General features: G+C 45.7%; 1 protein-coding gene across 1 annotated transcript; it reads right to left on the bottom strand.

Annotated features, from left to right (window-relative positions):
* Positions 1-17,891: 17,891 nt before the first annotated feature.
* Positions 17,892-82,183, bottom strand: LOC144276690 (myeloperoxidase-like). Its single transcript, XM_077836950.1, has 13 exons — positions 82,177-82,183; positions 79,440-79,505; positions 74,144-74,237; positions 61,252-61,427; positions 59,873-59,996; positions 54,618-54,747; positions 51,904-52,107; positions 47,381-47,696; positions 35,681-35,841; positions 31,161-31,413; positions 23,463-23,633; positions 20,588-20,825; positions 17,892-18,099 (listed from the first exon to the last, which is right to left on the bottom strand). The coding sequence occupies exons 1-13, from the start codon at positions 82,181-82,183 to the stop codon at positions 17,892-17,894; spliced, it is 2,148 nt and encodes a 715-aa protein (XP_077693076.1).
* Between the last annotated feature and the right edge of the window lie 30,270 nt (positions 82,184-112,453).

Genomic DNA, 112,453 nt, shown 5'->3' with positions numbered 1-112,453 from the left:
AAAGACTAATCTTACCAAGAAGTATCAGAGTCAGCGACCAGGCTGTATTTAGCTCTTGGCCAAGCAAGTGAGGCCTAACACTCAACTTGACAGCATTTCTTTACTTGACAGTCTGTTTGTAACGTGCTAACTTCTGAAGACTATGTCCAAACAATACTAAAATGTCAGGATGCATTCTAGCCATCAATGGGATTTCAGTGACGATTGGAAAACCGGAACAATGGAAAAGCCTGATCGCCACATAGGGCCCATTGTTGCTTCAGGCAAATTAGCACTGTGACAAAAGAGGTAACTCAGCCAGTCATACCTTACTCACTCTGGTTCATTTGCTTACTTCAAATCTGTTCGTTGAAATGAGCCAGCATGTTAAATTGTAGGTGAGCACTGAGGTGCTTTGACACAGCTGGGGGCGTGGGGTTGAGGGCTGAAATAGCAGGGGCAGCTTCTGTCCAGGCACTGGACATTTGCCCTGTGGCTCCTGAGACACTATGCTGGACTCAGGCAAGTTCATTTATCTTTGCCCAGTCAAAACAGTTTCAGTTAATCTAAACATTCCCATTTGGTGCTGCAGTCAGACAGATCCCGCCCCCCTCCCCCTCTAACCCCGGAAGCACCTAATGGGCACTGTCAAAGGGCGAGATAATCAAAGCATTGGCAGGGTTAGGGATAGTGGCAGGGTTAGGGGAAATGATTAGGGGGCTGGGGCACATGACTTACGAGGCGAGGCTGAGGGAACTGGGGTTATTTAGCCTACAGAAGAGAAGAGTGAGGTGGGATTTGATAGCAGCCTTCAATTACCTGAAAGGGAGTTCCAAAGAGGATGGTTCTAGACTGTTCTCAGTGGTAGCAGATGACAGAACAAGGAGCAATGGTCTCAAGTTGCAGTGGGGGAAGTCTGGGTTGGATATTAGGAAACACTATTTCACTAGAAGGGTGGTGAAACACTGGAATGGGTTACCTAGGGAGGTGATGGAATCTCCTTCCTTAGAGGTTTTTAAGGTCCGGCTTGACAAAGCCCTGGCTGGGATGATTTAGTTGGGGGTTGGTCCTGCTTTGAGCAGGGGGTTGGACTAGATGACCTCCTGAGGTCCCTTCCAACCCTGATCTTCTATGATTCTATGACTGTGTGTGTCCCCACTAAACGCATTAAAGCGGCGGAGTGTGTCCACAGTACCAAGGCTAGCATCGACTTTCGGAGCATTGCACTGTGAGTAGCTATCCCACAGTTCCCGCAGCCTCCGCCGCCCACTGGAATTCTCGGTTGAGTTCCTAATGCCTGATGGGGCACAAACATTGTCGCAGGTGGCTTTGGGTACATGTCGTCAGTCGCCCCTCCCTCCATGAAAGCAATGGCAGACAATCGTTTCGCACGCTTTTTCCGTGCGAGCGCCATACTGCTTTCAACAGACGGTGCAGTGGGGCTGCAAACCTTTCTCATCGAACGACCACTTCCGCTGCCATTCTGCTCTCCTGGTGCTATGAATCCACCTCGCAGGTGCTCTGTATGACTGTCATCATTCGCTGCTTCCACTGCAACTCTGCTCAGCTACTTTTATCTCCCCATACCATGGCAAGCATACAGCTCGCTCAGCTGTTGTGTCCTGGCAGCAGACAGTGCAGTAGGTCTGCAAAATTGGTCATCCAATCACCTTTTCCCCTGCAACTCTGGTCTCCTGCAGGTGCCATGCCACGGCAAGCATGGAGCCTGCTCAGATCACCGCGGCAGTTATGAGCATTGTAAACACCTTGCGCATTATCATGCAGTACATGCAGAACCAGAAGCTGCAAAAGCAGGCGAGGAGGTGACGGCAGTGTGGTGGCGAGAGAGATGAGGACATGGACACAGACTTCTCTCAAAGCACGGGCCCCGGCAATTTGGCCATCCTGGTGGCAATGGGGCAGGCTCATGCCATGGAATGCTGATTCTGGGCCCGGGAAGCAAGCACAGACTGGTGGGACAGCATAGAGTTGCAGGTCTGGGATGATTCCCAGTGGCTGCGAACCTTTCGCATGCGTAAGGGTACTTTCATGGAACTTTGTGACTTGCTTTCCCCTGCCCTGAAATGACAGCATACCAAGAGGAGAGCAGCCCTCACAGTTCACAAGAGAGTGGCGACAGCCCTCTGGAAGCTTGCAATGCAAGACAGCTACTGGTCAGTATGCAGTGGGCAAATCTACTGTGGGGGTGTCAAGGTTCCTTCCCCAATCTGAACTTTAGGATACAGATGTGGGGACATGCATGAAAGACCGCACTAAGCTTATTTTTACCAGCTTAGGTTAAAAACTTCCCCAAGGTACAACAATTTTTTGTTCTTGAACTGTATGTTGCCACCACCAAGCGCTTTAAACAAAGAACAGGGAAAGAGCCCACTTGGAAATGTTTTTCCCCAATATATCCCCTAAAGTCCTACACCCCTTTCCTGGGGAAGGCTTGATAAGAATTCTTACCAATTTGTACAGGTGAACACAGACCCAAACCCTTGGATCTTAAGAACAATGAAAAATTAATCAGGTTTTTAAAAGAAGAATTTTAATTAAAGAAATGGTAAAAGAATCACCTCTGTAAAATCAGGATGGTAAATACCTTACAGGGTAATCAGATTTAAAACATAGACAATCTCTCTAGGCAGAACCTTAAGTTACAAAAAGACACGAAAACAGGAATATACATTCCATCCAGCACAACTTATTTTACCAGCCATTAAACAAAAGGAAATTTAATGCATTTCTAGCTAGATTAATTACTAACTTAACAGGAGTTGTGAGGCTGCATTCCTAATTTGTTTCTTGCAAAAGCATCACACAGACAGACAAACCCTTTGTTCCCCCCCCTCCAGATTTGAAAGTTTTTTGTCCCCTTATTGGTTATTTTGGGTCAGGTGCCAGCGAGGTTATCTTAGCTTTTTAACCCTTTCCAGATGAAAGGGTTTTGCATCTGGCCAGGAGGGATTTTATAGCACTGTATACAGAAAGGTGGTTGCCCTTCCCTTTATTTTTATGACAGGGGGCTACTGTGATCCAAGTAGCCATCGCAATCACTGAGCTGCTGCTATCAAACGTAGTGACTCTGGGAAATGTGCAGGTCACAGTGGATGGCTTTGCTGCAATGGGATTCCCTAACTGTGGTGGGGCAATAGGCGGAAACGCCCCCCACCCGCCCCCCAGTGTTCTTGGGCGTCTGGGTGAGGAGGCTATGGAACTTGGGGAGGAGGGCAGTTGATTTCACAGGGGCTGCAGCAGCGGTCTGTGCCTTTCCTGCACCTCAGCCATATGCTGGAGCATATCAGTTTGATCTTCCAGTAGCCTCAGCATTGTATCCTGCCTCCTCTCATCATGCTGCCACCACCTTTCCTCTTGATCCCGCCACCTCTCCTGTTGCTCCCGCCTCCTGTCCTCACATTCATTTTGTGCTGTCCTGGACTCTGCCATAGTTTGCCTCCACACATTCTGCTGGGTTCTTTCAGTTTGGGTGGACTGCATGATCTCAGAGAACATTTCATCGTGAGTGCGTTTTTTTCACCTTCTTATCTGCGCTAGCCTCTGGGACGGAAATGCTAGTCATAGCATTGAAACATTTGCAGCTGCGGGAGGAAAAAAGGGAGATTAAAATTGAAAAAGACACATTGGCCGTTTAAAAGGAGGGGCTGATGTTTTCAGGTTAAACTGCAGCACAAACCCAACTAACCCCCCCTCCCCACACCCAATTCTCTGGGATGATTGCTTCACCCCTCCCCCCACCGCATGGCTAACAGCGGGGATGATTTCTTTTCAGCCACAGGCAAACAGCCCATCAGGAACGGCCACCTCTGAATGTCCCCTTAATAAAATTCCCCTATTTTAACCAGGTGATAAGGAATGATATCACTCTCCTGAGGATAACACAGAGAGATAAAGAACAGATGTTGCTTGAATGCCAGCAAACACCGGGACCACACACTGCCATGCTTTCTTATGCAAGGTTTCCAGACTACGTGCTATTGGCCTGGAGTGGTAAAGTGTCCTACCATGGAGGACGCAATAAGGCTGCCCTCCCCAGAAATCTTTTGCAAAGGCTTTGGGAGTACCTCCAGGACAGCTTCACTGAGGTGTCCCTGGAGGATTTCCACCCCATTCCAAGACATGTTTACAGATTTTTCCAGTAGCTGTACTGGCCGCGAATGCATCCCAAGTCTTCAGCGCAAATTAATCATTAAACACGCTTGCTTTTAAACCGTGTATTATATTTACAAAGGTACACTCACCAGAGGTGCCTTCTCTGCCTTCAAGGTCCGCGAGCCTGGGTTGGGAGGGTACTGTCTCCAGGGTGATAAACAGTTCATGGCTGTCGGGGAGAAGGGTTTCTCTGCTCGTCTGGTGTGCGCTATCTTCAGCCTTCCCCTCATCATCATCTTCCTTGTCCCCAAAATCCTCATCCCTGTTGTGTGAGACTCCCTTGCAGGAGTCCATGTACAGGTGTGGGGTAGTTGTAGGGGCACCCCTAGAATTGAATGCGGCTCATCATAGAAGCGGCATGTCTAGGGCTCTGACCCCGAGCGGCCGTTTGCCTCTTTAGTTTTTTGGTAGGTTTGCCTGAGCTCCTTAAGTTTCGTGCAGCACTGCCTTTTATGATGAGATTACTGGTTCTGTGGATGAAGGGAAAGCAGTGGATGTATTGTTTCTTGACTTTAGCAAAGCTTTTGACACGGTCTCCCACAGTATTCTTGTCAGCAAGTTAAGGAAGTATGGGCTGGATGAATGCACTATAAGGTGGGTAGAAAGCTGGCTAGATTGTCGGGCTCAACGGGTAGGGATCAATGGCTCCATGTCTAGTTGGCAGCCGGTATCAAGTGGAGTGCCCCAAGGGTCGGTCCTGGGGCCGGTTTTCTTCAATATCTTCATAAATGATCTGGAGGATGGTGTGGATTGCACTCTCAGCAAATTTGCGGATGATACTAAACTGGGAGGAGTGGTAGATACGCTGGAGGGGAGGGATAGGATACAGAAGGACCTAGACAAATTGGAGGATTGGGCCAAAAGAAATCTGATGAGGTTCAATAAGGATAAGTGCAGAGTCCTGCACTTAGGACGGAAGAATCCAATGCACAGCTACAGACTAGGGACCGAATGGCTAGGCAGCAGTTCTGCGGAAAAGGACCTAGGGGTGACAGTGGACGAGAAGCTGGATATGAGTCAGCACTGTGCCCTTGTTGCCAAGAAGGCCAATGGCATTTTGGGATGTATAAGTAGGGGCATAGCGAGCAGATCGAGGGACGTGATCGTTCCCCTCTATTCGACATTGGTGAGGCCTCATCTGGAGTACTGTGTCCAGTTTTGGGCCCCACACTACAAGAAGGATGTGGATAAATTGGAGAGAGTCCAGCGAAGGGCAACAAAAATGATTAGGGGTCTAGAACACATGACTTATGAGGAGAGGCTGAGGGAGCTGGGGTTGTTTAGCCTGCAGAAGAGAAGAATGAGGGGGGATTTGATAGCTGCTTTCAATTACCTGAAAGGGGGTTGCAAAGAGGATGGCTCTAGACTGTTCTCAATGGTAGCAGATGACAGAACGAGGAGTAATGGTCTCAAGTTGCAGTGGGGGAGGTTTAGATTGGATATTAGGAAAAACTTTTTCACTAAGAGGGTGGTGAAACACTGGAATGCGTTACCTAGGGAGGTGGTAGAATCTCCTTCATAGAATCATAGAATCATAGAATATCAGGGTTGGAAGGGACCCCTGAAGGTCATCTAGTCCAACCCCCTGCTCGAAGCAGGACCAATTCCCAGTTAAATCATCCCAGCCAGGGCTTTGTCAAGCCTGACCTTAAAAACTTCCAAGGAAGGAGATTCCACCACCTCCCTAGGCAACGCATTCCAGTGTTTCACCACCCTCTTAGTGAAAAAGTTTTTCCTAATATCCAATCTAAACCTCCCCCACTGCAACTTGAGACCATTACTCCTCGTTCTGTCATCTGCTACCATTGAGAACAGTCTAGAGCCATCCTCTTTGGAACCCCCTTTCAGGTAGTTGAAAGCAGCTATCAAATCCCCCCTCATTCTTCTCTTCTGCAGGCTAAACAATCCCAGCTCCCTCAGCCTCTCCTCATAAGTCATGTGTTCTAGACCCCTAATCATTTTTGTTGCCCTTCGCTGGACTCTCTCCAATTTATCCACATCCTTCTTGTAGTGTGGGGCCCAAAACTGGACACAGTACTCCAGATGAGGCCTCACCAATGTCGAATAGAGGGGGACGATCACGTCCCTCGATCTGCTCGCTATGCCCCTACTTATACATCCCAAAATGCCATTGGCCTTCTTGGCAACAAGGGCACACTGCTGACTCATATCCAGCTTCTCGTCCACTGTCACCCCTAGGTCCTTTTCCGCAGAACTGCTGCCTAGCCATTCGGTCCCTAGTCTGTAGCGGTGCATTGGATTCTTCCGTCCTAAGTGCAGGACCCTGCACTTATCCTTATTGAACCTCATCAGATTTCTTTTGGCCCAATCCTCCAATTTGTCTAGGTCCTTCTGTATCCTATCCCTCCCCTCCAGCGTATCTACCACAGCTCCCAGTTTAGTATCATCCGCAAATTTGCTGAGAGTGCAATCCACACCATCCTCCAGATCATTTATGAAGATATTGAACAAAACCGGCCCCAGGACCGACCCCAGGGGCACTCCACTTGACACCGGCTGCCAACTAGACATGGAGCCATTGATCACTACCCGTTGAGCCCGACAATCTAGCCAGCTTTCTACCCACCTTATAGTGCATTCATCCAGCCCATACTTCCTTAACTTGCTGACAAGAATACTGTGGGAGACCGTGTCAAAAGCTTTGCTAAAGTCAAGAAACAATACATCCACTGCTTTCCCTTCATCCACAGAACCAGTAATCTCATCATAAAAGGCAATTAGATTAGTCAGGCATGACCTTCCCTTGGTGAATCCATGCTGACTGTTCCTGATCACTTTCCTCTCATGCAAGTACTTCAGGATTGATTCTTTGAGGACCTGCTCCATGATTTTTCCAGGGACTGAGGTGAGGCTGACTGGCCTGTAGTTCCCAGGATCCTCCTTCTTCCCTTTTTTAAAGATTGGCACTACATTAGCCTTTTTCCAGTCATCCGGGACTTCCCCGGTTCGCCACAAGTTTTCAAAGATAATGGCCAATGGCTCTGCAATCACAGCCGCCAATTCCTTCAGTACTCTCGGATGCAAACCTTCCTTAGAGGTTTTTAAGGTCAGGCTTGACAAAGCCCTGGCTGGGATGATTTAACTGGGAATTGGTCCTGCTTTGAGCAGGGGGTTGGACTAGATGACCTTCAGGGGTCCCTTCCAACCCTGATATTCTATGATTCTATGATTCTATGCTGTGGGTCCCTGTGATAGCCTCTGTCCTTCATGCCCTTGGAGATTTTTTCAAATATTTTGGCATTTCGTCTTTTGGAACGGAGTTCTGATAGCATAGATTCAACTCCCCATACAGCAATCAGATCCATGACCTCCCATTCGGTCCATGCTGGAGCTCTTTTGCGATTCTGGGATTCCATGGTCACCTCTGCTGATGAGATCTGCAAGGTCACCTGTGCTGATCAGCTTACCAATGCTGGCCAAACAGGAAATGAAATTCAAAAGTTTGTGGGGCTTTTCCTGTCTACCTGGCCAGTGCATCCTGATTGAGAGCACTGTCCAGAGTGGACACAATGGAGCACTGTGGGATAGCTCCCAGAGGTCAATACCGTCGAATTGCATCCACACTAACCCAAATTCGACCTGGCAATGTCGATTTCAGCGCTAATCTCCTCGTCGGGGAGGAGTGCAGAAATCGATTTTAAGAGCCCATTAAGTTGACAAAACTGGCTTTGTCGTGTGGACGGGTGCAGGGTTAAATCAATCTAACTCGTAGTGGAGACCAGGGCTATGATAAGATGCAGTAACTGCATCTGGGCTGAGTGGCACATTCAGAAAATTAAGGGCCAGGAGAAGAATAAACTTCATAGACCACAGGTTTTAAAATGATACCACTGTAGTCATCTGCTGTGAAAGCTGTCATCTGTTGTCACCTGGTGTGATATCAAGCAGGCCTTGGATCTTTCTGGTAGCTCTTTTCTGAACCCTCTTGTTTTTCAATAACCTTCCACTGTGGACAAAAGAAGTGTACACAGTATGCCAACATTGGTGTCATCAAAGTCTCATACAGAAGTAAAACCATTAGAATTGGGAGAAATTTTTCGGGGAATAGAAATTTTGACAAAAAATGAATTGAGTGCGGGGGAGGTTCTAAAACTCTTTGAAACTTCAAATCTCGTTCAATTTTTTTTTTCAAACAATTGAAAACATTTCATTTTGAAACAGCATTTCATTTTCAAATTTGGCTAATTAATAAAAATCACAAAAAGGAGTGAAAAACACCCAAAATCACAACATTCAAAACAAAAAACTCTTAAAAAATTCATTTCGAGTCAAACATTTTGGTCAATTCAAAACAATTTTTAGAGTTTTGTATACAATAAAAATGTAAAAAAAAAAGGGTTTAATTCAAATTGAACTGCATTTTTTTTCAAGTTTTTCAGTCCCTCCCCACCCCGCCATAGTCTGAAAAATTCACTATTCACTCAACTCTAAATACCACTTCCCTACTCCTACTAGACAGGTTTCAGAGTGGTAGCCATGTTTAGTCTGTATCAGCAAAAACAATGAGGAGTCCTTGCAGCACCTTAGAGATTAACATATTTATTTGGGCATAAGCTTTTGTGGGCTAAAACCCACTTCATCAGATGCATGGGGCTCAAGGTTGGGGCGCGGGCTTGCCTTGGGTGGCTCCCGGTCAGCGGGGCTAAGGCAGGCTGCCTGCCTGTCCTGGCTCTGTACTGTACCTCAGAAGCAGCCAGCAGATCCAGCTCCTAGGCGGGGAGTTGGGGGTGGCCTGGGGGCTTCGCGACACGTGCTGCTCTCACCCTCAAGCACTGCCCCCGCAGCTCCCATTGGCTGGTTCCAGGCCAAAGGGAGTGCGGAACTGGTGCTCAGGGCAGGGGCAGTACACGGCCCCTGTGACCCCCCTGCCTAGGAACCAGACCTGCTGGCTGCTTCCGAGGTGCAGCACGGTATTCCAGGATAGGTAGCAACTAGCCCGCTTTGGCTCCGCAGCACTGCTGACCAGACTTTTAATGGCCCAGTTGGCAGTGCTGACTGGAACCGCCAGGGTCCCTTTTCAACCGGGTGTTCTGGTCGAAAACCAGAAACCTGGTCACCCTACACTGGGACACACTGCCCTGTCTCACCGGGGCAAATTTACTGACTATAGCCGCTAGGCCTCATTGCCCTGACAACTGGTGCAAATCTACTGACTCTGGCCAATGGACTACACTGCCCAGCTATTAGGGGCGAGTACATTGAATTTGGCCATTAGGCCTCATTGCCCTGCTAAAGAAGGGCAAGTATATTGACTCGTGCTAAGGAGGCATAGAACATAGGTTATGTACACCCCAACATCTACACCCTAAGAGAGACGGGACGCACTTGCCTCGCACTGGACAGGGTCTCTCCCAGCCCTGTCACAGCTTGGCATAGATGTATGCCTTTACTGTTTAATAGATGCTGTTATAAATATAACGGGAAGGGTAACCACCTTTTTGTATATAGTGCTATAAAATTTCTTTTGGCCAAAGGCAAAATCCTTTTACCTGTAAAGGGTTAAGAAGCTAAAGATAACCTTGCTGGCACCTGACCAAAATGGCCAATGAGGGGACACAATTCTTTCAAATCCGGAGGCGGGGAAAAGGCTTTTGTCTGTCTGTCTGTGTAATACATTTGCCAAAAACAAATAAAAAATCCTGTAAAGGTAATAAGTAATCTAGCTAAAAAATGTGTTAGGTTTTTTCTTTGTTTTTTTGAGCTTGTAAATTCGCTGTGCTGAAGGAAATGTGTATTCCTGTTTTTGTGTCTTTTTGTAACTTAAGGTTTTGCCTAAAAAAATTCTCTCTGTTTTAAATCTAATTACCCTGTAAAGTATTTACCATCCTAATTTTACAAAGGCGATTCTCTTACCTTTTCTTTAATTAAAATTCTTCTTTTAAAAACCTAATTAATTTTTGATTGTTCTTAAAATCCAAGGGTTTGGGTCTGTGTTCATCTGTACCAATTGGTGAGGACATTATTATCAAGCCTTCCCCAAAAAAAGGGGGTGTAGGGCTTGGGGGAATATTTTGGTGGAAAATGTCTCCAAGTGCGCTCTTTCCCTGTTCTTGGTTTAAATCGCTTGGTGGTGGCAATGTATCAGGTTTTTAACTAAGCTGGTTCCCAAGGCAAGAAAAAAATCTGTGCCTTGGGGAAGTTTTAACCTAAGCTGGTAAGAATAAGCTTAAGAGGTCTTTCATGCAGGTCCCCACATCTGTACCCCAATGTTCAGAGTAGGGAAGGAACCTTGACATGGTGGGAGAAGTGAGATCATTTTGAACCAAAAACACAGCGGAATTTAAAAGGTTTTGTAAAAGGTGATTACAGCTGCAAATTCTGTCTCTTTGCCTGGGGACAGAGCAGCTCCATAACAAAAGGATTTTTCTGTCGGCCGAGAACAGCTATCAGAGACAAAGGTATCAGGTTACAGCACAGCAAATTTTACAAGCCGGTTTTTGTTTCTTTCTAACTCTTGGGTATAGCTAGGTTAAAAACAAAAAGGCTAAAATGACAAAAAGCAATGCCCAACAGAAACTGAAAACAACCAAACTGGAAGCAATACACCAAACAACAACACTCCAAAAACTGGTCAAATTAAAAATACTCAATAAGGAGGCAGCAAAAAAGGCAGAAAAAGCCCAGGAGGTTGCCCACCAAAAAGCCATAAGTCAGGTGCCAGTGAGGTTATCTTAGCTTCTCGCAGAAGCTACTAGATCGCACGCCCTGGTTCTCATGGGTGACTTTAATCTTCCTGATATCTGCTGGGAGAGCAATACAGTGGTGCATAGACAATCCAGGAAGTTTTTGGAAAGCATAGGGGACAATTTCCTGGTGCAAGTGCTAGAGGAGCCAACTGGGGGGGGAGCTTTTCTTGACCTGCTGCTCACAAACCGGGAAGAATTAGTAGGGGAAGCAAAAGTGGATGGGAATCTGGGAGGCAGTGACCATGAGTTGGTTGAGTTCAGGATCCTCACACAGGGAAGAAAGGTAAGCAGCAGGATACCGACCCTGGACTTCAGGAAAGCAGACTTCGACTCCCTCAGGGAACGGATAGGTAGGATCCCCTGGTGGACTAACATGAAGGGGAAAGGAGTCCAGGAGAGCTGGCTGTATTTCAAGGAATCCCGGTTGAGGTTACAGGGACAAACCATCCCATTGTGTCGAAAGAATAGTAAATATGGCAGGCGACCAGCTTGGCTTAACGGTGAAATCCTAGCGGATCTTAAACATAAAAAAGAAGCTTACAAGAAGTGGAAGGTTGGACATATGACCAGGGAAGAGTATAAAAATATTGCTCGGGCATGTAGGAATGAAATTAGGAGGGCCAAATCGCACCTGGAGCTGCAGCTAGCAAGAGATGTTAAGAGTAACAAGAAGGGTTTCTTCAGGTATGTTAGCAACAAGAAGAAAGCCAAGGAAAGTGTGGGCCCCTTAATGAATGAGGGAGGCAACCTAGTGACGGAGGATGTGGAAAAAGCGAATGTACTCAATGCTTTTTTTGCCTCTGTCTTCACTAACAAGGTCAGCTCCCAGACTGCTGTGCTGGGCATCACAGCATGGGGAGTAGATGGCCAGCCCTCTGTGGAGAAAGAGGTGGTTAGGGACTATTTAGAAAAGCTGGACGTGCACAAATTCATGGGGCCGGACGAGTTGCATCCAAGAGTGCTAAAGGAATTGGCGGCTGTGATTGCAGAGCCATTGGCCATTATCTTTGAAAACTCGTGGCAAACGGGGGAAGTCCCAGATGACTGAAAAAAGGCTAATGTAGTGCCAATCTTTAAAAAAGGGAAGAAGGAGGATCCTGGGAACTACAGGACAGTCAGCTTCACCTCAGTCCCTGGAAAAATCATGGAGCAGGTCCTCAAGGAATCAATCCTGAAGCACTTACATGAGAGGAAAGTGATCAGGAACAGTCAGCATGGATTCACCAAGGGAAGGTCATGCCTGACTAATCTAATCTCCTTCTGTGATGAGATTACTGGTTCTGTGGATGAAGGGAAAGCAGTGGATGTATTGTTTCTTGACTTTAGCAAAGCTTTTGACACGGTCTCCCACAGTATTCTTGTCAGCAAGTTAAAGAAGTACGGGTGGATGAATGCACTATAAGGTGGGTAGAAAGTTGGCTAGATTGTCGGGCTCAACAGGTAGTGATCAATGGCTCCATGTCTAGTTGGCAGCTGGTGTCAAGTGGAGTGCCCCAGGGGTCGGTCCTGGGGCCGGTTTTGTTCAATATCTTCATAAATGATCTGGAGGATGGTGTGGATTGCACTCTCAGCAAATTTGCGGATGATACGCTGGAGGGGAGGGATAGGATACAGAAGGACCTAGACAAATTGGAGGATTGGGCCAAAAGAAATCTGATGAGGTTCAATAAGGATAAGGGCAGGGTCCTGCACTTAGGACGGAAGAACCCAATGCACAGCTACAGACTAGGGATCGAATGGCTAGGCAGCAGTTCTGCGGAAAAGGACCTAGGGGTGACAGTGGACGAGAAGCTGGATATGAGTCAGCAGTGTGCCCTTGTTGCCAAGAAGGCCAATGGCATTTTGGGATGTATAAGTAGGGGCATAGTGAGCAGATCAAGGGACGTGATCGTTCCCCTCTATTCAACATTGGTGAGGCCTCATCTGGAGTACTGTGTCCAGTTTTGGGCCCCGCACTACAAGAAGGATGTGGATAAATTGGAGAGAGTCCAGCGAAGGGCAACAAAAATGATTAGGGGACTGGAACACATGACTTATGAGGAGAGGCTGAGGGAACTGGGATTGTTTAGTCTGCAGAAGAGAAGAATGAGAGGGGATTTGATAGCTGTTTTCAACTACCTGAGAGGTGGTTCCAGAGAGGATGGTTCTAGACTATTCTCAGTGGTAGAAGAGGACAGAACAAGGAGTAATGGTCTCAAGTTGCAGTGGGGGAGGTTTAGGTTGGATATTAAGAAAAACTTCTTCACTAGGAGGGTGGTGAAACACTGGAATGCATTACCTAGGGAGGTGGTAGAATCTCCTTCCTTAGAAGTTTTTAAGGTCAGGCTTGACAAAGCCCTGGCTGGGATGATTTAATTGGGGATTGGTCCTGCTTTGAGCAGGGGGTTGGACTAGATGACCTCCTGAGGTCCCTTCCAACCCTGATATTCTATGATTCTATGATTCTTAACCCTTTACAGGTGAAAGGATTTTGCCTTTGGCCAGGAGGGATTTTATAGCCCTGTATACAGAAAGGTGGTTACCCTTCCCTTTATATTTATGACAGATGCCAATTCATTTGCAAAAATATAGGGTGCCTTTAGCCAGGAGCTGATCCTTGCAGAACCCCACTAATAACTCAGTCATTGATAATTCTCTGTTACCAATTATGTTTGAGATCTATCAGTTAGTCACCAATATGGAGCAGGTGCGAATGGTGGTTTTCTAGCCTGAATGATTTTCATGGGGAGAAGTATCGCTCTGGCTCTAGGACTTTGTAAATTCAAACTTCCAATTCCACTCCCCTAACAGAGTACAGGGCCTTTACAAAATGGTTTGGAAAGTGTTTTTTTAAAACAAAACCGACCACCTGGTGTTCACTTACCTTCTCAAAAACAGCTGAGCAATTTTGCTCAAACTTTCCAGAAAATTAACCTGTGGTAAGTGTGGAAAATTTCAGACCTTAAAGTTTGGCAACTGAAAACAAAAGTTTCTAATGGAAAGTGTCAGGCAATCTTATCCAGAGGTGCTGATCCTCTCCATCCATAATTAGCATACTTTTTAGTGTGATTGCAGTGAGGTTGATCTCCACCCCAGACAGAAAAGAGTTAAAGAACTCCTTTGGGCACGATCAGCCTCAGTCTGCTGTACCTGTGAGGCATGTCAAGCCCAGAGATGGGTGGGTCCCTAAAAGGGAGGATCCCTGCTCAGTGCAGGGTGGCACTCTGAAGGAGCAGGACTGCAACTCAGAGTCCTTTGGCCCCTGGAAACAGGGATTGCAGTACAGGGAAAAGGTTTGAGAGCCTTGTCCCCCTAAGCTCTCTCAGAAAGGAGAAGTGCCAGGTCTTTTCTCTTTCTTTGGCTTCCCAAAGGTCTCAGACTATGCTTTTTGTGGGCTGCAGAAGCATACTGACTTTTGGTTGGCACAAAAGGGGGCTGACGCCTTGAACAAAACAGCTGGGGGGCAGTGCCCTGGACTCTGAGACAGGAGTAGTGGCCCTTTCCCTGAGAGGGTGCTAGAGACGTATATAGTCTTCTAGATAGTGCTATTTGGTTAACAGTGTATTTGTTCCAATGTACTGACAATAATCAGAAATGGGAGGTGATGGTACCCAAATAAATCAGGCTTGTGCATAAATCAGGCTTTATTGAGATAATATCTTAAATGTGTACAACTTGCCCATTCACCATTCAGAGAAACCAGAAAGAGAATCAATCATCTGTATTATAAAGAAATTGAAGAATCACAAAAATAGGTGCCCGTAGGCAGCCTACAATCACTAACTTGTAAATCTGCACTCATGGGCTTCAATTCAATCTGGACTTCTTTAGCTAGTGTTATTAGCTAATCCTAGTTCTTTTAGCAATGGCCACTTGCAAGCTAATTACAGGGTTGGAAGTTTTTGCAAATGGAAGAAAATCAACACAAACACAGGCAAAATGGCAGCAGCTAGGCCATGCATTCCAGCCAGCAAAAGTCAGTGGGGGGTTAGACTGAAAGGAGTGAAGAATCCTTGCCAGCAGCATCCTGAATTCAGCCCTCCAAGGAAATCTCAACTTCCATCATAAGGAGTCACTGGATGCTTGTTCTGTGGGGTGAAATGGGAAAGGTGTCAATAAAGCAGAGAAGGCTCCTGGGTGGCTGGGATTGTTCTGGACATGAAATTTCCCCTGAAATATTGTGTATTCTGCCTCTGAGTGAAGCAGTTTTTGGTGTTGACCATTCAGCACCTGTAATTACCCAGGTTATCCCCTTTAGCCTTTTTAGAATATTGGCAGAATATTAGCTTTTTCCCCAGTCCTCTGGGACTTTCCCATTCTTTCTAATATTTGTTAAAAATTAAGATCAATGGCTCAGAATGCTTCTTGGGCAATTCTTTTGGAACTCTTGGATGCAAATTCTCTGGTCTTGCGGATTTAAAGAAATTTCTCTTTAGCAGGTGTAGTTTCACATCTGCCTAGTTATTGCTGGAATAAAAGGTATATCACTGGCACTGTAAGACACGATTGCATCATCCAGCTTCTTTTCAATCTGATAGTAGGGGGCCCTTTAATCTACTGGACAAAGGAATTACAAGGTTACCCGTGGACACCCAGGAGATGTCGGAACTGCTGGGAGCTTTACAGGTCAGAGACCCTGGAGACCCAGGAAATCCAGAGACCGCGCCACTGGAAGATACAGTAGGAAGCACCCCAGGGGAACTAGACATTGATCCAGTTGTAGGACTGGGCACTAACTTAGCGTGTTTTGGTCGGATCTCTGCTGAGCCAGTGGTGAGTACACTAGCTGCTGACAGGGCCCTGGGCTGGGACCTGGCGGAGTAAGGAGGGTTTGGGTCCCCCTACCCTGCCCACCACCTCCCTTTAGCGGTGGCCCATCCCCCTCTGACTGTTAGGCTGCATGGCCCTGCGAGAGAGGGCAACCCTGTTGACCCTGGCCATTAGGCAATGCCACCCTGAGGCTAAGGGTGCTCAGGAGGACTTAGCCGTAGGGCTATAATGCCCTTTCCCCCACCCCAGAGGGGGACAGGGTGCACTTGCCCCGTGACAGTTTCTCACTGCCTTCCGAGCTCAGCACCTGCATGAAGAGCAGCTGGCTGAAGCTGAACCAGGATGAGACTGATGTGACACATGTGGGAAAGGAAAAGCACTCCTCCTCTATCACAATCCCAGCCATCTGCCCTCAGACTGCCACTCTGGTCCACAGCCTGGGGTCCTCTTAGATTTATGTAGCAACAGCAACAAAGAAAAAACCTCCCTCCGGTCTGTGGCTGGCCCGACTGTGCCCGGTGTTAGAAAAGGCAGACCTGGCCACAGTGATCTGCGCACTGCAATACTTAAGCTGGGTATTGCAATTCCTTGTATCTACGAGGGAAGACCAAGCCCTGAGGAAAAACAGCTTGTTCAAAACACAGCAACGTGGTCGCTCTGCAACACAGGACACTGGGAACACATCACCCCAGCATGCCGTTCTCTGCACTGGCTCCCCATTCAATTCAGAGCCCAGTTCCACGGGGTGCTGTCCGGATTTTTCAAGACCCTGCATGGCACTGGTCCTGGCTCCCTGAGAGATCGGTCACCCTGCTGCAGCCAGGGGTCCTCCGACACCTGAGTTCCGCTGGAACACTAGGGCTGGCCAGAAACAGCACTTCCAGTTTGCGGAAAAATGAGGTCTCTAATTTGTTTGGTTCCAATTCAAAACAAAATTGAGACCTTTCAAAATCCCCCACACCCAAATATGAGTACAAGCACCAGCCCACCCCAGGATATCCAATAGCCTGATTGTTAAGGCATTCTCACGTGGGATGAAAACACCCCAGGTTCACATTCCCGATTTGCAGTAGGCGCTTGAATCTTGCACATCCCAGGTGCGTACCCTGACCACCAGGCAATAGAATCAGCCTCTCTGGAACAATAAACATGTAATTTTTTCAATATAAAATGGAATAGCTCCAACAGGAGTCATTGAAAGAGAGTGACTCTATAGCCTAGTGGTTAGAGCACTTACTTGGGATGTGGAAAACCCAAGTCCTTGCTCCTGAGCAAGCTGTTGTAGGGTAGGGCTGGTTCTCTCCAGAAAGTCCATCCTGGACCTGAGAAACCTTCCAAATGACGTTAAAATCATTTCAATCCCCCTGAGGCCAGAAAGGGGGAGCACATTTTCATCTGTAACTCGTGGGAGCTTGGTTGATGCTATGGGGATGAACACTGTGTAAGTGCCTGAGTAGAACACTAGACACGATTTCAGAAATATCATCCCAGCGGTGAGGTCTAGGAGGCTGTGGAAGAGTGTACCAAGGGAAAGCGTGGAAAACCCACCTCTTGGGAGTCTGGCTATGACACTAGAGAAATACTACAGGGAACAATCCTGCACTGGCCGCAGGGACAGGGCCTGCATGGGGCCTAACAGATCCTTCCCATTTCTAGAGTGGATGAATCTCTCTTAAGAAGATAACTATGAGTACAGTCAGAATATGATCAGCTGTCAGAATATGATCCACAGCCAGGGATCTAGGGTTCCCAGTCCAACTCCCACTGGAGTAAATGGAAAGCCTCCCACTGTCTTCAGTGCAGCTGGATCCAGCCTATGGTCTGTGAGCAGGGTGGGTGAAGGCCGGGTCTTTGGTACCGGGGCCAGGCAGTGACAGAGCCTTAGGGACAAGAGAGTCAATGGGCTTGTGTTCACTAGAAAATCAGGGCGTGACAGAACATGGCCCTGAACTAGTTGTGTTAACTAACGTGGTGTTAAAAGCGACTTTGCAGTGGGTGTATTCGCCAGTGCGTTGGTTAACACAACTCCGCCAAGCAGTGCTAACATTCCCTCATGTTATAGTGAAGACAAGCAGGAGCCTCTGGGGCAGATAGGAAGATCAAGGTGGGGGATTGGGAGGAAGGATCTGTTTGAGGAAGGGTGGCTGGAAGAGTGAGTTTGTTTGGAGATTGGGGTTGATCTGGGGAGGAAAGGCCAGGGAGTGCTGGGGAGGGGAAGTCTCCTCATGGGCCCGGTTGCGTGTGTTTCTCTGGGCACGGGGTCCATTCTGTACCTTCCACTCCCTAGTTACTGCGTTGTCTCCAAGGTGACAAGTCAAGACGGTCGATCACTCTGCAGTTCACAAAGTCCTCAGGATAGCGGTTGACCTTGAAGACGTCCCTGGGCACCTCTCTAATGCGAGTGTTATCACAGAGAACCCCTGGCAATGAACTTCTGCTCAGGGCACGGCGCTGCTGTGGAGTGAAAACCCCTGGATTCTCCCACCAGAACCTACAGAGAAGCAGAAAAACAGCAGTGTTACCTCCTGGGTTTATCCTTCTTGGGAATTGATTGAGTTCTGGGGGGTCACGATTCTGTTTTGTCTCCACAGATAGGAAAAGGAGCCTGCCTGTGAAAAGGAAGTACAAGGGCTGGGGTGTGAAATCTGGGACTCAATGGAGTCAGCAGCAAAGCTCCCACCAGCTGCAGAGGGGCCATAATTTCACCGTGTAGTTTAAAAAAAAGTGTATTTCTAGTGTGAATCAATCTCCTATAGCCAAATGGCCTCCAGGATTTCCAGAGAAAGACTGTGAAGATTCTATACAGATAAGTTCTATTGGAAATGAAAAGAACTTTAGATTGCAAAGTCACGGGCTAAAAAGCTTCTGCAGGAATCACAGCTGTTCTCCGGCCTGTGCTGTGCAGGAGCTCAGATGATGATCACCGTGGTCTCTTCTGGCCTTAACATCTATGGATCTATGCAAAGGTTAGGGAATCCCTGAATTAAGGTTGCCTGCGCAATCTTAACTCTGCCCTCTTGTGCGTATGGGCTGTGTTAGAGACCTTAATTGAATGTTCACATACTGTTTAGTCCACAAACAACCCCAGGCTCACTCAACGCACGGTGCTGTATGAATGAGGTAGCTGCCCAGTTCTTGGTTGTAACAGTGGGCTTGGGGGGCCAGTCAACCTAGTGGTTGGAGGACTCGACTCCCTGCTTGTGTGGTCGAGGTGCTTCAGACTTTATGACAGGGTGCACAGGGGCATGCAGTGGAGTGGAGAACCTGGGTAAGAGGTTCTGCAATGGTTGAGAACCCTGGAATAAATTGGCTAGAATAGTGAGCTGGCTACCATGGCCACCTCTACTCCCTCCCATTCCACCAGATCCCAGCCCAGGGCCCCGTTTCAGTCAACCCCTGAGTAGAGGACCTCCCAACGGGGAGTCTACGTCCACTGCCCTGGGCTACTTCCTACTGCTGCCCCTTCAGTTTGGGGCTTGGCCCCTACAGACCAGGTTCCTGTGATGGCTTGTCACCAGTAATGGCCCCTCGTGGACCCTGGGCAGCATCCTGCTGCAGTCCCAGTTTCCTCCAGGTGGAGCAGCTATAAATTTGCTAGGGCCAGAACCCCCACAAGGTCTCTGTGCTTTGGTCACCCGGGTTCCTCTCAGGCCGGGTGCACCTAGGCCTCTTTCTCTATTTCCTTTGGCCAGGAAGACGGTGCTGGGTTCCTGGTGACTGCCTCGGCTGGCAGGGCAGTGCTCCTTCCCTCGGGTAGGGAGGCAGCTAGCTCTTGCCTTTTCGCCAAACTGAGCCAGGCTCCCTCCTTTTCTCTCCCCTCCAAGCCTGGTATTGGCTGCAGGTATAACAGGGCAGGGCTAGCTGGGCCCAAAGGCTCTCTTTAACCCTTTTCGGGCTGGTGGGCAGTTACTCTGCTTGACCACATTTGTATCTTTTTCCACTCATTGTGTATGCCATCCAAGCACTGCGCAGAAGACAGACTAGTGTATTCCAGGAACTCACCCTGTTTCAGGGAGGCATTAGCTGATTTTACTGACAGGCCCAGAGGGCTCTTTGCTCCCGTTGGAGCTGGGGCCATGATCTGACCGGGCTGGTGAGCACCTGCAGGCAGTGCTACGGCTAGTGAAGGGCACAGTCCGGGGGGCTGGGGTGCTGCACTCTAGGAGATGCCTCCCCTCCTTGGTCTGTGAGGCTGGTGTATGGTGGAGCAGATCTCAGGGTTGCTGCTGCCTAAGCACTCCCCACGCTCCATGAGGAAGGGGGAATCCTTGCCATGCTGTTAGCATGGCTCCTGCTACTGGATTGCATGTTGTTGGGGTTTTCCCAGAACCCCGACAACATGCAATCATGTAATTAAAAAGACGGTCAAAATGCATACGCACAAGGGTGCCAAATTAAGATTGCAGGCAGCCTTATTTCTGAGTGCTTCTGAGTGCTCAACTTTGCAAACTACACAACTTTCTTTTAATGTAATGTTTCTGAATGTCATCAATTATGGCAGAATGGTGCTGACGTTGTTAAAAGGAAAACTCTGCTGCAACAATAACCGTCAAATTAAACCTGCATTTGTAAGAAATGTTTTTAAAGTGGCAATACACAAAACAGAAATCAAAATTGACATAGTGTTTGCATTTTTCATGTTGGTTTGAAGCAGGCTGGATTCATAAACACAGGATCACGACCCCAGAAATGATCACCTTTAAAGGAGATTTAAGGGGGTGTTTCACCTTTTCTTCACCTTCTAAAGACCATCCATGCACCAGTGATTGGAGCTGCCTGGCCACGTAGGGGTTAATCAATTGCCCTTCCCACAAGGGTGCCCCTTTAATAACTGTGAATGAAACTCCGGTATTGAGCTGTGGAGCTTGGAACACCAAGCAAGCTCATCGGCGAGGGAATGGAACAGCACAGGACACCGACTGCCGTTTGTTCTTTTGTAAATAAAATGGAAGTGGAGATTCACTTTCCAGTCAGCCTACCTGTCCCCATCTCGCAATTTCCTGAACTGAGATCCAATGAGGCAAGCCAGGAGAGGTCCCACTCTGCCATTGGGAACAAACGGCTCTGCCATAGCCCCAATCCAGATGTCAATATTGTCTGGTGTCCCGTACAGGTCCATGAACTTCTTGGCTAGCTTACGATTTCTCAGCACTTCAGAGAGTTCAGCTAAGTTGCGAGGCTGTGAAAGCCCACAGAATTGCCTCCAGGCGTTATACCCTGCAGAACCAGAGCAGAGCAGTCAGTACTGCCATCTGTGCCAGCATCACCCCATCTGTAGTCTGTTCCCCACGGGCAGCCCGCTTTGCCTTTGCCCACTAGTAACATCTGCCTTGTCCAGGATTTTAAAACGCATTTCAGATGATGTTGATGTGTCATCTAGGATCAGACACTGAATTAACAAAGTACTGTCTTCACAAATGGGAGTGGGAATTAAAGCTGACTTAGAAAGTTCAGTGTCCTACTCATCTTGCATCTCAACTACTGCAGCAGTCTCTTCTCTGGCCTTGACAAATGCAATCTTTCTCCGCTCATAACGATCCAGAATACTTCTGCAAGGATAATTTTCCTAGCCAATTGCTTTAACCACGTTATTCCTCTCTTTAGATCCCTCCACTGTCTCCCTCTTCTCTAATGCATCGAACACAAGTTGCTTGTATTCACTTTCAAGGCCATTTACGCCTATCATCAAGGCCTCACCCTGCCTATCATCTCTCATGCACCATCTAGGTGTCAGTTCCTACCTGACTGCCAATGGCAGCCCCCAGTGCCCACTTGTTAAATTTTCAAGCAAGCACCTTTGAGCTTTCTCTCATGCTGTCCCTTGCACATGGGAGGAGCTCCCTGTCAACATTCTCAAAGCGACCTCATTATCCTCCTTCAAACTCTCCTGTGTGTGATGCCTACAAAAGCTTGCCAACAGTTAGGCTGCTGCTGTTTTGAGACCCACTGCCTGGCGGCCTGATCAATATTGTCTCGCTGTTTCCTTGTGCTTCCCTGGAGGTATATCTGTAGCCATCTATTGTCTCATCTTAAACTTAGATTCTTCTTCTGTCTTTTTGTTCTGTGTTTGTACAGGGCCTAGCACAGTGAGGTCCTGCTCCAGTACTTGGGCTCCTAGGTTCTATGGTAAAACAAATAACAATAATAATCCAAGGTTCAGAATCTGCCAAAGGACATTGTTTTGGTTTTGAAAGTTTGAGCAATTTCTACCAAAAAGTGAAGTCCAGATACTATTCCTGCTGGGAAAAATCTAGTCACCACTGTTTTCATGGACTCCAAGGTCAGAAGGGACCCCTGATCATCTAGTCTGACCTCTTGTAGATCACAGGCCAGAAACTTCCCCACAAGGAATTTCTTTTGAACGAGTGTATCGTTTAAAAAATCCATCCAACCTGGATTTAAAAGTTGCCAATGATGGAGAATCCACAACAACCCTTGGTCAAATTGCTCCAGTGGTTGATTACCATCACTTAAAAATTTATGCCTTATTTCAAATCCAAATTTGTCTAGCTTCAGCTTCCAGACACTGGGTCTTGTTGTACCTCTGTCTGCCCATTTAAAGAGCCAATTATCAAATTTCTGTTCCCCATGTGGTACTTACAGACTGATCAAGTCAACCATTAACCTTTCAGCGTCAAGCTAAACAGATTGAGCTCCTTGCCTCTCTCACTATAAGGCATGTTTTCCAACCCTTCAATCATTCTTATGGCTCTTTTCTGAACTTTCTCCAGGTTCTTCTTGGATTGCAGGCACCAGCACAGCACACAGTATTCCAGCAGCAGTCGCACCAGTGCCAGATTCAGAGGTAAAATCACCTCTCTGTTGCTACTCAAGATTCCCCTGCTTATTTCTCCTAGGATCTCATTGACTCTTTTGGCCATGGCATTGCACAGGGATCTCACCTTCAGCTGATTGTCCACCATGACCCACAAATCTTTGTCAGAGTTTGGGGCAGTTACAGCAGAAACTCTCCTGGACATCTTCTCCATGTTGGGTGCTGAGACTCTGACCTCTCCTACCCCTTTTACCACGAGCCCTCTTGGTGGGGCTGCCCCCTGTCCCTCTCGGGGTGTTCCCAGGGCTCTGCCCTTGCTTCATCTCCCTTCGCTCCCTGGACAGCCTCACAGGACTCAGCTCTCATCTGCACACTGATGGCTCACACAGCTCTCTCCATGCCTCGCCTGTCTCCTGCCGTCCAATCCCACCTCTCAGCCTGGCTCTCTGACATCTTTCTTTGGGTGTCCTGCATCATCTTACCCGGGACACGGCCAAACCCAAACACCTTCCCTTCCCTCCCAAACCTTCCCTCTTCTGCATCACCATCGATAGCCCCCAGCCCCATCACTCGGGCCTGCATCGCAGGGGCTATTTCTGACTCTGCCCTCTCCCTTGCTGCCCATCCAGGTCATTTCCAAACCCTGCTGCTTCCTCCTCAGCATCTCCAAGATTCCTTCTTTTCTTTCCATTCCACACCAGATCTCTTGTCCAGGTCCTGACTGCTGCACCAGCCTCCCTCTGGCCACCCGGACACTCCCTTTCCCTCTGGCCCATCCAGAATCCAGCAATAGAGGCACCTTCCCTCTCCATCCATGATCACATCCCTCCCCTGCCTCTTATCAGTTCTGACATTAGATTTAAGCCTCTGTCCACCTTCTCCGAGTCTCTGCACAGTTCTGCCCCTCCCTCGTTATCTTTCTTTTTTAATGTTGTATTACCCCCCTTCTCCTCTACTCCGCCTTCTCCTCTGTCCTTCCTGGGTTGTCTGGAAAAGCCTAGCACATTGTGGAAGCAACTGCAAACAATGCAGAAAGAACATTATTACTACCTATGGGATGCAGTCTTATGCTTACTTACCTGGAAGACCATGATCTCTTCCCCGTTGCAGGTTTAAGGCTGCTAGATCCAGTCCAATTATTTCTACCTGTTCAAAAAGCCGCTCCTGGAGCTCCTCAACCACCATTTGATTCTGTTTCATTAGTTTTGCATGGTCAACCAGCAGACCACGGAGAAGCGGGTCAATGCCACCTGCAATGAAGGTCAAGTCCAGAAAGAAACAGAACAGTCTGTAATACATTCCACCTTGTAGGCTACATTTTGTGCAACAGAAGGTTCTCACTTTGCTCTTCAGGGGTCACCTGAGATCCTTCCTGCTCTGATGGTTGGGAAGGTTCTTCCTAGCACCATGTTCCCCCTAAGGAACCAGAGTAGTTTTTAAGAATGTCTGCAGATGCAGAGGCCTGTTGGCTGACAACAACATGAGCTGCTCAAAGGAAGCCAAGCAGTTTTAGTAAACAAACTGCATAGGAAGAACTGGGAAGGCTTCTCCTTCAGGAAAAGTGGATCTTTGTGTTTCTACCTCACAGCAATAAAACAGGAGCTGGAAAAGGCCTCGCAGGTAGAGCTGGCTGGGCAATGTGTGTTTTGTTCCTGGGAAAAATTTCATTGAAATTTATCTTCAAAAGTATAACAGAGGCTTGGGCGGCTGGGTTGCCTAGTGGTTAGATCTCCTGGTTCTCAGCCCCCTACTGAGCTCCACCTTTAAGGCTGGGGGTGGATAGGAGGACCCAGGCCCTCCCTCTCCACCATCTCCCAGCCCAGAGCCCTGTGTATATCAACCCCCAAATAGGGGGTTGGTGTCCCTCCCAACAGGTAGTCCAATCCACTGCCCTGAGTTACTTCCTACCAGTGGGTTCAGCTTGGGGCATGGCCCCTCTAGTCCAATCTTCCAGGCAGCATGCTCCCTGTAGTGTTCCCTCTTGGGTCTGGGGCAGCACCTCGCTGCGATCCCCGGCTCCTTCAGGCAGGGCAGCCACGAACTGGTGAGGGCAAGCCCCACAATATCTTGGGGATCCACTCAATCAGTTTTCTCTGATTTTGGGGGTTCCTTTGCAGTCTCCCCTTGGCTGGGGAGCTAGCTCCTGTCTGTACACCAGTTAGCCCTGAAGTGAGCCGGGTGCCCTCCTTTTCTCTCCCCTATAGGCCTGGCATTGGCTGCAGGCATAATGGGGAGAGGTTAGTTGGGCCCAAAGGCTCTTTTTAACCCCTTCCGTGCTGGTGGGTGGTTCCCCTTCTTCACCACAAATAGTTTTCAGGTTTTCATCAAATACCTGAAAATCAAAATTTTGGGACCAACAGTGGCAAAAAAGTGAAAAATACCTGATTTTCAGCTGAAATGTTTTGGTATTCAGGTTTTCAACAACAACAATTCAAAAAATGTTGTTATAAGTGGGGAATTTCTGTGGAAATTTTTATTTTGACAAAAAAGCCCCCATTCATTGAAAAAAAATGTTTCAAATAAAAACTTTCACCAAGCTCTACATAAAGAAAAGGAGGACTTGTGGCACCTTAGAGACTAACAAATTTATTTGAGCGTAAGCTTTCGTGAGCTACAGCTCACTTCATCGGATGCATGCAGTGGAAAATACAATGGGGAGATTTACATACACAGAGAACATGAAACAATGGGTGTTACCATACACACTGTAACCAGAGTGATCAGGGAAGGTGAGCTATTACCAGCAGGAGAGCCGGGGTGCGGGGGGAGGGAACCTTTCATAGTGATAATCAAGGTGGGCCATTTCCAGCAGTTGACAAGAATGTGTGACGTCCACATATCTATTCAGGGGACACCATCATAGGGCCTAATCACATCAGCCACATTATCAGAGGCTTGTTCACCTGCACATCTACCAACGTGATATATGCCATCATGTGCCAACAATGCCCCACTGCCATGTACATTGGCCAAACTGGACAGTCTCTACATAAAAGAATAAATGGACACAAATCAGACGTCAAGAATTATAACATTCAAAAACCAGTCAGAGAACACTTCAATCTCTTTGGTCACTCGATTACAGACCTAAAAGTGGCAATTCTTCAACAAAAAAACTTCAAAAACAGACTCCAACGAGAGACTGCTGAATTGGAATTAATTTAGGCTTGAATAAAGACTGGGAGTGGATGGGTCATTACACAAAGTAAAACTATTTCCCCTTGTTTATTCCCCCCCGCCCCCACTGTTCTTGTCAACTGCTGGAAATGGCCCACCTTGATTATCACTACAAAAGGTTCCCACCACCCCCGCTCCATGCTGGTAATAGCTTACCTTTCCTGATCACTCTCATTACAGTCTGTATGGTAACACCCATTGTTTCATGTTCTCTGTGTATATAAAGCTCCCCACTGTATTTTCCAGTGAATGCATCCGATGAAGTGAGCTGTAGCTCACGAAAGCTTATGCTCAAATAAATTGGTTAGTCTCTAAGGTGCCACAAGTCCTCCTTTTCTTTTTGCAGATACAGACTAATATGGCTGCTACTCCCAAGCTCTACATGTAGGCGATACATGCCAGGCCCTCCTCATAAAGAAGGGCTTTGTTTTACAGTTCCTTTTGTTCTGTCTAGTTTTAAAATGTCCTCCCCAATGGTTTCGTAATTCCCTGGCTTCCCTTGGAAGAGTTGGCCAGCATTGAATTCCTTACTCTCAGGAACATTTTCCTAGAAATCAGCCTAAATTTTCCTTTGCTTAGTTTTACGCCATTACTCTCAATAACAGCTCCTGAAACACACTGAACAATCCTTCTGTCAGTGATGTAATGCAGTGCTAAGCTGTATTATACTGTTCCCAATTAGATATGAACTTGGCCCTCAGGTTCTAGACCTGGCAGCTCTTTGAGTGATGTCTATCCTAAAAGTGTACATAAGCTCTTTTAGCAGTTTTATCTGATTTGTCTATTCTCTTCATATCTGGCCACTTTGGAAATAGGTTCTTTTCCAAAGCTGGAACAGTAGTTCTGAGCTGTTTTCCCATCAGGTTTTGGGCTGGACTATATCCAGTAGCCATGACTGGTGTTGATGTGTAACTCAGAAGGGCAAGGAATGGATTTTCTTGGCTGTCTGTCTAAAGCTCTCTCCGCCTCTCCATTTGCTTGTGGGTGATGTGGGCTGCTAGTAATGCGATTTTGATATTCAGGATATTTTGAGCACAGGGCTGTTGGTCATTAGCTGTTGTTTGATTTCTGAAAAGCTATACAGTTCTTATAACGCTGAGTTCATAGCGGTGCCTCAGGCTAGACCCACTAAGGGACTTAGGCCCCTAATTTCCACGCCATAAGATCCTTAAAACCCCTGCTCCACTGCTGCCTAACTCTGTAGACACCTAAATTCCATAGCTGCCTACATGTCCACCAGTGGGCATGCATAAAGCCTCCAAATCCTGATGCCACTGAGCTGCTCAGCACCCTAGCGCACACCTAAATCCCAGCAGGATTTATAAACTAGGTGTTCCCCTACCAGGCTTGGTCCCATTTGGGTCCTGTGCAGAAGACAGTCAGCAATAAAGAGAGTGGGAATTAGACTGGCTGAAGTTCATGCTCCCCAGTTAGCAGGGGAAGAGCTGTTTCCAAATCCCCCTCTGTTTGATTTGGCACAAGGCCTTGAACTCAGCTCTCCTACATCCCAGGTAAGAGCCCTAGCTGCCAGGCTATTGGTTAATCTGAGGGTGGGGGTGTCCCAGTCACTCCTGTCGAAGCTGTTCCATTTGGTATTAAGCAATTCATTGGGCCAGAGACAGAGAGCGAGAGATGTTGACTCGATAGCCAGGTGGCTAGGGCCTGTATCTACCATGTGAAAGAGCCATGGTCAAGCCTTTGCTCCAATGACTATTTACTTATTCACAAGTAGTGAGTTCACCCATGTCATACTTTGGCTAATTTGGTTTAAGATTCTGCTGAATGAGTCACAGTAAGTTGAGAGGTAGGGCAGTCAGTTCTAAAGCGGCTGCACTCTGTCCCATTGTATATATATCCAATTAGCTTGAAATACATATAAAATGAAAGTTCACCACTAAATGTGAGTGAAAGGAGCTATAGAATTGTGTATTTTTAAAATATAGCAGAATGCTATTGATAAACTCAAAATCTTGGGGGGAAAAATTCTCCTGTTTGAGATATTTGTTCGTAATCTAGATAAGGCCATTTGTTTTCCATTTGTACTGATTTTTACTGAAAAATTCCTGGATTTTACAAAAGCTATTATCTGGTTTTTACTGATTGTCACAACTCATGGACCGGAAAACTCTGATTATGTTAAGAAAATCCAATACATTACATTAGGTACATATGTCTATGTTAGTAAATCAGTCTAAGTGTAAATGCAAGGCTGTCTGTTAAAGTAACACAATGTAGTGGAAGATACACATAGGCAAGTACATATGTTAATGTACAGTTCATGAAGTAACTTTTAAATTGCTTTTACTTTCAATCCTCTTACTTTTCTCTGCTTGTTGCTTTTTTTTCTGTCCTCTCATCCAACATTAACCCTGGTATTTACTCAGAAAACTGGGAAATTAATTTTTTGCACTGATTTTCACCTCTTTTTTAATTTTTGTAATAAAAACACTGATAAATCCCTAGATAATTTTAAACACAATAAAAACTGAAAATGAAGGGCCTTGACCATAGTCCCAGCCAGATGTTAATCCTGCCTGCTACATCGTAAAGGTAGCTAGGTGCCATCTAAAGACACAGTTAGAAGCCCAATGGGATCTTCTCGATAGATATTAGGCACGTAGGTGCTTTGGGAAATTCCACTAGCTGCTAGCTGCATCTTTAGATATCTAAAGACCTTTGAAAATCTGGTCCTAGGCCTCTGCATCTCAGTCTCTGGAGCTGTAAAATGGAGATAATTCCCACCTCTGAAGGTCATGAGACTTACTTCTTGTTTGGAAAGTGATTTTGAGGCCTTGATTAAAGGCATATTTAATATGAAAACAGTACATTGTATAAGTTTTATAAACTAAGCGGACTATCAGCAAAAGCATCATTTAAAAATGGTGGCTTATTAGAATTAATAGAACAGCTATTAAAAGTTATGTTGCATAGAATCATAGAATATCAGGGTTGGAAGGGACCTCAGGAGGTCATCTAGTCCAACCCCCTGCTCAAAAGCAGGACCCATCCCCAATTAAATCATCCCAGCCAGGGCTTTGTCAAGCCTGACCTTAAAAACTTCTAAGGAAGGAGATTCCACCACCTCCCTAGGCAACGCATTCCAGTGTTTCACCACTCTCCTAGTGAAAAAGTTTTTCCTAATATCCAACCTAAACCTCCCCAACTGCAACTTGAGACCATTACTCCTTGTCCTGTCCTCTTCCACCACTGAGAATAGTCTAGAACCATCCTCTCTGGAACCACCTCTCAGGTAGTTGAAAGCAGCTATCAAATCCCCCCTCATTCTTCTCTTCTGCAGACTAAACAATCCCAGTTCCCTCAGCCTCTCCTCATAAGTCATGTGTTCCAGACCCCTAATCATTTTTGTTGCCCTTCGCTGGACTCTTTCCAATTTATCCACATCCTTCTTGTAGTGTGGGGCCCAAAACTGGACACAGTACTCTAGATGAGGCCTCACCAGTGTCGAATAGAGGGGGACGATCACGTCCCTCAATCTGCTCGCTATGCCCCTACTTATACATCCCAAAATGCCATTGGCCTTCTTGGCAACAAGGGCACACTGCTGATTCATATCCAGCTTCTCGTCCACTGTCACCCCTAGGTCCTTTTCCGCAGAACTGCTCCCTAGCCATTTGGTCCCTAGTCTGTAGCTGTGCATTGGGTTCTTCCATCCTAAGTGCAGGACCCTGCACTTACCCTTATTGAACCTCATCAGATTTCTTTTGGCCCAATCCTCCAATTTGTCTCGGTCCCTCTGTATCCTATCCCTGCCCTCCAGCGTATCTACCACTCCTCCCAGTTTAGTATCATCATTGCATTGTAACTGGGAATTATATCTACATTGATGAGAGGCAGAACATTCAAAGCAGAAGATTAAACTAGCCCTGCAGCAGGAGTAAGACACAACTTAGCCTCTGCTCACGTTCCAGGTCTTTAAGGATACAATTATCAGCAAGTTCTTTTGCAGATGCCCACTGCCAGTTTTTGCATATAATTTCATAGTTTAAGTGGTATTGCAAGGTTACATTTACTCAACACAGTGAAAGTTACTGGCAGCTTTAAAAATCTTTCCTAGAGTGACAAGCTGGGTGAGGTAATATCTTTTATTGGACGAACATCTGTTGGTGAGAGAGACCAGCTTTTGAGCTGCACAGAGCTCTTCCTCAGGTAGTGTAGCACAAAACCTGGTCTCTCTCCCCAGCAGAAGTTGGTCCAATAAAAGATATTACCTCACCCACCTTGTCTTGCTAATATCCTGGGACCGAAATGGCTGTAACAACGCTGCATACTAGAGTAATTTTGTTGCTCTTTTTTAATGCCTTCAATTTGTTTTAATTCTGGTGCCCAGAGCTGAACGCAGCATTCCAAGTGCAGTCACCGTCGAACAGAGACTGTTACCTTCTTCTTCCATGAGCTGTTCCATCTGCATATGCAGCTCAGACTTGCACTGGCTATTTGTGGTGCCATGTTTAGATTGAAGCTCATGGCTCAGCTGCTGTCCATTGTTTATTCATTTTAGAGTTTTCTACCATTGCCCATCACCAGGCGTGATGCGTGAACCACCCATTTGGGGAGGCTAACCCCCGGCCCTGCCCTTCCCCACACCCTCCCCGCTGGAGCCTTGAACCCCCACCGGCAGCCCCCCAGCCCTGGGCCGCCTGAGTGCCCCCAGTCCGGGAGCACTGGGTGGGCGGCCTCAGTGCCCCCAGCCCCAGGGCGCTGGGCAGTCGGCCCCTGGCGTGGACCCTAGTGCCCCTGAGCCTTAGCCAGGTGGCCCCCGTTGTGGCCCCCAGCGCCCCAGAGTGTCACGCAGGCTGTGCGGCCCCCAGTGCCCCAGAGCGCTGTGTGGGTGGCATGGCCTCTGCACCTCCAGTCCTAGAGCGTCGGGTGGGCAGCCACAGCACCTAGCAGCCCAAGCACTGGCCCCAGCTGCTCCAGGTCCTGGGCCGTGGGCCAACAGGCCCCAGCCCCATGCCCCAGCCCCAGCCTGGGCCTTGGGGAAAGAGGAGGAAGCAGGAGGGGGCCTCAGGGTGAAGATGAGCATTGCCATGCCAGGCTGTTTACGGAGGCTCAGCCTCCTTTGGCCTCCGATACCCGCCACTCATGCCCATCACCATACTGACTTAGTACCTTCCAGGTTAATTAGATTAGCATCGTGAGATCCTGCTGGACTTCACAGAGTCTTTGGCTCATCTCCCTTCCGCCTGGATATGAGAAGCTCTAGCTGTGGAAGGTGTGGGGAGGGCGATTGTAAATGTCATTCTGGAAAACCTCTTATCGAAGAAGAAGGTTTTGCAGACCCAAGTCTATAAAAGGTCTGTAATAAATATCCCTATGGCCAGATAGTTACCTTTGATGAAAACTGTTTATTTGCTGGAATTAAGGAAATGATTTATAAACTGAAAACATGTCCTGATGCACAGAAACAAATGATCAGTTGTAACGAGCTTTAGGTTCTGATTCAGGAATGTACTTAAGCATGTGGTTAACTTGAAGCATGTGCTTAAGTTCCAGTGAACTCATCTGCTTCAGTACATTGTTGAATCTCTGCCTTGCTGACAAAGCAGGACTGCAGGCAGGGCCTGGCAAAGCATGCTTACCTTCCATTACAATCCTCCAGGAAGCACTGAATGTGAGGTGAAGAGGGACCCGGAAGTGTGGACCCAAAGGTTGGAAATGATCATCTAAACGGGTCACAAAAGGCTGTACTGAACCATGACCAAACCGAAAAGCCAAGGAGAATACATTTGCCACGGTGGGATCCACAGACTCATCATAGCCCCCGTAGCATGGTATTTCCTTCTCACTCTCATCTCCAAGCAGAAGTGGCAAGTAGTCTCTGTATGTTACTACCTGGAAGGGAGTACAGACTGAGTTAGAAGCTCATATACACTCTTTCTAAAGGAAAAAAACGATCACTTTCTAACGTTATCAATAGGATTGGTCAAAAATTCTGTGTCAAAATGCAAGACATCAGTGAAACAGCCAGGAAGGTAAAAGACAACAAGAAGGAAATTTTAAATATATGAGACACAAAAGCAATTCAAGCAACGGCTTTGTTCTGTTACTAGGTATGGATGGCAAAATTGTGCGTAATGATGCAGAAGAGGCAGAAGTCTTCAATAAATATTTCTGTTCTGTGTTTTGAAAGGAGCAGGAGGATGTATTCATAACTTACAGTGATCATTAAATGCTTTCTATTCCAATAATAAGTAGGGAGCATGCTAAACAGCAACTGCTGAAGTTAAAAGTTTTAAATCTGCAGGACTGGAAAACTTTCCCCCAAGAGAATTAAAAGAATTGGCCGGGGAGCTCTCTGAGCCACTGATGTTGATGGTCCAGAGGACCAGAGAAAAGCCAGTGCGCTGATATTCAGAAGGGTGATTAGAAAGGCCCAGCTACCTGAGGGGCTTGGACAGTGACTGTGCCTTGTGTTGGCCTCTGCACAGGGCTGAACTTCACTCACTGACAGCATGGCTGAGATATGAACTTTCCTCCCCAGCTGGATCTCCTTATCCTGTAAAGCTCCCCAAGAGGATGCCTTCATAAGAGATTAAAGTCCAGGACCTCCATGGTAGCATTCTCTAAAATGCTTCCAGCACCATGATTGGGCTAGCTAGACAGGCAGAACTGAAGGCTCTCAATGTGTGGCTTAGACAATGGCATAGGGAGGAGGGATTTAGGTTTATTAGGAACTAGGGAAACTTTTGAGAATGGAGGAGCCTATACAGGAAGCATGGATTCCACCTAAACCAAATCAGAACAGGATTAAAAATAAAATTAAAAAGTTCATAAAAGAGTTTTTAAACTCACACAGTTCAGAGAGAGCCATCCCTGTGGGGAGGATCTATTAACAGGGATTCTCTATATCTTAGTAGAGAGGAGAGGATAGAAATTGCTAAAGTACAGGCAGGAGCTGAAGAGAAACAGTGAAATGAAAGAGTCTCTTCAATTATTCATCCAAAATATTAACAAAAAGAAAAGGAGTACTTGTGGCACCTTAGAGACTAACCAATTTATTTGAGCATAAGCTTTCGTGAGCTACAGCTAACGAAAGCTTATGCTCAAATAAATTTGTTAGTCTCTAAGGTGCCACAAGTACTCCTTTTCTTTTTGCGAATACAGACTAACACGGCTGTTACTCTGAAAGCAAAATATTAAGAAATTTTAAAAGGGTTGGTTTTCAAATGCTAGAAGTCTAAATACTAAGATGGATGAACTTGAGTGCCTGGTGTTAAATGAGGATATTGATATAACAGGCATTACAGAAACTTGTGGAATGATGATAATCAACAGGATAAGGTAATAACTGGGGATAAATATATAGAGGAATGACAGAGTAAGTCATGCTGGTGGGAGAGTGACAATTCATATGAAAGAAAGCATAGAGTCAAATATGGTAAAAATCTTAAATTAATCAAACTGCACCATAGAGTCTCTATGGACAGAAATTCCATGTTTGAAGAATAAGAGTAGAAATTTATTACCGACCACCTGACCAGAATGGTGATGGTGGCTGTGAAATGCTCAGGGAGATTAGAGAGGCTATAAAAATAGAACAGGAGTACTTGTGGCACCTTAGAGACTAACAAATTTATTTGAGCATAAGATTTCATGGGCTACAGTCCACTTCATCGGATGTATAGAATGGAACATATAGTACATGTTTCTTACTATATGTTCCATTCTGTGCATCCGATGAAGTGGGCTGTAGCCCACAAAAGCTTATGCTCAAATAAATTGGTTAGTCTCTAAGGTGCCACAAGTATTCCTGTTCTTTTTGCTGACACAGACTAACACGGCTGCTACTCTGAAACCTGTCATTATAAAAATAGAAAACTCCATAATGGGGGATTTCAACTATCCCCATATTGACTGGGTACATGTCACCCCAGAACAGGATGCAGTGATAAAGTTTTTAGATACCATCAGTGACTGCTTCTTGGAGCAGCTAGTCCTGGAACCCACAAGAGGAGAGGCAATTCTTGATTTAGTCCTAAGTGGAGCACAGGATCTGGTTCAAGAGGTGAATATAGCTGAATCACTTGGTAATAGTGACTATAATGTAATTAATTTTAATATCCTTGCAGGGGAGAAAATACAAAAGAAGTCTACCACAGCAGCATTTAATTCAGACTGGGGAACAACACAAAAACAAGCAAGCTAGTTAAACGGAAGTTAAAAGGAACAATCACAAGAGTGAAATGCCTGGAAGCTTCATGGAAACTTTTTAAAAACACCATAACAGAGGCTCAAATTAAGAAAAAATAATAAGAAGAGGACCAAAAAATGCCACCATGGCTAAACAACACAGTAAAAGAGGCAGACAAAAAAAGTATCCTTTAAAAATTGGAAGTCAAATCCTACTGAGGAAAATAATGTAAAAAGGAGCATAATGTATAAATTTTGTATAAATGTATAAATTATAAAAGCATAAAATAATGTATAAATTTTGGCAAATCAAGTGTAAAAGTATAAACAGCCAGGCCAAAAGAGAATTAGCAGACAACTAGCAAAAGATTCAAAAACTAACAGAATTTTTTTAAAGTTTGTTAAAAGCAGGAAGCCTGCCAAACAATCAGTGGGGCCACTGAATGATCAAGGTGCTAAAGGAGCACTCACAGAAGACTAGATCATTGTGTAAATGAATTTTTGCATCGATCTTCACTGCAGAGGATGTGAGGGAGATTCCCACACACCTGAGCCATTCTTTTTAGGTGACAAATCTAAGGAATTGTGCCTCTTTGAGGTGTTAATAGAGGTGGGTTTGGAACAAATTGATAAATTAAACAGTAATAAGTCACTAGGACCAAATGGTATTCACCCAAAAGTTCTGAAGGAACTCAAATGTGAAATTGCAGAACTACTAAATGTGGCATGTAAACTATCAGTTAAATCAGCTTCTGTACCAGATGACTGGAGGATAGCTAATGTGATGACAATTTTCTTAAAGGGCTCCAAAGATGATCCTGCCAATTACAGGCCAATACGCCTAACTTCAGCATTAGCCGACCTGGTTGAACTATAGTAAGGAGCAGAATTATCAGATACAGAGATTAATACGATTTGTTGCGGAAAAGTCAACACTGCTTTTGTAAAGGGCAATCATGCCTCACCAATTTAATAGAATTCTTTGAGGGGGTCAACAAGCATGTGGAGAAGCGGGATCCAGTGGATATAGTGTACTTGGAGTTTCAGAAAACCTTTGACAAGGTCCTGCACCAAAGGCTCTTAGGCAAAGTAAGCAGTCATGGGATAAGAGGGAAGGTCCTCTCATGGATCAATAATTGGTAAAAAGATAGGAAACAAAGGATAGGAATAAATGATCAGTTTTCAGAATGGAGAGAGGTCAATAGTGGTGTCTCCCAGAGGTCTGGGACCGTGGTGTTCAACATATTCATAAACGATCTGGAAAAAGGGGTAAACAGGTGGCAAAGTTTGTAGGCAATACAAAATTACTCACGATAGTCAACTCCAAAGCAGAATGTGAAGAGTTACAAAGGGATCTCACAAAATTGGGTGACTGGGCAAATGCCTCTAGAAAACCCAGTTTGAACCAAGAAATGCAAACTGCCTCAAGGGGTGGTCTTAGCAACTCACATTAATCATCCCCCACTGTTTTTAATTCCTGGAGGAGCTGTGATAACCACCTCCATGGGGTAGAACACAATCATACTGAAACTATTCCTAGATTGATTGCATTGGTCCCCAAAGATACCGCATGCGGTTGGAATATCTGACACAGTAATTATTTCCATTTGTACAACACTAACAGTAAGCCACTAAAACGGAGCTAAAAAAACCGAGGAGTACTTGTGGCACCTTAGAGACTAAAGCACTCCTCATTGTTTTTGCTGATACAGACTAACATGGCTGCCACTCTGAAACTGAGCTGTGAATGACTGATAAGGCAGAGGGGACTTGCAGCACATAGGGGGCCTAAAACATTTAGATCTGCAGGCTGCTGCACACATAGCCCCAGTGGCTACAGGACTGAGCGAGCGTGGTGTGTAGGAACCTGCACAGGCAATTCTGGAGGGGAAAAAATCACGTCTAAATTTGAGCAAGAAATGTTTAATCAACAAGTGAACGGCAGCAAAAACGATATTGCAGCTAGTACCTGGGTCATGGCACCTAGGATTTTTCGAGCCTCCTGGTAGAGCTTCTCTCCATCCCACTGTGGATTTAATTTCTTCAACTTGGTAGCCAAGCGATTGTGCTCCCGCACAAAGAGAGTGTGTATAGCTGTAAGTCCCAGATTTTCAGTTGCTCGTGCATCACCTAAAATATAAAAATACAGCATAATTTTATATTTTATTCAGCTGAGGAACTGTTTTTAATTTGCCATATTAGACTCCTGCATTGTAAGGTGGGCTGCTAGCAAGTCACTGTGGCCACAGCTGGTAGTGCTGTCTAAAGTTAAGATTGCCCAAGATTTCCATGGTAATACCCTGTTTTCAGTTCCTTATAATTTTGCCAAACTTTAACCATTCAGGCTGAAATTTCCCATGCCAGGTGTCTTCCCCAGGCTGATTGTTTTCCTGAAATTTTCAGCAAAATTAGTTGAGCTGTTTCTGAGAATGGGACTATGGAATTAATGTTATTTTGACCATGTTAAAATGTTCTTACCACTGTTTTGTTGAGGATCTCCAGCACCTCCATGCTGTGGAGCAGGGACTGGAAATTTGGTAGAGGGCTGGCCCTAGTGTAAGGGGTGTAATTTTGCCATTCCCATAAAAACCACACAAATTTGGCCAAGCTACAAACCTCTGAAAAATCTCAGTTTGCACAGGCTCAGAGGAGATTTGTTAGAGGCAGGCAGAAAAAAATCTTCAAAGATTGTGTCTGCACTGAGCGTGGTCCATCCCTTCACATGGTGAATGAACTGCATATGCACATTCCCACAGAGCGACGTAGCATGCTCCTGCCCAGGGCAGCTGGTGCCAAGCAGGATTTTTCCTGCAATCAATTCTCTCGGCTGCCGGGGGGTTCTGTGCTGCTGTGTGCCAGAACTGGGAGCAAAGAGACTGTTTCTCTTGTACTCTCAATACCACCCCACTAGGACCTAGAACGCATGAGGGAGGGGCAATATCACTCTCATGCAAAGGTGGAAGAGCGGGGGGAGGGGGCAGGGGTATGCTGGGGTGATAGGAGCTGAGGGGAACAGGAATGAGAGCTGGAGGTTGGAACAGAAGCAGAGTGGGAGAGGGACAGGATCTGGGAGGTGAGGGAATAGGAGCAGAGGGGGGCAGGGGCAGAAGGGTCTATAACCACTAGATCACACTGCTCTCCAGAACCTGTAATTGAACCCAGGATTCCTGCATCTCAGCCCTCCTCTGCTGTCAGCAAACAGCTATGAATTCTATTAACAAAATGGCTCTTCTCCTGTAATGGCTGGTCCCCATAAAGGATACCAATCTACTAGTGCTACTGGTTACTCAATTAGCTTAAATGGTAGAGAGCTTTGTTGTGGATCGAAATCTTCAGATCTTGCATATAACCCATGTGGGGTGGGAGCAAGATGATTCCACCTGTTGGACTTTCTATTTTTTTTACTTTGCTTTTCTGAAAAACAAAACAAAAAACACCATGCAACCTTAATTCAGCCCTTCTCCCCCACCCGCATTGTGTGTGTGAACATGATAATAGTTTTTAATTACATGTTCTCATTTAATTCCGGCAGTCCCCTGTCTCATTCAGTGAAGAGTATTGACAACACTCAAGGAATGGGTCACAGTTGCATAATGAAGGAGTCTATTGTCTGTAGGACCCCTGCCTCCTTTGTTACAGAAGTGAGAAGATATGTAGTGTATGAGCCAGAGGGTTTTAGAAAGTTAAAGGATGATCTCATGATTTAAGCAGTTAAATGCTAGCTGAGAGAATTGGATTTCATTCCTGCCTCTGCCAGAGTTCCCATGTGAGTCTAGGCAAGTCACTTACACCTAGCTTCTCAGAGGTAGTCACTGATCAAAGACAAACTCGAATGTAGAATTCCCCCATGTTGGATGTAACACTTTTTGAGCTAGGAAATTGTCATCTACAATATTTAGAAATTCAGAGGATGTTTTAGTACTGAGAGACCATTCATAGAGAGTTCATTGCTGATCAAAGGTTCAGAGCCATGAACACAGGCAGCCAAATAGCGGATTTCCAAGGAAAGAGCTGCGGAGTAGGTGATTGGAGGTATGCAGTCATGGGGCTAGGTGAGAGGTGCGTTTGGTCAATCTGTTGTTTGACTGATGGGTTGTTCACTGTTACAGCTGTGCTGCGGGTAACCTATGTGGACCACTCAGTTACCAAGTTGCAGGCAGGAGACAAGTAGCAGAGTCAGGGTCAAGCCGGCTTAGGATACCAGGGTCAGGCACCAGCTACAGACAGGAGACAAGCCGTGGAGTCGGAGATTAATCGAGGTCAGAAGCAGGGGTCTGGGGTTCAAAGCAAAGCAAAGTTGGCACAGACACAAGCAGACAGTCTGCAGGAGTTTTGCCTGGGAGTTTGCCTAGGGGGAGCTCCCACAGAGTTTTTGCCTTTCAGGCTTATGTGAGCGGTAATTACCACATCTAAAGAGACTCTTAGAAGGAAGACAATATGGATAGTGAGAGATCAGCTGTTGTGACCTGCACAGGATGTGCCATGTTAGTCTTTCTCCCAGAGGATAGAAGCAATTTCATCTGTACAAAGTGCAAGCTGGTCTCCATATTGGAAGAGAAGGTTAAAGGACTAGGGACCCAAGTATCAACCCTGCATTGTATCAGAGAAAATGAAGACTTTCTGGATAGAAGTCAGCGTTTGATACTGCAGACACAGCATGCAGAAGAATCAGAGAGGGCAGTGCAGAACGGGGAAGAAAATTGGCAGCATATGACCTACAGAAGAAGAAAGAGGAGAACCCATGTACCCCCAATGCAGATAGAGATAAGAAAGGTTTCAGAGTAAAACCCTGTTAGTCTGTATTTGCAAAAAGAAAAGGAGTACTTGTGGCACCTTAGAGACTAACAAATTTATTTGAGCATAAGCTTTCGTGAGCTACAGCTCACTTCATCGGATGCATACCGTGGAAAGTGTAGAAGATCTTTTTATACACACAAAGCATGAAAAAATACCTCCCCCCACCCCACTCTCCTGCTGGTAATAGCTTATCTAAAGTGATCACTCTCCTTACAATGTGTATGATAATCAAGGTGGGGCATTTCCAGCACAAATCCAGGGTTTAACAAGAACGTCTGGGGGCGGGAGGGGGAGGAAAAAACAAGGGGAAATAGGTTACCTTGCATAATGACTTAGCCACTCCCAGTCTCTATTCAAGCCTAAGTTAATTGTATCCAATTTGCAAATGAATTCCAATTCAGCAGTCTCTCTGGAGTCTGGATTTGAAGTTTTTTTGTTGTAATATTGCAACTTTCATGTCTGTAATCACGCACAGACACACCCCTGGAACCCCGACCTGGGATATTCTATCTACTACCCAAGATCCATAAACCTGGAAATCCTGGCTGCCCCATCATCTCAGGCATTGGCACCCTGGCAGCAGAATTGTCTGGCTATGTAGACTCCCTCCTCAGGCCCTACGCTACCAGCACTCCCAGCTACGTTCGAGACACCACTGGCTTCCTGAGGAAACTACAATCCATCGGTGATCTTCCTGATAACACCATCCTGGCCACTATGGATGTAGAAGCCCTCTACACCAACATTCCACACAAAGATGGACTACAAGCCGTCAAGAACACTATCCCCGATAATGTCACGGCTAACTTGGTGGCTGAACTTTGTGACTTTGTCCTTACCCATTACTATTTTACATTTGGGGACAATGTATACCTTCAAATCAGCAGCACTGCTATGGGTACCCGCATGGCCCCACAATATGCCAACATTTTTATGGCGGACTTAGAACAACGCTTCCTCAGCTCTCGTCCCCTAACACCCTACTCTACTTGTGCAATATTGATGACATCTTCATCATCTGGACCCATGGAAAAGAAGCCCTTGAGGAATTCCACCATGATTTCAACAATTTCCATCCCACCATCAACCTCAGCCTGGTCCAGTCCACACAAGAGATCCACTTCCTGGACTCTACAGTGCTAATAAACGATGGTCACATAAACACCACCCTATACCGGAAACCTACTGATCACTATTCCTACCTACATGCCTCCAGCTTTCATTTCACACCACATGATCCATTGTCTACAGCCAAGCTCTGTGATACAACCGCATTTGCTCCAACCCCTCAGACAGAGACAAACACCTACAAGATCTCTATCAAGCATTCTTACAACTACAATACCCACCTGCGGAAGTGAAGAAACAGATTGATAGAGCCAGAAGAGTTCCCAGAAGTCACCTACTACAGGATAGACCTAACAAAGAAAATAACAGAACGCCACTAGCCATCACCTTCAGCCCCCAACTAAAACCCCTCCAACGCATTATTAAGGATCTACAGCCTATCCTGAAGGATGACCCAACACTCTCACAAATCTTGGGAGACAGGCCAGTCCTTGCCTACAGACAGCCCCCCAACCTGAAGCAAATACTCACCAGCAACCACATACCACACAACAGAACCACTAACCCAGGAACCTATCCTTGCAACAAAGACCGTTGCCAACTGTGCCCACATATCTATTCAGGGGACACCATCACAGGGCCTAATAACATCAGCCACACTATCAGAGGCTCGTTCACCTGCACATCCACCAATGTGATATATGCCATCATGTGCCAGCAATGCCCCTCTGCCATGTACATTGGTCAAACTGGACAGTCTCTACGTAAAAGAATAAATGGACACAAATCAGATGTCAAGAATTATAACATTCATAAACCAGTTGGAGAACACTTCAATCTCTCTGGTCACGCGATTACAGACATGAAAGTTGCGATATTACAACAAAAAAACTTCAAATCCAGACTCCAGAAAGAGACAATTAACTTAGGCTTGAATAGAGACTGGGAGTGGCTAAGTCATTATGCAAGATAACCTATTTCCCCTTGTTTTTTCCTCCCCCTCCCGCCCCCAGACGTTCTTGTTAAACCCTGGATTTGTGCTGGAAATGGCCCACCTGGATTATCATACTCATTGTAAGGAGAGTGATCACTTTAGATAAGCTATTACCAGCAGAAGAGTGGGGTGGGGGGAGGTATTTTTTCATGCTTTGTGTGTATAAAAAGATCTTCTACACTTTCCACGGTATGCATCCGATGAAGTGAGCTGTAGCTCACGAAAGCTTATGCTCAAATAAATTTGTTAGTCTCTAAGGTGCCACAAGTACTCCTTTTCTTTTAGAGATAAGAAACTGTTTTCAGGCTCTCTGCACAGGTGCTATGGCAGACTACTGGTTTGGAAGAGTCATCCGAAGGAAGGAATCAGAAGGAGACCCCATTGAGCAGAAGGCATGGGATGCACTAGGGATGGGAGTTCCATGACCATCACTCCCAAGAGAATGAGACGGCTGGTGGTGGTCGGGGACTCCCTAAGGGGGACGGAATCATCCATCTGCCATCCAGACCAGGAAACTTGAGAAGTGTGCTGCTTGCCTGGAGCTAGAATTCAGGATGTGACAGAGTGTCTGCCGAGACTGATCAAACCCTCAGACCACTACCCCTTCCTACGTCTCCATGTGGGCACCAATGATACTGCCAAGAATGATCTTGAGCAGGTCACTGCAGACTATGTGGCTCTGCGGAGAAGGATAAAGGAGTTTGAAGCGCAAGTCATGTTCTCATCCATCCTCCCTGTTGAAGGAAAAGGCCCAGGTAGGGACCATCGAATTGTGGAGGTAAATGAGTGGTTACGCAGATGGTGTCGGAGAGAGGGCTTTGGATTCTTCAACCATGGGATGTTGTTCCAGGAAGAAGGATTGCTAGGAAGAGATGGGGTCCACCTAACAAAGAGAGGGAAAAGCATCTTTGCAGGTCGGCTTGCTAACTTAGTAAGGAGGGCTTTAAACTATGTTTGCCGGGGGATGGAGACCTAAGCCCTGAGGTAAGTTGGATAGTGGGAGGAAACACAAGGGAGAGGGTACAACAGGGGAGGCCTCCTGATTCACTTTGAGAAAGCAGGGCAATCAGCTAGTTATCTTAGGTGCCTGTACACGAACTCAAGAAGCCTGGGAAACTAAGCAGGAAGAATTGGAAGTCCTGGCACAGTCAAGGAACTATGATGTGATTGGAATAACAGAGACTTGATGGGGTAACTCACATGACTGCAGCACTGTCGTGGATGGGTATAAACTATTCAGGAAGGACAGGTAGGGGAGAAAAGATGGGGGAGTTGCACTGTATGTAAGAGAGTGGTATGATTGCTCAGAGCTCCAGTATGAAACTGGAGAAAAGCCTGTTGAGAGACTTTGGGTTAAGTTTAGAGGCGAGAGAAACAAGGGTGATGTCATGGTGGGCATCTGCTATAGACCACCAGACCTGGAGGATGAGGTAGACGAGGCTTTCTTCAGACAACTAACAGAAGTTTCCAGATCACAGTCCCTGGTTCTCATGGGGGACTTCAATCACCCTGATATCTGCGGGAGAGCAATACAGCAGTACACAGACAGTCCGGGAAGTTTTTGGAGAGTGTTGGGGACAACTTTCTGGTGCAAGTGCTGGAGGAACTGTGCTCCTATTGATCTACTGCTCACAACCAGGGAAGATCTGGTAGGGGAAGTAGAAGTGAGTGGGAACCTGCGCAGTAGTGACCATGAGATAGTCGAGTTCAGGATACTGACAAAAGGAAGAAAGGAGAGCAGCACAATATGGACCCTAGACTTCAGATAAGCAGACTTTGACTCCCTCAGGGAACTGATGGGCAGGATCCCCGGGGAGGCTAATATGAGTGGGAAAGGAGTCCAGGAGAGCTGGCTGTATTTTAAAGAAGCCTTATTGAGGGCACAGGAACAAACCATCCCGATGTGCAGAAAGAATAGCAAATATGCAGGTGACCAGGTTGGCTTAACAGAGAAACCTCTGGTGAGCTTAAACACAAAAAGGAAGCTTAGAAGAAGTTGAAACTTGGACAGAGGGCTAGGATGGAGTATAAAAATATTGCTCGAGCATGCAGGGGTGTAATCAGGAAGGCCAAAGCACAATTGAAGTTGCAGCTAGAAAGAGATGTGAGGGTAACAAGAAGGGTTTCTATGTTAGCAACAAGAAGGTCAGGGAAAGTGTGGGACCCTTACTAAATGGGGGAGACAACCTAGTCACAGATGATGTGGAAAAGCTGAAGTACTCAATGCTTTTTTTGCCTCGGTCTTCACAGACAAAGGCAGCTCCCAGACTGCTGCACTAGGCAGCATAGTATGGGGAGGAGGTGAGCAGCCTTCAGAGGTGAAAGAACAGGTTAAGAACTATTTAGGAAAGCTGGACATGCACAAGTCCATGAGGCCGGATGCAATGCTTCCAAGGGTGCTGAAGGAGTTGGCTGATGTGATTGCAGAGCCACTGGCCATTATCTTTGAAAACTCATGCTGATCGGGGGAGGTCCCAGACGACTGGAAAAAGGTGAATATAGTGCCCATCTTTTAAAAAGGGAAGACGGAGAATCCAGGGAACTATAGACTGGTCTGTCTCACCTCAGTCCGTAGAAAAATCATGGAGCAGGCCCTCAAGGAATCCATTTTGAAACACTTGGAGGAGAGGAAGGTAATCAGGATCAGTCAACATGGATTCACCAAGGGCAAGTCATGCCTGACCAACCTGATTGCCTTCTATGATGAGAAAACTGGCTCTGTGGAGGTGGGAAAAGTGGTGGATGATATACCTTAACTTTAGCAAATCTTTTGGTACGGTCTCACACAGTACGCTTGTCAGCAAGTTAAAAAAGTATGGATTGGATCAATGGACTATAGGGTGGATAGAAAGATGGCTAGATCGTCAGGCTCAGTGGGTGGTGATCAACGGCTCAATGTCTAGTTGGCAGCTGGTGTCAAGTGGAGTGCCCCAGGGGTCGGTCCTGGGGCCGGTTTTGTTCAACATCTTCATTAATGATCTGGATAATGGAATGGATTGCACTCTCAGCAAGTTCGCATATAACAGTAAGATGGGGGGTAGGAATAGGGTCCAGAGTGACCTAGACAAATTGGAGGATTGGGCCAAAAGAAATCTGATGAGGTTCAACAAGGACAAGTGCAGAGTCCTGCACTTAGGCCGGAAGAATCCCATGCACCGCTACAGGCTGGGGACAGACTAGCTAAGCTGCAGTTCTGCAGAAAAGGACCTAGGGATTACAGTGAACGAGAAGCTGGATATGAGTCAGCAGTGTGCCCTTGTTGCTAAGAAAGCAAACGGCATGTTGGGCAGCATTAGTAGGGGTATTGCCAACAAATCAAAGGAAGTGATTATTCCCCTCTATTCAGCACTGGTGAGGCCACGTCTGGAGTATTGTGTCCAGTTTTGCATCCCCCACTAGAGAAACGTTGTGGACAAATTGGAACAAGCCCAGTGCAGGGCAAAAAAAATGATTAGGGGTTGTGGAGCAAAAAATCAGTGGACTCAAGCAGGCCTAAACTTCCCAAGAAGGCCTAAAACTTGGTCAAGCTAACTGTGTATATGAAGCATAAGAAGAAAGTGAGGAAAATTCCATTGTAAGGCAATTGCAAACAGCACAGCTTAAGAAATGTAACCATTAACCGCAAAGGAAACACCTGTCAATTACAGGAAAAGCTTGTTTTTGCTAAACTCCAAGTAAGGCAAAGTTACTGTTAAAGCTTGCAGTATATGCCAAATAAGGAAAATGCTGTTAAAAGACGTAGGTTTGACAAATTGTGGTTTTCAGCAATATAAGCTCCTGTATTTTCTGTTTATGCCAGAGCAGCTCCGGCTGACTCTCCCTGTATGCACATGCTTGAATAAAGGAACGTCAGGTTTGTTCTGATCCAAACACAGCGCGTGGTTAATTTTTCCACGACAGGGTCTTGGGCACATGACTTATGAGGAGAGGCTGAGGGAACTGGGATTATTTAGTCTCCAGAAGAGAAGAATGAGGAGGGATTTGATGGTAGCCTTCAGCTACCTGAAGCGGGGTTCCAAAGAGGATGGAGCTCGGCTGTTCTCAGTGTTGGCAGATGACAGAACAAGGAGCAATGGTCTCAAGTTGCAGTGTGGGAGGTTTAGGTTGGATATTAGGAAAAACTAATTCACTAGGAGTGTTGTGAAGCACTTGAATGGGTTACTTAGGGAGGTGGTGGGATCTCCATCCTTAAGAGATTTTAAGGCCCAGCTTGACAAAGCCCTGGCTGGGATGGTTTAGTTGGGGTTAGTCCTGCTTTGAGCAGGGGGTTGAACTAGATGACCTCCTGAGGTCTCTTCCAACCCTAATCTTCTATGATTCTATGATTCAGACACCCCCTGTGATGGCTTCCTGGTTTATCTATAGACATGAGCCCATGAGTGGACTGTGGCATTTTGGGCCGTGCTTCCTGCCATGACTAGCTTCACAGGATGTCCCATCAGAAGCCTGGGGTGAGCTTCTAATGGGGATGTGGAAGAGTCAGCAGCCCAGAACCTCACGGATTCTAGTCCTGAAGGTTCTTACAGTTGCGTGTGTGTGGGTTGTGTAGTGAGGCAATGGGCCCTTCAGCAAGCAGCTGAGACAGGTCTGTTGGTTGGTGTCAGCAACACTGTTTGAAGTCTCTAAGAGAGTAGAGCTGAGCAAGGAGGCTTAGAGTTTGTTGCTATGGAGATTTCAGAGTAGCAGCTGTGTTAGTCTGTATCTGCAAAAGGAAAAGGAGGACTTGTGGCACTGTGGCCACTGCATGCATCCGAGGAAGTGAGCTGTAGCTCACAAAAGCTTAGGCTCAAATTTGTAAGTCTCTAAGATGCCACAAGTCCTCCTGTTCTTTTTGTTTATGTGGAGAGTTAGCGTGCAGGAAGTGGGGATGTCAGCCTACAGTGCTCTAGTCTGCTGCACGCTAACTGGCTGTGTGGGTCACAGAGTATTTAAATGCAGGGTCCACGCCGCTGGTTAGTGTGCGGCATGGTACGGCACTTTAGATTTACACCCCAGATTAGTGCGCACTAAATCTCTGTATAAACCTGCCCTTAGTATAGAAAGTCAGTGGTCTGGCAAAGTAGATGAGAGATAAAAAGGAACCAGTCACCAAACTGAAAATTAGGGGTATCATAGAATCATAGAATCATAGAATCATAGAATATCAGGGTTGGAAGGGACCCCCGAAGGTCATCTAGTCCAACCCCCTGCTCGAAGCAGGACCAATTCCCAGTTAAATCATCCCAGCCAGGGCTTTGTCAAGCCTGACCTTAAAAACTTCCAAGGAAGGAGATTCCACCACCTCCCTAGGCAACGCATTCCAGTGTTTCACCACCCTCTTAGTGAAAAAGTTTTTCCTAATATCCAATCTAAACCTCCCCCACTGCAACTTGAAGCCATTACTCCTCGTTCTGTCATCTGCTACCATTGAGAACAGTCTAGAGCCATCCTCTTTGGAATCCCCTTTCAGGTAGTTGAAAGCAGCTATCAAATCCCCCCTCATTCTTCTCTTCTGCAGGTTAAACAATCCCAGCTCCCTCAGCCTCTCCTCATAAGTCATGTGTTCTAGACCCCTAATCATTTTTGTTGCCCTTCGCTGGACTCTCTCCAATTTATCCACATCCTTCTTGTAGTGTGGGGCCCAAAACTGGACACAGTACTCCAGATGAGGCCTCACCAATGTCGAATAGAGGGGGACGATCACGTCCCTCGATCTGCTCGCTATGCCCCTACGTATACATCCCAAAATGCCATTGGCCTTCTTGGCAACAAGGGCACACTGCTGACTCATATCCAGCTTCTCGTCCACTGTCACCCCTAGGTCCTTTTCCGCAGAACTGCTGCCTAGCCATTCGGTCCCTAGTCTGTAGCGGTGCATTGGATTCTTCCGTCCTAAGTGCAGGACCCTGCACTTATCCTTATTGAACCTCATCAGATTTCTTTTGGCCCAATCCTCCAATTTGTCTAGGTCCTTCTGTATCCTATCCCTCCCCTCCAGCGTATCTACCACTCCTCCCAGTTTAGTATCGTCCGCAAATTTGCTGAGAGTGCAATCCACACCATCCTCCAGATCATTTATGGTAGCTTAGGTACAAGCGATAAGGAGTTGATCACATTTGTAATGTACAAACAGAATAAATGCCAAACCAGTAATATGCTTTAAAAACACCAGTTTCACAAATCTGAAAATATTCATGAGCCAAATCAGCTGGGAGGAAGAATTTAAAGAGAAAAATGTGAGTGTTCCTGCATATCCAGTCCACTGTTTTAGAGGAAAATGGCTTACTATTGCTTCCACATAGTGCGGTCACTCTTCCATGTCACTGGTACTGCTCTATGCTGAAGTACAAACCCTGGAACAAACCCTGCTGTTGATGATGTGAGAGAAGGGGTGATACAGTTGGTTGCATGTGATAGAATTTGTTTTGTTTGTCTTTTTTAAAAAAAAAACCAACAACAAAGCTTATTGGAAAACCAATTTTTTTTTCATGGTAAATTCCATCGGAAAAGTGACCATTTGACATTTTTTGACCAAAAAATGGTGGGTTTTCTGTGGGAAATTTCCTTTTGACTAGAATTTTTCATTTAGTTTTGTAATGACATTCTAAAATGAAAAAATGGTTTGGCTTAAAGTGTCATTTTGGTTTTTGGAAACCAAAACATTTCCGTTTCCATTTTCAGTTTTGTCATTTTCATGGTTCCCCCCATTTTTTCTTACACAATACTTTTACACAATAGTTTCTGATGTCTCATTATGTTTGTCTCAGGGACTGCTAAGTCTCTCTGCAGCTCACTTCAGAAAATTAATTGTGCTCCAGGCACATGACTTACCTGCTTTAAAACAGGGGATATTCATGATCTTGTTTGTGAATAAACAGGGGCTTTGGGAATTGTTCTCAAAGGGCAGTAATCCCAACCCTGCATCCGTAAAGTTCTGGTTCAGCGCCATCAAACCAAGCTGGTTTGTCTGATTCCTAAGACTCTTAGCTAGAGGTACTTCACTGCCATACACCATGCTGGCATCCAAGAATGAGGTGATTGCATTGATCTGCTCGTGCATAAATATTCTGGCATTGCACACTGGAGCTGTACGAACAAATGGCATACAAGTATTTGGATCCTTAATTCGTGGATCATCAGGGGGAAACTGTAGAAAACAAAAGAGAATTACTCCCAATTTAAAGTGTCGAGGTGTTGATAAAGATTGGATTTTTTAAAAAGATATTCCTGAGTTCAAACAGAATTATTCTACGGAAGATCTGTGGCCTGTGTTATACAGGAGGCCAGACTAGATGATCACAATACCGCCTGGCCTCAGAATCTATGAATCTAGGATTGTTCCAAATGCATTATCTATTTTTATTATCTATTAAAATAGTGACAGGGCAATTCACAGATTGGACGAGATTCATGGTACATCTAGTCCAATGTCCTATCTGACAGTGTCCAGTAGCAGACAATTAAGAGGAAGGTGACATAAAACCCCACAGCAGGAAGTCATGAGATAATCTGCCCCCATGAAGGTCTAATCCTAATCCAGTGGTTCTCAAACTGTGGGTCATGACCCGTTTTAATGGGGTCACCCAGGCTGGCGTTAGACTGGCTGGAGCGCAGGGCCAAAGCCAAAGCTTGAGCCCCACCTCCAAGGCTCAGGCTTTGGCTTCAGATCCGGGCAGTTGGGCTCAGGTTACAGAGCCCCTGCCCAGGGATGATTCCTTGGATTTTGGCTTTGGCCTTGTCAGGGTTCCTTCCCCACTCTGAACTCTGGGGTACAGATGTGGGGGCCTGCATGAAAGACCCCCTAAGCTTATTCTTACCAGCTTAGGTTAAAACTTCCCCAAGGCACAGATTCCTTTCTTGCCTTGCGATTGCTGCCACCACCAAGTGATTTAACAAACAATCAGGGAAAGGACTACTTGGAGTCCTATTCCCCCAAAATAGTCCCCCAAGCCTACACCCCCTTTCCTGGGAAAGGCTTGAGCATATATCCTCACCAATTGGTTACAAAGGGACTACAGACCCAAACCCCTGGGTCTTAGAACAACGGAAAAATCAGTCAGGTTCTTAAAAAGAAGGATTTTATTTAAAGAGAAAAAGGTAAAAGAATCAATTCTGTAAACTTAGGCTGGTAGTTAACCTACAGAGTAGCAGAAAATTCAAAGAGCACAGAGGAACCCCCTCTAGCCTTAGTTTCAAAGTTACAACAAAACAGGGATAAACCTCCCTCTAGCAAAGGGAAAATTCACAAGTTGAGAAAACAAAGATAAACTAATACGCCTTGCCTGGCTGTTACTTACAAGTCTGAAATATGAGAGACTTGTTTAAAAGATTTGGAGAACATGGATTGATGTCCGGTCCCTCTTAGTCCCAAGAGCCAATGGCCACAGAAACAAAGAAGCCAAAACAAAACCTTTCCCCCCCACCAGATTTGAAAGTATCTTTTGTCCCCATTGGTTCCTTTGGTCAGGTGCCAACCAGGTTACTTGAGCTTCTTAAGCCCTTACAGGTAAGGAGGAATTTAGGCTACCCCTATGGTTATGACAGGCCCCCTGCCCAGGACAGCGGGACCTGGGTGGGCTCAGGCTTCCGTCCCTCCTTCTGGGGTCCTGTAGTAATTTTTGTTGTCAGAAAGGGGTCGCGGTGCAATGAAGTTTGAGAACTCCTGTCCTAATCCCTACTAGTTAGAGATCAGTTTAAAACCTGAAGTAGAATTTTTATAACCCTGACAAAAATTGTATTAGTATTAGCTATTCTAACTCTGGCTGCTCTTGTTATCCATAGAAATGTCCAGTCTCTCTTTGAATCTTGCCAAATTCATCATCTAGTATCAGTCAGTTCCAAAGTCTAATTATGTGTTGTGCGTGAAAGTATTTCCTTTGATCAGTTTTGAATTTGCCCCCTTCCAGTTTCAATGGCTGTCTCCTAGTTCTTGTGTTATGAGGCAGGGAGAACAGGAGCTCCCAATCTTCCTTCTTCAGATCATTTATTCTTTCATATGGTCCCTCTCGAAGCTGAACAATCCCAATTTTTTCAATCTCTTGTCACGTCATGCATCCGATGAAGTGAGCTGTAGCTCACGAAAGCTTATGCTCAAATAAATTTGTTAGCCTCTAAGGTGCCACAAGTCCTCCTTTTATTTTTGTGAATACAGACTCACACGGCTGCTACTCTGAAACCTGTCACAGGAGAGTTTTTCCAGGCCCTGATCATCCTTGTCACCTTTCTCTGAACGCCTTCTAATTCTGCAATATCTTTTTTTCAAAATATAGTGATCTTTATGCATCGTAACATCATGTTTCCTTTTTTGACCACAGCTGCATATGGAGCAGGGACATTGAAACGTCCACAGTGATGCCCGAGTTCTTTTCCTGATTTATAAAAATATTACATACAACCCTACTCTCAAACAACCCAATTAAACAAAAATCCCAACTATGTTTAAAGAATATTATTTAGATCACAAAGTCAAGCACTCAAAAGTTAGGAAATTACAAATTTTATGGCTGCTCTTAACTCTGCCTTTTGTGTGTCCATTCTGTGCACTAAACGAATCCTAGAAAAAATAGTATTTTATCACATAATAAAAGACTGTAGCATGATCACTATGTGCCAGCGGACAGAGTAAAGGCTGCATGGACAACCTGAATTCTGGTATTTTTAAACTTTGGATTGCTTGACTTTGCAGTCTAAATAGTGTTCCTTTAATGTAGTTTTTGTGCAAGTAATTCCCTGTCTTCTTTGGCTTGGGGAAGGTGGTGGGTGCAGCATCCCAGTCTGTCTCTCCCCACAATACCCTTTTTCAGCTGATAGACATTCGCAGTACAGTGGCTACTGTTTCTTTGGCAGCAGTGTGGGCCCCGCCTTCGAATGTGCTGTTCAGTTAGTTTTTCAGCAGGCTACCAACATGTTTCTGAAGAATGAAAGTGAGAGAGGGGAAATGGCCATTTTTTCAACTATTTGTTGTATCTCAGCAAAACGTGAACAGAATTACACAGGGCAATGAACGGGCACTTCTCTGGCTCCAGGGCTTTCGCTATGCCAAATTTCAAAAGCCAGCTGCAAACAGTGGAGCTAGTAGATCATCCCAGAAAAGCTTGCAAGAGTATTTTATGATGGAATTGTGACGGGGTGTGTTGTATCAACCAGGCAAGGTACTAACAAGCTTCAACAGGACTTTATTTTCAAAGTGGAAACCCCTTTACCAAGCTGCTGCTGCACCCTCTGTAGCTTTCTCCCAGCCTCTGAACTCCTCCCCCTCCTTCCTGTTTCCTGTCCTTTCAGACTCCCAACAGCCAGTGCTCCCAGCTCTAATAATTACAAGAAACATCTATCAGAGTAACAGCCGTGTTAGTCTGTATTCGCAAAAAGAAAAGGAGGACTTGTGGCACCTTAGAGACGAGCCAATTTATTTGAGCATAAGCTTTCGTGAGCTACAGCATCTGATGAAGTGAGCTGTAGCTCACGAAAGCTCATGCTCAAATAAATTGGTTAGTCTCTAAGGTGCCACAAGTCCTCCTTTTCTTTTTAAGAAACATCTAAACACCACAGGGGTGTACAAGCCCCACTCTGAGGAACCAAGGGTTAATGAGTAGCCCAGAACACCCAGGCCAGCTGCATATGCAGGGCCTGCTCACAATGGAGGCAGAGCTCAAAAGGGAGCAGCCCAGTTGTGTCAGAGTAGATAAAGCAAGGGAGCAGTTCTACGTAGTTAGCTCCTACAGGGAGGCTACAGGAGCTCCCACCACTTGGACCAGACCCATCTGCTGAGCTGCCTGAGGAGACTGGGAGCAGTGGGCTGCGACTGATGGAGAAGAGCCTTCGGATCATTGCCAGGGAGAAACCCTATTCGGTGACAGGTTTCAGAGTAGCAGCCGTGTTAGTCATATTCGGTGAGTCCATAAGCAGACTCTGCTGTGACTTTGGAGGGGCAGAGGCTGGGGTAAGAAGTGACCCAGGGAGCAGGCTTGGGGGGTGTCTGCCCCAGGCTGTGTATCTGACCTGCCAGTCACAGGGGCCCTGAATGAGCAGGGAGGGCCCAGGTTCCCCTACCTCACACCCTGCAAACTCTCACCACTGGCCTGTCATGGCTGCAGACTCTCACCACTAGGTTGATACTGCTGGGTTTGGAAACCAATCCCTGCAGACAGCAAAGTGTTAGGCAACCTAAATATAGGGGTTACTTCTAGCTCCCCTGTAATATATACAATGTTCTAGGTGCTTTAGGCTCTTTCAAGAATTCATGTCTTTGCTCTCTCTATTCTTTCACCATAAAGTCTTTCTGGGTCTAACTTTCTAAACTAGTCTCAGGCTTAGAGCCCTGCAAAGAAGGAAGGGAGTCAAGGTTGTAGTTGTACCTTAATTGGGAAGCAAGGTGGCTCAAAGGTGCAACTGGTCTCACAATGAACTTCTTTATTGTTGATTTTTGTAGTAGTGACAGGGGCTAAGTCCAAATCGTGGTCAACCCACTGACCCCACTGCACGAAGAAGACAGAGTACTCCTGGTCTTGCGTGACATTCTCATTGGCTGTGTGAATTATTTCATTTGACACTTTTCGAACCTGCATAGAATCAAAACAAAACCATTTATGATTGAGACACAGTGAACGTGTTTAGCTCCATAGGGGAAGTGCTGTAACTTTAGGGGTAGCCTGCTACAGACCTCAGGAAAGTATCAGACACAACACTTTGTTATGCTGAAAGTCAATTTCTGAACATCAGTGATGAAGTTCAATGAACTGCCAATGACGCAGCCTTCATCGCCCACTGGAATCTTTAAAGAAGCAGCTTTGTGCTTTCTCCCTTGCTGCCATTCAGCGACTGGGAGAAGCTCCCTGTAAAACACCTGCAAAGCCACTTCACTGTCCTCCATCAAAACCCCTCTTCAAACTCTCCTTTGCCATCATGCCTACAAAAAACTAGGTAGTGTTTAGGTAGCTGGTGAGCCGAGACCCTATCCATCATGCTGCCCTGTGATGTTGCATTGTGCTCCCCATCTGTCTGTCTGTGTCCACCTTTTGCCTCATCTTATATTTAGATTGGAAGATGTTTGTTCTGTTTGCACAGTGCCTAGCACAATGGGGTTCTGACTGATGACTGGGGTCCTAGGCACAACCACAATACACCATGATGGTGAGGAGGAAGAGGAGGAAAGCGTTACAGTCTGGTTTTACTCTGAACAGTGACTCTTAAAATGGAACTTCCTTACTCAACCAATCTGCTCCCTGCGTGTATTCAGTCATGTGTGTTGACGCCAGACTGAGATCATCACCCCCCATCTGCACATGAAAGACACCCTTTGTGAACAGATCTCTCCCCTCTGTGAGGAAGGGAAGCGCTTCTGCCATTGTGGTACTGTGGATGCTCTCCCCTCGACTTCTCCACAGAGCTGAGGGTCAGAGCAGTGGGAGAGAGTGCAAGCTGGATGACCCAGAAGGAGTGGGAGTGCTGGGTTCATTCTGGCCATAGGCACTGACTCCATGGGTGCTCCAATCAGCTCCCCCCACTTCCCCTCAGCGCCTCCCATCCACCAGAAGCCTGGATCAACTCTTTCTCCTCCCTCCCAGCACCTCCCGCACTCCACGATCAGCTATTTCATGGCTTACAGGAGACCCTGGGTGGGGGGAGCGGGGACAGGGCACACTCAGGGGATGGGCTGGAACTGGGCAGGAAGAGGTGGGACAGGAGTGGAGTGGGGGCAGAAAGAGGTGGGGTGTGGGCAGGGCCTCGGGTGGAGCAGAGTGGTGGGTTGAGCACCACTGGGGCGTGAAAGAAGCTGGCGACTGTGATTCTGGCATTCCCTCACTTTTGAGGGCTCAAATTTGCAACCTTCTTTTAACAATATTTTCTGGTATAGAGTTTCCTAGAATTTAAAGACCCTGAAGAAACACAATTCCATCATGTGCAGCTGTAGTAACCCAGGAGCTTGGGTTAGCAGCAGGGTTTGAACATAGATCTCTTATTCTTCAACTGAAGGAGTTGCTCCTTTAGCTTAGAGCGGTAGTAGGCTATTGTCCTCTGTGTGTATGCAGTGTTGTTGTAGCCGTGTCAGTCCCAGGCTATGAGAGAGACAAGGTGGCTGAGGGAATGTCTTTTATTAGCCCGTCAGTTGTTGAGTGAGACAAGCTTTCAAGCTACACAGAGTCCTTCCTCAGGTCCTCTATGTGGACGGACTTCTGGACTGGGCATGACACACATGTTGCCAGTGGGTTATTTGCTTGACAGAAGTAGAATGTCAGGGAGTCTGAAGGGTTTGAACCCAGGATCTCTGAGTATGAAAGCAAGGACATAAACTGTTTGAATGAGAGAATGAGAATGCTTGCTAGTGATGCAATGCATTGACACCGTTCTCAGGCCTCAATGGGTCTCAAAGCACCTTAGGAAGGTGGAGATGCAGGAGTTACTCCACCTTACAGACACCAATGCCCGGGGCACAGAACTGGCATATCCATTTGGGGTGAAATTCACCCCATGCAGAGTGCAAGCCCACGTGCCGATTCTATGGATGCTCCAGGGCTGGAGCACCCTCCAGAAAAAAACAGTGGGTGCTCAGCACTCATTCATGGCGGCTCCTCCCCCACCCCCCAACACCTCCCATCCTCCACAACCAGCTCTTCAACGGCATGCAGGAGGTGCTGGGGGGAGGGAGCAGAGTGAGGGTGGGGAGCTCAGGGGAGGGGCGGGAAGAGACAGGATGGGGCCTTGGGGGAAGGGGTGGACTTGGGATGGGGCCTGGGGAAAAGCTGGGGTTGAGCAACCCCCGGAAAACGTTGATCCAATGAGCGCTTTCTTCTCCACAGGAGGGTAACAGGAATGCTATTCGGTGTGCATGAATTCCCTGCACATGCAGCACCTGCCAAGGTATGAAGGTGTGTGGAGCGCTCGAAGCAACACAGCCCAGCACAAGACATATGTACTGCTTAAACCTCACTTGTGCCCTCAGAATAGACTTAAATGGGCTGTAGCCTGGCCTGGGCCTCTGCCCAGGGAGCACTTCCCCCAGCCATGGACAGGTCTGAAATATGGGAGGCATTGATTAAACAAGGAATCAAACGACCTCACAGGCTCGTACCAGTGGGAGCGGAAATCCGTTGTAAAGTTTTCCTTCAGTTAACCCTCTGGGAAGAGACACTCCATCCTCATACTCCGCCGGGAGCCATCGGGCATATCCGTGATTGGAAGCTCCAAAATAAGAATGCTTCCTGGAACATTGGGAAGAAAACAAACAAGTAAATTATTTCAGAAAGGACACGGCCTGCAGAGAAGCAGAATTTCTTTTTCTCCCGGGAACCTAAGTTGAATTGCTCGAACGATAGAAAGGAATCGTTTTCGGGTTCAGAGGCAACAGCTATATTGTGGACAGACAACCCTCCGAGGCAAAGACTCAAAGTCTCTTAGTGCAGGCTGTGGTTAATACTGAGGTAAAAGGACGAATCCTCATGTTGTTGTTATACTCACATTTGTAATTCAGAATTTAAAGCTAAGCTACTTATATGGTCTCCATCACGGCAGTATGAGTGCCTCACAACCCTCAATATACCTGTGCTCACAACGAGAGCTGATCCAAAAATGGGAATCCATTCCCATGGAAAAATGTGTGTTTTTAGAAACGTTTTCATCCCAAGCCAAGACAAAATATCAAAAACATTATTTTTTTCAAGGGAAGGGATTTAAAGAAACTTTCTCTTTTGGGAGAGCTGAAAGGCAATTTTTTGGCTTTCTGGCTGCCTGTGAAATTGACAAGAGCCTTCCAGCCTTGCTGCAGGTGAGGCAAAGAGCCCCTATGCCAGTGGTGGGCAACCTGCGGCCCACAGGCCACATGCGGACCATCAGGGTAATCCGCTGGCAGGCCGCCAGACAGTTTGTTTACATTTGCATGGCTGCTCGCAGCTCCCAGTGGCCACGGTTTGCCATTCCTGGCCAATAGGAGCTGCGGGAAGCAGCAGCCAGCACGTTCCTGCAGCTCCAATTGGCCGGGAACAGCAAACCACAGCCACTGGGAGCTGCAGGCGGCCATGCAAATGTAAACAAACTGTCTGGTGGCCTGCCAGTGGATTACCTTGATGGGCCATGTCAAGATTCCTCCGCCACTCTGAACTCTAGGGTACAGATGTGGGGACTTGCATGAAAACCTCCTAAGCTTACTTTCACCAGATTAGGTTAAAACTTCTCCAAGGTACATATTAATTTTATCCTTTGTCCCTGGATCTCCACTGCCACCACCAAACTCTAACTGAGTTTACTGGGAAACGTAGTTTGGACACGTCTTTCCCCCCAAAATCCTCCCAACCCTTGATCCCCACTTCCTGGGGAAGGTTTGGTAAAAATCCGCACCAATTTGCATAGGTGACCACAGACCCAAACCCTTGGATCTGAGAACAATGAAAAAGCATTCAGTTTTCTTACAAGAAGACTTTTAATAGAAGTAAAGAAATCACCTCTGTAAAATCAGGATGGTAGATACCTTACACAGTAATTAGATTCAAAACATAGAGAATCCCTCTAGGCAAAACCTTAAGTTATGAAAAGGACACACAGACAGGAATAGTCATTCTATTCAGCACAGTTCTTTTCTCAGCCATTTAAAGAAATCATAATCTAACACATACCTAGCTAGATTACTTACTAAAGTTCTAAGACTCCATTCCTGTTCTATCCCCGGCAAAAGCAGCATACAGACAGACACAGACCCCTTGTTTCTCTCCCTCCTCCCAGCTTTTGAAAGTATCTTGTCTCCTCATTGGTCATTTTGGTCAGGTGCCAGCGAGGTTACCTTTAGCTTCTTAACCCTTTACAGGTGAGAGGAGTTTTCCTCTGGCCAGGAGGGATTTTAAAGGGGTTTACCCTTCCCTTTATATTTATGACAGGCCACATGCAGCCCATGGGCCACAGGTTGCCCACCACTGCCCTATGCTCTTCCTGCTCACCTCCCCCACAGCTCTAGAAGCCAGAGGTTTAGAGCACCCAACAGGATTTAGGTGCCCCACTGGACACCTATCTGCATAATTAGGCACCTAAATCCTTTGAAAATCTGGACCCTAACTCCCACTGAAATCATGTAATACACCTAAAGTGAACATGTCACCATTAACCGTGTACCTGAAAGGACCATAGATTGGTGTATTTTTACAATACACAAAACTGCAGGCACTTCTACTTTTTTGTGTCAAGGTCATTAATGAAAATGTTGAATAAGCTCATTCCCAAGGCTGATCCTTGAGGAACTCCACTGGCAACCTCCCTCCATAGTTTCCCTTTCAGCACAACCCATTGTCATCTTCCTTTCAGCCAGTTCCTTACCCACCTCTCAATTCCTGTACCAATCCCCATCTTCTCTATGTCAAAAACAGACTCCAACGAGAGACTGCTGAATTGGTATTAATTTGCAATATGGATACAATTAACTTAGGCTTGAATAGAGACTTGGAGTGGATGGGTCATTACACAAAGTAAAACTATTTCTCCTTTTTTATTCTCCCCCACCCCCTACTGTTCCTCAGACATTCTTGTCAACTGCTGGAAATGGCCCACCTTGGTTATCCCTACAAAAGGTTCCTCTGCCGCCCCGCTCTCCTGCTGGTAATAGCTCACCTTAAGTGATCACTCTCGTTACAGTGTGTATGGTAACACCCATTGTTTCATGTTTTCTATGTATATAAATCTCCCCACTGTATTTTCCACTGAATGCATCCAATGAAGTGAGCTGTAGCTCACGAAAGCTTATGCTCAAATAAATTTGTTAGTCTCTAAGGTGCCACAAGTCCTCCTTTTCTTTTTGCGAATACAGACTAACACAGCTGCTACTCTGAAATCTATGTTAATAGTTTCCCATGTGGTACTGTGTCTAATATTTTACTGAAGTCCAGATAAACTAGATCTACTGCATTTCCCTTATGAAAGAAATCATCCATTTTATCAAAGAGAGATTTCAGATTAGTCTGACATGATCTGCCTTTGTTTGCAGTGTTGTAGCCATGTGAGTCCAATAAAATATATTACCAGTTTATGTATGGAGGATCTGTAACCTGTTTGTATCATCTGTCAGGGTGAGACACTGATTCAAATCCTGCTTAGTTTTTAGAAATTAGACTGCAAATTTATTTTTCTTTCTTAAGTAACCAACTCTGATCTCTATGCCTGCTACTTATAATCACTTAAAATCTATTTTTTGTACTTAATAAATGTGTTTATATTTTACCTAAAACAATGTGTTTTGGTTGAAGTGCTTGGGAAATCTCAGCCACAGGTGCCGACTTTCCAAAGGGCCAGGGGGTGCCCAAGCCCCGCCTCTGCCCCAGGCCCCGCTCCCATTCCACCTCTTCCCCCAAGGCCCCACCCCTGCTCCACCCACACCCTGCCTCTTCCCACCCAGTTCCGCCACCCCCACCCCAAGCGCACCGTGTCCTCACTCCTCCCACACCTTCCCAGCTTCCTGCATATTGTGAAACAGCTGATTGCGGTGGACAGGAGGAGTGGGGAGGGAGGGAGAGGTGCTGATCCACGGGGCTGCCAGCAGGTGGGAGACGCTGGTGGGGGAGCTGATAGGGGTGCTGCCGGTGGGTGCTCAGCACCCACCATTTTTCCCCCATGTGTGCTCCAGCCCTGGAGCACCCACAGAGTCAGAGCAGCTCAGTTTACAAAGGCTAGTGTGTATCCATTCCACACTGAGGGAGGGCCAAACTGGATAATGAACTTACACTGGTCAGGCTTCTGACTATTGCAAGATGGAACAGTTCTGGGGTGTAAGACTGGGGAACTGAGAGAAATTGGCTGGAGCCTCCCTACACATGGTTCATGAGTGGCTGGGAGATCATTCATGTAATACAGCTGGATGTATCCCTGCCTGTGGATGTCTGTGCAAATGTGGTGCCTGTCAGAGGATTCTTGATAGACATCAGCATCACAGTGTGAAAGGGATACCCCAGGTTGGTGGGACAGAGGGCTCAGTGGTCCCACAGTCCCGGTTGCACCCTGGGGACCCTGTAACACCGTCAGTGGGGGGGTTTAAGAACAAGTTGGACAAACCCCTGTCAGGGATGGTCAAAGTTTATTTGGCCCTGCCCCAGCACAGATGGGATGTACTCGATGACCTTTTGAGCTCCCTTCCAGGTCTACATTTCTATGATTTCTTGTATGCTGTCATCTTAGTTTTAGTATCACTTTGAGGTGATTATTCATCGAGTTACGTGTGGAGCTCTTCCCTACAAGCTTTGCCCTTTGCTTGGAATGCAAAATCCAGATAATTTTTGCACCTTTGACTTAAAGAAATTCCAAACCTCCTTGTGATGGGGTTTACAGACCTCACACCATGGTAAAAAGAATGGTGGAACAGTATTGGTCCAAGAAAGCCCTGCTCCTCAGCAGCTATCAGGCATGCTTGCTATGGAAGACCTGCTTAAAAGGGAGTTCTGGCAGAGAATCATAGAATATCAGTGTTGGAAGGGACCTCAGCAGATCATCTACTACAACCCCCTGCTCAAAGCAGGGCCAATCGCCAATTTTTGCCCAGATCCCTAAATGGCCCCCTTGAGGATTGAACTTACAACCCTGGGTTTAGCAGGCCAATGCTCAAACCATTGAGCTATCCCTCCCTCCAGAGGGGTGTGTGCAGGAGACACTGACTACAAGAAGTCAGACAGGTTGCAGTCACTGAGGCAGAGCAATCTACAGGGGAAGGACAGGGACTGGCTGGGATCCCCTTTCCCCTGACTTAGAGGGGACAACTGGATTCCAAGGGTGAGCTAGGAAGCATCCCTGCCCACCCACAGCTGAAGCCCGGAATTACCAACACTGTGGAAGCAGAAGGCTGGGCCATGCCCCAAACTGAAGGGAAACAAGAAGGTAGGAAGTGATACAGGGAAGGCTGATCCAGAATGGCAGTCAGAACCATCCCTCGCCTCTCTCCGTTGGGCCCTGCACTGGGTGGAGAGGAAGGGCCCAGATCCCCCTATCCTTCCCTCTTCCCCTGGCCTCCTGAGAGATATCGGAGGACTCCAGGGCCGGGGAGGGGGTGATGAATGGTGGCTTGGCTGCTGGGCCCCAGGGCTGCCTGGAAGACTAGCCTCAAGTCTTGGAGAGACTGTCCACAGTTTGACCAATAGGCCCCTGAGCAAAGCCTGCTACACTCCTCCAGGTTAAAGTCTCTTTGTTATGTGTTTGTACAGCACCTCTCTTGGATCCCTCCGTGTTAACACAATACAAATAACTACTAATACAATTGTTTCTGCTTGCTGGAATGGTGTTATACCGATAACATTCATGTGTCTATACTGGACACTATATACACTGAAGACCCTCTATTACACATGAAAAAAATCAATGCTTTACCTGTTGTTGCATTCTCCAGTAATGGTCCGGTAAATGCTACTCCTCGGGCACCTAATGGAACGAATCTGATAGTCGCAACCAGTTGCCTTGGAAATAATTTCCTTCTGCTTCCTACTTAGTACATCTGCAAGAGAAGCCAATCAGAGTGATGTCATTTCTGTCATAATTTCTGGAGCAGTCTCCAATACTTCCATTTCATGGCTCCCTCAGCAGGAAAGCTCTACAAACAAATAGCATCTCATTTTAAAACACTTTCTAGTTTATACCAACAGAGTACACCAGTTTTCCTGCAGAATAAAGGCCCGCTTCACATTCAGGAACTCACTCAGTACTTCATGTTCTAGGAATCATATTGTTTGCAACCTTCATCTCTCAGCAGTTTTGGAGCATCTGAAGTGGAGGACAGGTATCAGGACTGATTCAAAAGTGCTAATGACAAAATCCCTACATTTAGTATACCTGCCTGATTCAAATACTGATGAGATAAAGTTCCTTTTGGGGGGTTTAAAATGTATGGTATTTTCAATGGCTATGGTGACATCATCGGAGGGAGGGATAGCGCAGTGGTTTGAACATTGGCCTGATAAACCCAGGGTTGTGAGTTCAGTCCTTGAGGGGGCCATTTAGGGATCTGGGGCAAAAATTGGGGATTGGTCCTGCTTTGAGCAGGGGGTTGGACTAGATGACCTCCTGAGGTCCCTTCCAACCCTGATATTCTATGATTCTATGATCATTTGAGGGGACCAGGTAGGGACGTAGCAATGGGAGGATTTAAAGAATGATGGAGCAGAAGAGAAAGCACGGTGGTAGGACAGACAATAATATTAATATGGAAGGTATTTCAAACTTGGAAAGAAGAAAGCAATAACCAGGATATTGAGAATCGAGAAGCAAGGGACCATACCAGGCTGTTTGTCTCTCAGTAGAACTCCCTGCAGATTTGTGTACTGTACTGCACTAGCAAATTATCATCACAAAACTGGAGTGAGACTGAGGGAACTTTAGAGAAGAGCAACAAATCCAGCCAGTGGGCAGTAGGGACTAACTTCTGGCCAGGAGGAGCTAGGCAGACAATAGAAATGGTGGGAATTGGAACATCTGGGACACTACTAGACTGGACAATGAAGTAGCACATGTCCAGCTGGGAACTGCTCTGACGGGAAGGTGACTAGATGAGCTAAAAGGTGGGTTCCTTTACCAGGATTTGTGATTGTGTCACCATTGACCATATTTTGTCATTAAGGGGTTTCATGCCACACCTGGCTCATCAGTAGTTTTGATCTTGGGTATATTGTCCTGGAGTAGAACCACTACTGGACTCTCCTGCCATTGACAGGTTTCCTGCTAATTAGCCATTTACAGTCTTATGTGCACAGTACCTGTGATATTAAATTCTCCTTTCACCACGCGAAGCAGCTTCTTCTTCAGGAGGCTCAGGGTGGTTTCCATGTAATCGGCAGCCCGGATTGCAGACCTGGTTCCTCCCACTGGCTCCTTTAAATGTCTCAGGAAATCTGAGGGGCTCATGTCCTTTTTCCGGAATGCCTCCTTTGTTCTGGAAAAAAAGGACCCCCGAAGTGGTGCACCAGTCACTGCTGTCCACAGCCCAGCCCTCTAAAATGAGACCTGCACTGGTATGTGGGAATTAAGTCCAGGCCCAAAACAACTGAGGAGCAGAGCTGCAGCAGCCAGCTCCACGCTGACCTTTCCTGCACACTGACCAGCAGCCTCAGGGTTCCCAGGTCATCGCTGCAAGGGACACACCATTCCAGTCTGTAACCCCTGCTTGGCAAACATTTGCTAATTTCTGTAAACAATTCAACTTTGTGTTATGCTTCTTCTTATACAGAATCATGCTAATTTATATGAAGTGGTTGGGTTTGTGAATTGCCTGCTAGTGTAGTGAAGGCAGTGGATCTCATGAGACCTCTAGACAGCCTTATAGGTAGTGCTGGGGAGGAGCCAGTGGTCGTGGTATGTGTAGGTACCAATGAGATAGGGAAAGGTGGGACAGAGATGAATTGGGGGAAGGATGAATTGGGGCTGCGGGGAAGTGGCCCGGGGAACTGTAGCAGCAACACAGTTTAGCACGGTGGACGGATGCTATCGATAGGGTCATATATATATATGCTATCAATAGGGTCGCTGGGGTGAGACCCATAGTAGAGGGGGGCCAGGTCGCTCCCACCAGCCCCTGGGAAATTGATCTCATGAGACCTCTAGATAGCCTTATAGGTAGTGCTGGGGAGGAGCTAGTGGTCGTGGTATGTGTAGGTACCAATGAGATAGGGAAAGGTGGGACAGAGATCCTGGAGGCCAAATTTAGGTGGCTAGGGAAGAGATTAAAGCACAGCACCTCCATGGTAGCATTCTCTGAAATGTTTCTAGTTCCATGTGCAGGGCCATTGAAACGGAGAACTGCAAGGTCTCAATCTCTGGCTGAGCAGGTGGTGTAGGGAAGAGGGATTAGGTTTATTAGGCACTGGGGAACCTTTGGGGAAAGGAGGAGCCTATACAGGAGGGATGGGCTTAACAATAACCAAAATGGAACCAGACACCTGGCACATAACATTCAAAAGGTTATAGAGGATTTTTTTTAAATTAAGGTCTGGGGCAAAGCCGACAGGTGTGGAGCAGTACATGGTTCAGATGGAGACATCCCTTAGGGATACATTTATTAAAGCGGGAACTCTATATCCTACTATGGAGGATAGGAAAGAAGTCGGTAAAGCACAGGTGTGAGCCAGTGAGGAACAGTCAAATGTAAAATAATCCCATTTAAACATAACACATGAAGGCAAGCAACTGAAGAGTGACAAAATGCACAAGGGCTTATAGCCAAATGCGAGATGTCTCAATACTAAGATGGGTGAACTAGAGTGTCATTAAATGAGGATATTAGTATAACAGGCATCGTAGAAACTTGGTGGAGTGAGGATAATCAATGGTACATGGTAATAGCAGGGAACAAAATGTACAGGAATGACGGAGTAGGTTCGCCTTGGTGAGGGAGTGGCAATACATGTTAAATAAAGCAGAGTCAAATCAGGTGAAAATCTTAAATGAATCATACTGCACAACAGAGTCTGCATGGATAGAAATTCCTTGCTTACACTGCCAACCACCTGACCAAAATGGTGACAGTGATGGTGAAATGCTAAGGGAGGTTAGAAAGGCTACAAAACCAGAAAACACAATAATAATGGGTGATTTCAGCTATCCTCCTATTGACTGGGTACCTGTCAAACCTCAAGGCATATGCAGAAATAAAACTTCTAAACACCAGCAGTGACTGCTTCTTGGAGCATGTAGTCCTAGAACCCACAAGAGGAGAGGCTATTCTTGATTTAGTTCTAAGTGGAGAACAGGATATGGTCTGATTGGTAGTTATAGCTCAACTGCATGGTGATAGTGGCCATAATATAGTTAAACTTAACATCATTGTAGGGGGAAAATGGACCAAAAAAAGATCCACCACACAAAAAATTAAGTTTATAAAGGGGAACTACATAAGAATGAGGATGCTAGTTAGATAGAAATTAAAAAGCAGTCACAAGGGTAAAATGCCTGCAAGCAGCTTTAGGCCTTGCTGGAGCCCTAGGCCTCACTAACAGTATGAGCCAAAGGCTGTGAACTAAAGTAGACCTGGCCTTCTCAGAATAGCAACACACTAGGTATTAGCCAACCAGATAAGCACATTCCTGCCTGGAGAGGCCACTGAAACACCCAAAGATCATAGAATCATAGACTATCAGGGTTGGAGCGGACCTCATAGAACCATAGAATATCAGGGTTGGAAGGGACCTCAGGAGGTCATCTAGTCCAACCCCCTGCTCAAAGCAGGACTGATCCCCGACTAAATCATCCCAGCCAGGGCTTTGTCAAGCCTGACCTTAAAAACTTCTAGGGAAGGAGATTCCACCACCTCCCTAGGTAACGCATTCCAGTGTTTCACCACCCTCCTGGTGAAAAAGTTTTTCCTAATATCCAACCTAAACCTCCCCCACTGCAACTTGAGACCATTACTCCTTGTTCTGTCGTCTGCTACCACTGAGAACAGTCTAGAGCCATCCTCTTTGGAACCCCCTTTCAGGCAGTTGAAAGCAGCTATCAAATCCCCCCTCATTCTTCTCTTCCGTAGACTAAACATCCCCAGTTCCCTCAGCCTCTCCTCATAAGTCATGTGTTCCAGTCCCCTAATCATTTTTGTTGCCCACCGCTGGACTCTTTCCAATTTATCCACATCCTTCTTCTAGTGTGGGGCCCAAAACTGGACTCAGTACTCCAGATGAGGCCTCACCAATGTCAAATAGAGGGGAACGATCACATCCCTCGATCTGCTGGCAATGCCCCTACTTATACAGCCCAAAATGCCATTGGCCTTCTTGGCAACAAGGGCACACTGTTGACTCATATCCATCTTCTCGGCCACTGTAACCCCTAGGTCCTTTTCCGCAGAACTGCTGCTGAGCCATTCGGTCCCTAGTCTGTAGCGGTGCCTGGGATTCTTCCATCCTAAGTGCAGGACTCTGCACTTGTCCTTGTTGAACCTCATCAGATTTCTTTTGGCCCAATCCTCCAATTTGTCTAGGTCCCTCTGTATCCTATCTCTACCCTCCAGCGTATCTACCACTCCTCCCAGTTTAGTGTCATCTGCAAACTTGCTGAGGGTGCAATCCACACCATCCTCCAGATCATTTATGATCTCAGGAGGTCAACTAGTCCAACCCCCTGCTCAAAGCAGGACCAATCCCCAATTTTTGCCCCAGATCCCTAAATGGCCCCCTCAAGAATTGAACTCATAGCCCTGGGTTTAGCAGGCCAATGCTCAAACCACTGAGCTATCCCTCCCCCACAAGATCTAAAGTTACTGCATAAACTAGGGTGACCAGATGTCCCGATTTTATAGGGACAGTCCCAATGTTTGGGGATTTTTTCTTACATAGGCTCCTATTACCCCCCACACTCTGTCCTGATTTTTCATACTTGATATCTGGTCACCCTAGCATAAACACGTTCCTAGGAGATGGTACCGGGACGCACACAGACCCTTCCCCAGGCAAGGGTGAATGACAGGTAATGGAAGAGGATGTTTTGTTTGAACTAGCAGGTACAGGGTACAGGATAATAATGAAAAGTGTGTGGTGTGTAATACACAACTTGTTGGTGTTCTGACAGACTCAGGCTGGACAGCTGTAAGAGTGGTGGAAGGCAAGTATATTAGTCCTAGAATGATAAAGGCCTTTTCCCCTGTAAGAGGAAAAGGGGTTACCTCAGGTTAGTTAGGGACACCTGAGTCCAGCTAAGGCATGTCTGAGTCCTTTAAAACCCCCTCCACCAGTGAGAGATGGGAGGGGACACTAGCTACTGCAGGGCTAGTGGCAGCAAAAGAAAAGCTGCTCCAGGGTGGAGAGCTGTTTTCCTCCCTACAGGGGAAGCTACGTAACAGACTGCCTGTTTACGGGAAGGACTGGCATCCCACCCCACTGGCACCCCTAATAATAAAGCCACCACCCTCAGAGTGCGGGTAGGGAGAGATATTCTCCTTTGTTTTGTCTTGGAATTGTTTTTTCCCTTTGTTTGCAGAGGCACCCTGCCCAGAAAATACTGGGGAATAAACCCCCATGTGGGAGAGTAAATCCTTTCCAGAGCAAGGCTGACTTACCCCAGGCCCACCACGCCAGAGTGGGAAGCACTGAGCCTGCCAAGATGCATGAAGTGCCTTGCCACAAGTGACGTCAGGAGCAGGATCTTGGCACAGCGGCTATCCCAGAGGCAAGAAAAATCACCCCCAAATTGGACAACATAGTGAGGGCCCTGGTGAAGGCAGTGTCGGCACAACAAGAGGATGCCAGGGTCCAGATGGCCGCCCAAGTGAAGTCGGTACGGCTACATCAGGAGACGAATCAACGGCTGATGAGCCAGGCAAACCAGAACTGAGCCTCCCTGCAAGAGGTCGTGAACCAACTGAAGGCCCTGATCCCTCCGACATGTGGCCCTGACATGATGCGATCCCTAAGGGCCAGCATTTACTTCCAAAAGATGATGATGGTGGATGAAGTGGCGGCATACCTTCTCACATTTGAAAGATTGGCCCTATGTGAGGCCTGGCCCTGAGACCACTGGGCCAGTATCCTCACCTCTTTACTGTGTGAGGAGGCCCAGAAGGCCTACTATGACATGGCAGCAGAAGCTGCTACAGACTACCCACAGTTGAAAGTTGAGATCCTGGCAAGATCCAAGGTGACGACAGCTATAAGGGCTCAGAGGTTCCACTAGTGGAGGTACCGGGAGAGCAAAGCACCAAGGTCACAATTGTTTGACCTGATCTATCTAATGCAGAAGTGGCTGCATCCCAAGACCCACAGCACAGAGAAGATTTTAGAACTCTTAGTGTTGAACAGGTTCATGAGAGGACTACCGCTGGACCTACGATGGTGGGTTGGCCAAAATGATCCCTCCTCTTATGATGATTTAGTCTCACTCAGAGAGGTAGTTGGTGGCCAGAGAACTTTCTCAGACTACCTGGGAAGAGATGTATTGGACCAAGAGACCAGGCCCAGCCCCAAAGGCCCGGACCTCCAAGAGTTCACGTAGGATTATGTTGGGAGGAAGGACACCAAAGAGCAGCCTGAGGCCACAAAGGGACTTGAGGAACTGGGGAGAGAAGCTTGAGGGTTAAGGCCCAATAATCAAAGAATAGGAGGATGCCCCAAGCTATGTATAGATGTTATTATGCTTGTGGGGAACTAGGACATATAGTAGCTCTATGTCCTAACACTGAGGAGCTCTTGCAGGGCAGTCTAGGTGATCATGAAGATGTAACTTAATAACCCTCATGGGCATTGAGATGATCCCACATAGCTACATGAGGCCAGTTAGGATGAGTGGCACAGAGACCACTGCGTTAGTAGACTCTAGCAATGCTGTCATGCAGGTCTCAAGGAAACTAGTGGGGTGGAACCAGCTGTCTCAGGCCAAAAGCACGGGAATAACCTGCATATATGGGGATGTCAATTACTACCCGACCATCCCTTTACAAATTGAGGTTCAGGGAAACACCACAAGACTAACAGCTGGTGTGGTCCTTAAGCTCCCATACCTGGTGCTCATAGGACGAGACTTCCCAGGGTTTGGAAAATTATTCCCAGTGGAGGAGTCAGAGGAAAGTAGTGACTCCAGGACTGATGCTGAGGCCCCAGCAGATAGCCCTCCTCTAGTTTTCTCTGAATTAGCCCAGGACTTATTCTCTGCAACTGGAAAGCCCCAAAATACTAGGGGAGAAAGAAGGGGGGACAAAGGATTGGGAACCAGAATCTTTGCCCAGAATCAAAAGACTGTGCTCATAGGTAAACAATCTTGTTCAGCAGGCAGGGAAGCGACTCAGATAGTTGACAAACCAAGCTGGACCCAGTTCCATTGAGACCAATTCTGGGGATGAGACAAAAGTAGGTCCCCTTGCATTTGGACATATCAGTCCCTTGTATAAGAATTTTGGGCAGGACCGTTTTCACGTTCTCTCCACAAGTACTAATGCGGAGAGTGGACCAGATGATACATCTGAGGGAAGGGAGCAGAAGGAGACTCCGCCGATTGGAAGGCATGAGATGCACTGTCCTAGGGTTGGGGGTTCCATGACCACCGCTCCCAAGAGAAGGAGGCGGGTGGTGGTGGTCGGGGACTCTATCCTCAGGGGGACTGAGTCATCTATCTGCTGCCCCGACCGGGAAAACCGAGAAGTCTGCTGCTTGCCAGGAGCTAAGATTCGCGATGTGACGGAGAGACTGCCGAGACTCATCAAGGCCTCGGATCGCTACCCCTTCCTGCTTCTCCACGTAGGCACCAATGATACTGCCAAGAATGACTTTGAGTGGATCACTGCGGACTACGTGGCTCTGGGAAGAAGGATAAAGAAGTTTGAGGCGCAAGTGGTCTTCTCGTCCATCCTCCCCGTAGAAGGAAAAGGCCTGGGTAGAGACCATCGAATCGTGGAAGTCAACTAATGGCTACGCAGGTGGTGTCGGAGAGAAGGCTTTTGATTCTTTGATCATGGGATGGTGTTCCAAGAAGGAGGAGTGCTAGGCAGAGACGGGCACCACCTAACGAAGAGGGAGAAGAGCATCTTCGCAAGCAGGCTGGCTAATCTAGTGAGGAGGGCTTTAAACTAAGTTCACCAGGGGAAGGAGACCATGAGGCAAGTGGGGAAGTGGGATACCGGGAGGAAGCATGAGCAGGAGCGCATGAGAGGGGAGGGCTCCTGCCTCATACTGAGAAAAAGGAGCGATCGGGGGTTATCTCAAGTGCCTATACACAAATGCAAGAAGCCTGGGAAACAAGCAGGGAGAACTGGAAGTCCTGGAAAAGTCAAGGAATTTTGATGTGATTGGAATAACAGAGACTTGGTGGGATAACTCACATGACTGGAGTACTGTCATGGATGGATATAAGCTGTTCAGGAAGGACAGGAAGGGCAGAAAAGGTGGGGGAGTTGCACTGTATGTAAGGGAGCAGTATGACTGCTCAGAGCTCAAGTATGAAACTGCAGAAAAACCTGAGAGTCTCTGGATTAAGTTTAGAAGCGTGAGCAACAAGAGTGATGTCGTGGTGGGAGTCTACTATAGACCACCAGACCAGGGGGATGAGGTGGACGAGGCTTTCTTCCAGCAATTCGCAGAAGTTACTAGATCACACGCCCTGGTTCTCATGGGAGACTTCAATCACCCTGATATCTACTGGGAGAGCAATACAGCGGTGCACAGACAATCCAGGAAGTTTTTGGAAAGTGTAGGGGACAATTTCCTGGTGCAAGTGCTGGAGGAACCAACTAGGGGCAGAGCTCTTCTTGACCTGCTGCTCACAAACAGGGAAGAATTAGTAGGGGAAGCTAAAGTGGAGGGGAACCTGGGAGGCAGTGACCATGAGATGGTCAAGTTCAGGATCCTGACACAAGGAAGAAAGGAAAGCAGCAGAATATGGACCCGGGACTTCAGAAAAGCAGAGTCATGAATTCTGTGACTTCCTCGTCCTCTGTGACTTCTGCAGCTGCTGGTGTGGCTGACCCAGGGCTTCCAGCTGCTTGGGCGGCCCTGGTGACAGCCACACCAGCTGCTGTAGGAGCAGCTCTGCAGCCAGCTGCTGGGGCAGCCTCACAGCCGGCTGCACTGGCCTGAGCAGTGGTCCCAGGGGCATCAGGAGCAGTGGTGGGTGGGCGGCACCAGGGGGCAGTCAGAGCAGCTGCTGCTCAGTGGCCCCTGCAACTGGTGCCACTGGCCCCATGGCCCCCCCAGAGCAGCAGCCCCCCAGCTTCCCCACCAGAGCAGCAGTCCCCCCGACCCCCCAATTAAGATTTAGTCAGGGGTATATAGTAAAAGTCATGGACAAGTCACAGGCTGTGAATTTTTGTTTATTACCCATGACCTGTCCATGACTTTAACTAAAAATACCCATGACTTAATCATAACCTTAACCATAAGGCATGTTTTCCAGTCCTTTAATCATTCTTGTTGCTTTTCTCTGACCCCTTTCCAAATTATCAAAATCCTTTATAAATTGGTGGCACCAGAACTGGACATAGTGTTCCATCAGCAATGCCAAATACAGAGGTAAAATAACATCTGTACTCTAACTTGGGATTCCCCATGATCACATTAGCTCTTCTGGCCACAGCATCACACTGGCAGCTCATGTTCAACTGATCATCCACCATGGCCCCCAAACCTTTTTCAGAGTCACTACTTGCTAGGATAGAGTCCTCCATCCTGTAAGTATAGTCTACATTCCTTGTTCCTAGCTGTATACATTTAAATTTAGCTGGATTAAAAACCACAGTGTTACCAAACAATCCAATCTCCTTCAATATTTAACACTTCCAAATTTTTGTGTCATCTGCAAACTTTATCGGGGTGATTTTCTGTTTTTTCCAGCTCATTGATAAAAATGTGTTAAATAGCACAGGGCCAAGCACTGATACTTGTGGGACCCCACTGGAAACACACCAGCTGGATGAGGATTCCCCATTTACAGTTGCATTTTGAGACCTATTAGTTAGCCAGTTTTAATCCATTTAATGTGTGCCATGTTAATTTTATATTCTAGTTTTTTAATCAAAATGTCATGTGGTACTATGTCAAACACCTTAGAAGTCTATTATGTCAACGCAATTACCTTTATCTATAAAGCTTGTAATCTTATCACACAAAGATATCAAGTTGGTTTGGCAGGATCTGTTTTCCATCAACCCATTTTGATTTGCATTAATTACATTATCTTCCTTTACTTCTTTAATCAATTGAGTCCCGTATGAGCCACTCCATTATCTTGCCAGGATTGATGTCAGGCTGACAGGCCTATAATAATCCAGGTCATCCCAACTGCCCTTTTAAGAAATTGGAACAAAGTTAAGCTTTTTTCCTCTCTTCTGGAACTTCCCCAAGATTTATTGAAAATGAACAATAATGGTCTAGTGAGCTCATCAGCCAGTTCTTTTAGAACTCTTGGGTGCAAGTTATCTAGACCTGTTGATTTAAAAATGTCTAACTTTAGTAACTTCTATTTTAGCATTCTCCAGAGATACTCGTGGAGTCTTATCACCATATGATGAGACTATATCATCTGTTTCCCCCCCGCATACAGAATAGATATATTTATTGAACACTTCTGCCATTTCTGCAATTATTATTGCTCGTTCTATCTTTTCAATCTAGTAATCATAATAGTTCCCAATATATTTTAGACACTCCTCCTTATTTTCCTTAACTCTCCTTGGCCATAGATTTCTCCTTGTGTCCCTTGGTTTTCCTTATCAATTTCCTACAATTCCAAACTTCTGATTTATTCATTATTATCAACTTCCCTTTTCTTCTGTTATATATTTTAAATTTTCTATAGCTGCCTTAAATTCTCCTCTAAACCAGGTTGGTTTTTCACCCAGGACAGCCTTCTTCCTTAATTGTGAAATTTTGACTTTCAGGGCACCTGTTAATGTGTTCTTAAATTATTCTCAATTATCATTCACAATTTTCTAAATAAATTCTTCCTCCCAGCTGATGTGGCTCATAATTGTTTTCAGCTTTGTGAAAGTGGCCCTTTTAAAACACCACATATATGTGTTACTGGTCTGGACTTTATTCTGCTTGCGCATTATAACTGTGATCTAGTCATGATTACTTGTACCTAAACTACCATTAATTTTCAGTTGTGTGAGCTATTCCCCTTTATTTGTTAGGACAAGGTCTAATAAAGAATTTCCTCATGTTGGCTGTAACACTTTTTGAGTTAGGAAATTGTCACCGATCATGTTTAGCAATTCCAAGGATGTTTTAGTACTGGAAGCATGAGGCCTCCAGTATATATCACTCAAATAGATCACACAACTTTTTTCCTACACATTTTAGATGGGTGTGTAAGAAACCAGTCATCCTGTTCCCTTGAGCGGTTTGGTGATCTGTAGCAGACACTAAGCGCTACTCCTTCTTGTTATGTATCTGTTAGGACATTGATCCATAAGCATTCAAGATAATTTTCTTCCGAGTTATCAGCAATTCAGAAACAGGCAATGCCATCTTTGACAGAGTGCCAACCCCCCACCCCTTTTGCCCACTCAATTCTTCCTATAAAGGTTATAATCATTGATTTGAATATTCTAATCATGCAGTCATCCCACCAGGTTTCAGCAATATCAACTAGTTCTCATTTATGCTCATAAACAAGCAATTCCAGTTCTTCTTGTTTGTTACCTAGGGCACTGACATCAGTGTGTAGGCAATTCAAGAATTTCTTCTCTTTATGTCCTTTGTTTCCTTGATCAATTTCGTTCTCAACATCTCAAATTTGTGCTAGCTGATTGCTCATCTCTTCTCTCTTTTTACCCTTGCCTTTTGTTATTTTAACCTCCTCCTGTGGATCCAGGACAAGAAGTAGAAAGACTGCTTTTCAGGTAATGAGGAACCATAAAGTACATCTACACTGCAATCGAAGACCCGTGGCATGGCCGCAGCTGGCCGGGGTCAGCTGACTCAGTCTCACAGGGCTCGGTCTGTGGGGTTAAAAATAGTGTAGATGATTAGGCTGGGGCTCTGAGATCTTGTGAGAGGGGAGGGTCTCAGAGGCTGGGCTCCAGCCTGAGCCCCAACATTTACACTGCTATTTTTGGCCCCACTGCCTGTGCCCCATGATCCCAAGTCAGCTGACCCAGGCTCTGAGTCTTGGTACCACAGGTCTTTTATCACATATCACTAGAGCTTATCAAGTCAAAGTGTACTTGCTGAATTTCTCCTGGAAATGAATGGGGAGTTAGTGCAGACTCAGAAGCACAGATGTCGTGTGTGCCCCTAGGGAAACACCACTGAGTAAATGGGCAGCTGAATTCTGTATCTGCTGGAGTTTTAGAGTGGTCTTTGGCAATAGCTGTATGTGGAGTGTATTTCAGTGCTCCATTCCAGAGGTGATAACAGTCTGGAAAGCCATGGCGAGATCCATGACTGAAAGACAAGAGCACAGCCTAGCAGGCGGAAATAAGGAGACACATTTCATAGAGATCATCTGGGGCTGTCAAAGTCTAATTCACTTTTTAAGAAGTCTAACTTTTTTTGTTTCAAAATGCCCTGGGTTAACATCCTGCTGCTGGCAGGGACTGGACATACATGAAATAGTACAAAAGGCAGGTAACTAAGTGTTGTAGAAGTTGGAGTTTCTATGACCCTTTCACCTTCAAGTCCAGGTAGAGGAAGCTACAATAGTCTAATCTGGTGATGGTAGTAGCAAGTATCACAGTGGGAAGGAATAAAGAGTCTCATTGCCAGCCAGAGGCGGACTAAAGCAACAGTAGCAAGTAATGCAGTCTGTGTGACCAGGAGCAAGGAAGATCCAGGAGGAACTCTATTCTGCACATTATCTTTCTGTTTGGACATCACTAAGCCAACACCTGTGTAAATGTGCACCACTATCCACCTTATTCCATCCTTGCAAATGAATGGAATGTCCAGCCAGACCAGATAAATATATCAGCTGGATATTTCTGCAAAAATTAATAATATTGGAATAACCAGATTGATATTCAAATGGTCATTATTAGGCATTAGAGTTCATACCATCGTGTGATAAATAGCACAGTCAATGTATAATCAATGGGAAAAAATGTTAATTTAGTCACCAAAAATGCAGTTTCAGCCAATGAAAAGCTATTTGTGAATTTTTGTTGAGTTTATCAAATAATGTTGATAAAAATAATATGTTTCTGAAATGTTGAAACAAATTGTTTTATTTTGACCCGACTTGAAATTTTTCATCTTGATTTAAGGCATTTTAACAAAAGCAACGCAGGATAAGCCTCACAAAATGGCTGTGTAGGAGAGCAGAAGGAGGAAGCCTCCCTTTTAACCATTAGCCCTGTGGCTATGACACTCAGCTACACTGTGGCCAGTTCAATACCCCGTTTTGTCTGCACTTGGTCTTGGATATCCCAAATGAGTGCTCTCTAGGCTTTTACAGAGTCATGGTTCTTTTTCCCCAGCCCAATGACTATTCATAGTCATTCAGGATGTCTTCACAGAAAAAACTCCAGAAGCTTGTGTCTTTATTGTTTCTTGGTTTAATTTAAGGAAGGTCTTAACCCGAAAACATTTTAAAATAGGTCTTCACCAAAAAAAGGGAGAGTTGCCAAAAGAGAAGTACACCGAAGTCTGGACAGTCCAATACGATCGCTGAGAAGTGCTTTGTCTAATAACCTCAAGCTTTTCTCCAAAATTCTCCCCTGCTACAGCCCAAGCATGCCGTATTTCCCATAGAGGGAGGGGCTGGTATTTTCCAGAATGGTTCAACAGAGTTGATGTTGAGACTATAAACAGGTAAACCCTTCCCTACAGAATCACTGTAGTGACAGTGATGAGCAATGATGATCCCTGGCTGCTGGTCATTCTCGCAGAGCTGACTGGTCATGTGGTGCTGGCTCTCCTTACTTCCACTGGCTGAGCTATGTTAAAAAGCTAAAATATGTGTACTGTCCTAATATCACTTTGCATCATAAGCAACTGAAGTTGCCATAGCAGTACTGTGTGATCACAAACGGGAGAGGAGGTGTTCCATGCCATTGTGGAGGGAAGAGATTAGTGCATGTGGTGTGATACATGCTAGGAAAATTTCAGAACCCTGAACTATGATGTTGCCATAATAAATACATATTTGTACAAAAGAAACTCCCCAAATAATGGTATCATGTTCCCGCGTTTTTTGTAAAATTGTACCCCTAGTATGGATAACATAAGGTGAACTGACCTGTCCCGTTCATACTTGTATGCAGCATCCACCAGCTTCTTGGCTTCATCAGTGCTGCTCAAAAAGAATGGATCTGGCAGTTTCTCCAAGATATCTAGTCCAAAAAGAGGAAAGAGCAGGACATGAGGACAACTCCTTCCCACCAGCTCACTGCACAGACCCAAAGTGAAAGGAGCACATTTCTTCTCCTTCATGCAGTGAATTTGCTGGATTAACCTTTAGACATAAAGAAAGGGAGACATGAAGCAAAGTTAAACTGAGGGGTACCTGGGTGAAATTGAATGGCCTGTTCATATAGGTGAGGTCACACTAAATGATCTAAAGGTCCCTTTTGGCCTTATACTCTATGAATCATAGAGCTCTTGGTTCTCCAGTTCCTCAAAAGGACCAGGATGTATTCCAGGAAGGAACTTAATAGGTAGAAACTTTTGGATAGCCAGCCATTCTTCAGCTCTCAGCTGAAGCTGATCGTGTCTGCATCTGCTTTCTCAATTTTCTCTGCTCCCACAACAAAACCTATGGCCAGCGATCTGAGGCCACAGCCATCCAAGTTCTCCTCAGCCCAGTTCTCCTCAGACTCAATCACTGCTACAAGCTGAGGCCCTATCAGTATTGGCAACCCGAAGGGTTCAAAAATCACAAGTCATGTAAAAAACACAAGATGTTGGCTTAAAACACATGAGAAGTTGAAGGTTTTTATGCTGGGAGAGGGGAAGAAGGTTATTGGCCTTCTGGTTTCTGAGCTTTTAAGGGGAAGCTATTCACCCCCATTTCAGGTTCAGAATTCAACCTAAAAAGTAAGTCATCCAGCTGGTGGCTCCCAGATGCCTGCTCCAGCCCCTTGGGTTGGGAACCTGCCATTCGATTGGAATACTTGCTTACACTCTCTCCGCTCCCTTATTAGTCATAGAGTGGGCAGCACTGGTCCTCACACTGGTTACCAAGAGTTGTCAGCAAACCTTGTGTAATAACTGTGATTCGATTTTCTTACCCCGATCACTGCAGATAAAGCTGGGTGGGTCCAGCTGCAAGCCTACATCTTTCATCAATGCAGGTGTAACTTCTCAGTCCTTTTATCCTTCAGTGGCTGACATTAAAATCATGGAATTTAAAACTTCAAATGTGCATATTTTTGGCAAGGATATCTTTAGATATGGGTGTGTTTAATCAGTAAACTTTCCATATTTTAAGTCTCTAGACTTTCTATATGATGAGTTTACTCAGAAACAGGGATTTGTCAAGGGACAAGTTTATAGTCAAGAGATTTTATGTAGGGAAAACTTTCTGCGCTAGGATGGCTGTGCAAAAAAAAAATTCTGAGTGGCCTCCTGCAAATGTTGCATACAAATCTTAAGCACTAAAATTTCCATTGCTCCATGCATCCATTTCTCTCCCCAGGCACACCCAAGTGGAGGAGCCTGGTCTGCATTCATTTCCAGCTGACACAATCAGTGTGATAGTGCTTAGAAACTAAGAACAGTTACAGAACTCAGACCCTCTGCAGATTCAGGATATATGGTGTTTCTAGATCAGTTTTGGTCTGTTCTTAGGCTAGGATTGCTCAGAAGGAGTGTAGACCCAACAGCCAAACCCTTCCAACAGAGGCTGCAGTGACTCAGCCCTTAGGCATGGGGCAGCAGCCTATCCCTCAGCCTATCCCTAAGCAGAGCCAGGGACAGACGACCCCCACACTCAGGTATTTCCCCAACCCCATCAGAGCTGCAAGTTAGCTTGTGCAACTTGTAGTGCAGTGACCCTCCTGCTGCCTTGCCATGTAAGAGACTCTAGATTCCCAGCCTGCTTCTAATCCAGTGCTGGTTCCTGCTCCAGCCTTGCCCATGCCCTTCTCTGACTTTGCTCCAGCTCTTACTCCAGCTACGGTACAGTTTGGCTTGTCTACAGACTCTGACCACCTGGCTTTAACCTCCACTCCCACCACCAGGCCTGACTGCCTGGAGCCAACACCTCACAGCTCCCTATGAAACTCATCTAGAATGTTGTTTTGTGTAATTTTTTAATGTCCCCTCTCTAACATAAACAATCCCGGTCTTTTGAGTCTCTCTCCATAAGAGAGCGTTGCCGTTCCCTAATCATTCTCATTACCCTTCTCCGAATGCCCTGTAATTACACATTGTTCTTTTTTGAGATGGGATGGACAACGCTAAACACAGTATTCCAGATGAGGGAACTGAGTTATATAACAGCCATGTTTTCCTTATCCTTCTTCATCCCATTCTTTATGTATCACAACATCCTATCTGCTTTTCTGACCACAGCTGTATACTGGGCAAAGGGTTTTATTCAGCTGTTTATAATGAAGCCCAGGTCATTGTCTGAAGTGATACCATTAATTTAGAGCCTTGTACAGTGTATGAGTATTATTTATTGTTTAACACTGAATTTCATCTGCCATTCTGTTGCCCATTCACTTAGCTTGGATAGATTTGTCTGAAGTATCTCAATCTTCCAGGGCTTGACTAACCTGAATAACTTTGTGTCATCTGCATATAAATTTGTCAACTATGTCCGATTGCTGCTGCAATATTGTGTCCAGTCCTGGGGTCCACAATTCAAGAAGAATGTTGATAAATTGAAGAGGTCAAAGAAGAGTCATGAGAATGACAAAGGGATGAGAAAATCTGTCTTATAAGGAGAGGCTCAAGAAGTTCAATCTATTTAATTTAACAAATAGAAGGTTAAGAGGTGACTTGATTACATCTGAAATTATATACATGGGGAACAAATAATAAATAATGGGCTCTTCAATCTAGCAGAGAAAGGTGTAACATGATCCAATTCCTGGAAGCTGAAGCTAGACAAATTCAGACTGGATATAAGGCATAAATTCTTTACAGTTAGAGTAATTAACTGCTGGAACAATTTAGCAAGGGTCACTGAATTCTCCATCACTGACAATTCTGAAGCAAGAGCTGATGTTTTTCTAAAAATATACTCTAGGGATTATTTTGGGGAAATTTTGTGGCCTCTGTAACACAAGAGGTCAGACTAGATGATCACACTGGTCCCTTCTGGCCTTGGAATCTATGAATATACAAGGCTGATTAAAGAAATAATTTCGTTTTTCAGCAATGTCCTTCTCAATTTTAACTGCTCTATTTAACCCCCTGGTAAGACCGTGGACCCACTGATTCTTTAAAAAAAAAAGGAGGACTTGTGGCACCTTAGAGACTAACCAATTTATTTGAGCATAAGCTTTCGTGAACTACAGCTCACTTCATCGGATGCGAAAGCTTATGCTCAAATAAATTGGTTAGTCTCTAAGGTGCCACAAGTACTCCTTTTCTTTTTGCGAATACAGACTAACACGGCTGTTACTCTGAAAACTGATTCTTTAGTGGACTTCCTGCTTCTTCTAGAGAATTTCTTGTTCTGTTTATACCTTCATCTATTTACTTTACAAAATCCATCCTAGCCCTCCTCATTTCCCTCTTACATATTGACTGCTGTAGTGTATGTTCTTGTTAGTTGGCTTGGCTGGCGCTGCATTTCCAAATCCCAAAGACTTTCTCTCTGGCTCAGATAACCTCTTGAAGACTTGAACTTTGCCATTTACTTTTCTCTTCCTGGTTCCCTTTTTGCTCAGCAGATTGCATAAGACAACTACTGTTTTCTTAGGTAGCCAAATCTAAGGGTGTTGCTTTCTTTGCTCTTGGCGTTAGCGCTTTTCCGAAGTGCTTCCTTATTGTATTGAAATCCCCTTTTCTGTATTTAGTATCACTGTGAAAGTTTTTTATCCTTATTTCCCTTCCTTATTTCTCTTCCCTTTGTTTTTTATCCTTATTTCCTTTATCCTTATTTCCCTTCGCTATTAAGCACAATTGTGTTGTGCTCATTATTACTTGGTGGCTTATTATATTATATTATATTTTAGATGCTGAAGTAAGTTGAATCAAAACTGTATGCAGAGTCCGTACATGCCCCACAAGTCTACTGAGTGATTTTTAGTCATAACTAGTTCTTTAGAGCTTTTAATCCTAGCAGGAGTCCATGATTTTTTTTCAGTGCATAAACACTTACGCACATAAATCTTTACAGCTGAGGTCTAATTATAGGGGACATTGGTGGTGACCCTTATTATTGAAATTGCCCAGGACTTCCCATTATAACACCCTGTTTTCCGTTGTTATCACTTGGCCAATCTTTAATCTTTCAGGGGCTGGAACTTTCCAGGAGTCCTTTCTGCCTCAGGCAGAATATTTCTGGCAAGTTGAAGCAAAACAGTTCAGCTCTTTCTATGACAGAACCAGTGTTGCCAACTTTTTTCCAGCTTTTTTTGAAGAAGTCTAGTGCCTCCATGAGTTGAGAACTGAATTTTTGCAAGAGAATAAGTCTGGAATCAGAGATTTTATTTATTGTCAGAAATGAGCTGCCCTGTTTTTGCCAAAACTTTCCCAAACGAATGCCAAAAGAAAAACCTGAGGGAGGGGTGTGGGTGCAAAAGCAACCCATTTAGGAAATGGGGCCTCTTTTGATTATACTGCTGTCAAGGTTCCTTCCCCACTCTGAACTCTAGGGTACAGATGTGGGGACCTGCATGAAAACCTCCTAAGCTTACTTTTACTAGCTTAGGTTAAAACTTCCCCAAGGTACAAAATTATTTTACTCTTGGATTTCCACTGCCACCACCAAACTTTATCTGGGTTTACTGGGAAACGTGGTTTGGACACATCTTTCCCCCCAGAATCCTCCCAACCCTTGCACCCCACTTCCTGGGGAAGGTTTGGTAAAAATCCTCACCAATTTGCATATGTGACCACAGACCCAAACCCTTGGATCTTAGAACAATGAAAAAGCATTCTGTTTTCTTACAAGAAGACTTTTAATAGAAGTAAAGGAATCACCTCTGTAAAATCAGCATGGTAGATACCTTACAGGGTAATTAGATTGCAATCCATTTTGTTTTACTAAAAAGGACACTAGTGAGTCAGCACGGTCCTGGACTCGGAAACTAGCAGACTTTGCATTAGAAGACCTGGGTTCTGTTCTTGGCTCTCCTGTATGTGACTCTTTCTGTCCTGGAGGCAGGCATCTACCCTCTCTGTGCCTCAGTTTCCCCATATCTAGAAAGGGGATAACAATCAGGTCCTCTGAAGTCCTTGGATATTCATGGTGAATGCATACTTCCCAGACATAGGTTTTGTTTTGGGTGGGAGAGGGAACACTGCAAACCCCTATAGACTGGGTGGGGGCCCACAATGAGTTTCCCTTTGGATCCCACCACAAAGCATTATACCCCTAATGCAGAACACCAGCAGCAGAAGGAAGGGGACAGTACCATTTATGGAAGATCCAGATGCCTGGCACAGGCTCAGGGTCACCAAGAGTCCGAAGAGGGGGATCCCTGGAGAGAAACACAAATACACCTCGGTTACTAGCGATAATTCCAGGAGGTAAAGGGCCCTCAGATGTCATCCACACACTGAAAGAGATCAACTTCCACAGCTCCGTTTACTGAATATTTGTATCAGTGTTCTGGAAGGAAACATGGATTTGCTGCTGATAAAGTTTGCAGGTGAGACTAAGATTGGTGGGGTGAAGGATTTTCCCCCAGATGAGCTTGGCAATAACTTTTGGTTTTGTTTTTTTCCCCTTCTTCTGCAGGATGGGGGCTTGCTAAGCTCATCTGGGCACATTTCACCAAACCAGTTCCCTGCCACTGCAGGAACCTCAAGCACTGGTGCACCTTGTCCCTCCTGTCCTCTGCCTGTGGCTCACAATAGTTTAGCCTCCTGAGGGCTGCAATACTTTAGTCCAAGCCAATTTCCTGGGCTCAATACAGGGGTAACTGGGTGGCGATTACTGGCCCATGGGGTACAGGAGGTCAGACTCAATCGGGTGGTCCCTTCTATGACAGAAAAGCCTGAAAATCGAGAGTGCTCTATAAATGCTCAGAAACCAGAAAACAAATAAAACCTACAATTTTTGAGCAAAAACTCTCATTTTTGGAGCCTGTCTCATGATTTTTGACTGCTTGAGGTTGTCAAGCCAGAGGTTCTGTGCTGGGAGGAGGATTTCTGACTTGGGAGCTTGGAGGTCAAATGGAGGGGCAAGAGTTTAGTGCTCTGGGAATGGGACGTTTGGTAGGAAGGGAGTTTTTAGAGCTGGGGACCAGGTGGGAGGAGTTCTGAGCAGGGGAGGGGTTCTGAGCCTGAGGTGGTTATGGGGAGTGTGTGTCTGGGGGTCAGGTGGGAAGGGGCCTCGTGAGCCTGGAGTCAGGTCAGGACAGGAGGGAGGGTTCTGGACTTGGGGAGGCTAAGTAGGAGAAGTTCTCAATCGGGGGGTTGAGCTTGGAGGGGATTTTCAGCAGAAGGCACTGGGTTGGAGAGGGTCAAGGAGAGTTGGCTAAGGATGCTGAGCTGGGTGGAGGACAAGTTGGCATGAGTGGAGGTAAATTGGGGGAGGACATACAAGAAGGTGTTTAAGAGACAGTAAAGTTTATAGGAAGGGACAAGCCTGGCTGGAAGGGGGGAGAGAAGGATGAAATAAATAATAGGGAAGATGATAAAAATATTTACAATTCCAGACACAAGCTACATTAAAAGATCACTGTTCAGTGAAGTCAACTGTTCAAAAGTTAGGAAATACCAGAGTAAAGTTTGCCCGTACAACCTTGGGTCCTCTTCTGCATATGCATTGAGATAAAGTTTATTTTTGTCTACAGGACCCCTGCCTTATTCCTTGCACAGGACAGACCGTGTTCACTGAAAGAACATTTACTCAATATTTTGTCTTACTCTCACTGTCCAGTGTGTGGCCCCAGGCCTTATTTATTGCACCCTATTCAAAACCTGCTCTGAAAACACAGTTATTAATTTCCTTGTGAGATGTTCTATGCTGCTTGTTGCTATAGTTTCTCAGCACTTCACAATTAACTGATCTACTTTCACAACCACCTGGGATCTGAGGGCGTGTTATTATCCCCGTTTTACAGATGGAGAAGTCAAGCACAGAGAAGTTAAATCAAAAGAATCCACTAATTTTAGGTGCCCAATTTTGTGATACGTAAGACCCGTTTTTTCAGAGAACATAGCATTAAAGCATGGAGGTGTTAGAACTTCTCAATTAAACTACTGTAAGACATTTTTTTAATGGGGCTAAACTTATTTTTCCCTAATCTCATTCTGAGAAATGGCTAAACCATTTTTCTGAAACTGACAAACACTCATCAAGGAAAATTTCAGCCACAAAGTTAAAGTTTGGCAAGGTTGTAAGTCACTAAAACTGGGTCTTAAAATGGGACTTTTGGGGCAAACTTAAATGTTGTTGGCACGACTAGTTCCATATATAATAAAGAGCTGCCTAGAGAAGGGAGATCAGGAGCTTCTATTCTGCCTTTCTCACACTACAAGAAAAAAGGGGCCATTCGAGGAAATTTCAGTGGAAAATTCCAAACTGTCATAAAAAGAAATGCTTTTTCACATAGTGTGTAATTAGACTGGGGAACTCGCAGCTACAGAATGTCACTGAGGGCAATAATTTAGTGAGATTGAAAAAAGGACTGAAGATTTGTGTGGATAAAAAAACATCCACTGTTAGAGCAGTTAGTGCTAACATATATTTTAGAAAAGTTATTGAACCTCCTGTTTCAAGGTTTAAGTCAATCTCTAAGTAAGAGAAATGATGAGGATCCACAATGCTGGGGGTTGGGAGAGGCAGGTTAGCCCTCATTTCTATAATGGAAAGATTCTTGCACTTTCCTCTGAACAACTGTGTTTTCTATTCCCCACAGTCAATTACTGTAAAGTATCCCAATGTTTCCTCCTGAAAGGGATGGGGTTGGAGCAGGGGAAGGGGTGGGAGAAGGAACTCCTTTTCTTCCTATTTCCTATTTCCTATTTCCCTCACCCAAAGGGAATGAAGGAGGGCCAGAGCTCCTACAACCCCACTCCTGCCCATTTCTGACTCTTCCTTACCACACATGGCTTTTCATGCCCTCCCTCCGAAACACACTGCCTATTTTATTACAAATGTCAAAGTCATAAAAAAGAGAATAAAGAGTAACAGCAGCTCACCTGCCATCTCTTCTCAGCTGGTGAGGGTAGCTCAGTGACTTGGTCTTTTATAGCAGCTGCACTGATCTCAGGGAGGGCACTCACAGAGTTTCATCTGGGCTTTGGGGATAGGCTGAGCCAAGGGGAAATATTTACTGCTTCTTCCCTAGATGAAGTTGAGAAATACACACTACTTCATTCTTTCCAGGAAACAGATTGTTTACTTTGTGATGCATCCATAGAACAGGGGAAGAGGGCTATATTTTACATTGCGGTTCCTTAACTTCTAGGGAACTGAATGGGTGAAAGAGTTTCATTATCAGTTAATTTTGTGATCTTCACTATTCCAGGTGATTGTGGACTTAGGTTTGCATTTTTCATAGAATCATAGAATATCAGGGTTGGAAGGGACCTCAGGAGGTCATCTAGTCCAACCCCCTCCTCAAAGCAGGATCAATCCCCAACTAAATCATCCCAGCCAGGGCTTTGTCAAGGCCTTAAAAACCTCTAAGGAAGGAGATTCCACCACCCTCCTAGGTAACCCATTCCAGTGCTTCACCACCCTCCTAGTGAAATAGTGTTTCCTAATATCCAACCTAAACCTCCCCCACTGCAACTTGACACCATTGCTCCTTGTTCTGTCATCCGCTACCACTGAGAACAGTCTAGTGCCACCCTCTTTGGAATCCCCTTTCAGGTAGTTGAAAGCAACTATCAAATCCCCCCTCATTCTTCTCTTCCGCAGACTAAACAATCCCAGGTACCTCAGCCTCTTGTCATACGTCATGTGCTCCAGCCACCTAATCATTTTTGTTGACCTTCGCTGGACTCTTTCCAATTTTTCCACATCCTTCTTGTAGAGTGGGACCCAAAACTGGGCACAGTACTCCAGATGAGGCATCACCAGTGCCGACTAGAGGGGAATGATTACGTCCCTCGATCTGCTGGCAATGCCCCTACTTATACAGCCCAAAATGCCTTTAGCCTTCTTGGCAACAAGGGCACACTGTTGACTCATATCCAGCTTCTCGTCCACTGTAACCCCTAGGTCCTTTTCCTCCCCATACTGGTCACCTCCTCCCCATACTGTGCTGCTCAGTGCAGTAGTCTGGGAGCTGACCTTGTTCGTGAAGACAGAGGCAAAAAAAGCATCGAGAACTTCAGCTTTTTTCACATCATCTGTCACGAGGTTGCATCCCCTTTCAGTAAGGGGCCCTCACTTTCCTTGACCTTCTTCTGTTGCTAACATACCTGATGAAACCTTTCTTGTTACTCTTAACATCCCTTGCTAGCTGGAACTCCAAGTGTGATTGGGCCTTCCTGATTTCACTCCTGCATGCTTGAGCAATATTTTTTTACTCTTCCTTGGTCATTTGTCCAATCTTCCACTCCTCGTAAGCTTCTTTTTTGTGTTTAAGATCAGCAAGGATGTCACTGTTAAGCCAAGCTGGTCGCCTGCCATATTTACTATTCTTTCTACACATCGGGATGGTTTGTCCCTGTAACCTCAATAAGGATTCTTTAAAATACAGCCAACTCTCCTGGACTCCTTTCCCCATCATGTTATTCTCCCAGGGGATCCTGCCATCAGTTCCCTGAGGGACTCAAAGTCTCTTTTTCTGAAGTCCAGGGTCCATATTCTGCTGCTCTCCTTTCTTTCTTGTGTCAGGATCCTGAACTCAACCATCTCATGGTCACTTCCTCCCATTGCCTCCCATGTTCCCCTCCACTTCTGCTTCCCCTACTAATTCTTCCCGGTTTGTGAGCAGCAGGTCAAGAAGATCTCTGCCCTTAGTTGGTTCCTGCAGAACTTGCACCAGGAAATTGTCCCCTACACTTTCCAAAAAGTTCCTGGATTGTCTGTGCACCACTGTATTTTTCTCCCAGCAGATATCAGGGTGATTGAAGTCTCCCATGAGAACCAGGGCCTGCAATCTAGTAACTTCTGTGAGTTGCCGGAAGAAAGCCTCGTCCACCTCATCCCCCTGGGGAAGTGGTCTATAGCAGACTCCCACCACGACATCACCCTTGTTGCTCACACTTCTATACTTAATCCAGAGACTCTCAGGTTTTTCTGCAGTTTCATACCAGAGCTCTGAGCAGTCATACTGCTCCCTTACATACAGTGCAACTCCCTCACCTTTTCAGCCCTGCCTGTCCTTCCTGAACAGTTTATATCCATCCATGACAGTACTCCAGTCATGTGAGTTACCCCACCAAGTCTCTGTTATTCCAATCACATCATAATTCCTTGACTGTGCCAGGACTTCCAGTTCTCCCTGCTTGTTTCCCAGGCTTCTTGCATTTGTGTATAGGCACTTGAGATAACTTGCTGATCGTCCCTCTTTCTCATTATGAGGCAGGAGCCCGCCCCTCTCATGGACTCCTGCTCGTGCTTCCTCCCGGTATCCCACTTCCCCACTTACCTCAGGACTTTGGTCTCCTTCCCCTGGTGAACCTAGTTTAAAGCCCTCCTTACTAGGTTAGCCAGCCTGCTTGCGAAGATGCTCTTCCCTCTCTTCATTAGGTGGAGCCCGTCTCTGCCTAGCACTCCTCCTTCTTGGAACATCATCCCATGGTCAAAGAATCCAAAGCCTTCTCTCCGACACCACCTGCGTAGCCATTCGTTGACTTCCACGATTCAACGGTCTCTACCCAGGCCTTTTCCTTCCACGGGGAGGATGGATGAGAACACCACTTGCACCTTAAACTCCTTTATCCTTCTTCCCAGAGCCACGTAGTCCACAGTGATCCGCTCAAGGTCATTCTTGGCAGTGTCATTGGTGCCCACGTGGAGAAGCAGGAAGGGGTGGTGATCCGAAGGCTTGATGAGTCTCGGCAAACACTCCGTCACATCCTGAATCCTAGCTCCTGGCAAGCAGCAGACTTCTCGGTTTTCCCAGTTGGGGCAGCAGATAGATGACCCAGTCCCCCTGAGGATAGAGTCCCCGACCACCACCAGCCGCCTCCTTCTCTTGGGAGCGGTGGTCATGGAACCCCCAACCCTAGGACAGTGCATCTCATGCCTTCCAATCGGCGGAGTCTCCTTCTGTTCCCTTCCCTCAGATGTATCATCTAGTCCACTCTCCGCATTAGTACCTGTGAAGAGTATGTGAAAACGGTTGCTCACCTGTATCTGTGTTGCTGGTACATGGACGCTCCCCTTTCTTCTTCTGGGGGTCACATTCTGCCAAATTTCTTCACCGACCTTCTGTCCCCATGGTGCAGCCTGCTCTGAATCTTCAGAATGTTGTGCCTGTAGAAGCATATCCTGACGTCTGTCCAGGAACTCTTCAGTTTCTCTTATGCAACACAGGGTCGATACCTGTTGCTCCAGACCTTGAACCTTCTCTTCCAATATGGAGACAAGCTTGCACTTTGTACAGACAACATCACTTTTGTCCCGTGGAAGAAAGAGAAAAATGGCACATCCTGTGCAGGTCACAACAGCTGATCGCGCACCATCCATATTACCTTCCTTCTACGAGCTTCCTCAGTTGTTGCAGTAACTACTCAGAGAAGCCTGCAAGATGAAAGCCTCAGTGGGCTCTCCCCAGGCAAACTCCCAGTCAAACTCCCTCTGTTCGCCGCTCAGCTGATTTGCAGTTGGCTGCCTTTTTATAATAGTCAGGCCCACTTAAGGCCCACCTGGAACAAAGCACTCCCAATTCACACTTTTCAATCAAGCACACGGTCAAACTGACAAACTGTCCCCACAACAGAAACTCAGATACTCACCAACACCGCCCCCCCAATGCTGCACTTAGTGTACCTCCTCTCAGACAGATCTCAGTCAAACTCCCTCTGTTAGCCTTTCCGCTGTTTGCTGCTCATTTTTCATTGTCTCATTCAATATTCTTTCAATATGTGTGGGAAAAGTAGAAATATCTTGTAATAGCGAGCGAGAGCGAGATCCTGGAGCACTGGGCCTGATAGAAGATCTGAGGCCTGAGCCAGAGACTATGAACCAGAGTCAGGCCATGTATTAAAGCAGATGCTTACAAGTACACTGTCCAGTACATGAACGTGGCAAAGTTGTTGCTAGTCTACTAGGTATCAGCTTGGACAAATACATCCCAAACTAGTACAAGATAAGATGCTTTAACAAAATAGTGAATAGGGATGTTTTGTCCAAAATATCAGGAACAAGGGGAGATAACATCCCTTCGACAGCTCAGCTGGTAGAGCAGAGGACTGTTGAGGAGCTGCCTGCGGGAATCCTTAGGTCGCTGGTTCATTTCTGGTTCGAAGGAGACGGAGTTTTTACTTTGGGGGAGGGATAGCGCAGTGGTTTGAGCATTGGGCTGCTAAACCCAGGGTTGTGCGTTCAATCCTTGAGGGGGCCATTTAGGGGTCTGGGGCAAAAATTGGGGATTGGTCCTGCTTTGAGCAGGGGGTTAGACTAGATGACCTCCTGAGGTCCCTTCCAACCCTGAGATTCTATGATTCTATGATAACAAATAGTTGTCATCAAATATGTAATGTGGTATACAATTTGTGTATTCCAGTTGTTTGTTTCAGCCTATAAATGCTGGGGTGCTTCACCTTAACCCTTTGTCCAGCCTAGGGGGCAGAAGAAAGTCCCACCGCTGACTGAGCTGTGTCCATTGTAACGAGCATACTTGTGTTAGTGTAACTGTAGACATTGATCCAGGGAGCTAGTAGTGTGCTTCCTTGACAGTAAATCTGGCTGAGTGCCTTCACCACCGAACCATGCCTGTGATCTTCCTTTATGAGTAACGCTGGTGTCTGCTGAACTAACATTCTGCACTATCCATTAAACACTGAAGCTCCAAGGACAAAAGTAATGAGTAGCCTAAACAGAGTTACCGAGGCAACTACATTCCAGCCTCCAGCACTTAACCAAACTGGGTGGTGCTGTCACAGTCTGCGGGATCCGCTCTCTGTCCAGAACTGGGGACAGCACATGCAAAGAACACACACACACACACAAGCCAACTGTCATCACTGTTAAGAGTCACTGTCACTGTCCCTGTCCCTGTCCCTGGTGTGAATAAGAAATAGTTCAGCATTTACAATGTGCACGACATTGCTAACCTGTTTAACCAAATATAAAGTAAAAATTAACAAATTAATCACAGCAAACAATGTAAAGGCAAGGGAAAAGAAATTGATAAAGAAATTATTTGTACTGGTTATGGAAGTTAGTAACTACCATAACCAACTCATTAGGGAACATTTACAAAGGCAAATAGACAAATTGTTGCCCAGGGCTGTGGACAGCACTCAGAAAGACACATACGCGAACCAACTGACAACATATGTGAGACATATCTAAGAGAAAAACTGAGAATCTCTGGGCCATAATTTCACCTTGGCTTTAGCTGGGCATAATCAGGTATTTAAATGGATAAATGCCCTTTGATGTACCTGCAAATAATTGTGGTGGGGAATAATTGCAGGGAAATTCCAGAACTCTGGAGGAGTGCTAATATTGTGTGAATGTTTAAAACAAAGCAAGTTGGATGACCAGGATAACTATAGGCCAGTTAGCCTAACATCAATCCCAGGCAAAATAATGGAAACGTTGAGAAAGGATTCAACTGATGAAAAATTAGAGGATTAATATATTCACAGATTCCAAGGCCAGAAGGGACCATTGTGATAATCTAGGCATTTCTCCCATATAACACAGGACAGAAAACATCCCCAAAATAATTCCTATAGCAGATCTTTTAGAAAAATATTAAATCTTGATTTAAAAATTGCCACTGATGGAGAATTCACAATGATCCTTGGTAACTTGCTTCAATGTCTAATGACTCTCACAGTTAAAATTGTATGCCTTATTTCCAGTCTGAATTTGTCTAGCTTCAACTTCTAGCCGCTGGATCTTTTTATACCTCTTTCTGCCAGTTTAAAGAGCCCATTATCAAATTTCTGTTCCCCATGAACAGATTGATCAAGACACCCATTAATGTTCTCTTTGTTAAGCTAAATAGACTGAGCTTCTTGAGTCTGTCACTATACGGCAGGTTTTTCAGTCCTTCAATCATTCTCATGGCTCTTCTGTGAATTCTCTCCAATTTATCAACACCCTTCATGAATTGTGGGCATCAGAACTGGACGCAGTATTCCACCAGTGTCAAATACAGAGGTAAAATATCCTTTCCTATTCAAGATTCCCCTGTACCTGCGTCCCAGGATCACATTATACCTTTGGCAACAGTATCACATTGGGAACTCATGTTTAGCTGATTATTCACCAGGACTCCCAAATCTCTTTCATGGTCACTACTTCCCAGGACAGTGTCCCTCATCCTGTAACTATGGCCATCATTCTTTATTCCTACATGTATACATTTGCATTTAACCATATTGAAACACATATTCTTTGCTTGTGCCCAGCTTACCAAGTGACCCAGATCACTGAATCCATGACCTGTCCGTCTTCATTGTTTGCCATTCCCCCAATATTTCTGTCATTTGCAAACTTTATCAGTGATGATTTTACGTTTACTTCCAGCTCAAATAAAGAATATAAATATTCTCTATGTCATTGGTACCTACAGATATCACTATTACTGGGTCCTCCCCAGCACTGCTCATAAGTCTGTCTAGATGTCTGAAGAGGTCCACAACCTTTGCACCAGTAGGCAATTCACCGGGCAGTTCTCCTAATCATTACAAATCCAACTATCTATAGTTCTAATAACTAAATCCCACATTACTACTACCTAACTCTTCCTAATAATGGGGTCCCCTGCCTTGGATGGGTAGCCTCAGTGTGAGAGGATACCATGACATCATCTGGAAGGAGGGTCCCAACTATGGGATAGTTTCCTCCTGCTCCAGCTTGATGTTCTCCTCAACTCTCATTGCTTATGAACCCTTGACAGTAGGCCTTCCCCTGATCTGGAACTGAGAACCACAAATTCCCACCCAAACCATCTAACATCCTATGTATGAGGACGGGGTTGACAATCTGGCACTGTCTTTTGATTCAGCTCTTGGTCATCAATAAAGAGCCATAAATTGCCATCCTTCTTCCACACACAGAAAACAGGTGAAGAGTAGGGAAAGCTCGACCTAATGATCCATCCATAGTTAGTAGGCCCTGCAAATAGTCTTTTACCTCCTGGTAGAGGGAATAGCAGACTGCTAGATAACCCTTCTGTACTGGTTGGGAGTCATGGAGCTTTATGTGCGTTTTTAAATTCTCAACCTGGCCTATGTCATGTCATCCTTTGCAAAAGTCCTTTGCAAAAGTAAGATCCAAGTTACCTGGGAAAGAATTTTCTGTAGTATCTGGCTGATGAATCTTGCCCATATGCTCAGGGTTTAGCTGATCGCCATATTTGGGGTCGGGAAGGAGTTTTCCTCCAGGGCAGATTGGAAGAGGCCCTGGAGGTTTTTCGCCTTCCTCTGTAGCATGGGGCACGGGTCACTTGCTGGAGGATTCTCTGCTCCTTGAGGTCTTTAAACTACAATTTGAGGACTTCAATAGCACAGATATAGGTGTGAGGTTTTTTTGTAGGAGTGGTGGGTGAAATTCTGTGGCCTGCGTTGTGCAGGAGGTCAGACTAGATGATCATAATGGTCCCTTCTGACCTAAATATCTATGAATCTATGAAAAAAAAAAAGTCCTTGACTCATCTTGTAGCATGGATTACATAGCTTCCTGCATCTCCTTGCTAAGGTGATCAAAATTAACATGTGGTATCCAGCCTAATGCATTACAAGGATGTGAATTCCCAGGTTTTTTGATTTCACCTGGTGTCATTATCACGAGGAGAAACTGGGAATGGGCGACATGGGATGGATCACTTGATGATTACCCATTCTATTTATTCCTTCTGAAGCACGTGGCATTGGCCACTATCGGAATACAGGATACTGGGCTCAATGAACCATTGGTCTGGCCCAGAAGGCCTGTCTCTTTTCTGGATTAGAAAGAAGGCCCTGAGTCAGTTTTAACTCAGGCTTTTTAACCAAAATTCCTAGTTTTGTGTGTTGGTCCCTGGAGAATCCAGTCTGAACCAGTATGTGTGAGCCTCTCTCTCTGGAGTTGTTACAACCTGAGTGAATTTGCCTAACTACCCCCAACTAGGCAGGTAGTTCCTAGAGGACTGTGGTCCCCCTGCACCATGGAAATACTTACAGTTCCTCAATAGTGCATAAACACTGGCATTTTTAATACAAGTTGTTGACCTATGACCCTGTTTCATGTATTCTCTAGCTTGTTGTAAATAAAATGATGCTATTGTGATATAATATTGACAGATAATAATATATAATATCATATTGGGATATAATATTGATCCCCTTCTCTACAATGTTGCTTCTCCTGGTCTGCAAGTGACTGGGCTTCCAAGCAGTTTGTCTTTCTCCAGCTGCAGCTTCTCCTTCTCTACCTGTTGGCTTTTTCACAACTGGGGCTGAAGAAGTATATTCGGTTTGAGTGAAGGCTGGTTGCTACCTCTGTCCAGTTCTTCCCTGCTTCCCTCTAAGGAGCTCTCTCCACTCTGGGTATCCCTTACAGTCCGAGACAATCATTTCTTTTCTGGTCCTTAGAGTATAGCAGGTTATCCAGCTATGTCTTGGTCAAATTCTGACAAAGGGGTAGCTCTCCAGTTATGAGAGACAAGGCGAGTGAATTAATATCTTTGATTGTCCTAGGATCAACACAGCCACAACAACATTCTCTCTCTCTCTGAATTCCAAGCAGCTTATATCTTATCTTTCCTGTCTTTCTCTTTTCACTATTCTTTTTCCCAAAAAGATTGAGACTGTTTCTCTTTGTTTTTTACTTCTGCAATACTTGCTTTCACTATTATTGGCACTTACTGGAAATTCACTACTGTCCTTAGATCCCATGCATGCTGCACCCATATATCTCACATTTGGAGGATTAATTGCACCTCTGCCCCATTTGGGGCCACGCTCAGCTCCATATTTAACCTACCAATTCTGAAAACAATATTCCTTTGGGGATTTTCAAGGGTTATCAGGCTTATCCTGGAAACCCAACTGCAGATTGATAGAGACAATTCAAGAGTTAAATACTAAACAGTAGATGAGCCATTCGGTAATAGTGACCAGAACTGCAGTTCAACAAATAGGTTCAGTATCCAAAAACTCTCCCAATTTCACTAAACTTTGCAAAGGGATAGTTGAATAAAATGAGGAAGCTGCTCAGAAAAGGCCTAAGGTCAAAAAGTAAAGGAAGTAAGAGCCTTACATTTTACAGACACAATAAAAAAGTCTCATGCAAACAGAAAAGAAATGAGGAAGGCAAAAGAAAACCAGTGAATAACAAGCTTGGTTCAAAAGGTTATCTGAGCCAAACAAAAATTGCGTGAAATTTGGAAATCTAACCTCAGTGACGCCAATAAACAGCAGTTCATGGGAGGTGTAAGCTGGATTCAGAAGAGCAGATAGCTAAAACCTAGCAACCAACCCACAAGAGATTCTTTTACCAAGGCCTTGTACACTTACATCAGCATAAGTTATCTCACTCAGGGGTGTGAATATATCACCCCCCCGAGCGACATAAGTTATATCACCCTAAATGCCGGTGTGGACAGCGTTATGTTGGTGAGAGAACTTCCGCCTCTAGCGGAGGTGGTTTTATTACGCTGTTGACATACAGCGTCTTCACCAGACACTCTACAGCAGCGCAGCTGCATCAGTGCATCTGAACTGCTGGAGTGCTTCTAGTGTAGACTATTCCTATATCAGAAACTGGGGCTTCAATCAATCTGTGGATCATCAGGGGCTAAAGGGAGCAATTAAGAACGATAAGGACTTCTTAAGAAGATAAAGTGCAGCTACTCAAAGGTGTTTAGCTGCGGCGCCTAACTCCCATTGAAATCAAAGGCGTTACACACCTTAATACTTTTTAGGATCTGGGCCTAAATGCTTTCTTTGCATCAGTCGTCACCTCAGAGGATGTTAGGGAAATACCCATCGCTGACCCGCTCTCTTCTTTATATTATAAATATAAAAATGGGGGGCCATCAGAAATTGAGGTGTCAGAAGAGAGCATTGAATAAACTAAAGTGTCATCTGCGAACTTGCTGAGAGTGCAATTCATGCCATCATTCAGATCATTAATAAAGATGTTGAACAAAACTGGTCCAGAACCCAATCCCTGGGGCACTCCACTTGATACCAGCTGCCAACTAGACATCGAGCCATTGATCACTACCCTTTCAGCACGACAATCTAGCCAGCTTTCTATCCACTTCATCCATACTTCTCTAACTTGCTGGCAAGAATACTGGGGGAGACCATATCAAAAGCTTTGCTAAAGTCAAGATATATCAAATCCATCGCTTTCCCCATATCCACAGAGCCAGTTATCTCATCATAGAAGGCAACCAGGTTGGTATGGCATAGCTTGCCCTTGGTGAATCTATGTTGACTGTTCCCGATCACCTTCCTCAGCTCCAAGTGCTTCAAAATGGAATCCTTGAGAACCTGCTCCATGATTTTTCCCAGGACTAACGTGAGGCTGACCAGTGTGCAGTTCCCCGGGTTCTCTTTCTTCCCTTTTTAAAATATGGGCACTATATTTGTCTTTTTCCAATCATCCAGAATCTCCCACAATCACCACGAATTCTCAGAGATAATGGCCATTGTCTCTGCAATCACATCAGCCAACTTCCTCAGCACCGATGGATGCATTAGATCTGGACCCATGGACTTGTGTACGTCCAGCTCTCTAAATCGTCCATAACCTTTTCTTTCACCACTGAGGGCTGCTCACTTCCTCCCCATACTGTGTTGCCCAGTGCAGCAGTCTGGGAGCTGACCTTGTCTGTGAAGACCATGGCAAAAAAAGCATTGAATACTTCAGCTTTTTCCACATCATCTGTCACTCTGTTGCCTCTCCCATTCACTAAGGGTCCCACACATTCCCTGACCACCTTCTTGTTGCTAACATATCTGTAGAAACCCTTCTTGTTACCCTTCACATCCCTTTCTAGCTGCAACTTCAATCATGCCTTGGCCTTCCTGATTACACCCCTGAATGCTCTAGCAATATTTTTATACTCCTCCCTCATCATCTGTCCAAATTTCCACTTCTTGTAAACTTCCTTTTTGAGTTTAAGCTTACCAAAGATTTCACTTCGCCTGCCATATTTGCTATACTTTCTGCATATAGGATGGTTTATTCCTGCGCGCTCAATAAGGACTTCTTTAAAATACAGCCAGCTGTCCTGGACTCCTTTCCCCCTCATATTAACCTCCCAGGGGATCCTGCCCATCAGTTCCCTAAAGGAGTGTCAATCTCCTTTTCCAAAGTCCAGGGTCCGTATTTTCCTACTCTCCTTTCTTCCTTTTGTCAGGATCCTGAACTCAACCATCTCACGGTCACTGCTGCCTAGGTTACCACCCACTTCTACTTCCCCTACCAATTCTTCTCTGTTTGTAAGCAGCAGATCAAGAGGAGCACTTTGTTCCTCCAGCACTTGTACCAGATAGTTGTCCTCTCTCCAAAAACTTCATGGATTGTCTATGCACTGCTGTATTGCTCTCCCAGCAGATGTCAGGATGATTGAAGTCCCCAGTTAGAACTAGGGCCTGTGATCTGGAAACTTCAGTTAGTTGTCCGAAGAAAGCCTCGTCTACCTCATCCTTCTGATCCTGTGGTCTATAGCACATGCCCACCAAAACATCACCTTTGTTGCTTTCGCCTCTAAACTTAACCCAAAGACTTTCAACAGGTTTTTCTCCAGTTTCATACTGGAGCTCTGAGCAATTATTCTGCTCTCTTACATATAATGCAACTCCTCCACCTTTCCTCCCATACCTGTCCTTCCTGAACAGTTCATACCCATCTGTCATAACCATAGGGGTAGCCTAAATTCCTCCTGACCTGTAAGGGGTTAAGAAGCTCAAGTAACCTGGTTGGCACCTGACCAAAGGAACCAATGGGGACAAAATATACTTTCATATCTGGTGGGAGGGAAAGGGGTTTTTTTGGCTTCTTTGTTTCTGTGGCCGTTGGCTCTTGGGACTAAGAGGGACCGGGCATCAATCCATGTTCTCCAAATCTTTCTAAACAAGTCTCTCATATTTCAGACTTGTAAGTAACAGCCAGGCAAAGCATATTAGTTTATCTTTGTTTTCTCAACTTGTGAATTTTCCCTTTGCTAGAGGGAGGTTTATCCCTGTTTTGTTGTAACTTTGAAACTAAGGCTAGAGGGGGTTCCTCTGTGCTCTTTGAATTTTCTGCTACTCTGTAGGTTAACTACCAGCCTAAGTTTACACAGGTGATTCTTTTACCTTTTTCTCTTTAAATAAAATCCTTCTTTTTAAGAACCTGACTGATTTTTCCGTTGTTCTAAGACCCAGGGGTTTGGGTCTGTAGTCCCTTTGTAACCAATTGGTGAGGATATATGCTCAAGCCTTTCCCAGGAAAGGGGGTGTAGGCTTGGGGGACTATTTTGGGGGAATAGGACTCCAAGTGGTCCTTTCCCTGATTGTTTGTTAAATTTGGTGGTGGCAGCGATCGCAAGGCAAGAAAGGAATCTGTGCCTTGGGGAAGTTTTAACCTAAGCTGGTAAGAATAAGCTTAGGGGGTCTTTCATGCGGGTTCCCACATCTGTACCCCAGAGTTCAGAGTGGGGAAGGAACCCTGACACCATCCATGACAGTGCTCCAGTCATGTGAACTGCCCCACCAAGTTTCTGATATTCCAATCACATCATAGTTCCTTGATTGTGCCAGGACTTCCAATTCTTCCTGCTTGTTTCCCAGGCGTCTTGCGTTTGTGCACATGCACCTAAGATAGCTAGCCGATTGCCCTGCTTTCTCAGTATGAATCAGGAGGCTTCCCCTCTTGTACCCTCATATTCACTTAAAATCTCTCTCTTTATAGGTAATAAACTTGTTTTATTGTTTTATCTACTCCAATGTGTTTAAATTTGAGTGTCTGGGTGCGCTATTTAAAATAATAAGCTGGCCTATTATTCCCTTAAAGGAATAATGGAATAAATATATATGTGCTGTCCAGGAGAGGGCTGGACATACATTTCTGGGGGAAGATCCAGGACTGCAGGTGTTTTCAGGGGGTCACCCTGAAATATAACCCAGGCTGATGAGAGCCAGGGTGTAGCTGGCAGGTCTCAGTTACACACAGACACTCAGGGTGTGGCTTGTTGTTTGTGAGTGTCCCAGAGGGGAAGCTAATACAGCAAGGTATTGTAAGGCACCCAACATTGCAGGGCAGGGGTGACACAGCCCCCCACTAATCTGGAGTGTACCCCTGGTATGTCCCTCTGTAATCTTACATTTTACTGGTACAGTGTTATCTCTCAGTCAACAAGTCATGACAGCCTGTTTCAGGCCTGAGACCTTCTATGGTCAGGCTACATATCTTACAGACCTACCGTCTGTAGGCCTAGCATTACAGCCTCATCTTACTTATATACTCTTCAATGATACCTACTTCTTAGTCCCACGCCCCTGTGGTGGGAGCCTGCTTATATTTTACTACTTAAACTTACAACTCAAATCTAAGGATCTTGAAAAAGTGTGCAGAGAAGAGCCACAAAAAGAGTTTGAGGTCTGGAAAAATATTTTCCAGTTGGTCTACACTTGAAAGTGTTCCTAGAATACCTGTGTTGATCATGGCTGTGATTCTTTGTCAACATACTTACTCCTGGTAAAGCCCTAGAGTAAACACAGTTATAAAGGTATAAAGGTGCCGTATAGTTTATTTTACTTCCTCAACTGGAACAAGCACTTTCATACCAATATAATTGTGTCTAAAGAAATGTAGGAAAAACAGAGACAATCAGGGGATAACCTGCACTCCCCTCAGACAGGGGGAGACAGTCAGGGGATCAGTCACACTTGCCTCAGGCAGGGGGAGACAGGCAGGGGATCGCCCACACTCTGTCAGGCACAGCTGTCCTCCTCTCAGCCTCTCTCTGATTGGCTTAGTCAGCCTTCCTTCCCCCAGGGTTCACCCAATCACAAAGCTCAACCCCCTTGGCAAGGTGAGTACACTGCAGTCTTCCCCATCTCTCATCTACCCAGCAACAAGCTCAGCTCTCTTTTTCGTCAGACCCATTAACGTGGGTTAGACTTCCCCCGACTTTGTAAATTTTGACATCCCGACAAACTGAATTCATACATACACCAAGCATGTGTAGGAGAAAGAAAAAGGATGGCGCACTGCGCCTGGTGCAAGCTCTGAGGCTTGAACCAGAGTCTGTGAACCAGAGTTAGGTCGTGTATTAAAGTAACTATTTACAAGATCACTGTATGACCTTGGCAAAGGTACTGCTAACATTGCTAAGACACCAGCACTTCTAAGAAGCAACAGTTTCTGGGTACAGAATAATAGAACATACTCCAAAAGATTAGCCCAGGGCTATCCTGTCCTAACACCAGATAAGAGGGTTTGACAGAAGTAACGAATATGGATGTTGTGCCCAAGACACATGGAGCACGATACAAGGGAAGGTAAAAAGAAGATGTCATGAAACACATAAAGTGGCAAGAGAGTTGTTTGTCTCATTCTATAAAAATTGGAGTGCCTCATCGTAACCTTTTGTGCATCCCTCGGGGACAGCAGGAATTCTCGCTGCTGACTGAGCCATTCCTTGCCACTGGACACTTATGTGTTAGTGTACCTGTAACCACAGAGCCAGGGCGCTAGTGTCTTGAGAGCAATAAATGTGGCGGAGTCCCTTTGTCACCGAACCAAGCGGGTGGTCATTCTTGTAAGGTCTTCTGGACCAACTATCTGAACAGGGCTGGGACAGCGTACGGAGAGAGCACACAACGCACCTAGCTGACAACAGTACACAGCTCTTTGTAAAAGCAGCAGGTCTGTGGTTCTGCACTGGCTCGGTTCTTGGCTTCCCTGGCCTTCTGGTATGCCTGTCGTAGTTCCTTGGCATTCACACAGCACTACTGTTGGTAGTATCAAAAAGCTTTGCTAAAGTCAAGGAACAACACGTCCACTGCTTTCCCTTCATCCACAGAGCCAGTTATCTCATCATAGAGGGCAATTAGATTAGTCAGGCATGACTTGCCCTTGGTGAATCCATGCTGACTGTTCCTGATCACTTTCCTCTCCTCTAAGTGCTTCAGAATTGATTCCTTGAGGACCTGCTCCATGATTTTTAAAGGGACTGAGGTGAGGCTGACTGGCCTGTAGTTTCCAGGATCCTCCTTCTTCTCTTTTTAAAGATGGGCACTACATTAGCCTTTTTCCAGTCGTCCGGGACTTCCCCGGATCGCATGAGTTTTCAAAGATAATGGACAATGGCTCCGCAATCACATCCGCCAACTCCTTTATCACACTCGGATGCAACGCATCCAGCCCCATGGACTTGTGCACATCCAGCTTTTCTAAATAGTCCTGAACCACTTCTTTCTCCACAGCGGGCTGGTCACCTCCTCCCCATGCTGTGCTGCCCAGTGCAGTAGTCTGGGAGCTGACCAGTAGTCTGGAGTACTGTGTCCAGTTTTGGGCCCCACACTACAAGAAGGATGTGGAAAAATTGGAAAGAGTCCAGCAGAGGGCAACAAAAATGATTAGGGGGCTGGAGCACATGATTTATGAGGAGAGGCTGAGGGAACTGGGGTTATTTAGTCTGCAGAAGAGAAGAATGTGGGGGGATTTGATAGCTGCTTTCAACTACCTGAAAGGGGGTTCCAAAGAGGATGGATCTAGACTGTTCTCAGTGGTAGCAGATGACAGAACAAGGAGTAATGGTCTCAAGTTGCAGTTGGGGAGGTTTAGGCTGGATATTAGGAAAATCTTTTTCACTAGGAGGGTGGTGAAGCACTGGAATGGGTTACCTAAGGTGGTGGTGGAATCTCCTTCTGTCATAAATATAAAGGGAAGGGTAAACCCCTTTGAAATCCCTCCTGGCCAGGGGAAAGCTCCTCTCACCTGTAAAAGGTTAAGAAGCTAAAGGTAACCTCGCTGGCACCTGACCAAAATGACCAATGAGGAGACAAGATACTTTCAAAAGCTGGGAGGAGGGAGAGAAACAAAGGGTCTCTGTCTATATGCTGGTTTCTGCCAGGGATAGACCAGGAATGGAGTCTTAGAACTTTTAGTAAGTAATCTAGCTAGGTATGTGTTAGATTATGATTTCTTTAAATGGCTGAGAAAAGAATTGTGCTGAATAGAATAACTATTTCTGTCTGTGTATCTTTTTTGTAACTTAAGGTTTTGCCTAGAGGGGTTCTCTATGTTTTTGAATCTAATTACCCTGTAAGATATCTACCATCCTGATTTTACAGGGGGGATTTCTTTATTTCTATTTACTTCTATTTTTATTAAAAGTCTTCTTGTAAGAAAACTGAATGCTTTTTCATTGTTCTCAGATCCAAGGGTTTGGGTCTGTGGTCACCTATGCAAATTGGTGAGGCTTTTTATCCAACATTTCCCAGGAGAGGGGGGGTGCAAGTGTTGGGAGGATTGTTCATTGTTCTTAAGATCCAAGGGTCTGGGTCTATAGTCACCTAGGCAAATTGGTGAGGCTTTTTACCAAACCTTGTCCAGGAAGTGGGGTGCAAGGTTTTGGGAAGTATTTTGGGGGGAAAGATGCGTCCAAACAGCTCTTCCCCAGTAACCAGTATTAGTTTGGTGGTGGTAGCGGCCAATCCAAGGACAAAGGGTGGAATATTTTGTACCTTGGGGAAGTTTTGACCTAAGCTGGTAAAGATAAGCTTAGGAGGTTTTTCATGCAGGTCCCCACATCTGTACCCTAGAGTTCAGAGTGGGGGAGGAACCTTGACACCTTCCTTTGAGGTTTTTAAGGTCAGACTTGACAAAGCCCTGGCTGGGATGATTTAGTTGGGGATTGATTCTGCTTTGAGGAGGGGGTTGGACTAGATGACCTCCTGAGGTCTCAGACATTCTATGATTCCCTCTGGAAGGGTTATTTTTAGAGTCCCGAGTTTCCTATTCCCTGACCTATCTTACCAGTTTAGTGAAAGTTGGGGGATTCCCCTTTCTGTCCTCTAATCACAACTAGAACAGCATCAATCCAGCATGTCTGGCACCCTTTAACACTTGCTGTAGTCTAAGATGATCCAAATGACTTCCTCCAACTCCTTGTTATAGTGGGACGTCTGCAGGAGTCCTTCCATCTGTGCCAGATCATAAAATCATAGACTATCAGGGCTGGAAGGGACCTCAGGAGATCATCTAGTCCAACCCCCTGCTCAAAGCAGGACCAATCCCCAATTTTTGCACCAGATCCCTAAATGGCCCTCTCAAGGATTGAACTCACAAGCCTGGGTTTAGCAGGCCAATGCTCAAACTACTGAGCTATCCCTCCCTCTACATGCCTAGTGGGTTGGTCTGGAATGTTAATATAACATCCTCTTCACTTTCAGTGCTTCCAGCCATGCCCTCCATGGTTGAGAGGCATTTAGCAGCCGTTGTCTCCAGGTTACTGGCCCTGAGGGATCTAAAAAATTCAGGAGCAGGCTCTTGCAGACTTTCCATGAGCTTATTTCTTTTTTCCCTTTTGGAGCATGTCCATTCCTAGTCCATATCAACAGCATGATCCAACCAGGCCTCAGATTCTTCCTCATGCACAGAGGTAGATGTAATGTTGCACTCCATATGTTTTATGGAAGTATGCTTATGACTGTGAATATGATGTAACTGGAATATGCTTTATGCAAAAGGTCTCCTGTAAAGTATCATAACAAAGTTTATAACCCACTGAATATATTCCTCCCATTTGTATGCATGTATCTTTCTTGTATCTGAAACTAGAAATATGAAGTATAACGCTGAGGTCCTATTGTAATTATGCAAAGTGTGGGCCATTAATGGTGGTTGTCAAGGTTCCTTCCCCACTCTGAATTCTAGAGTACAGATGTGAGGACCTGCATGAAAGACCCCCTAAGCTTATTCTTAACAGCTTAGGTTAAAACTTCCTCAAGGTACAAACTTTGCCTTGCCCTTGAACCCTATGCTGCCACCACCAACCATGTTAAACCAAGAACAGGGAAAAAGGCCACTTGGAGACATCTTCCCCCCAAAATATCCCCCCCCAAGCCCTACACCCCCTTTCCTGGGGAAGGCTTGATAAAAATCCTCACCAATTTGTACCGGTGAACACAGACCCAAACCCTTGGATCTTAAGAACAATGAAAAATCAATCAGGATCTTAAAAGAAGAATTTTAATTAAAGAAAAAGTAAAAGAATCACCTCTGTAAAATCAGGATAGTAAATACCTTATAGGGTAATCAGATTCAAAACATAGAGAATCCCTCTAGGCAAAACCTTAAGTTACAAAAAGACACAAAAACAGGAATATACATTCCATTCAGCACAACCTATTTTACCAGCCATTTAAGCAAAAGGAAATCTAATGCATTTCTAGCTAGATTACTTACTAACAAGTTCTAATACTCCATTCCTGTTCTGTTCCAGGGAAAAAGCATCTCACACACACAGACAGACCCTTTATTCCCCCACCCCCAGCTTTGAAAGTATCTTGTCTCTTCATTGGTCATTTTGGTCAGGTGCCAGCGAGGTTATCTTAGCTTCTTAACCCTTTACAGATGAAAGGGTTTTGCCTCTGGCCAGGAGGGATTTTATAGTTCTGTATACAGAAAGGTGGTTACCCTTCCCTTTATATTTATGACAGTGGTTTAGAATCTTGATGGCTCCCATCAACTAGGACAATTGGTTGTAAATGGTTTATTTATCTGCAAGCCTTCCTGTGTATGTGTGGGCCAACCCAGGAAGAATGGAGACTAGGGGTTTTACAGGGACATGTGACCATGTCACATGATATTGGAATCCATCTTAATCCCTGTACTTTTCCATTGATGAGGTGGGGACAAGCACAGACACAAGTTTCCTGCCTTGTGCCAAAGCTATAAAAGCGGGTGGAACAGGACAAAAGTGGAAGCCAGTCATGATAAAACTCCTGCTTACCACCTGAGATGCCTGCTGCAACTAACAAGGACTGTACCAGGGGAAAGGATTGGGCCCAGACTAGGAAGGAGTCTTGTCTGTGAAAGTAGCTTATTGGAGCATCTCTGAGGGTGAGATATTACCTGTAATCAGTTTCTTAAAGTATTAGGCTTAGACTTGCGTGTTCTTGCTTTATTTTGCTTGTTGACTTACTTTGTTCTGTTTGTTAATACTTGAAACCACTTAAATCCTACTTATTATAGTTAATAAAATCACTTTTGTTTATTAATAAACCCAGAGTAAGTGATTAATACCTGGGTGGGGGCAAACAGCTGAGCATATCTCTCTATCAGTGTTATAAAGGGCGGACAATTTATTAATTTACCCTGTATAAGCTTTATACAGAGTAAAACAGATTTATTTGGGGTTTGGATTCCATTGGGAACTGGGTGTCTGGGTGCTGGAAGCAGGTAACCTGCTGAGGTGTTTTCAGTTAAGTCTGCAGCTTTGGGAGCATCGTCCAGATCCTGGGTCTGTGTTGCAGCAGGCTAGAATGTCTGGCTCAACAAGGCAGGGTTCTGGAGTCCCAAGCTGGCAGGGAAAACAGGTTCAGAAATCATTTCAGCACATCAGGTGACAGTCCCAAGGTGATCTCTGTGACTGAACCCATCACAGTAGGTTTTATCCCTGAAAAAGTTCTTAGTCTCTGATAACTGCCAGTTCTTGCTTCCAGGCCTACCAATTGTCCCATGGTCTGGGTAATGGCCTTCAGGAACTAAACTTCTGTCAGAGGGTGGGAAGATGGGGCAGGACAATACAATGCCCTTAAATCTTCTTCCCTATTTCCCATTCTCTGGAGCAAGTGTTGAATTTCTCCTTGAAAATCAGATGACTCATCCTGTGAAGAAGGGGGCATAATGGGCACTGGGCCAACAGTTTGTAGAGTCCACTGCCTCCCCTCTTCAGCCACAATAATTTCACAAGGTATCATCTGCACATCACACTCATGGACCCAGAACATAAGGCATACCATTTCTGTTCTTTCTCCTGATCGGTTCTGCCATGAAAAGTACCATTTCCAAAGGCCCTTACTGTAGCCAAAGCCTATTCAATTTGTGCTCTGGAGGTTCTCTTACTAAAGCCTGCCACCACCACTGCCTGTTGTGGGTCTACTTAATCCCCTTCACACCAGTCTAGGACCGGTCTTCTATCCATGCAGACTAACATAGGGGTTAATAGGGAGGAGTTTTTTCTTTTCAAAATCCCAGGGGTGCCTCCAAGAATCTAAGGGGGTTTCACAGGTTGACATACTTCTAAGAACAACTAGTCATCAGTAGGAACCCTTACCCAATGTCCCTCTGGTTTGGCTGCAGTGAGTTTCAATTTCTTGGGTTCTTAGTTACAATCTGGTGGTGCCTTCACCTGACTATTTCAGGGAGACAGGAACCCTACCATACATGCCTATGTGATTTCAATGATCCCTGACCCAGTACTTACTCCTATGACTAGCCTGATACTTTGTACATATTCTCTTCTGAAACCTCTGTAATGGATAAACCAACAACAAATGTACACTTTATTTACAAGGAGAGATTGCCTGTACTCCCTAAGGCAGGGGAGACAGTCAGAGAATCTCCCACGCTCTCCTCAGGCAGGGAGAGACAGTCAGGGGATGGCCCGTGCTCCCCTCAGACAGGAGGAGACAGTCAGGGGATCGCCCACACTCCCCTCCTCTCCTCCCCCCTCCAGTTGGCTTAGCAGACTTCCATCCCCCAGCATTCACCCAACCCATAAGGCTCAACACCCGTGGTGAGGTGAGCACACTGCAGTATTCCCCCTTCTCTTAGCTACCCGGCAACAAGCTTGACTCCCTTTTTCCTCAGACTCATTAACATGGGTTACACTATCTTTGCCTTCTCAGTCCTATACCACTGGTTGCTGTGGTTCAGTATAGTTAATACAACCTTATAAAACTAAATTCAATTCCCAAATCCTTTTCTTTAATTAAGCAATCAAAATTAAAAGAACCCTAAGCCAGATTGAATGGATAATCAGTTAAGCAGTTGCTTAATTAAGGTTTGTTCTATGCCCTGTCTTTCTTACAAGAGGTTTAGTTACTGGTAACCTCTGGCACACACTGTTCATAGCCCTGGAGAGAAAGCAAAGCACAGGGGCTGTGCTTGAGTCAGATCCACTGGAATCAACACAGTGAAGTGCCTGGGTACTACAAGCCTAAACCCCTGGTCACTAGGAAGAGCAATGTGGGTCCCTGCCCAGAGAGCCATGATATCTAAATGCCTAAGAGGACATTCCTTGAGCATACCATGCTGGAGGGTCACAGGGGCAGTTACCCTGAAACTGTGACACCTGGTAGGAGGGGAGGGGAAATGGGGCACCCAGAACCCTTGGTGGGAGGAAGGGGGATTGGAGGACATGGAGGGAAGTGAGAATGGGGGTGCACACATGGGCACAGCGCTGCTTGCATGGTGGCAGGGAGAATGGTGGACCCTAGTATACGAGGAGGAATGAGGGAACACACAGAATCCCTGGCAGGGGGGAGACTGGGGGAAGTTGCAGGGAGTCCCTGAAATAGAAGGGGATGGGAGGGTGACACACAGTGAGCTTGCGAGGGGGAACAGAAGGATGCAAGTAGCCCCTGGGATGTGCAACGAGCACAGCCTGCACAAACTATGGCACAATGACATTAATGCTTCTCTGTCTTTACTGGAAATACCTTGCCTGATGCATCCTAGAGTTACATTTGCCTTTATTATCGCTGCATCATATGTGTGGTTCATAGTCATCTTGCAATGAACTAATATACCCAGGTCTTTCTCCTCCTCTGTCATATCCAACTGATAAGACCCCACTTTATAGTCCATGGGGCTGGATACGCTGCATCCAAGAGTGCTAAAGGAGTTGGCGAATGTGATTGCAGAGCCATTGGCCATTATCTTTGAAAACTCATGGTGATCCGGGGAAGTCCCGGATGACTGGAAAAAGGATCATGTAGTGCCCATCTTTCAAAAAGGGAAGAAGGAGGATCCTGGAAACTATAGGCCAGTCAGCCTCACCTCAATCCCTGGAAAAATCATGGAGCAGGTCCTCAAGGAATCAATTCTGAAGCACTTAGAGGAGAGGAAAGTGATCAGGATCAGTCAGCATGGATTCACCAAGGGCAAGTCATGCCTGACTAATCTAATTGCTTTCTACGATGAGATAACTGGCTCTATGGATGAGGGGAAAGCAGTGGACATGTTGTTCCTTGACTTTAGAAAAGCTTTTGACACGGTCTCCCATAGTATTCTTTCCAGTAAGTTAAAGAAGTATGGGCTGGATGAATGAACTATAAGGTGGATAGAAAGCTGGCTAGATTGTCGGGCTCAATGGGTAGTGATCAATGGCTCCATGTCTAGCTGGCAGCCGGTATCAAGTGGAGTGCCCCAAGGGTCGGTCCTCGGGCTGATTTTGTTCAATATCTTCATTAATGATCTGGAGGATGGTGTGGATTGCACCCTCAGTAAGTTTGCAAATGACACTAAACTGGGAGGACAGGTAGATACTCTGGAGGGTAGGGGTAGGATACAGAGGGCCCTAGACAAATTAGAGGATTGGGCCAAAAGAAATCTGATGAGGTTCAACAAGGACAAGTGCAGAGTCCTGCACTTAGGATGGAAGAATCCCAGGCACCGCTACAGACTAGGGACTGAATGGCTTGGCAGCAGTTCAGCAGAAAAGGACCTAGGGGTTACAGTGGACGAGAAGCTGGATATGAGTCAACAGTGTGCCCTTGTTGCCAAGAAGGCCAATGGCATTTTGGGATGTATAAGTAGGGGCATTGCCAGCAGATCAAGGGACGTGATCGTTCCCCTCTATTCGACATTGGTGAGGCCTAATCTGGAGTACTGTGTCCAGTTTTAGGCCCCACATTACAAGAAGGATGTGGAAAAATTGGAAAGCGTCCAGCAGAGGGCAACAAAAATGATTAGGGGACTGGAACACACGACTTATGAGGAGAGGCTGAGGGAACTGGGATTGTTTAGTCTGCGGGAGAGAAGAATGAGGGGGGATTTGATAGCTGCTTTCCACTACCTGAAAGGGGGTTCCAAAGAGGATGGATCTAGACTGTTCTCAGTGGTAGCAGATGACAGAACGAGGAGTAATGGTCTCAAATTGTAGTGGGGGAAGTTTAGGTTGGATATTAGGAAAAACCTTTTCACTAGGAGGATGGTGAAACACTGGAATGCGTTACCTAGGGAGGTGGTGGAATCTTCTTCCTTAGAAGTTTTTAAGGTCAGGCTTGACAAAGCCCTGACTGGGATGATTTAGTTGGGGATTGATCCTGCTTTGAGCAGGGGGTTGGACTAGATGACCTCCTGAGGTCCCTTCCAACCCTGATATTCTATGATTCTATAGCAGAAATTCTTGTTACTAGTCCCTGAATGCATGACCCTTCACTTTGTACTATCAACTTTTCAACCCATTTCTATTACTCCAGTCCTCTAGGTCATCCAATTCTTCCTGTATAATACAAGAATCCTTCTCTACATTGACAATATCTCCTAAATTTGTTGCTATCAGCAAGTTTCATTAGCTCACTCCTACTTTTTGAAAATATAATGGTCCCAAGACTGATCTTTGAGAAGCTCCATTATTAACCTTCCTCCAGTTCTCCCTTCAGTACAGCCTGTTGCGATCTCCTGTTGGACAGTTCACTATCCACCTTCTAGTTCTTGTATTAATCTCCATATTCTCCAACTTAACTACTCACATGTGCTACTATATCAGATGCCTCATTGAAGTTCAGATAGATTAGATCTGCTGAATTTCCCTTGTCTAAGAAATCATAGAATCATAGAATATCAGGGTTGGAAGGGACCTCAGGAGGTCATCTAGTCCAACCCCCTGCTCAAAAGCAGGACCCATACCCAATTAAATCATCCCAGCCAGGGCTTTGTCAAGCCTGACCTTAAAAACTTCTAAGGAAGGAGATTCCACCACCTCCCTAGGCAACGCATTCCAATGTTTCACCACCCTCCTAGTGAAAAAGTTTTTCCTAATATCCAACCTAAACCTCTCCCACTGCAACTTGAGACCATTACTCCTTGTCCTGTCATCTTCTACCACTGAGAATAGTCTAGAGCCATCCTCTCTGGAACTACCTCTCAGGTAGTTGAAAGCAGCTATGAAATCCCCCCTCATTCTTCTCTTCTGCAGACTAAACAATCCCAGTTCCCTCAGCCTCTCCTCATAACTCATGTGTTCCAGACCCCTAATCATTTTTGTTGCCCTTCGCTGGACTCTCTCCAATTTATCCACATCCTTCTTGTAGTGTGGGGCCCAAAACTGGACACAGTACTCCAGATGAGGCCTCACCAATGTCGAATAGAGGGGGACAATCACGTCCCTTGATCTGCTCGCTATGCCCCTACTTATACATCCCAAAATGCCATTGGCCTTCTTGGCAACAAGGGCACACTGCTGGCTCACATCCAGCTTCTCGTCCACTGTCACTCCTAGGTCCTTTTCCGCAGAACTGCTGCCTAGCCATTCGGTCCCTAGTCTGTAGCTGTGCATTGGTTTCTTCCGTCCTAAATGCAGGACCCTGCACTTATCCTTATCCTTAAAATCAGTTATTTTATCAAAGAAAGGTACCTGGTTAGTCTGGCATGATCTACCTTTGGTAAATCCATGTTGCATTTTTCATTTACCTCCATGTCTTTAATCATTCTTTTCTTCAAAATTTGTTTTAAAGCCTTGCATTCTAGTGAGTTCAGATGAATGGGTCTGTAGTTGCCTGGATCATTTTTTTGCCCTTTCTTAAATATAGGTATGATGATAAGGTACTGCCCCCAATCTGATAGATTTATTAAAAATCCTTCTTAACTCCTTTTTGAAAACCTACAGACACTCACACACGCACACATGCTCAGCCTGCTCCTGCTCCCACTGAAATCAATGGCAGCAAGACTGAACCCCAAACCAGACATAACAAAATAGTTAGATACAATAATATAGTAATTAATAATGTACAAATGTAGGGATGGAATAGGGCTTTATGGAAGTTGGCTGCAACCTTAGCCCTGAACACATTAGGTGACACACCACTGCTGCGTAGGGATGAGGAGGGCCTAGCTGTGCCTGCTGACAGAGAGGTATTTGATAGTCCAGTGAATTGTGAAGGCAGACATTTCAATGGGATCAGAAGCAGCACAAGAACGCCACTGAATCGCAAGGTAACGTCAAACATGTGCCCAAACAGTGAGCAGCACAGTCACTGTCCCATCTTTTCCACAAGAAGGACACAAAAGGCAAGAGATAGTTGATGTCTCCAGTAAATTTGTCTAGTTGGCCACATTCTAGCCCCTCTTGTTCACACCTGCGAGGAAAGGACCAGAGGGTGTGGAACAAGCTCTTGGAATGTTTGGGACTTGGAGGAGTATGTGGCGGGGGGGGTTGAGTCCATCTGAATTACCCAGAGGCAGAAGGACAAGGTTCTGCTGTCTTTTCATTCTTGCCTCCTAAAGGAACTGGGCTACAGTGTGTTTAAGAGCAGCCGCTGTGATGTTAGAACCAACCCGAAGGGAAACAGTTCCTCCTGCCTGAGTTATTGCAGGAAATGTAGCAAAAGCTGCTAGTGTTCCAAGGGACAGACAAGGCAGGCCAGCTTTGATGAGGTAAAGCTGATTCTTACAGACTGCCATGAATTCACAGTTGAGATACCAGGAAGCACTAGGACAATTCTGGCTCCAGCTGGTCTAGATGACTGACAAAACGAAGTAGGTAGGTGTATCCAACACACAGAGGGATGTTTTGCCTCGCTGGCTGTGGACAGCATTTGACTGAGACACTTGGCACAGGCATCAGCTACCGGTCCTGGTGCAAGATGTTGGTGCAGCAGTACTGAATAACAGACACACCCAAAGGTCCCTGCTACTGCTTTCATTCACACCATTTGCCATTTCACCTGCTCCTGCTACATATCCCTGGGCAGAATCCTGCACAGTGTGCCAGGAATCCAGTGATACCTGGATGGCGTACTGTGTAGTATGGAAGGTACTTGAAGACGGGTTCTCAGTGACTAGGAACAAAGGCATGTTCTTCAGGAAAATGAATGTGAGTTCTTCGTGTTACCCGTGGAATCTGAAGGACATCACTATGATGCTTGTGGCTTGTGCACATCACCTACAGCAGAAAAGTCTCTCTTAATGCTCCAGCCCCGCAAACAGGTTTTTGTCTAACCTAGCAACAGGTAATCCTCTCTGACCCATTGAATATCAAATCAGATGAGTTAGCACAGCAAATTCTGATTGTGCCTCCAGGGAAAAAGAAATTCTTGTCCTCCTCAACAATTATCAACGTCTGGTTGATAGAGATAACTCTGTGGCTATAATATACTTGGTCTCTGTAAGGCATTTCCAGTAGAACCACGTGACATTCTGAATAAAAACTAGCACCACACAAAGTCTATATGGCATATATTCAGTGACTTAAAAGCTGGCTAACTGATAGATCCCAAAACATAGTTTTTAATAAAGAATCATTAATGAGTGCATGCATTGCTAGGGTTGGGTCCCACAGGGCTCAGTACTAGGCCTGAAGGTATTAAATCTTTTATCAGTGATGTGGAAGAAAGTATAAGGTCATTGCTGGTAAAATTCTGCAATGACACAGAGATTGGTCAGGTGGTAAATAATGATGAAGACAAGTCACTGTTACAGAGCAAACTGGACTGCATTGGTAAACTAGGTGCATACAACATAGAAACATAGAGATATACAGCTGGAAGGGACATGGCGAAGTCATCTAGTCCAGCCCCCTGTGCTGAGGCAGGACAAAATATATTTAGACCATCCCTGACAAGTGTCTGTCTAACCCATTCTTAAAAAACTCCAATGAAAGGGATTCCAAATCTCCCTTGGAAGCTTATTCCAGAACTTAATTATCCTTGTAGTTAGAACTTTTTTCTTAATATCTAACTTAAATTTCCATTGCTGCAGATTAGGCCCATTAATTCTTGTCCTATCTTCAGTGGATATGGTAAACAATTGATCACTGTTCTCTTTATAACACCCTTAAACATATTTGAAGATTGTTATCGGGTCCCGCTCTGTCTTTTCTCAAAAAAAAAGCCATCTCCTGCTCCTCACTCATTCAGAAGGGGCCACCTCAGACAAGAAATTATCACATGTTCATACACACTGGAAGGAAAAAATCAGAAAACCTACATGGAGATCATTCAAGAACCCCAAAACAGCTATAAAAAAATTGGATGACAGCAATCCAACACAAAAATGAAAAGCATTAAAAGGAGTGAAAAACACCCCAAAATCAGAAAATAGAAAAAATAATTTTGAGTCAACTCAAACATTTTGGTCAATTCAGAACAACTTTTTAGAGGGTTACGGAGTTGTTGCTGTACCTGTGAGACATGTCAAGCCCGGAGATGGGTGGGTCCCTAAAAGGGAGGATCCCTGCTCAGTGCAGGGTGGCACTCTGAAGGAGCAGGACTGCAACTCAGAGCCCTTTGGCCCCTGGAAGCAGGGATTGCAGAACAGGGAAAAGGTTTGAGAGCCTTGTCCCCCTAAGCTCTCTCAGAAAGGAGAAGTGCCAGGTCTTTTCTCTTTCTTTGGCTTCCCAAAGGTCTCAGACTATGCTTTTTGTGGGCTGCAGAAACATCCTGACTTTTGGTTGGCACAAAAGGGGACTGACGCCTTGAACAAAACAGCTGTGGGGCAGTGCCCTGGACTCTGAGACAGGAGTAGTGGCCCTTTCCCTGAGGGGGTGCTAGAGACGTATATAGTCTGCTAGATAGTGCTATTTGGTTAACAGTGTATTTGTTCCAATGTACTGACAATAATCAGAAATGGGAGGTGATGGTACCCAAATACACTTTTGCATAAATCAGGCTTTATTGAGATAATATCTTAAATGTGTACAACTTGCCCATTCACCATTCAGAGAAACCAGAAAGAGAATCAATCATCTGTATTATAAAGAAATTGAAGAATCACAAAAATAGGTGCCAGTAGGCAGCCTACAATCACTAACTTGTAAATCTGCACTCATGGGCTTCAATTCAATCTGGACTTCTTTAGCTAGTGTTATTAGCTAATCCTAGTTCTTTTAGCAATGGCCACTTGCAAGCTAATTACAGGGTTGGAAGTTTTTGCAAATGGAAGAAAATCAACACAAATACAGGCCAAATGGCAGCAGCTAGGCCATGCATTCCAGCCAGCAAAAGTCAGTGGGGGGTTAGACTGAAAGGAGTGAAGAATCCTTGCCAGCAGCATCCTGAATTCAGCCCTCCAAGGAAATCTCAACTTCCATCATAAGGAGTCACTGGATGCTTGTTCTGTGGGGTGAAATGGGAAAGGTGTCAATAAAGCAGAGAAGGCTCCTGGGTGGCTGGGATTGTCCTGGACATGAAATTTCCCCTGAAATATTGTGTATTCTGCCTCTGAGTGAAGCAGTTTTTGGTGTTGAACATTCAGCACCTGTAATTACCCAGGTTATCCCCTTTAGCCTTTTTAGAATATTGGCAGAATATTAGCTTTTTTCCCAGTCCTCTGGGACTTTCCCATTCTTTCTAATATTTGTTAAAAATTAAGATCAATGGCTCAGAATGCTTCTTGGGCAATTCTTTTGGAACTCTTGGATGCAAATTCTCTGGTCTTGCGGATTTAAAGAAATTTCTCTTTAGCAGGTGTAGTTTCACATCTGCCTAGTTATTGTTGGAATAAAAGGTATATCACTGGCACTGTAAGACACGATTGCATCATCCAGCTTCTTTTCAATCTGATAGTAGGGGGCCCTTTAATCTACTGGACAAAGGAATTACAAGGTTACCCATGGACACCCAGGAGATGTCGGAACTGCTGGGAGCTTTACAGGTCAGAGACCCTGGAGACCCAGGAAATCCAGAGACCGCGCCACTGGAAGATACAGTAGGAAGCACCCCAGGGGAACTAGACATTGATCCAGTTGTAGGACTGGGCACTAACTTAGCGTGTTTTGGTCAGATCTCTGCTGAGCCAGTGGTGAGTACACTAGCTGCTGACAGGGCCCTGGGCTGGGACCTGGCGGAGTAAGGAGGGTTTGGGTCCCCCTACCCTGCCCACCACCTCCCTTTAGCGGTGGCCCATCCCCCTCTGACTGTTAGGCTGCATGGCCCTGCGAGAGAGGGCAACCCTGTTGACCCTGGCCATTAGGCCATGCCACCCTGAGGCTAAGGGTGCTCAGGAGGACTTAGCCGTAGGGCTATAATGCCCTTTCCCCCACCCCAGAGGGGGACAGGGTGCACTTGCCCCGTGACAGTTTCTCACTGCCTTCCGAGCTCAGCACCTGCATGAAGAGCAGCTGGCTGAAGCTGAACCAGGATGAGACTGATGTGACACATGTGGGAAAGGAAAAGCACTCCTCCTCTATCACAATCCCAGCCATCTGCCCTCAGACTGCCACTCTGGTCCACAGCCTGGGGTCCTCTTAGATTTATGTAGCAACAGCAACAAAGAAAAAACCTCCCTCCGGTCTGTGGCTGGCCCGACTGTGCCCGGTGTTAGAAAAGGCAGACCTGGCCACAGTGATCTGCGCACTGCAATACTTAAGCTGGGTATTGCAATTCCTTGTATCTACGAGGGAAGACCAAGCCCTGAGGAAAAACAGCTTGTTCAAAACACAGCAACGTGGTCGCTCTGCAACACAGGACACTGGGAACACATCACCCCAGCATGCCGTTCTCTGCACTGGCTCCCCATTCAATTCAGAGCCCAGTTCCACGGGGTGCTGTCCGGATTTTTCAAGACCCTGCATGGCACTGGTCCTGGCTCCCTGAGAGATCGGTCACCCTGCTGCAGCCAGGGGTCCTCCGACACCTGAGTTCCGCTGGAACACTAGGGCTGGCCAGAAACAGCACTTCCAGTTTGCGGAAAAATGAGGTCTCTAATTTGTTTGGTTCCAATTCAAAACAAAATTGAGACCTTTCAAAATCCCCCACACCCAAATATGAGTACAAGCACCAGCCCACCCCAGGATATCCAATAGCCTGATTGTTAAGGCATTCTCACGTGGGATGAAAACACCCCAGGTTCACATTCCCGATTTGCAGTAGGCGCTTGAATCTTGCACATCCCAGGTGCGTACCCTGACCACCAGGCAATAGAATCAGCCTCTCTGGAACAATAAACATGTAATTTTTTCAATATAAAATGGAACAGCTCCAACAGGAGTCATTGAAAGAGAGTGGGTACAGTCAGAATATGATCAGCTGTCAGAATATGATCCACAGCCAGGGATCTAGGGTTCCCAGTCCAACTCCCACTGGAGTAAATGGAAAGCCTCCCACTGTCTTCAGTGCAGCTGGATCCAGCCTACAGTCTGTGAGCAGGGTGGGTGAAGGCCAGGTCTTTGGTACCGGG

This window comes from Eretmochelys imbricata, chromosome 17, assembly GCF_965152235.1.
Source record: "Eretmochelys imbricata isolate rEreImb1 chromosome 17, rEreImb1.hap1, whole genome shotgun sequence".
NCBI classification, from domain to species: Eukaryota; Metazoa; Chordata; order Testudines; family Cheloniidae; genus Eretmochelys; species Eretmochelys imbricata.
Note: the sequence above shows the minus strand (reverse complement) of the source record. Positions and strands in the feature narration are given on the sequence as shown.

Excerpts from the sequence above, each read along its gene's own strand:
- LOC144276690 (XM_077836950.1), bottom strand. Across the intron at positions 61,428-74,143 it reads TACAAGTATGAACGGGACAG|AACAAAGGAGGCATTCCGGA; the intron begins GTCAGTTCACCT and ends CTTTTTTTCCAG. Across the intron at positions 20,826-23,462 it reads AAGAGATCATGGTCTTCCAG|GGTATAACGCCTGGAGGCAA; the intron begins GTAAGTAAGCAT and ends CTGGTTCTGCAG.